At 42.7% G+C, this 144,179-nt stretch overlaps 1 protein-coding gene and 1 long non-coding RNA gene across 3 annotated transcripts in view; one reads left to right on the top strand and one right to left on the bottom strand.

Moving 5' to 3' along the window:
• The window catches only part of LOC147026059 (uncharacterized), a 47,103-nt gene extending 33,264 nt beyond the window's left edge, over positions 1-13,839 (top strand). Inside the window, exon 3 of the long non-coding RNA XR_015058097.1 lies at positions 12,618-13,839. This is a non-coding gene — a long non-coding RNA (uncharacterized LOC147026059). The remainder of the gene's footprint in view (positions 1-12,617) is intronic.
• A 12,637-nt stretch (positions 13,840-26,476) lies between these two features.
• Positions 26,477-124,279, bottom strand: MFSD2A (MFSD2 lysolipid transporter A, lysophospholipid). 2 transcript variants are annotated; one of them, XM_085881080.1, is made up of 14 exons: positions 124,238-124,279; positions 112,341-112,463; positions 109,579-109,703; positions 91,150-91,282; positions 90,113-90,191; positions 86,977-87,179; positions 82,687-82,777; positions 79,365-79,492; positions 65,028-65,111; positions 48,477-48,560; positions 46,101-46,213; positions 45,866-46,009; positions 34,943-35,119; positions 26,477-27,064 (listed from the first exon to the last, which is right to left on the bottom strand). In XM_085881080.1, exons 1-14 carry the CDS (start codon positions 124,262-124,264, stop codon positions 27,007-27,009), a joined length of 1,569 nt encoding a protein of 522 aa, XP_085737206.1. In that variant the 5' UTR covers positions 124,265-124,279; the 3' UTR covers positions 26,477-27,006. The 2 variants fall into 2 exon arrangements, with proteins under 2 accessions (XP_085737206.1, XP_085737205.1); XM_085881079.1 differs by lacking the exon at positions 124,238-124,279 and adding an exon at positions 114,784-114,941.
• Positions 124,280-144,179: the final 19,900 nt, after the last annotated feature.

Raw genomic sequence — 144,179 nt, 5'->3', positions numbered from 1 at the left:
TTTTATTGTTAGGAAACACCAACATCAAAGTTGAAGGACAAAACAGAGGGAGACTTGGACAAACGATGGGTGTGTGGAGGAATATGAATCAGGGTTGCGTCCTGCTCTTTTCTATGGGCTGGTGCCCCAGTATTATATCTGTCTTTCATGGATTCTGTGGAATTTAAACTCTCAACACAATTGGAATCTCTTGGGCCGAGGCCAAGGCACAATGCCTGCTGCTTTCACAATTCACATCACACGTCGGTAGTCTATATTTTAATGCCTCTTCTCCCATATTGCTCCATCTGCTCTCTCAGTCTTCTAACCCTCCCCAGCACCTCCAAGGTGCACATATTCTTCGAGTAACTCCATTCTTGTTAAACTTCCAAAATCCAGGTGAACTGCACACCTAAACTCCTTTGTTCCTCGAGTCCCCCATCTACGGAACTGCTCTCCAGATATCATTCTTTCCCACTTTTCCCTCCAGCATTTCAAGCAAGCAGTGCATTGCTCCCTCACATCATCCTCCCATCCTGACCAATGATATTTATTTACCCCATTGACCCTTTCTAATCCAACCCTCTTAATTGCTGGTTTCAATATTTCTTTTCTCGACAAGAGCAAGATTCATAGAAGAGCATGGTTCAATCGACAGTTGGGCACAACCTGCAAGGGAATAACGAAAAGGGTGGGTTATAGATGGTGGGTTATGAAGGGTTAATGGGGGTAATACAGATGACCTGAGGTGGCAGTGCACTGCTTGGTTGAGCACTTCATTACATGGAGCATGCAGGATCAAACCAGGTCATGACACCTCGATGACAAGAACTCTTATCAACCACTGGTAAAGGTAAGGCCTTTCTCTGCAGCATCTTTTAAATGACTGAAGAACATTCAGAGAAATGTGTTTAATGCCAAGAAGAACAAAATAGAATTTATTTTTGTTGATATTGAAAACACCATGTTATATACACCATGTATACTGTGTTAGAAAAACATGTTTGTGGTACATTTTACAAGTTCAATTTAGTGTAAATTACAAAGCATGAAATGCATGCGTTTGTTTTGATCTTGAAACAGGTTCCCTGTCTGCAGCACAGACATTGTGATTGTTCATCGCGAGCTTGATCTGTGAAGCTCCAGTTGCGTAAACAAGAAAAAGAGCAATCAGAGATTGCAGACCCTCGCCAGGACTTCTTTTGACTGGTGTATTTTATGGGTTTTAGGGTAAATCCAAAATGGCTGCCAAACCATGTGACCTATGACTTCATATGTGTGAACCTTTTGTTCTTCATGCACAGGCTGTCGTACTTGTAAAGTTTCATCTCGATCTGTTCAGCCATTTCAGAGAAGAAGATTTTTGAAGGTTTTTTAAAGCAACAATATGGCTGCCAAATCATGTGACCGATGAAGTCATCAATTTTTTTTTTCTGTGAACCATTCTACATATGCAATTATGACATCATAACGAAGGCACCGATGACATCCTGAAAACAAAAAAAAAAAAAAATCGCACTCATTCCCCATGAGGAGTACTTGCTATGTGGCAAGTTTCAATTTTTTCCTGAGTGATACAGAGGTCCAAACTTTTTGTGTTTTTCCAACATGACTGCCACACCACGTGACCTATGACGTCATGCTTATCATTAAAACATTCTACATGTGTATTCGCACCAATGGTGAAAATTTCATCTCAATCTGACAAGTGGATGCGGAAAAAAAAAACACGAAAGTTCTGTGCAGACAGACAAACAGATAAACAAGAAGACGTCATGCAGAGCACGATACTTGCGAAATCCATAAAACAAATTTGACCTCAAAAATAATTTCTGGTTGAATACAATGACCAAATATACAACGCCTCTTCAAAATTCAAGCCAATCGGATGAAAATTGAGGATTTTAGAAATACCACCTTAGTTGTTGACCTTTGGCCTATGTTGACCTTTTGACCTCAAAAACAACAGGCTTCTTCCTGATAACAAACTCCACCATGTGGTGAAGTTTGGTGAAGATCAGTTTAAAATTGTGACCTGTAGGTGACAAACAGACAGACAGACAAACAGATACATAGACAGAATAACAAAATCCACGAACCAATATACTTTTTAAATCTTTGATTTTGCAAGTAACAAACAGACAGAGAGGGGTAAAAATATAACTTCCTTCACCTTCGGTGGCAGAGGTAACAACTTTTAAATATTGTTGGAGTAACAAGGGATTTCGAACCTATTATGTAATACATTGATTCTACTTACTACACAACCGGGAAGTTCTCCAAGTGGAAAACAGATTGAAGCACAAAACCAAGGTCTATGTCTCCTCCGGCAAGGTGGAACTGCACGGAGAACTCTGAAATCTTCGTTTGGCTTGAATCTTTTCCTTTAAAAAAAAATTAAAAATCCAACAAGTATGGAATCTTTCCTTGAACAAGCATCTTCAGCCCATGAGAACGACACACAAGTCATGATGCTTCAATGTAAACGTGATGACTGGTGTTGACTTCCATTTCACAGTGCACTTCACCATGTTCGGCCAACAGATTTTGTCGGACGATTCTTGATGGCTCTGGAATGGTTCCTGCCTGACTTGGTGAGTCGAGACACCGACATGAACCAAGTTTGTGGACATAAATGAGATGAGAAGGTTCCAGGGTTGTGTTGTCATATGGTGAGCTAACTTATTTGGGAGTTTGTGATGTCATTTATTGGCCATTTCAAGAGTGCTCTTTATTAATGAGGCTGAACCAACTGACCTCAATCTTCTGGCCAAGGGAAATAATCAGATTACTTCAGAACAGCCCACAAATTAGTTAATCGTGAAGAATATAAACTGTATAGTGGTGCTGGTACAAAGTTATCCTCAACACTATCCAGGAGGCACCTGCTTATGCTTTGGGATTTGAAGTTTGTAAATGCACTTAATACCTCACTTTGCGCTTCCCCATGGAATGCTGATTCATTATAGAGCTCTTTGTACTGGAGAATTTATTTTAGTTAAAAAAATAAAACAAAAAAAATGAAGAAAATCCATAGCACGCAGCGCTCGCCGAAGAATCGTACCTGCTACCGTTGTTTGTGTGCACACGCTCTGAGCCAATCTGGTGGAAGTGGGTCGTCCGTTAGATTGGGCTATGTCACCCATTAGAACAATTCTCAACAATGCAGACAGGATAAAAGATTCTGCCCAGTCCACCACTTCGTTTCCAAAAACAAAATTAACTCGTTCAAGGAGCAGTTTGTCGGAGAAGATGGAGAGAGAGAGAGTTGGTTCAGCTTAGTTCGACAGCTTTAAGCGCTGCGGTAACGTACACAGCATTCATATCAGTGGTGATGCTGCAAGCACTTTTTGGCCGTTATTTTACTCTAAAATTTGGAACTGTATAAGGTTTTGAGTGTATTCACGAGCATCTTGAATTGGAATGTCTTTGACAGCACATTCATCTTCTGAATGACCACACTGCAAGTGTTAAGGTGCTTCGAGCCTTCGACGGGATTTAATGACAATATAAAAGATGGAATGAGATGAAAATTAAAATAAGTGAGGATTTATTTTTGAAGATAAAGGGAATCTTCTTTCGTTGCAGCACAAGGCTGCAGGGTGGCATCATTGGCTGAGGGTGTGGCTGTGCCACTGATGCAATGCCCTCTCCTGGTTATGGTAGGAATTTGTAAGTTGTAATTTGCCCATGGTGCCGGTGAGAGCTCGCTTACTTTCCGTGAAGGACACCATGGGATCTTTAACTTCCACAAACTAATGCCGGTAGACGGGGTGCCAGTTTAACGTCCGTCCGAGGGACGGCACACATATTGAGGAATGACCCTACCTGTGAAACACCAGGATGACATTTTATAGCTGGGTCGGGATTCAAACCCAGGCTAGACAGCTTAAAAGTGAGTGTGCGTACCTCTCGGGCCTCAAGGCAATCGTGTCAGCCTGGTAGAAGAAATAAGGATGTCAGAATTGTGCTGAGTTGATGTCATGGGTGGTCACTGGTCAAGCTTAAATCTCCATTCTCTCGTGCCTGGCCCCCCTCTCCTGCAAAGTGGATATTCCACAAAAGGTACTCTACCCTGAAAACTCTTTTTCTAATTTATGTTTTCTAATCCATTGTATGTTCTGGAAGGCAATTGTTTCGAGAACACAATTTGAAAACGAAGGGACATATTAAAGTTATTATACCAGCTGGCCTGTATTAACATCTTTATTTTCATTACTTCTACATTATAGTCGAGTCTACATAATTAGAATACCTGGCTGCTTTTAACCATTCTCTCCAATTCAGATTATACCAATTTGGACAGACTAGTTTATTGGGAGTACCAAGCATTTCAGGCTGGGTAACCTATTGTTTTTCTTCTCTTTATTCAACCTGGAACGTTTTTAGATCCTCGTGGAGGATCTCTTAGTCTTACTCACGTTGTTGTTCTTCATCTTCTTCTTGTGGACTTTTTTGTTTCACAGCCTACAGTTTTCATCGGATCTTCGTGAAACTTGCCATGTATATGCAGAAAGCCCACGCGCAGCCAGTAACCATCTCCGATTTTGGAAATTCTTCCGAGGAAAAAAAAGTTGATGTCATAATATCGCCGCTAATGGAAATCGCCAACACCATTATCTCCGAAACTAGGCAAGCTTTTGAATTTTGTTTGGGGGAATCAAGCTGGGCATTAGCACAGATAATTTATAGCAAACCTGATACATCACAATGACGTCATATTCATTTTTATGACGTCATTATTAAGAGGACGAGGATCTTAGCTCATTTGAGCCTGTTCTTGTTAATTTGTTTGTTTGTCTGTCTGTCTGTTTGTCCGTGCAGAACTTTAGTGTTTTTCTCTACAACCGCTTGTAGGATTGAGACGAAATTTTCAACATCGGAGCGACTACTCATGTACAATGTTTTAATCTTATTATGAGGTCATAAATCACGTGGTGTGGCAGCCATGTTGGAAAAAAAACAAAAAACTGTGGACCTCTATCTCTGAAACTGCACCAAGGAAAAAATTGAAACTTGGCACTTGGCAAGTACTCCTCATGAATAATAAGTGATTTTTTAATGAGTGATAATAAGTGCCTTCATTATGACATCATAATTGCATATGTAGAACGCTACATCTGATGAGTATGAACATTTTTGATTGTCATCTCAGGATAAAATTGTCCACAGAAAAAAAATGAGGATGTCATCGGTCACACGATTCGACAGTCATATTGTTTGTTTATTTTAAACCTTCAAAAATCTTCTTGTCTGAAGTGGCTGAACAGATAGAGGTAAAACTTTACACTATCACCGCCTATCCATGAGGAACAAAAGGTTCACATATATGATGTCATAGGTCACATGGTTTGGCAGCCTTATCGGATTTACCCTAAAACCTATTTTTAAAAATCTTCTCCAGAATGGCTAGACAGATCGAGGGGAAATGTCAAACAAATGTTCCTCAAGCCCTGGGGATACCAGGACATTCATGAAAAAATGATGTCACATGCTCTGGCGGCCATATTTGATTGAGCGAAAATCTTAAAAAAAAATTATTTCTCCTGAGCCACTTAATCAATCGACATGAAACTTCACTCTCATGATCTAGTATTGGCATGGAATGTATGTTTTAAATTTCAACCTGATCGGACACATGGTCTGGCAGCTAGAATTATTTAATATTTTTGATCTAGGTTCTTTTTGATTTTTTTGTCATGTTTTTTTAATAAGGTTCACTTGACTGTGCCTGGATGGGTTTCAGGGTAGAGGAGTAGCTGCTGAAATGCAAATCCTATCCAGGTTCCTCCTGATGACTTCATCTTTGGTTTTTGCTTGTTTGGGTTCCTCCTGATTACTCCAATGCAGGGCTTCACCTATTTGGTCTTCGATTTGATTTGAATTGAATTTATTTTGAAATTAATTTTAATAATAATAACCGTCATGTGTCAGGGTCAAGTGTCCAATCAAAGCGGGACATCTTGGTATCCGGTCATCACTGCCAGCAGTTATAAAGTGGCATTTCTAGTTATGTCTCTTATTGATTACATAACACACCATTACACAAACACCACACAAAATAAGTCCTGGTGAGGGTCTGCAATCTGCTGATTGCTGCTTTTCTTGTTGTAATCGTTTCCAGGAATGCGGTTGCACATGAAAACTCAAAGATGGTCACTTTTTAATGGCAATAAAAGCCAAAATTTCATGACCGGAGCAGTCATGGTGCTTGGTGAGTCAAGATAGCAAAAGAGCATGTTGAAACTTTATTTACTACTGTCACGTCCCCGAGGCTTTCTGTTATTATTGTATGGTCGAATGGACCATTGCTTACTGTGAACGAGTCGCATTAAAGGATTTCTGAGTCGTAGTTATGCTTCCTTAACAATCCTGGTCACAAGAATATTGTCAATGGCGCTTTCACAAAGCAATGGTGATAATCTTTTACATGCGGGACTCAAAAAAACAGGTGTTGAGCTCGTTGGACACATTTTTATTGAAAATCAGCATTTATTGTTCAAATAAATCTATAATCTCAGGCAATGAATATTGATAGAATTTATGGAATTTTCAGCAAATTGGGAAGAGTGGAGTGAATAGAAACGATCCTTTCAAATTCAGATTCCACATTAGAAACTGGATCAGACTCAAACATGAACCGTATCAAGCTCTAAACAAAACACTGCTGTTGACGTATGGTGCTATAATCTACGTAGTGTGCACACAATGACTACACTACACATTACAAAATAATTCAGTGAGTAGGGAATGACTGAATGAACAATAGGTATTCTATAATCTACATGAAGCAGATATTGAGCTGCAGTACATTTCAAAATTCTGCACACAACCACAACACCACCCACAAACATGAGGGGCGTGAAAAAGTTATATTAACGAGATACATACTTAAAATTAGGTTTTATTTATTTTCAATGTTAAAATATATTTCCCGACTACTAATTTGAATTATTTAATGGTCTCACCTAGGTCGGCTGGGAAAAATATTTTGGTAAAGGTCTTTACGAATCGGCTGGCCAAGGCCTGATGTATGACTGGAGCCGATTTGAGTAGGGATTTGTAATTTGTTCAGGGTGTTGATAACTCGTGAAAGACTCAGTGGTATCTTTAATCTCCACCAGCAAATACTAGTAGACGGAACACCCGGCTTAGTACGGCCTTCCGAGGGATGGCACACTTTATGATGCAAAGACCAATCCAACAGTTTATAGTCAAGTCATTAATGAAACACAGACCAGAAATCTCAAAGGTAAGTGTACGACCTCTACACCACCCCGTTGAACCTCATGCATGTTACTAAATATTCAATTACAGACTCATCAAATCAAAGACCAAATACTGCATTGGAGTCATCAGAAGGAACCTGTATTTAAGCAAAGAATAAAGATCGAGTCTTCTGGAGGAACCTCCATATGATTCGGGTTTCAGCCACTACTCCACCCTCAAGCCCAACCAGGCACAGCCAATTGAGCCTTACAGACATCTTATTTGTAATAATTCACTTCTCCATAGACATAGAGATAGAGAAAGAGAGAACTAAGAGTAGAAGAGGGATAAAAGAGAGGAAAAAGAAAAAAGAAGCAAGAATTAGAATGAATATAGAGAAAGCGGTGTGAACGATAAAGGAAACGAGTTTTAATGACTTTTGATGGTATTATTATTTAAACAATTCATCATGTGCATCTTCCTGATGTTTTAACGTTTTATTTTGAATTCACTGAATACTTATCGGTTAACACTTGAACGGTGAGATCGTTTTGAAAGCTTCAACAATTGAGTTGATTTGATCGGTTGATTACCATTTGAGCACCTGAACTCATGATGCTCATGGAATCCCAGGTTCAAATCCGATAAATATACTGGATTGATTTTGCAAAGAAAACCATTCCAAAAGAACCAAAGGTTGAATGAGAAAACTAATTAACTTGAAAGAAAGCTACGACTGTGACACACAATCATGAAGTGACGTCATCGGTGACACACAATTGATGATGATGATGATGCAAACGACTGTTTCTCAAAATCCGCACGCACATAGCCAAAGGAGAGCGAACAATGTACGATTAAACTATTGGGGGCTTATCCGGCCTGCACCTCTTCCAGTCTCACTCAAGGCCTCAAGTGTGTTAAAACGATGATTCCACGAGTCAAGGAAGAAAGGAAGAGCCAAAATTAATTGATTCAAGTATTTTAAAGGCCTGATACGCCAATTGTTGTCGTTACGGTCTGTGAAACAGTTTCTCGTTTCAACTACTTATTGATGTGTGATGATATTTCCATGCATCTCCTCCATGGACCTCTTCTGGAGGTAAATAAATGGTTAAAGTTCAAACTTTTTATATATTTTTTAAAAAGTTCAGTTATTTCCATCTCCCTTCGCTTAATGTCGTTCCCTTAACCTGTGCAACCTCCTTGTCTCATTGGTCAATGAATGCGAACATCCTTGTAGAGCTCCCTCTGCTGTCCATGCACGATCCGTTGAACCTTTGTTTTGAGTTTGCTTTGTTGAAGTTTTCTTTATTTATTTATTTATTTATTGTTGCTTCTGCCGATTTGAGACGGATAATGGGAATGAAGTTAAAGGCTGAATCGTTCTTCAACAGGTTTACTCTGGACCCTGCACCAATCCAAAACAATGAAGAAAAAGCCTAAATGATATGTCAACGTCTTCTCATCTCTCATCAATAATGATATAAAAGGTATAATTGGTGCATCAGGTGACATCTATTGAATGCACGAGGGCAGGTTTATGGCGTCATAATGATTGCATTTCAAAGTAAACTACAGTATTTGAAAAAAGTAAACGACAGTATTTACAAATCAGTAATGGATGGGGTGTGCTAAAAGGCACCACTGACTGTCACATTTACAGCCCCGTTTAATCCCACATTATTGTGAAGTTGGCTGGGGAGGAAAATTTCCCTCAAGAGTTTTACGATCCGGGTGGCTAGGTCCGAGATTAGACCGGAGCTGGGTAGCACAGGGATTTGTAATTTGTTCAAGGTGTTCGTGATAGGTCACCTACTCATCGCCGGAGGACACCGTGGGATCTTTAACGTCCATCAACCGGATCCGAGCAGATGGGACACCCGACTTAGCCTCTATCTGAGGGACGGAGCACCATTCCGACAGTCAATAGTTGAGTCAGGAATCTAGCCCAGACTAGGCATCCCAAATGTAAATGCACACCTACCCCTGCTCTGCACCAGGTAAGTGGGTATAACTGCGCTTCCTCTGCATGACGTAAATAGGTAAGTGCGCCACCTCTGCACCATCCTGCCAGCCATGCGATGCCACTGAGCAGTGCCATTGTAAATGACGGTCATCATTTGATAATTTCACATCGATGGACAATTTAGATACCAATTACTATTCCCTCGTCCATTGGTGAGTTTTAGAATTTTTTTCCAAGATACCCAAAAAGTGACTGATGTGTAGCAAAGTGTTGAATGAATACAAGATCTGCGCAAGCCACCATTTAAATTTTCTCACTTCGACGATAACATGCAATATTGAACAGCACTCAGTAGGTCAGGCCTGATAAGATCTGTGACTTGCTGTGTCAGGTCAGGCCAGATTAGATCTGTGACTTGCTACAGGTATCATATCATGTAAACCTGTACTAACCTGTTCCATGGTCGGGTTGTCGGTGACTAAACCGTCTCCCCCACCAGGTTTTTTGGTGAGGAGGGTGTTTGGATATGGACACCCAGCAGGATTAAAAACAAAACCTGTCAAAGGGTGGAGGAGCTCGTTGTGAACCAACGGCCATCCATATCTCGTGCCCAACTGTGTCTGTGGACGTCCTCCTGCAGTTGAGCTACTTTTTTTTTAGGAGGTCGGTGGCAGGATTTGCACTCTGGCCACCGTAAAACCCTTCACTCCACAAAACACAAAAACGCAAAGAAAACTGAAAACCCACTCCGTGGGAGTACCTCCTGTGCAGCTTCCCTTCGCAGGGCAGCTCACCGGATGATGGGATTGGGGCAAAGCCTTCGGGACCCCCAATCTTTGATGATAGGAGGGAAACCACGGGGTAACCTTCCCGGGTCAGATTGCGGTAGAGTGTGTCGGAGTGATGCTAAGGTGTCGTCCACCAGACGGCGATCTCCTTGGGTTAACCTGAGTCGGTCCCTTCGGGTGCGTGCCTGGAATGTCATCCCGAAGAGAGGATGATCACCTGTCTCTGTTATCATCTGACCTCAAGCGTTTAAACATGGGCATTGCAGCACTCTCTGAGGTTCAGAAACCGGATTGTGGTGAGATAATGGTGGGTGGTTACACCTACTATTGGTCTGGTCGCTCTGATGGTTACCATACCCAAGGAGTTGTGTCCAATAAGCTGACTCCAATGATAATTATTGAGGTAACACCGGTCGACGAGCGTATTATGAGACTAAGGATTCGTCACTCCTTGGGTGTCATTTCCCTGGTCTCTGTCTATGCTCTGACTGAGGCGAGTGATTTCACCGTGAAGGACACATTCTACGCCACGCTCGAGTCTGTGGTTGATCAGTGCCCCAGGCGAGATACTCTTCTAGTCTTGGGGGATTTCAACGCATTGACTGTAACTGATAGGGATAGTTATGAGACGTGTGTTGGTCCCCATGGGTCTGGAACTGTGAACTAGAATAGCACTAAGTTCCTTGACTTTGCAAGAAGTCATGGACTTAGGGTGGCTGGTTCATGGTTTCAGCGCCCACAAGCTCATCGCTGGACTTGGTGTTCCAACGCTGGTGGTGTGGCAAAAGAGATTGACCATGTGCTCTTTGATGGTCGCTGGAGGATGATCCAGAACTGCAGGGTCTACCGGAGTGCTCAGTTTCTCAATACTGACCACAGGTTGTGATAGCAACTCTAAAGTTGCAACTTATATCAAGCACAGCAGCCAAGTATCAGCGGAAGCTTGGAGGAGGCTCAGCTCGTGAGGGTGCAGCCAAAGGGAGAGAGAAAAAGAGAGCCTCACTGCTGCAGCCTTTATTAACCATGGGAATGCCACCCAGCTTCCACACCTCCCAGTCAGGGCCAGTGTTGCCTACCAAAATGAGCCAGATGCCATAACCACAGCTTTGCCTGGTCACAGAGGCTCAGTGATGTTACAATGACACTTATACCTGGTTCGGAGCAAAACTGGTTTCAGACGACCCGGGAGGCACACGACATCAGTACGAAAGATTCATGACATCGGGAATAGGCCGCTTGGTTGTACAACCATATCACGACGCAGCGCGCAGCGCGATTATCCAAGACTGCTTTTTCTGTCGCATGTGTTTACAGGGTGAGCGCTTTGCCACCTCGTGCTTTGTGATTGTGTCTGCCCTTCACTGGAGGAGAGATCTGATCGGCTAATTGATATTTCCCCATCACGAGCCGCCATTTGCAAAGTTTGGTTAAACTTGTGAACTTTCAGCTGTTTCTGAGTGTGGCACACAATCTGCTTTAATCTGCAGAAGACTTTAGCTTTTTTAGTTAAAAGTATCTTCCGCCGTGATCATTTTTGGTAAGTATAATATTATAAATCGATTTTATATGTGTCTTAGCTTTTGTTTTTTGACGTTTTTAAGATCACACAATCCATGATGTGTTACTGTTACTGGTGTGCTGGAATCTATATAGTCACATTCAATGGAAACTCTCCCGGGCCCGAGCCCTTCGGGGCCACTCGAGTGGTTCGAGCGTTGGACTCGGGAACGTGTATCTGACGATCGAATCCTGTGGCACCCGATTTCATCATTCGTTTATCACGTTTAGCTGTCGCTGATATGGCCCTGATCGTGTGTACAAATCGACGGTAAATAATCAATTCATTTTTCCATGGGACTGGTGAAAAAAAAACACCTGTCTGTGGCAAAAAGAGGAACTCTGTAAAAATTACTTTGGACAAGTTTAATTGGTTCAGAACCTTTTTAAAATATTTTTCTGGTGTGGATAATGCTTCGGCCGTTCGGGTCCGACGAATTACCGCATTGTACCGCAATGTAACAAATTAAAAGTTCCACTGCCCTTAAAAAAGCCTCAATTAATATTATTTTTTTATAATATATTATTTTTTATGTCCTCTTTTAACGAGTTAGGTCTAACCAAAGGCAAAAGGAAAACAACTGTCAGTTATTGTTCGCCGAAAAATGTGAAGTTTTGTCATAAAAAAAATATGAACCCTTTGGCCGCCGACAAACTGCCACTTGCAACAATGAAGCCTTCATTGCGGTAGTTTGTCACTTGGGGGGTTCTTCAAGTTTTTCGGTGCACAATTGTTTTCCTTTGGTAAAATGGTTATCAAAAGACATGAAAATAACTTTATATTATTAAGAATAATATTAATTGAGGCTTTTTAAGGGCAGTGGAACTTAAAATTTGTTACAAGCTGCTTCGAACACTGGTGTACTAAATTGTTTTTATTTTCTAAAATAAGGGTGACGTCCAATGCTGTGATGTCCACATACAATTTGTGTGGAAAGAATGGGAAGAGACCTTTCCGGAACCTGAATTTTTATAAAGTTGTCAGAGGTAATGAATTCTGCTAAATGACAGTTTATAATGTGCATGACTTGAGTGTAATTCACATTGCGAGTCTTGTTTGATGATCATAAAGCCCAATATATACGAAGTGGAAATTCTTATTATTTTTCAGACAGTACCATGGCCAGTCAGCCAACAGTAACAGAGGCGGCTGTGGACACTGCCATATCAAAACACTTGAAATATGCCCCTGATCGGCGTGGAGGTGCACGCAGGAACAAGCCCTCATGTAATAATAACGAGTAACAGCAACACGCTGTGCCAGCCGTCCACGTCCTTGATTATTAAGAATTTGCAGCATAGTTAATTGTCATGTTGTATGTTGGAAACCCAGCTGAAGTTTACATTGTGAAAATATTTACATGTACTTTTATGCAGATTGAAGTTATTTTATTTTCTTGTGAAATTAAGATTGAAAACACCCAATAAATTAATTTTTTTGTGCTTTGGAATTATTTATGTGAGATGCATTCAAAATTGTGTTTTCATACTTAATGATGTTAGATTTATATTTTTTCTTTGTATGAATACACACACATCGATATATATTTTGTCTCATTGATTTGCCTGATTGTAATTCAGTTTTATATAATTTTATGCACTGTTCATATCATGTCAAGTATCATCTGTTTAAGTCTTTTTGCACCTCATTATATTGATGCCCGCTGTGGGACATAAGTAAAAATATTTTGACGTTATATATATCATAGAGAAATTCTATCAGAAAGGTGTTTGACTTCCCAAGTAGGACCCCATATTGTACTCTTTTACCAGTTATTGCTGAATTTCTACCTATTGAATGTCAACTATAATGTCGTATAGCAAAATTTAAATGTGGTTCTTTGTCTTCTCATAATTCTTACCTGAGGTTGCTTAATTATGAATCTTGTAACAATGGGTAGTATGTCATCAGTAGCTAAAACTTTTAATTACATTTTATATAAATGCAAGTTATCGGTCAATACCTTTTATGCTCCTAATGCCCATAATGTATGCAAGGATAGAATTATCAGCAGTTTTATTAACACTGCATGATGATGTTGTTGTACTTAAAGGTGCCTTTGTGCAGTCAATTATATTTGAGAAAGAAGCTCCACAGTTCCTCTCTGGAGTAGAACTTTCTGAATTTGAATTGTTAACCGTGCTTTGCCAAAGTGAATTTGTCAAAAAGGTATTTGCGACTTTTACCAATGTGGTATTTCTTTGTATTCCCCAATTTTAGTATATGTTTCTCAATTGCAATTGTATCTACTTTTATTTATTGTACGTTTGTATTTTAGTGTGCTTTTTTGTTACGAATAAAGATATTATTATTGTTAATACTGCTTGTATATTTTTGCCGCAATCATGCTCTGCGTGATACGTGATAATAAATGATTATGAATTACAGTTTTTTTTTCAAGTTGTGGTCAGTATGCATTACTGTGCAACGTATAATGATGTTGCAATACAACTTCAATGTTTTGATAATGGCACCGGTGGAACAGCAGTGCTCCGCTGGCCCCAGACCTACGGGTCGAGGGCTCCATCAAGCTGGAAGCTGAAGGGTGTCATGCACTGCAATGTTAGTTTCTTTGGCGTGCAAAGAAAAGGGTAAAAACAAAAACTCCATTTTATGAACGTTGTGATAAAGTTGAAAAACAATGTCATGCTTCAATGTTGTGACAACGTTGAAATCTGACGTCATGGGTGTTGCAAATACAACTTCCCACTGACCCAATTCTGACGTCAGGATACAACCAGAACACGACGCTGCAACAACGCCAGATTTCAACTTTGTCACATCGTTGAAATCTGACGTCATGGGTGTTGCAAAAACAACTTCCCACTGACCCAATTTTGACGTCAGGATACAACCAGAACACGACGTTGCAACAACGTTGTGTGCCTGCTGGGGAGGGGGAACACCTGAAGGGACATCCTTATCCTGCGTAACCACTAAATTGGACAACACCATCCCCCAGTGGTGGTACAAAGGACAATTTCACACTAAACACCGACCATAATACAGGAAAAAAAAAAGTCATATAATTTCGTGTGAATGTAAACGGAGCCAAAGCCTCATTTCCTTACAAACCAAAAAGAACAAAACATTCCTATGAAGTCCTTTGTGATGAAGTCTTTTTTCGTTTTTTTTTTTTGCCATCTCATGCTCACGGATCAGACTCGGCAGTGTAATATGGTTAGAGTGTCAACTGTGAGTGTGGGAGGTCAGGGGTTGAAATCCCAACCATGTCATACCAAAGCGTTTTTATATAAAACGGTACATGATGCTTCCTTGCTTGAAGCTCAGCATTTATAAGGAGAGAGAACAGACAAAAAACGCTGGGAAGGCAATGGCAAACCACCCAATGTAACCCTGACCAAGAAACATCTTCGAGAGCACCAACGTTTCATAAACAGTCTGCTTCATCAAATAGGCTCGTGGAAGAGCTAAAGTAGTACATATATCACCTGTAGGACAGACATTGGGTTGATAGTGTACTTTTACATGAATTACAAGAACATTGATAGACAATGGACAAACATGCAGCGTTTATAGGATTTGAACATGCATTCCTTGCATCCAGAAGTTCAAATGGAAACATTAATGATATATTATATAATACCTTTAAACGTTTTCATCTTCAATAAAATACATTGGAAGGAGTCCATTATTAATCTGATATTGGTGTTATGGCTGATGATGATTGCCTTGGCCCAACTGGGTGAGCAGGATAAACCAGTTCAGGTGCAACCCCAGATTCCAGGAGTTCTCAGGTTTATATTTAATTACCTTTCAAATGAAGGGTGGCGGATGACCTTTCACTTTGATGTCTTTGAAGGTGTCGAAATGTGATATTTGGCTGTGTTGGCTTTGCAAAGTGATTCACTCGCTGTTCTTGATCCCATCAATAAAAACTGACATGCAACCACTGAATGTGAGTTATTCGAGTTCTGCTGGCGGACCCGCTTTGGAAAATTAGGCAGAGGCAACCATTTGGTCCATCTTTCCAATTAAATATCCACGTCACAACATTCACACCAACTGCGGTTGCTGCTAATTGCTGTATCTGCTAATTCATTCGTTCATATATATGTGTTCAGCAGATGGCTGAACATGGCTGTACCTCTGATGAAGTGTATCCTGCAGGTTAGAGAAGGTGTTTCTAATATGGTCATGCGACTGGCAATAACTTGCCTACTCATCGTGAAAAACAACGAGATTTTTAATGTACATCAACAAGCAGAGTCCGATGGAAGGCGCACACGTTGATGGATGTCCCTGCATAAAGGGTGACCAGGGTGGAAGTTTATAGCTGAGTCGAGAGTTAAACCCAGAGGAGGAGGAGATTGGGACCATACTCTGTGCAGAGTGTTGGTGCTGCTTAAGCAGTCTCCTTGGCTGTTGAGTACAATGCTGGATGGGTCGCCACTCCGACACAGGATACCAGCATGCTGACACTCATTGTGCCGACCTTGGAAGGATGACAGGCCGCATTAACTCCACGTTAACCCCATGGCATTCAACAGCTGAGCGGGATTTGAACTCAGGACCTGAGTATCCAAAGCCTGCCACCCTAACCATTAAGCCAACACCAGCATAAACCCAGACCAGACAGCTTAAAGCCACATGAGCATGCCTTTGGGCTATGCTGCCAGCTCTATTGGCCAATACCTAACCTCAAGCATGGATTTTGACCAGGGTAGTGTCATATTATGATCTACATAAAAAAAAATACAGTTCAAATCCACAAACTATATGCAGAGGGACAGCCAGCTTTATTCACCATCCAATCAATAGAATGCTCTAAACTCCAGCACCCTTTCTGATATAACTTTATCAGTCCTGCAGATTTTCTTATTAAAAAGCTGCCGGAAATTTAACTTATCACAGGTCGATTTTTGGTGCACACTTCATGACCAAAGGGGTCATATCTTCATCAAATAGGTAAATATGGCAGGATATTTGACCCCCACGCATCGTCTGCCCAAAACACGAGAGAAGAACCCATCTCCCCAAATTACGGATCGGTTAATTCCCCCAGAATTGGAATTTTCGTTTGACTTGCAATACCCACTCTGACTGGGAGTGGTGCTATTCCAACACATTTACATAGACAGACTTGAGGTCCTCACCCAACCCTGAACCCCATGGAGGGTGAACGTTTTTTAACTGCATAAAACCATCCAGTGTACGACCCTGAGTACAACCAGCAGTTTTCAACTCATTCTGTCAAGCTGTTCAGGAGTGCATAGAAGTCAAACAAATAAGAAGACAATGTCGTGCAGAGTATGAAACTTGCGAAATCCATAAAACAAATTTGACCTTAAAAATAATTAGTGGTTGAATACAATGACCAAATATGCAAATCCTGTTCAAATTTCAAGTCAATCGGATGAAAATTGACAATTTTACAGATTTCACTTAAGTTGTTGACTTTTGGCTAATGTTAATCTTTAGGCCTATGTTGACCTCAAAAATAGTTGGTGGTTGAATTCAGTGACCTGATAAGCAAATCTTGTTCAAATTTCTAGTCAATCGGATGAAAATTGAGGATCTTAGAAATTCCAGAGTTGTTGACCTTTGGCCTATGTTTACCTTGTGACCTTTTGACGATAAAAACAACAGGCTTCTTGCTTATGACAAACATGACCAGGTGGTGAAGTTTCATGAAGGTCAGTTAAAAAAATGTGAACTGTAGGCGATTGATATACAAACAAACATACAAACAGTCATAGACTGGTACTTACGAAATCGTCAACTTGACCTCTGACCTTGTCTAATAAAAGCTGTCTCTCGAGAAGGTAGCGACACAAACCAGAAGTTTCTACGATGATTCTGTACCAAACCATCAAAAATCCAATGTTTGACCTCACTGTGACCTTGACCTCTGACCAAAATCTAATCAGCGCAAGCCATCACCCTCCTGAATCACGTGGTGTAATTTGACATTGGTAGCTTCTTCCGTTCTCGAGTTACCACGGGTTAACGTAACGTAAAAGTCACACTAGACGGCCCCGTCAGTGACGTCAGCCGATTTACGCGATGACGTCAGCGCACACACGCAAAACAGATTTACGTGACTCAATGACGGGTCTGCTCGAGCGCGCTGCGCCACGTGACGAGCCGTGATGCGGCGGGTGAAATATTTTTTATACAATCTTAAAACGTCTCCAAAACATCCGATTTTTACCAGAATTTCGACAACCGAGTGGAAAGTGTCCAAAGCGATCGCAAAAACTGAAGACAAAATTAAAATCGATGTTAAAACGAACTCGTAACGTCGACCGAAGCAAAAATACTCCATTTCTCCACAGGAATTTACGGAATTATTTAATATTATTTGATAACACTGAAATTTTTTAAACAGCCGTAACTCGACGAATTGACACACAAATTCCACCAAACTTACCTCAATCTTCCAAACTCACGCTCCGTCAACAATACCTGTGGTAACTTTTCTCGAGTTATCATGTTTTGGATGTTTGACCTCACTGTGACCTTTACCTTTGACCGATTTTAACCAAAATCTAATCAGCACTAGCCATCACCCTCCTGAATCACATGGTGCAATTTGACATTGGTAGCATCTTCAGTTCTCGAGTTATCGTCCTACAAAGAAACAGACAAACACACACACACAAACACACAAACACAAACACACACACACACACACACAAACACACAAACAGATGACGGAAGTCATCAATATACTTACGAAACCTTTAGATTTCGTAAGTAACAAACAAGCCGGTAGGCGACGAGGGATGTGCTCGGATCGAAGCGCTGGATTACGATGCTTTTCATTCTGACCGATCCACCGACGAAGATTCATTGACAAGACGTATTGGTTCACATACAATTGTTCCTCTGCCTGGCAAGATTTTTCCTATTGCGTATTTTGCCGACAGACACTCCTCAGAGTGGAGATGGAGGAAAGTGTAAATGACAAAAAATGTTCTACCAACCATGTTCTATCACCATGCCGAGCCGCTTTTGTTTACGTCTAACCGTTTCGCCTTGATGATATTCATTTATAAGGGTCTCGTTTCTCCACATTCAAAACTGTAGGACAAGTATTGAAAATAGTGAACGTAGGTCGAGAAAAAGTATTTTTTTTTCGAATTTTGCGTATTTCAGCCCCGACACCCTTGGTGATCGAATCTGGAAAAATGCTGCGGTTCATTTTTGTCGTAGTTATTAAACTCTATCCATACACCGAACTTGAACGTTCCGCCGTCGACGGTTTCCGAGGTCAAGGTCACTTAACATATTCCCTGGTTCACCACCTTTCCGCATTCGGAAACTATGAGAGATAGAGGAACGTTATGCTGTCGCGATAACGAGATGGGGATGCAAGGAATAGGCAGGAGTTGGTCCGGTCGCTCTACCTATCATAGAAGCCACGCTACGTCAGTTACCGTTTGGGTTCTTAAAACGCGGATTTTCGGCCGCTGCATAGCAACGGGTGGTTGCTTAGCAACGAAACTCAAACGCGCACACTCCCAGCTCATATGGCACCTGTTCACCAAGTTTCATCAAAATAGGTCTGCTGGTTTGTGCTGTGGAGCCTCGCGTTGCACACACACACACACACACACACACACACACACACACACACACACACACACACACACACACACACACACACACACACACACACACACACACACACACACCGACAATAACGGATATCTAGCGAATCCCAATGAGTTTGTGGTTCAAACCTTCGTACGGAGGGAACGAATGATCGACGAACTCGGACTCGATCTTCCCTTTCAAACACACGAACAATCCATTAAAACGAGCGTCAGGAAGCACAACATGTCGGGACGGAGTGAACGTCACGTACCGGGTCCGGAATCTTCATCCTCGGGTGAACCGACCATGGACCCGTCTGAGGGAGAACCTCCTGGACGGACCACGGACCCGCGTTCTGACGACGAACCCCCCAGACCGAGCACGTTTCCTCCATTCGAGCTGCTCGTGGATCCCGCGGGGTGTTTGCCGTGTGTGGTCTTCGCCCGAGAGATATCGGGTCGTCGTGCACCATCCGCCACTGCAAGGTTCAGTGTGCCGAAGGACCGGACATTGTTGACGACGAAACGTTCCAAGAGAAACAAACCACGTGATCATGAACCTTGTTGAGTCACGGTTTCTCGGTGGTCGATTCGCCACCGGTCAATCACGTGACGTAGCAAATCACCGACGAGCACGTTTGGGTTCTTAAAACGCGGTTTTTCGGCCGCTGCACAGCAATGATACGGCCCCCTGAATTAACAGAAACGTGCGGCGGCCGCAGAGTTTCTGAGGTGGCCTCAGGGTGGCCCTACGCCGTTTGGCTATCTTTTACAGGCCGTAAGGATCTCCGTGGAATTATAACGCGGAGTTATAACTTTTTTCATTTCTACGTTGGCCGTAGCAATTCGACAAGCCGTAGCCATGACGTAGATGTGTTCCACGTCGACCGTACGGTGGGCTTGCGTTCTTCATGCGGCTGCCGTAGGCTCTTATCAATGAAAAATGAATTTTGCCAACCCCCAAAAAATTACGGCGGCCGCATTATTTCCACGGTCGCCGTAGGGTAGTCCGAAGGCGTCCCTGTGTTCACCGCACGGTGGCCTTGCGGTCTGTGTGACTACCAACGGGGAACGCAGGGTCGACGCACTGTTCCCCTACGCCCACCGTGCGTCCGACGTACGGCCTCCGTGGCATTCTGCGTCGTCCGTGCGTCCACCGTGCGCTACCACTAGAGATCGGAGTATAGGTGTTTGCCACACACATCATCGCATTTCACCAGCAGCTCAGACCAGACACATCACCATGCCTCCAAAGAAGCGATCAACCAAGGACAAGGGGAAAGGTGCCAATAAAAAGACCAACCCAGTCCCTGAGGATGAGCAAGAGGACCAGCCATCCATGGAGCCAGAACGGGTGCCAGACACCCAGCCTGAGCAGGACCATGACGCTGATGGAGAGGATGAAGATGAGGATGAGTCTCCCGCTCTCCAGCGCATTGTCGAATTTTACGAAGCCCATCCCTACTTTTACAACCTCAGACATGAGAAGTACCGCAACACCAAGCGGAAGTAGGCAGAACTGGCTGAGCTTGCCAAGGAGATTAAGTGGACTAGTGGGTAGTGAAATTAATCCTGGTACATAGTTGCCACTATCAGTACTTTCCCCATTACTCATCTGTATATAACCTGGTCCATAATCTATATGACAGATATGAGATATGATGTACATATGAAAAAGAACTGGTATATATACCCACTCATTACCATCCGTCTGGCCGCACGTTCACCTTAGGACCCCCCTGCGGTTGCCTTGCGGGCACCTTGAGACTACCTTGCGTCTGCCTTGAAAATTCTATGGCCACTGCAGGGATGCCCTCAGGTCACCGTGCGACATCAAATCAAAGACCGTACGGCACCCCCACGTTTTCAGTCTCCACAATTTCTAAATACCCTGTGCGGTTACCCGAAAAATAAAAACATGTGACTGCTACATTGTGTGACCGTGGAAATACTGTGGCCGCCCTATAATTGCTAGTGGCCGTAGATTTTTTTTGACCCTGCGGCCGAGCCAAATGTGACTGAAGCATTAGCAACGAAACTCAAACGCGCATACTCCCAGCCCATATAGCACCTATTCACCAAGTTTCATCGAAATCGGTTTGCTGGTTTGTGCTGTAGAGCCTCACGTTGCAGACACACACACACACACACACACACACACACACACACACACACACACACACACACACACACACACACACACACACACACACACAGACGGAAAACGCGACAATGACGGATATCTAGCGAATCCCAACAAGCCGGTAGGCGGTGATGGATCGCCGAGCATGGAAACTATAAGATAGAGAGCAAAATGGATGCCATATAGCGGATAGGGAATCACCTTAAGATTATGCATATCAAATCTCATCCAGTTCCATCGACTAATAACTACTCGGGATCCATTTAAATGAAAAGTACCAAAAATGCGGTTTGAAATCGGAAACCCTCAAACCGAGGGGGTGCTGTGGGTGAACAAAGATCTAAATCGAAAATCCGGCTCGATCGTTTGTGCACAATGTATTCCAGACGATTAGTGTGAATTTTCATGACCATCCGACCATAACCATAGAAGGAGTAGAATTTAGCGCGAAGGCACCTCCAGCTCTCGCATATTGTCGATTTTTGCACTAATTGACCTTTGACCCCTGACCTAAGCGAAATCGGTCAATGTGTCCTGAGGCAAAGTTGTAGTACTCATTGAGTACCATGAACCTGCAAACTTTCATTCGTATCGATGCACTCACCTGGTCGCTAAGGGGCCTTCAATTTTCGCACATACCCTAATTGTAGGGGGCGCTGCGGGTAATGTATTCCATAAATCACAAAAACCAGAATATATTTGATAGAGCCTCACCTCGAGATCATTCGTGCCAAATTTCATAACCTTACGTGGGATAATGGCTTTCGGAATTGATTTCGTGTGAACGGTACCGATTTTGAAGGTTTTTTTCGGTTGTTGCTTGGGAACCAAAGGGTCCCGAGCAACCATCACAATTTCCAAAGCACTACGTCATAAGATGTACCTACCACCCGAGTTTGGTCAAAATCCGCCCACGTTTACTACCAATTATGCTGATGACAAACGAACAAACATCCAAACAAACAGACAGAATTACTGACAATAAGGGTCACCTATTTTGGCGACTCGACAAACAGGACAGACAGACTAACACACATGACCAACCAACAAAGGGTGCTTGATAAATCTTCGATTTTCGCGAGTAACAAACAAGTGGTCATAGACTGGTACTTACTTTTTAAGATCAGTCATTGCGATTTTCCTCTTTGGAACTCAAAAACAAAAGGCTTCGAGCTGTTGATTGGTACACCATCTAAAATGACCCAATATGCCAATTCTGATAAATCAATCAGAAAAAAAATGATGATTTTATGTGATCTTGACCTTTCGAGCTAAAAAACAATAGACTTCAGTGATCCAATAATGCAAGCCCTGTTCATATTTCAAGTCAATCGGATGCGAATTGATGATTTAGATTTTAGATGACATTGAACATTGCACCTTTACCGTTTCACCTCAAAAACAAGACTTTTCAGCTTTTCATTGGTGAACCAATAGGCACTTTTGAAATTACGTAATCAAATGGAAGACCAAATACCTCCCCAAAATGCTCGGTGTGCATGCGCAGAAGCACCAAAAAGCTGAAAAGATCTTTGTGACATGAAATCAATTATGTGTCCAGGAGAAGAAATGTTACTTGGAATGGCTCACCAAACTTCTCAAAGACACTTAGAAAAGTACCTGAGAGAAAGGGCTGTGCCTCTGCAAAACGAAAGAATTGGAAAACTTTTTCAGCTCACAGAACGGGCACCTGCTCGTACTGCAAACTCCCGACCATGTGGGTCGACGTGTGTTCCACAACCCCCTGAGGGATCGCTACCAATGAACGGGCTGTGTATTGATTCATAATGCTGGGAAAGGGGAGGGCTGTTAAAAATATATTGTTTGTTTGGTTCTGGAGGCACAAGAGAAACGAGAACAGCACTTGGTAGAGCACATACCTCCACCAGGCTGAACAGTTTACGCTTTGTATCCCACTAATAGGCCACATCTACATCCGGATCTTTACAAAAATCCAATCCGCTTGTTCTTATTACTGATTCAACTCATCCACCTTGTTTTGTCATAACTCGTCCACAACCTTTTGAGATGTAGTGATATAAATATAGTTTTTGGCCCTATCAATCAGTTTTTTTTAAAAAATTCGGCCTGTGTTGACCTTTATATCGCAAAATTAATAGGTGTTTGAATTCAGCGACCTGACATGAAAATGCTCTTCAAATTTCAAGTCGATCAGATGAAAATTGAGGATTTTAGAAAATTTGGCCCAAATTGGCCTTTTGGCCTAGGATGATCTCAAAATTAATAGGTGGTTGAATTTAGCGACCAGATATGCCAATGATCTTCAAATTTCAAATCAATCGGATGAAAATTGACAATTTTAGCAACACTTATAATTTGGCCGATTTTGGGTTGACCTCATGGTCTATGTTGACCTTTGATAACCTCAAAAGTAATAGGTGGTTGAATTTATTGAACTGATATGCAAATCCTGTTCAAATTTCAAGTCCATCGGATGAAAATTGACAATTTTAGAAACAATTAAAAAATCTGGCCTATTTTGGGTTGGCCTTATGGCCTTTGTTGACCTTTTGACCTAAGATAACCTCAAACGCAATAGGTGGTTGAATTTAATGACCTGATATGCAAATCCTGTTTAAATTTCAAGTCAATCGGATGAAATTTGAGGATTTTACAAAATTTGGCTCAAATTGGCCTATTGGCCTATGTAGACCTATTCGGTCCACTAAATTTTTACGAAACTTCAATGCGGGACCATCGCAGTGTCGGTGACATTAATCTCTGTAATTTTCAGAACAGTCGGTTGAGCGGTTTGGGCTGGAGGTGAGTGAACACACACACACACACACACACACACACACACACACACACACACACACACACACACACACACGGAGGTGATCAACAAAGTTGTCAAAAAAAAAAAACATTGCCAAATAACAAACACATAAACAGGCAATCAACAAACTTGTCAAAAAAAATTTATTTTTTCCCCCAAGTTTCAATCACAAACAAACAAACACAAACAAACTTGTCAGAATTTTTTTTAAAAATTGCCAAGTAACAAACGGAGGTGATCAACATACTTGTCAAAAATAAATAAATATTTTTGCCAAGTAACAAACGGACCCAAATGCAATGCCCTCTCCTCCGACGAGGGTAAAAATAGGATCGCTTGTCCTGAAGCTCACCTGGATCAGGAGCAAGTCACACAAACCACCTTCAGATTCCCATAGACCCTGAATTTTTTAATACCGTGCACAAAATTTGGTACATCACAGGTGATGAACGTTGTGCTCAATTTCATTGAAATTGCGTGTAATTTGGAGAAGGGAGCAAATATCTATTTTGGGTGGGGGGGGTGGGTGGGTTCAAACCCCTCCTCCATAGACTCCCTTAATGAGTGCAGATTTTGATTCAGTCATTATGCTTTGGTACATGACGGGTGATGAAGGTTGTGGTCAAGTTTCATCGAAGTCGTGTGTGTAGTTTCGGAGAAGAAAACAAATATATTTTGGGGGACAACCCTCCTCCCCCCCCAAATAGATCCCCTTAGAACCCAATTTTTTTTTAATGTCATGAACAAACTTCAGTACATCATGGGTGATGATGGTTGTGGTCAAGTTTCATCAAAATTGCGTGTGTAGTTTCAGAGAAGTTTCAAAGTGTTTATGGATGGACGAACAACGCACCCTCCCATCTGCTCCCTTGGAACTTCGTTCCAGGTGAGATAAAAAACAGAAACCCAAAGACATCAATAATCATCTGCATGACATCATCCCCTCACCACCCAGTAACTTGGTCTTCTCATTCTCTCATCTTGCTATGCGCTGTTCATCCTAAAAGTGACCCTTTCACTTTTAAGATATTCATATACCATGCTCTATACAAAGTGTTGGTTCTGCCAAAGTCATTTCTTGGCTGAGGTTACAATCCTTAACGGGTCGCCACTCGACACAGGAAGTGAGGGCGGAAATTTGTTCAAGGTGCCATCGATACGTCACCAACTCTTCACGAAGGACACAGTGGGATCTTCAACATCCACCAAGTAATAATGCTAGTAAACGAGACACCCAGTTTATTGCCCATCCAAGGAATGACACACATTGATGCCTCGCTCGGTCTGCGAAACACCAGGATGACAGCTTGTACCTGGGCTAACACTCAAACCCAAGTTGGAGAGCTCAGAGACGAGTGTGCATACCTCTCAGCCATCCCGCCAGCCCTTTAAGACATCAGGATATTTATTTACATATATAAACCCATTCATTTTAAGACAATCACTTATTTTATTTCTTTATTTGGGACCTACCAGGGATCTACCAGGACAGCATTAGAGTAATGAATATGGGATTGGCCAGGGATAATAGTTTCTTCCTACTTTCATCTTCTTTGATCTTAATTCTTATAAAGGTTCACAGAAACTACTAAGGTGTCAAAAAATTATAAAAACAAATCAGTGAAACCATGTGCCTGACACTGAGCTACAAGAATTAAAATTCACACAAAAGAAAATCAAATTAACAGAACATTTAATTGTCAAATCTTATGTTGAATTCTAACTCAATACCCGGTCTTAATGACCATCTATTTATTACGCACAAAAATTAATGAAACCCCATTGGTTCAATGTGTCATTTCCCTTCCATCCTTTTGACATCCTTCCATCCTCCTGGCAAATCTCCTTACATCAAAGGAGATTTCAAAATGGTCGCTCTCTCTCCTTCACCCGGCCTCCTTGCATACGTAACATGTATATGGACCTGGAATAGGCTTTTTATGTGTTTTTCACATCATCTAATGCTTGTGCAGGAGCTGTACCGCAAATGACACACACACAAACAAGATTTACACTTCAGACAAGCTTGGTTGAAGTGACGTGAGATTCCATCCAACCATCGGGACCATACTCTGTGCAGAGCATTGGTGCTGCCCAAGCAGTCTCCTTGGATATTTGGCACAATCCTGGACGGGTCGCAACTCCGACGCAGGATACCAGCAAGCTGACACTCATCTTTCCGACCTCGGAAGGATGACAGGCAGAGTCAACCCCACCTGGTATTAATTCAACAGCAGAGTGGGATTTGAACTCAGTATCCTAGGATCCCAAACCCCACCACCATAACCATTAAGCCAACACCAGGCATGAAGTGACGTAACTACCTGGGGAACTCTGGTTACCGACGACACCTTACGAGGGATGTTGCTTTCTCTCGGTAGTGAGCGGAGAAAATAAACAAAGTGGATTTTCTTCCTCCTCCTGGTTGCCAACCTTGATATAGCAAATCAAAATCCTGAAGCACCATCTGCAGGAGTTCAAACTCAAAACCATTTATTCAAACATCGTGTTTTTTATTTTATTTTATTTTATTCAAGAAACCACCCAATTAGTCCAAAACAAAAAAAAACCTAATTTTTAGTTCGAAAATTACCTGAGGCAAAAAATAAACATAATTTTCTGTATTTGGTGGTCCAACCACAATATTTACAAGGTAATAAAGTGTACAACATTTACAATTGGAGAAAACAAAATAACGATTACCCCCCTTCCCCACCCCCTCACCCCCCGATATTCACAGCTGAACATTCTCTGAAACGTGGGGCGCAAATTCAAGTCACTTGTGGATACACTAGTTTGGGTTTCAAACACTTGACAACGCTCCAAAAGCAACACTCAACCTCTCCGTACACTCGCAGGATCAAGTATAGTTAGTGAAGTTTAAAAGTACAAATAACATTACAGTTAAAAACCACAACTCGATGGGTCCAGCAACGCAGATGTTTGCAACAGTGTTTCATAGTTCCGTTTCCATGTTTGTGCCGGGATCGAAAGTTGTTCACCTCTGGACGATGCAGTGTTTCACATCTTCGCACTCCATTTTAGCTTTCTCGACCCTGCAAGGCAACGCGGAAAGGATTCATCAACCAGACATCAATATTGCACAAACACCAACCAAAGACTAAATTTATTGGTGTATTTTGCCCTTTTATGTCAATTTTCAGCACTTTACTTTCCTTTGAGTTTGCTTATTTCAAGAATGAAATAAATAAATGGCATTTACTGTCTGTGTGTGTGTGTGTGTGTGTGTGTGTGTGTGTGTGTGTGTGTGTGTGTGTGTGTGTGTGTGTGTGTGTGTGTGTGTGTGTGTGTGTGTAACACCAAAACTACTGGGCCAATTGCCATCAAACTTGGCACATGGACCAAGTTCAACCTCGTGGTAAACATGAGCTACTTGGTTTCATCTGTAGTCGTGGGGGTTCGGGAAGGAAGGGTGACAAAATTCTCCATGTAAATGTGTATTGTGGAGCACCACCCGGTGGTGGCGGCAGAGGGTATTACAAGTCAGCTGTGGAGATCACTTGCTTTTTTTGCACTGGACACGTCTCCAGAGAGTGTGAAGCCAAAACGTCAACCTCCACTAATCAGGTCAGGTCAGAATATATCTGTGACTTACAACAGGTACCATGTAAACCTGTACTAACCTGTTTCATGCTCGGGTTGTCGGTGACTAAACAGTCTCCCCCAACAAGTTTCTTGGTGAGGAGGGTGTATGATATGGACACCCAGCAGGATGAAGAACAAAACCTGTCAAAGGGCGGAGGAGCTCCTTGTGAGCCAATGGCCATCCATATGTACTGAAGTACCAAACTGTGTCTGTGGACGTCGTCCAGCAGTTGGGTTACTTTTTTATGAGGATGTTGGTGGCAGGTATTGTAGCACCCCCTGAGGTTCGGAAACCAGATTGCAGCGAGATCATGATGGGTGGTCACACATATTATTGGTCTGGTCGCTCTGATGGTTACCATGTCCATGGAGTTGCTATAGTTGTGTCCAATAAGCTGATTCCAATGATAATTGAGGTAACACCGGTCAACGAGCGTATTTTGAGACGAAGGATTCGTCATTTCCTTAGGTGTCATTTCCCTGGTCTCTGTTTATGCTCCGACTGAGGCGAGTGATCTCACCGTGAAGGATGCATTCTACGCCACACTCGAGTCTGTGGTTGATCAGTGCCCCAGACGAGATACACTTCTAGTCTTGGGGGATTTCAATGCATCGACTGGAACTGATAGGGATGGGTATGAGACATGTGTTGGTCCCCACGTGTTGGGAACTGTGAAGCAGAAGAGGACTAAGTTCCTTGACTTTGCAAGAAGTCATGGATTTAGGGTGGCTGGTTCATGGTGTCAGCGCCCACAAGCTCATCGCTGGACTTGGGATTCCAACGCTGGCGGTGTGGCAAAGGAGATTGACCATGTGCTCGTTGATGGTAGCTGGAGGATGATCCAGAACTGCAGGGTCTACTGGAGTGCTCAGTTCCTCAATACTGACCACCGGCTTGTTGTAGCAACTCTTAAGTTGCACCTTAAATCCAGGAGAATGGTACCATCCCAGCCTCAGCTGGATGTTGGCAAGCTCATGGATGAGAGGGTGGCTGAGTACTTTGTGAACAGGCTGAGCAGAATTTGGGGGTCTGGGTGGTTCTGGAGATCCTGAAGAGTTGTGGAGTGCCTTCAGGAACACCGTCCTTGAAGTCGTCGGTGGATGTCTTGGAACTCACTGGAGGGCGAAGAAGAATTTTGTCTCTCAAGGGACACTGGATACCATTGACTAGTCACAAGGCCAGGCTGAATGGCAGAACTGAGTGGTTCAGGAAGCTGAGGCGTAAAAAGGTACGTGCGCTAAGGACGGACAAGGAAGCCTATGTGTGATGAATCTGTGAGGGGTAGAGCATCACCTGTGGTCAAGTGATTCTCGTCCTGCTTACAGGGGAATTCGTGCATTGCGTTCATCCGAGCCCGTCCCTCGGTGTACTGCAGTTAGAGCAGAGGGTGGTAAGCTCTTGACAGAGGAGTCCGAAGTGAAGGCCCACTGGGCTGGTTACTTTGAGAGGCTGTACCAGGTTGGTCCACCACCTGTCGAGTTGAATGTCAGGGGTGTTACAATCCCTGTTGCTGACCCTCCAATCAACTGTGGTCCACCTTCGTTTGTGGAAACACAGGCTATGGTGAACTGGTTGAAATGGGGTAAAACTCCAGGGATCTGTGGCATCCATGCTGAACTTCTCAAGGCTGGTGGAAATGCTGCCCTCGTGTCGTTGCATGAAGTTCTGTGCTCTGCCTGGAACACAGGAATCATCCCAACTGAGTGGAAGAGGGGCCTTGTTGTCCTTCTCTGGAAAGGGAAGGGTGATCCCCAACACTGCAGCAACTACTGAGGGGTGACACTGCTCTCAGTGCCGGGCAAGGTCTTTGCTCAGATAATTCTTGATAGGGTTCACCACCATCTGCTTGAGCACCAGCATCCAGAGCAGTCAGGTTTTACACCAAATAGGCCAACGATTGACCGTATCCTTGATCTTCTGGTCCTCACCGAACGCCGACGAGCGTTTCTGAAGGGGCTGCTTGCAGCTTATGTTGATCTCTGTAAAGCATTTGATCAGTGAATCGGGATGCCCTCTGGAGGATTCTTGGTCTTCGTGGGGTGCCAGAAAAGCTGATCGATCTGATGTCTGAACTCTACTGTGGTGCTGAGAGTGCTGTGAGATGTGGTGGTACCATCTCTGACTTATTTCCATTTGTTACTGGAGTTTGTCAGGGGTGTGTACTGGCCCCCACACTTTTCAGCACTTGTATGGACTGGATTTTAGGGAGGATGTCAGAGAGATCAAGCTGCGGTGCATCGTTTGGGAATGTCAAGATCTCTGACCTTGATTTCGCAGATGATCCTTTTGGGGGCCCTCGGGGTGCTGAATGAGGAGTCAGAGCCACTGGGATTACGGGTTTCTTGGGTCAAAACTAAGATTCAGGCTTTCAATGACATCTTGGATGCTGCTGTCCTGTCTGTGCCTGTTTGTGGTGAGGATGTTGAGGTCGTGGAGAGATTCACTTACCTTGGCAGTGATATTCATGTCTCTGCCGGCTGTGAGCCAGAGGTCAACAGACGTCTGGGTCGGGTCTGGGGAGTCATGGATTCGCTGGATAATGGGGTGTGGCGCTGCCGGTGCCTGTGTGGGAGGAGGAAAGTCCAAGTCTTCAGGTCCTTGGTGCTTCCAGTCTTGCTCTCAGGATGTGAGACTTGGATGTTGACCAGGAATCTGACACTGAGACTTAATTCCTTTGGTACCATGTCTCTTCGGAGAATCGTTGGCTATCGCTGGTCGGACTTTGTGTCCAACGAACGGTTGCTGAGAGAGACTCAAATGAGATTTGATACCTGCATAGTCCGTGAGCGTCAGCTGCGGCTGTATGGACATGTGGCTTGTTTTCCTGACGCTGATGCTGCTCACCAGATTCTCTCATCGAGGGAGTCTCGTGAGTGGAGGAGGCCAATGGGCCGACCACGTGCCTCGTGGTTGCAGCAGGTTGATCGGCATCTCAAAGAGATGGGATGGGCTAGGCATCTGCTTGTGGGATGGCCAGACGGAGGCCTCTGGAGTATTGGCGGAAAGTGGACGCAGCGACGCGCTGCTCTGGTGCATGCTCTCATACCTGACCTGACCTTAGAATATAAAAACATTGGGAAAAATCACAGAGGGGAATCACATACAGGAGAGACTATTTTTACTCCCTTAGCTAATTAACACCGCACCACCCCTCAAGTGGTGACACGTAACACTTTAGCTGACAGATTCCCTGGCTCATTTACATTGAGATGCTTCTATCCATCCACGGACCATGCTACACTATACAATCCTATCTGTACTATTAAATCAGTTCATCTACCCCCATAATCAATAATGTATAAGCAACATAGATGGTTGATGAAGGTGAGGTTTGCCGACTTCCAAGCAGATGGAAGATGACCTTGGGCAAATGATAGAATGAATAGAGAAGAATGTTTGAATAGTACAATATGTTGTCTTTCAATTAAATCCATCAGCAATGCGACGGGTAAAATGCTTCATGATCAATAAAACAGAGGGTTTGGTTTTTGGGGGTTTTTTTGGGCACATCCAGTGCGTGCGAATCATTGACGACACAAGTAACAAACAAACTAGAAATCACTCATCCAGAAACACTCGGTGAAACCGAACGTCACTCGGTAGAGCACCTACCTCCACCAGACTGAACAGGTCACGTTTTGTATCCCACTGATAGGCCGGATCTGAATCCGGACCTTCATCAAAATCAAATCAGCTTCTTCTCGTCACCGAACCAGCTCATTCACCCAGTTTCATCCGAATCCGTCCACAACTTTTTCATACATTGTGCTGTATATCGTTTTTGGACCCATCTCTCAAATGTGAAGAATTACTTTTTTTTTATTTTATTTAAATTCTTGTATCCGGATTCAGATCTGGATCTTCACCAAAATCAAACCAATTTGTCCTTGTCACACACCCAACCTGTCCACCAAGTTTTGTCTGAATCCATCCACAACGTTTTAAGATATCATGCAATATTGTTTTATTTTAGCCCCATCTCTCAATGGTGAAGAATCACTTTGAAAAAAATAAAATAACTTTCTCCTGTACAGATCCGGAACCGGATCTTCACCAAAATCGAATCAATTTTTCCTTGTTGTACACCAAATCCATCCACAACTTTTTTAGATATCTTTTAGAGAACTATCGTTTTTGTCCTTATCTCTCAATGGTGAAGAATCACTAAAAAATTCTCGTATCCGGATCCGGATTCTGACCAAAATTAAGCTTTGCTGTCCTTGGCCGGTCACCTACATACGCAAACAAATTCAGAACGATTTCTTGAAAACTGTGGACAAAAATCATATCACAAAAACAGACAGACAGACACTCTCAAAACCAACATACTTGGCAAAATTATTTCACCAAATAACAAATGGACCAAAATACTATGCCCTCTCCTCTGGTGAGGGGAACAAATAAATTCACAAGCGATGGAGGAATGGAAGGTAGGTGAGCTTGATAACACACATTTCCGCTCGAGAGTACTTTTCACTCAGCATAATATTGTTGTGAATTTTCGCCCGCCGGCATGCGATCGGCCTTCGACTCAAATGGCGGCCGCCTCGCCCACCGGAACGGACAAGTCAGTCGTGACCCTCTCGGACCAACGCCGGGAGCTAGTCACGGGTGGGGGTTTAACCTCACCACGATCGTGCCAATTGCCCACCCGCGCAGGATAGGGTCGCTCGCCAAATTCGATCTACCTAAGTACCTGCGCGGATGGTCGACCGGGCGATCGTACCTCGCCGCAGGCCAACTCCAGACACGAACCGCTTAAGCGGGCCGTTCCGTGCTATCGGGATAACCGAGCGGTGTTATCGTCGGCCTCGACGGTTCCGATTAATTATCGGGCGTATTAAGTCCACTACAAACCCTTTACGTGAAGCAGGATGGAGGGTCAATAAAGAAAAGACGAAGCAAAACGGGAAAACAGTTCACACAATGCACATTTATTACGTGACACACGGAAAGCACACATATACAGCCAAACAGTCAAAATGCACCTATAGCAGTAAAACAAAAGAAACAATGACGCAGAGTTACTACGGACTACGCGCACACACGCCAACACTTATACAGTTCTACTTTACAGACGGCGCCAACACACATTTACTCAAAAGCAAAGGAAAGAAGCCACCCTCATAGACAAGGGGGCAGACGGGCCTGTAGGCCAATATGTGCGTGGGACCTGAAGGAGCGGCCAGGTCCGCGAGACCGGGTGGGTCCTACCCGCGTCCTTGTGACGCGTTGGCGGACGAGCCGCAGACGTGGCCGCGTGGCTGTGCCCTGACTCTGTGCTCCGCGGGTTTCGTTGGCACGACGCTTGGAGTGGGGTGGGAACGGGGTCCCCTTGGTTGCACTATCTCAGCACGGGGGAAAAAGGGGGAATTGTTGATGCCCTGGGGGAGGGAGAACGGCTGGCTGGCTTGGGTCCCACGACGAGCGATCTCCCACCGCGACCTCGTCGCCGACCTTCTTGCCTCGGACCCGAGCTCCTCGGCCTCTTCCCACAACTCGCCTCAGCCAACTGCAGAACCCAACTCGATGCCTTCGCCACCCAACTCCACACTCTACCACACTCTGCTGCTGCCACACTCTGCTGCTGCCACACTCTGCTCTTCCAACCAAAAACTGACTCTTCCACCAAAACTGACTCTGCCACGATTCGCCTGGTGCTCGCCGTTTTATAGGCCGGCAGGAGAAACAATATACAAATTTCCGGATCAGAATGACCTCGGGGGCGGAGCCATGCTCGCCAATTGGATGGAGGAAAAGTGGGCGTGAACCTCCCCTGATCCTCGAATTTGCATATATGGATTTCACACAGACGCGCCTGGAGGCGGGGGAAGCCGCTCCGCGCTTGCTGATTGGACGGATCAGAAGTGGGCGTGTAGCATTCTTGATCCAAATTCTCCCTCGGAAAGGCCGCTTTTGCACTTGCGGCTCGGTGCTTATCTTGAACGAGCCCAAGACAGCCCGATGCTCAATGTTCACAGGTGGTGTGGGAATGGCTGTCGAAGGAGAGAGGTGAGGGTGGTGGAAGGTTTATCGGTGGTGGTTTGATGCTTATGGCGGTTGAGACGTGGTTGGTTCAAAATAAAGATAGAACAGAAAAACGGCTATCTCAAAGCATCGCAGCCCGAATGAATCACATAAATTCCCTCTAAACAATGGGTTTTGGGCTAACTACACATGTACTTAGAGATATCTCACCTACGGGCCCTGAATGGTGGTTTGCGAATTTCCACAGCCGTAACAATATGCAAGTGCACAGTCACTGTAGAAAAAAGATAAATTAAATAAATTTCAAAGATGTCTGAGCTCAGAAATCAGGAAGAGATTAAAATCGATAATGGTGAAGAACTTGGGAAGAGAAGACTTTGGCGGGATGGTCATGTGCAACGAAGGCCAGAAGATGGAGATGTAGAGAAAGCAAATAAAGCTCATGGTAGAAATAAGGAAGAGCGGACGTACTAAAAAGTCATCGATTGACAATGTCAAGGAAGAATCGGAATGTTTGGAGTTGCACGAAACTCATACAGTGCACAGATTGGTATTGAGGAATGCCATCGTGAGACCAACCCTGTGAAAAAATGGGAAAATGTTCGTAAAACGTTTTGTTGTTGATAATCTGAGCAATTTGAATGACAAAAACCAAAATAAATGACCATATTGGTTTTAAGATGGTGATCGGAATGCATTTTCTGTATTTTGCCATTCGTGTTCATTTTCTCTGGCATATTGTCCTCATTTGGGATCAATCAATGGCTGTTGGTGTTTCCCCCTGTCTCGACTGTTCCTTTTGTTCTGTTGTGTCCTGATTCATTCCGTGTTCCCTCTCTTCCACGAGCCGTGACATTGCACAATAACAAAAAAGAGAAGGGTGGAGTGAACCAACCATCCGTGTGTGTGTGTGTGTGTGTGTGTGTGTGTGTGTGTGTGTGTGTGTGTGTGTGTGTGTGTGTGTGTGTGTGTGTGTGTGTGTGTGTGTGTGGTATCCACGACTGAAGCTAAAATGTACCAACAGTTAATGGTATGAACTCAGAATCCGTCAACTCTCAATAAAGGATATTTGTCTTCCTGTATTCCGATTTACATTTGGGAAAACTATTTGATTATAGTTGAGCATTTTGAAATTTCAACTCTTTTGTCCAAATGCAGAAAAATATGTTCAAAAGACGATTTGAATTACAAATTCCGTGCTAGTAACAGCAGGTTCAATGTGCCCGGTGAGCCAAACTGAGTAAGTGGACACAGTACATGCGCAAAAGGCCTTGTTTAGCATTCATTCACGATTTCAAAAGTTTTGTATTGCCACCACCGCGTCCCACGCTGAACTTACTTAAGTTGTTCCAGCCCTTTGATGATTTCTCTTCTTCTCTGCTCATTAATAGGGTACAACCTAAAGAGTAGAAGTCCCAGCAATATAAGCGCGATGGGCACCGGAGACACGAGCATCTTTAACGTAAACGCCACGTTCTCTGGCTGATCACATGACCCAATCTTGTATCCGGCAAAACTGCAAAGAAAATTCGGTAATGGCAGGGAGAACAAGAAGGAGGAGGTCGTTAGATCCAATTCCAGATATCTAACATTGTACTCAGCATAACATACAAGAACAAATACGATAAATGTCAGAAAAACAAATATAATGATCAAACACAATGAAGTCATACGTTGTTCTTTGATGGATAGTTAAGTAAAAATAATTATATGACCAATGCATTAATGTAATTTATGGTCATCACATCAAATTAGCCAAGTTTGTCAGAATCGGAGCACACCATGCATTTTCACTGCACAATATCATGCTACATTGTTCAGATCGACCTTTCGATCAAAGTTTTAAAATATTCTATTACTCTTGTCGTAGTTCAGCTTTCATTATCCGGCCCCTCATTTTATTTGATAAAATGTATTTTAATTAACTTAAATCAGGAAATAAAATGATGTGAGAAATGCAACAGATATGTGCTGCCAACAAATAAAAAAATTTAATTTATTTTTGGGAAACACGATTGAGGCTCATGGAATCCACAATGAGAGAAGTACATGTTGGGGTGAACAAGCTGCACACAATCTGAATGAAACACAGGAAGAGGAGTAAGGGGAAAGCTGAATGAAACAGAGAAGGAACAAACCAACCAACAGCTAACAAACGAAAAGAGGTGATGGAGAGGGAGGGGGTGGGGAAATCACAACAACCTGGAAAAAGAAATGCTTGGGAATGGGGTCATTTGGGGTACAATGACCCGCAAAAGTATTCACCCCCTTCAAAGTTTTCACATGTTGAAGCCACCTGAGCTTATTTCATGAAACTTTCAAATCAAACTTAATACATAGTATCTTCACAAACTACTACAAAGTGATAAAGCTAAAAAAAAAATGCAGATAAAATGTGAATAACTTAGATTAACAGAGAAAAATCAGATGATTCTCAGTTACATAGGTATTCAAACCCTTTCCCTAATTAACCCGACATCACTTGAGGAGCAAATTATATGTTTGAAAGGTTACAAAATAAGTGTAATAAGTTTCACCTGTATCTGTTCATAATCAGTGGCTTAACTTAAAATAATAATAATAATAATCTTTATTGTTCCGTATCCAGGGAACTTCCTCTTCAGTGACACCGTAAGTTCAAAACATCATAAGAAATGAGAATAACAGGTAAAATATGGAAGATGGACAAAACAGCGAAATGGCTAAAAAAAATTTGAACTTAACATTGAAATTGCACATGGTCCAAATGACTTTTTGAAAATGTTCTTCATAAGCATAGAAGGAAAGCGTCTCCCTGATGGCAGTTTTTCAAAAAATCCATTTAAAAATAAGCTCCCCCACTTTTAGTATCTCAGGAGTTTTAAGGTGAAACTCACTTGGTCAACCAGCAAGGCAAACATGAAGACCAAGAAGCTTTCCAAAGAAGTCAGACATAAAGTGGTGGAGAAGCACCGTTCAGGAGAGGGCTATAAGAAGATTTCATAGTCACTCATTATCCCTTTGAGTACGGTGAAATCATCATTAAGTGGAAGACATGTCTGACCACCCAGACTCAACCCAGATCAAGCCGTCCATCCAAACTCAGCAGCCGGGAAAGCAGAAAACTGGTTCGGGATGTCACTGTAAATCCAACATTGACTTTGAAAATCTGCAAAGCTCTATGTCCGAGATGAGGGTCAGTGTTCATCAATCAATATTCCATTCCCTTCACAAAGCTGGTCTCCATGGATAGGTGGCAAGAAAGAAGCCATTACTGAAAAAATATGCATCTAAAAGCTCGTACGGAGTTTGACCACAAAACGTTTCTCCACATGCCTGCAGCATCATCAAGATGCTTATTTTCACAGACAAGACAAAAATTGAACTTTTTAGTCTAAATTCAAAGCATTACGTGTGGCACCAACTTAACACTGCACATCACGCAGTCAACACCATCCCTACTGTCAAGCATGGTGGTGGCAGCATCACGTTATGAGGCTGATTTTCATCAGCCGGGACTGGCAAGCTCATCGGGAGATAAGGGACAATGGACATTCCAAAAACAGGAGAATCCTTGATGAAAACCTGCTTGAGTCAGCCGTGAATCTGAACCTGGGTAGGTGATTCATATTTCTGCAGGACAATGATCCGAAGCACAAAGCAGGTAGGATTACCTCCGAAGTGCAGACCAATGATTATCTTGACAGTCCGGACCAGTCCACCTTTTGAGGACCATTGGTACAGAGGACTTGGTGCCATGTTTTCCAGAGGATGAAAGGAGGGGTTAGGGGTGATTTCTGGAAGTGATTTGAAGAAGCATAGGTGTCATGAAATAGGATGTTATCAAGAAGGACAAGGCGGGAGGGCATTGGGACCATAAATGAGGGAGGAAAATATATTTTGGAGATAGCACAAATTTGGAACTTTTTTTTGTTCAAAGGAAGAACATAGGATCAGTTTCAAACATGGGCCACACAGCATCCAGATCGATTATTTCCTCATGAGACAAAAATAGACGTGTCTTCCTGGATTATTAGGGAGGCAGGGAGGCAGCAGTGAGATTATTAGGGAGGCAGCAGTGAGTCAGCATCAGTTTTAGTGTAAAGTTGGAAACTGGTCAAAATGGGAGCCATCACAAAATGAAAGTGGGAGAGCAACAGGATGTGAAAGTTACAGATTGCCAATTTAACTAGTTTCAAGGAGGAAGCTGGTAGGACTAGAAAACATCACGCTATGTTTGGGGGTGGGGGAGAAGGGAGTGGAGCCACATAAAGTAGGCCTTGCTTGGGGTATCAGCTAAGGTCTGCGGAAAACCTAAGGGATGGAGAACCGAAAGGTGCAATTCAAAGGTTCAGGAGGCAATAAGACAATAAGAAAGCATTTAAGGAATGGCAAGCACTGGGATCTCCTCACAGAACCCCAGAGCAAGTAGAAAGCAGAAGATGTAGGGCAAAGAGAAAATAGGTACTGAAAGCAGAGGCAATGGCTCAACATGATGTGTGTAAAGAGCGGTACAAGAAGTTAGACTTGGAAGAAGATGAAAAAGTTACTTTTCAAGGTGACCAAGATCAGACAACAGGTTAGAAGGGAAACTGGGAACATTAAGGTAATAAAGAGCAGTAGAGGGGAGATTTTTTTTTTTTAACAAGGAGAAAGACATTATTGGTAGATGGAAGAGATGTTTTCAGGCATGTGGAGAATGAGATAGATTGTTCAGTGATTCCAGGGAGCCAGTAATGTGCAAATATGGAAGAAAAAAAAAACACATCAGTGAGGAGTAATGCATTAAAATTACAAATAAGGCATGAAAATCAAAAAAAATAAGTGTGTGTGTGTGTGTGTGTGTGTTTGTCCTCCATAACTAAAAAACCATGAAACCTCACAGCCCAAAACTTCGCATGCATATGAAGGGAACTCCAAGGGAGTGCCTGAATAAAAATTGGGTGTTTGAGTTAATTTAAACATTTCTTTTGAAGATAATTAACAGCTTACCTTCATGAAAGGCTTATCCTCGGTCAGCCCAACTTCACTTCACAGGGGTCGTGGCCACAATTTTCATTTGGCCTACTAAATATGCATTGCCTTGGAAACACAATCCACTCTCACCGACTAATTAAAGTATATAATCGAAATATGATTTTGGATTTGAGGATCAGATCTGGAGGACTAAATAACTGTCTAAATCTGGAGTGAAATCTGAAAATGTTAAGAAACTACCGATTCTTATAATACATGAAGCAGTTGTCAGATAATAATAAGATACCTGATGAAATATCTGCTGTTATGTCATTTATGAAATGTAAGAATATCAAGGAACCAAGAACCATCCCCTGGGGGATTCCTGATTCTACTGCAATTAAATCAGAGGAAACACCAACAACCACCACATGCTGAAGATGAGTAGATTCGGAATTAAGATATCCATTGGTGGGTGTCTCCAAAAATCCCTTGGAACCCAGGAGTATATGTTGAGCTGCGACTTCCCCTCCACCACCATCTCTTGTTCATCTGCGTGTTGTACCGTCCTCCAAACAGTGACGACTCCATCTACATCTCTCTCAGACAACATGGACCCACTTTTAAGCACTCATCCAAACTCTCTCTTCCTCGTATGTGGTGATTTCAATTGTGACCATGCAAATTGGCTGGGTGTTGGTACCTCTTTCACCAGCCATGACACCTCAGCAAATGACTTCTGTGACTCTATGGGACTGACTCAATCTGTGAACTTTCCAACCTGGATTTCTCCAAACGGCAAATCCTCCCTCGAGACCTTGAAACACTTGATACATGCAGAGTGACAAATGCAGCTCTTTATGTAAAGTGCAACTCTGCCACCAAGACAGGGTTCAGTTTGATCAAACTGGAGGAGACAATAGCTGGAGAGACACTAAGGAGTCAAGGATGACCTGTGGTTGGAAGGATTCTGTTAAACAGATGATGTCTGGTTTATTGGCAGTGGCCTGGATTGAGAGATCCGTCAGGTTGGAGAGGCGGCGTCAGATGTTTGACGTCCACACATTTAGGGACAAGGAGGAGGAGCTGCTGGTAGGGTGCAGGAATGTGGAAAGGAGCAAGGAGCGGGAGCAGGGCTGGGGCAAAGCTGGGAGGTTGCATGGCAAATTGAGTTCAGTTGTTTTTTTTTCTGGATTGAAGAAAAGTTCTTTGTTTTTTTTTTGTGGGTTTTTTTGTTTTTGAGCGAGGAGAGGAAGAGGATCAAGTTGAAGGATCGGAAGTAACAACACCTGGGATAAAAGAAGTGCAAACAAAGCACGTGTAGTTCACAACAAAGGCAAAAAAAGCAACAACCCAACTCTCCCAGCCCGACATGAGTAGGCCAGACTTTATTACCAGTAGTCCGGGAGCCAACCGATCAAAATTAAAAAAAAATTGCCCGGTCTGCTATAAAATTTTTGTGTTGATTTTCATAAAGAGACACCCTTTGAGTATATGAAAACCAATGTTGGCAATGGTGAAACTCTTGCGCAACAACACAGTCAACACTTTTGCGAGCCCCCTCTGATAACAAAATGTTGGCAAAAGCGAAGATGTAGGATGGGGGTAGGGGTAATTCATATTGTCCTAAAATCATAACCACTAAACCTATATACACAAATGACCCCTCATATTAAAGAGGAGTTCATTTCCTATATCACAATTGGTGTAGATTTAACCTACCTTCAATTGACAAGGTTATATGTCAAACAACAAAAGATTTATGTAACTCAGAAATGCTTGACTATCAATGGGGTCAGGAACAAGAACATACTTTTACATGCCATGGTTTTAAGGAAGATAAAATTAGAAATGGATTAACACAATATTGTGACATGAAACATCCTCTTCAGAGGAAGAGTCACTCTCTGAAACAACTCCACCACATGAACCTCTCTGACCAAGGCATATGCATGTCACTCAGCAAGGCACAGCAGCCTTTTTGCATGAACATCGTTTCAGACATTTGGATAATTTGCACATGCAAGACACCGTTTTGTCTATGTTTGGCTTGGCTGGCTTAGACATGAGAATTGGGACCAGTTTTCCATTGATAAGGGTTCTGCCAAATGTTGTGGCTGGGGGAAGTGCTCGGTCACTGAGATGTGCACGTCTATACAGAAGCAATTGATACAATGCTCTTAAAACAAGGAAGTAAAACGCATCTTCTGTTGCTGGCAGTGACCTAAGGTCTAATTTTGAAGAGACAAACATATGCTGCCTGAGGGTATCCAAACAGCTGAACCCTTTTTGGCCATGCAGAGCAGTCCAGTATACTCTGGCCTCATCAATGACACATTCTGTTGCTGCCATTTCACTATCTCTTCCAAAATCAACAAGGTGGGGAAGGTTTCCTATCAGTCCCAGAGAAACCTGTGCCGCTCATCTTTTCACAGGAACACAGGCATCATCCCAACTGACTGGAAGAGGGGCCTTGTTGTCCCTCTCTGGAAAGGGAAGGGTGATCGCCAAGACTGCAAAAACTACCGAGGGGTGACGCTGCTCTCAGTGCCGTGCAAGGTCTTTGCTCGGATAATTCTTGATAGGGTTTGCCACCATCTGCTTGAGCACCAGCGTCCAGAGCAGTCAGGCTTTACACCAAAGAGGTCAACGATTGACCGTATCCTTGCACTTCGTGTCCTCACCGAACGCAGACGAGAGTTTCGGCAGGGGCTGCTTGCAGCCTATGTTGATCTCTGTAAAGCGTTCGATTCAGTGAATCGGGATGTCCTCTGGAGGATTCTTGGTCTTCGTGGGGTGCCACCGAAACTGATCGATCTGATGTCTGAACTCTACTCTGGTACTGAGAGTGCTGTGAAGTGTGGTGGTACCATCTCTGACTTATTTCCAGTTGTTACTGGAGTTCGTCAGGGATGTGTACTTGCCCCCACACTTTTCAGCACTTGTATGGACTGGATTTTAGGGAGGATGTCGGAGAGATCAAGTTGCGGTGCATCGTTTGGCAATGTAAAGATCTCGGACCTTGATTTTGCAGATGATGCAGTCATCTTTGCGGAGACTTTAGACATCCTCTTGGGGGCCCTCGAGGTGCTGAATGAGGAGTCGGAGCCATTGGGATTACGGATTTCTTGGGTCAAAACTAAGATCCAGGCTTTCGGTGACATCTTGGATGCTGCTGTCCTGTCTGTGTCTGTTTGTGGTGAGGATGTTGAGATCGTGGAGAGATTCACTTACCTTGGCAGTGATATTCATGTCTCCGCAGGTTGTGAGCCGGAGGTCAATAGACGTCTGGGTCGGGCCTGGGGAGTCATGGATTCACTGGATCATGGGGTGTGGCGCTGCCGGTACCTGTGCGGGAGGACGAAAGTCCGAGTCTTCAGGTCCTTGGTACTTCCAGTCTTGCTCTATGGGTGCGAGACTTGGACTTTGACCAAGGATCTGAGACGGAGACTTAATTCCTTTGGTACCAGGTCTCTTCGGAGAATCCTTGGCTATCGCTGGTCGGATTTTGTGTCCAACGAGCGGTTGCTGAGAGAGACTCGGATGAGATTTGTTACCTGCATAGTCCGTGAGCGTCAGCTGCGGCTGTATGGACATGTGGCTCGTTTTCCTGACGCTGATCCTGCTCACCAGATTCTCTCAGCGAGGGAGTCTCATGAGTGGAGGAGGCCAGTGGGCCGACCACGTGCCTCATGGTTGCAGCAGGTTGACCATCATCTCAAGGAGATGGGGATGGGCCTGGCATCTGCCTGGGGGATGGCCAGACGGAGGCCCCTGGAGTACCGGCGGAAAGTGGACGCAGCGACGCGCTGTTCTGGCACATGCTCCCATACCTGACCTGACCTCTTCTTTTCCCCTTCTGAATGGGTAGCTCTCTGTGTCACATCCACACAACACATATGTGCACAGAAGTGTAGCTGCGACATCAAGAGGATTTTCTGGTACTTCTTGCTCAACACTTCTACCAGCTCATGAATAGGTAGGTATTGATTCTGCCGTTGTATCCAGAGTTCTTGCAATGTGTTCAAGCAGCAGAAGTGATATATACACAGCATAATTATGTCTGTATCTGTTGCATGCACAACAGCTCGATGGTGATCAAGATATTCCACACAATACGCAAGATGAGCAATAATCCTTGTGTCTGCCTCTTCATGTTCTTCACAAGGTAAGTCCAGAACTGAACTTGATGCTGATGTGATGGAAAGAGTGTGACCTTTGTTTTCCATCATACTACCAAGAATGATGGTCACTCCATCCGGAATAGCTTCAGGACTCTCACAAAGGGAAGTGCCAATGAAGTTCTGAAGATTTCCTTTATTTCTTGGATTCTTCATGAGTAAATTCCAGTCCGGAATTTCTAGACTCTTGGATGGTGAGAATTGTCTTGCCTGGTCTGTCTGGTTTCTCCTCTGCTGCTCATCACCCTTCAAAGTATGGCTATCATCAAAATCATACTGATCACCAATGATGTTGACACAGTTGCACATTTGAGGTTTCAACTGCAGGATACACCTGCTTGCGAAGATACAGCTGGGGAAGTTCACCAAATGTTTTCGCACCCATTTTTTGGTATTTATTTACAAATGCCATTGTGTCTACCAGATAAACTGTGTATAGGTCACTCTGTGGTAATGATGGCAGCTGTAAAACAACATCCTGCTCAGCTTCAGCAATTAGCACTGCCACGAAATCAGACTTGTTGCCTTTGTGCATTACAACCCCCTGTGCTAAGCGTGGATCAACCTCAAACAGGGATGATGGATAGTCTGTCCACTCATGGGAAAATGCAATCTGTCTTGTGACTGGGTCGGCATCTCGATAGAAACACAGCACACGTGTAGTTGCAGTCTCATCTTGATAGATCCTGATTAAACTCTGTTTCCTTGATGGGTTTGATTTCTTCTGTGAGGAGAAAGTTACCAGCTTCAGTGGTTCAATCTTAATAGAGACCACCTCTTCTGCTTTCATAATGGCTTCCATGCCCTTAGCTTGAGCATGGACCAAGTCTTTTGAAGCAGCCTTCTCACCAGTTGCTCTATTGAGCAGAACCACTTGGTTGTTACACTGGAATGGGTTTATCATCTGCTGGCATATCACTTTATTGATCTCCTCAACATGCATATGTTCTTCTGTTGCCTGCTTATGTGTTTCTCCATGATGAGTAGATTCCTGTTGGCCTAGATTAGCCATAGACTTTATGTTCTCTGATACAGCTGTGAGAAATGGTGCTGTTTTCACATATTTATCTCGAGCAGCTGGTGCCTGAGATATGCGTTTGAACAGAGATGTCTTCCCTTCATTGTTGTATGTCTGCTCCAGGGCCATGTCACTCCAAACACCATTGAATTTTCCTTTGGAAGAGTGAACTGTGAAGTACCCAACCTGGATCCAGCAAACCTTAACCGAACTGTGTTCAATAGAGTAAGAGGATTTTGGGGGTAGGGGTAACTTTGGTTGACAAAAATGTTAATTTTCTCTTTAAAAATTGATAGAACTCAATCAAATTTGCTGTTTTAATTAGCCATGGATACCATGTTCATATCACATTAAGAGAAATTAGTATTCTAATGCAGCATCTGCCTATGATGAGAAAAGTTCTAAAGGCCATCTTCAAAAAACGTTATTTTTAAGGCATTTTTCACAAAATTATGTACTTTTACGAGGTTTACTTCCACAAAGGCAATTTTTTTTTGTCATTTTACAATGCACTGATTGAATTCTTACATTTAGTTCACATTTATTTTTCATGAATGTGATTTTTTAATTTTTTTAGAAATTTTATTGACAATTGCTGTTTTATCAAATTTTTCAAATCTTCCTCAAACAAAAACGGCCGCCAAAATTTTTCGCAAGAGCTTATGAATTGCCAACATTGGTTTTCATGAACTGCAAACATATATCTAAACATCCTGGGGGTGTAAAATTTTATAGCAGAGGCTGTAAGGTCCAACCCTAAAACAGCCTCGTACACAGGTTGGCTCCCGGACTACAGGGACACAAATTTGACAATTCGACAAAAGAAGGTATGTTGCAGCACAGAAAAATGGACAAAAACATAAAGAGCAACACAAGAATTAAAAGAAAGTTCAGTAAAACACATTGTACCTGGTCTAGGAAACTTTGCTTTGTTGAGCTAGAGGAAGGAACTCTCGAATCGGCCACACACGTGGAGCTACTCGGAACAGGAAGTTTACTTTGAAGTCATGATTTCAGTTTCCCATTTATAAATGATTATATATTGTTCATCATCACCAAAGTAAAGAATCATATTGCTCCATGTCTGAGCTCAAACAAAGACGTGTAAGTTGATGAGTCACATAGTCAGAACCGGAAGGACAATACTCGAGTTAGAACCTGGGACTTGTGGTTTTTCAAATGCCGCAAACTGTGTGTTACAATTCCGTCATGCTGCTGGTGATTCAATCACCATCCGACAGAGGCATTTTAATGACTCGGTCATGACACTAATCATCAAAACAAATCCATAATGCACAAGGTCAAACTTTGGAAGCGGTTTCCGCAAATGGGGTCTCTGTACCAATCAACGCAGGCGCAGTGCTAACCCTGAAGTGTTTGGATAAAGGCCTCGAAAAGAGTTTGCTGTCGAGCATCTTTGAAAGCAAATTTCATCACAGACGTTTTATAGAAAAGTTTTGTTTCTGGGTGGTAGGCAGGGACAATCTCATTGGCTAGCAATCTTCAAGACATGACATTGATGGCTACTCGTACTACTACTACTACTACTACTACTACTACTACTACTACTACTACTACTACTACTACTACTACTACTACTACTACTACTACTACTACTACATTAATGGCTCCAAATAATCTCAGCTTCTTATGGGATTGGCCATGGCTCATAGGTGATGTACACTTGGTTTAAGTCTTTCACGGATTGGCTGGCAAGGCCTGATGTTTGACTGAAGGTGACTTCGACAGGAATTTACAATTTGTTGAGGGTGCAGGTGATAATTTGCCTACTCTGTGCAAAAGACAATGTACGATCTTTAACATAAACCATCTAATGCAAGCAGATAGGTTCTGAGCTGAACATCCATCCAAGGGGCGGTGCACTTTGTTATGTAACACATTACCTGCAAAGTGCCAATGTGACAGAGAATCCAACTCGGACGAAACAACTGAAAGATAAGTACGCTATCTCTGTTCCATCCTGTTGTACAAAACCCATTGAGAAAAAAAAAAAAAAAAACAACCTACGATTCACAGAAATGACAACGTCGGTGAAGGGTGTTGCATGTGAGTTTTACGGTGAAACTTGTGTATGCAAAGTTTTATGGTGAAGACCCCAGGTACTCACTCAAGGCTCAGCGTTGAGATGCCCAGAGAAATCCCAGAAGCAAACTTGAGGAAGAAAACGTAGAAGGAATAAAATATGGCTTCATGACCCGTGTATTCAGGATATTTCAGGATGAAGTCATCCACAACATCTGGCAGCATTGACCTGCCATGACCAACCACGGTTAGAAAAAAAAATTGGAGATGGCTGTTGCTTTTTTTGTCATGGCAGAAGTTGACTAATGTTTTCTGCTCACCAGGGTAGCAAGAATGCAGCTGACACACTGAATCCAGAAGACATTGCGATGAAGTAGAGCATGGTGAGGTTGGATGGAATGATAATAATCAATACCAGAAACGGAATGGCCCACTGGTGATGAAGAAGGCCAAGACATGCACATGAAAGGAGAGGAGGAGAAAAGTCATGGTTTAGTGCGTTTTAATGAGACCATACACCATCCTATTCCCAGAGTATCAATTGTTTTAAAAAAAATAAAGGATGTACTAGTAATAATTTTTACATATAGTTTTGGATTGACAATACGTAAACTCTTAACGGCAATGGTAACGCATTTCAAGGTTGGCAATAAACGATAAAACATTCATTGTTTTTAGATCATGCTTTATTTCTTAAAAGTGTACTCTGGAAGAATACTCCAGTGGTCGTCAAAACTTGCATTGGAGGACATCTATTTATTACATATGCAAATATTGTGGGATTATTTGACCATGCCACCTTCCTTTGATGTTCAAAATTTTTCTTTTCTCTCCCTTTAGCCACAAATATCTTCCCCCTTCTCTCTGCATTCCTCCCAACACTCGATTAGCCTCCTTTCATTTTCTTTTTTTATTTTTTATTTTTCAATACAGCCCCATCCTGGAGTGTACAAAAACATGGCACTGCATTGGAGAAGTGGTTGACGTGATGCGCTTCTGGAAAAGCTATATTATTGTTATATTGTCTGGTAGTAGAATTATTAATGTAAGACCAATGAAAAGGAGAATTTTTTTCTGGTCAAGGAAATTTCTCATTTTTTTTTTGTTTAAAAAGTACCAGGTGAGCCTCGATAGTTTTAATTGTTTTTTTTTTTTTAATAAAATTTCCCGAAATCCAGTGAATTGTTAATCGTGAACGAGAATGGGAAAATGATGAATCGCAAGGTATAATGCGAGTTGAGACAGCTGTGTTTTGAATGGCCACAGCTAGTACGGAACAGGGTACTGGTGAATTCAGCCAATCAAACACGAATGAAAACACACAAGTTTGGCACAACAACAGGCAAGAAGAGTCCCCCCCCCCTTCATCTTTGTTTGTGGAGACTACAGTCTGCCAACATACTATAAACGTATTGTAATTTGATTTTTGCTGCGATGTTTGCAGCCAAAATGTTCATCAAATTGCACAGATCTGCCATTAGGCATGCTTTGATAACATTTTTACAAAATGTGAATATTGTAACCGAACATATTAAATTCGGTTACAGTATTTAGAAACAATGTGGTTTCGGACTCAAAACAATTGGAGAGAAAAAAAAAAACATAGATTTCCTCTATCTTGGTGCACCTTGTATCAATAACAGCTCAGAGATAAACCCAAATTTGATGAGGGTCAGGTCGATCTGTTTCACCATATGATCTTGACAATTTATTACAAGGTTGTGGCCACGGCGAAGAACGATTTGCATGAAGGCTCAGCTTAGTTTTCCAACTGAATAAACAAACTTCTCAATAGTGATCCTATGATGTATCAATACAGAATGAATCACAGTTTATCCATCGGAGGGCAATCCAATGAAAAGAGTATTACTGGCCCAAAACCACAGTGGGTTAGCACAACCTCCATTTATTTTACTTCGATGTGGAAGTGCAAGGTCCAAACACATGGACTGCCTGACCTACGACTACAGGCCGTTAATCCCAAACCAAGTTTAATTCCCTGAATCCCACGGCATTTGTTCACAGTTGGCGCAAGTACAGTGACAACAATTCGACAACTAATAGACTTATAGAATATTGTAAGTTCAAGGCCGTAAAGTCAAAGAAAAATTAAAATGTCCAATTTCCATAATCATTTATAAGCATTAATGATATTAATTTGCAAAATAATAAGTTTTCCCAGCATTTTAGTGGTCGTAAGTTTTAAAGCAGGATATTAGAGTTTGTCGCAAGCATCTTTGTGAGCTTTCTGTGTTTGGAGTATCAACTTCGATAAAGCTGAATAAAAATTAAAATTTCCATTCTGATGCAGTGCCGGCGAGGAAAGCTGCATGATGGAGCTCGGTGTCCGTCTGCATTTAGATTGTCAATGTTCACTATATCAAGGTATCTGCCAAAAAGAGTAGGTCATTGTGTACCAGTACCACAGACAAAATGCCTGCTTTGGCCTCGCCGCATCCTGAGTGTTACGCTCTAGATATGGCACATGTTCGATGGAACAAACGGCCTCCTCTGTGCCGATATCACATTGTTAAACTTTAAGAGTCATTTACAATTTAGGATCATAAACACCGGGTGACAGTATAAATCCCAACAAGCAATGTTCCAATAACGTGTGGCATGGAAGATCTTGGTGTGTACAAAATCTTAACTTTTCCCAATAAACTTCCAATCCGGAATCACTGTGGTTTCCTCACCAGCATGCCAACAAACATTGCAGTTTTCTTCCCAAATCTTCCGAGAAACCACTGCCAGAAAGGGATTCCAAGTGCAGCCATTACCTATGTCAGAAAAAGAGATGTGAAAAACATAACTACTTCATCGCTGCCATCCACAATCATCGTTTATTATTTTGCAATGCAACATTGCGACAACAACTCCGAGGTGAAATATATACAAGCTTGAAGAACAGATATATAGTAATAATTACAAATGGGAATAATGTCAAAACAGTACAATACCGACACAAAATAAAGGGAATATTGAAGAGCCTGACACGAAATGAAAAGCCGTGATTTCTACATAAAGCCGGAGGAGATGACAAAGTCCGTAACTGGAGATGTTTCGGAATGCAATCAGTGATGTAGAGCTCACAATTGTCTTCATCCTTGAGTTATAAATTATATATATATATTTTTTTCTGAAATGTGACAAAGAATGATTTGTTTGATGTTCCATCTTTTCTTAAGCCTCTGAATGCCTTTTATTAACCTTTGGAATTGCAGATCACGTGCGAGTTATGATCAAAAGGTGCACAGACCGTTGGTATCAGATTAAATATAACATTTGCTGGATAGTAGCCAATCAGAATTATTTGCATGTTTTCTTCAATCATAGAAAATGTACAGACCCACACAAAGGTTGGAGAACAAGAGCATGTATTGTCTTCTTCAGTTTGTGTTCGCATGTCACTGATTTCTCTTGTTACTTTTCCAAGTTTTCATTTTTACAAGTTTGAGCAACCAATCAGGATCAGGTTATTTAGGCTTTGTTAGTAAAGCACCAAGAAGATTGTTGTTAGTTAAGGTTACATCATAAATAAACAGTCATAAATACATGAACACTGGAAAAGAGGGAAACACACCAGCCACGGGGTACATGGATAAATAATTAATAGAAGAATGGTTGAGAGTAAGAAACACCCAGAAAAAAAAAAACACCTGAGCCCAGAAATTGACGTTTTACACCTTTAGAAAAAAAATAAATAAAATAAACTCCGGAATGTAACATGGCAATGATGGGCCAAATGGCCTTCTCATTTCCTTGTTTGAGGTCGTACAGGATTGTGCGACCGCCCTTTCCACCGAGTCCCATGGAATCTGTGAAAACTTTGTATATTCATTACCTCCGTCAGTGAAGGTGGATGGAGGTTATGTTTTCACCCCTGTCTGTCTCTCTGTCTATTTTCTTGTTTGTGAACAAAATAGCTCAATAAGTTGTAGACGGATTCGGATGAAACTTGGTGGGCAGGTTGGGTATGTGACAAGGAAGAATTGCTTCGATTTTGGTGAAGATCTGAATCCGGATCCAGATTATAGAGCTAAAACGATATACAGCACAATATCTCAAAACGTTGTGGATGGGTTATGACAAAACTTTGTGGATGAGTTGGTTGGGTGACAAGAACAAGCCGATTAAATTTTAGTTCAGGTCCGAATCCAGACCTGGCCTAAACTATCAGTGGGATACAAAACGTGAACTAATCAGCTTGGCGGAGGAACACGCTCTCCCGAGTGCCCTTCCAGTTTGCTTGTTCGTCTTTCTGAACAAAATATCTTAAAACGTTTTGGACGGATTCGGACAAAAGTTGGTGGACAGGTTGGGTATGTGACAAGGAAGAATTGTTGAAATTTTGGTAAAGATCCAAATCTGGATCTGGACAAATTTATTCATGCAATGTGCTTACACATCTTATAGAGTACATTTGTAGCCCACTGGGTCCATTTGTCCATCTTCGGGCACATGCTCTTGTAGGCCTCATTCAGATCTGTTCATCGTTTCCTCTGATTCCTCATTTCCTTACTCGTTACCCCGATGCCCCACCATCGACATATTGCCTTTTCCTCCTCTATCACTTTACTTAATCATATAACTAAATCAAGGTTCTTGAAAGAGTAAACAAACAAAACCAAATTTAAAAAAACAATAAATAATACGACTGCATAATTTATATTCCGAATCATCTATTTCCTGGAATGATAAGTTTTATAACTTCTCCCATAAATATGTTTCCCACTCCTTCCTTAAGTTTATCATACAAATAATTGGTTGTTGAATTCATTGACCTGATATGCACATCCTGTTCAAATTTCAAGTCAATCAGATGAAAATTGAGGATTTTAGAAATTCCACACAAAATTGTTGACCTTTGGCCAATGTTGACCTCAAAAATAATTGGTGCTTGGATTCAGTTGGCCGATATGAAAATCCTGTTCAAATTTGAAGTCAATCAGATGAAAATTGGCAATTTTATAAATTTTGCCATATGTTGATCTTTAGGACTATGTTGACCTCAAAAATAGTTGGTGGTTGAATTCAGTGACCTAATATGCAAATCCTCTTCAAATTTCAAGTTAATCAAATGAAAATTGACAATTTTAGAAATTTGGAACAGTTGATCATTGACATATAATGACCGTTTGACCTCAAAAATAAATAGGATTCTGTCAGACCACCAACTCCACCATTTTGGTGAAGTTTCGTGAAGATTGGTTTAAAATTGTAACCTATAGGCGATTAAAGGTGAGTGGACAGACAAACAAATGGAACAGATCAACATACTAGTCCATCCATCCATCCCATACTCTGGACAGAGCGTTGGTGCGACCAAAGCTGTCTCCTGGGCTATTGGGCACAATCCAGGACAGGTTGGCACTCCAACACAGTGTCCTCAAATGGCTCAATCATCCCAGCAAGCTGGTACTCACTTTGCCGACCTCGGAAGGATGACAGGCTCTCAACCCCACCTGGTATTAATTCAACAGCCAAGCGGGATTTGAACTCAGGACCCTAGGATCCCAAGACCGCCACCCAAACCATTAAGCCAACACCAGGTATGACATCCTAACACTCGACAAAATTACTTTTTGCCAATTAACAAACAAAGAAATGAAAAATCACTCACAGAGTGACACTTGGCAACACAGAACAAAGGAGAATGGCACTCTGAAGAGTGCATACGTCAGTTAAAAAGCTAGATGTTGTGGTATTTGTGGATAAACATGAGTATATGCCACTGCGTGAACGATGAAAATCGACTGTTATATGTTATAAGTGGTCGGAGGATGCATCAGTGAATTGTATTATGTAAACTGCTTGGTGTAATGAGGTGGACATGTTGGGTGTGTGGCTTGGAAGAATTCATACAATTTTGGTGAAGTCCAAAATTTTTTTAAGTGATTCTTCACCATTGATAGGGCAAAACCGATAAATAAATAGCATGATATCTCAAAAAGTTGTTGACAGACATGGAAGAAACTTGATGGACAGGTTGGGTGTGTGACAAGGACAAATTGATTTGATTTTGGTGAAGATCCAAATCCTGATGAAATCAGATGAGCGGTTTTCCATTTATTACAAAAAACATTTTCTTCAAGATGGCCGCCCCAGTCGGCCATCTTGGATCCGGCCACGCCCAAAATCAATATGGTTCTTCGTTTTCAGGTGGTACATGTGTGACTCAAATTTCAAATCGATATGGCGAAAAGTTTATGAGTTATCGCACTCACAGCTATAAATGTTGACGCCCGGACGGACGGACGGACGGACATCTGGACGACCTGGGTGACAACAATATCCCCCTTCCGCCACGCGGTGGGGGATAAAAAGTGATTCTTCACCATTTAGAGACGGGGTTAAAAATGATATACAACACAATACAGTATCTCAAAAAGTTATTGGGCTTGATATGTTCCGCTGGATCAGGCATTGCGTGGTGGAGGTATGCGCTTTACCGAGTGCCCTTCTAATTTTGACTGTGGATGGCAGCATTGTTTTGTAAACTGCCTGGTGAGGTTCGTGAAAATGCCAGAATGTTCTAAGATGAAGGTTCCAGTGTGGACGAGAATCGCATTTGCGAGAAGGCACGAGGTCATTCTGTGATACCATATAAACCCGTGAGAGGGAGGTGGAGAGAGACTGGTGACGTGACGAGCCCATGCGTTCCGATCGTCCCCATACTCGATTAAACTATGGCGAGTGAATGAGGTATTCATGTTCAGAGTGGTTGTTAATGCGTGGGGCTGATTATAATCAGGTTGATAAAAAAACTCATTGAGATTGTGTATCGGGAAAGAATTCCTTTGAGCTCTTCAATCATCCTGAACGGGCCAGCGCACGAGAGAGAAAGATGTGACAGGACTCGATGGTTTGACAGTCCCGGAGGACGAGGTTAACACACGTGAGGTGAGTTGAGTGAGTTGAGCTGGCAAGACAGGGACACTGGGAGGAAACAACTCAATGTGGGAATCATTGTTGAACATTGTGGGTAATGGTGAACTTCCGCATTTAACTTTGTATCTGTATATTTGAAATACAAGTTTCAAAAGCGTGATGCTGTTGATGTGGTCACTGGAACGTCACTCAAAATTCCCAGACCCCAACTGACAAGGATCCATTTGATTGGTTACCGACTGGTACAATCATTCATACTCATGAAGTGAAAACCCTGAATTGCAGTCATTACAGAACAAGCTGGGTTCGGCATCACGAAAGGAGAAAAGGAAATCCTTCGGTGTATACCCTGACAGCATACCTCCGCCAGACTAAACAATTTATGTTTTGTATTCCAATGATGGGCTGTACCTGACTAAAAAATCGACTTGGCATAGTCTTCTCACCTTAACCAAATCATTCACCTAGTTTTGGCACAATATGTCCACAAGTGTTTGAGATATCATGACATATATATATATTTAGTTTTTGGCCATATCTCTCAATTTTAGAAATTAGGCCTACATCGATCTTTTGACATCAAAAATAATTGGTTGTTGAATTCAGTGACCCGATAAGCAAATCCTGTTCAAATTTCAACTTGGATGAAAATTGAGCATTGTAGAAATTCCAACAAAATTGTTGACCTTTACCCTATGTTGATCTTAAAAATAATTGGTAGTTGAATTCAATGCTGAAATGTGCAAATCCTGTTCAAATTTCAAGTCAATAGGATGAAAATTGAGGATTGTAGAAATTCCACCGAAGTTGTTGACCTTTACCCTATGTTGCCATTTTGGCCGATGTTGACCTCAAAAATAATTAGTGTTTGAATTCAGTGACCCGATATGAAAATGCTGTCCAAATTTCAAGTCAATTGGATGAAAATTGACCTCGGCCAATGATGACCTCGTGTCGATCGACCATCGCAAGGACGGTACTTACAATCTCCGAAAGTTTCTGAACGACTGGCCGAGTGATTTGGGCTGTCGGTGAGCAAACAAACAAACAAACAAACTAACGGAACAGATCAACATACTTGGCAAACAAAAAAATTTGTCAACTCACAAACAAACAGACAGACAGGGGTGAAAACATAACCTCCATCCACCTTTGGTGGCATAGGTAATAATAATGATGGTGAAGCAGATTATGTAGAACCAGTACCAAGTAGGCCTACCTTTTGTTTACTTTGTAAGTTGGCAATTTTGTGTTGTAATGGGTGCTCATTGTCACCGTCATCGATGCTTCGATAGCATTGATTCTGCCATCGATTTAAAATTACATGAAGTGAATCCAAATCATTTGGCAATGACTTCCTGTAATTAAATTGTAAAGCCATAAACGTATTTACAGGAAGTAGTTTATCATTTGCGCAATGTTCACGCCGAAGATGCTATTTGTCAAACAATGCGGCATGCTATCTTGATCGTAAATACTGATGGACATTGAATAACTACTCATCAAACAAACCAAACTCAAGGCTCAATACATCCAACAAACCTCGGAGATAATTGTGAAAATTGTTTCAAAAAAAAAAAGTTTACTTCTCAAATCAATCTTTTAACTTGGATTCTTATTTATTAATTTAACAAATAACTATAAATGGCTTGCCTGCTTGGCACGTTTAGCGTTACAATCTGAACTAATGGCTCGTGATGCTCAGGGCCTGGCAGGATGACACTCGCCTCTGCGCTGTCTAGCCTGGGTTTGAATCCCTCCCCAGCTATAAACTGCCATCCCAGTGGTGCTCATGGAGATTGAGACATCAATGCGAGTGCCACCCCCTCGATAGGTGTAAACTGGCGTCCCGCCTGCTAGCATTAGTTGGTCAACGTTAAAGATCCCACGGTGTCCTTCGCAAAGAGTGGTTGAGCAATCGCCGGCTCCCTGGCCCAAATTCCTGCTCTGACTAAGAGGAGGCACTGCATCGATGGCACAGCCATGCTCCCAGCAACGACGCAAACCCGCAGCCACATTCCGTGTGCAAAGGAATAGAATGATACTTCGAACCCAAACTTAAATCACATATATGATGCATTTATTAATCGTTTGTTGATGTCAAGTTTTTTTTTACTATTGAACATATACATCGACATACTATTGTATGTTATTTATTTAATATCTTGTTCAAAGCATGGCATCTGGATCAAAGGTCCACAAAGTACAGCATTTCAAGGATTGAATGCTTACTGCCAACTACAGCATTACAAATTTTTTGATAATGCACACTCGGGAACTGGACATCTCAGATCAGAGGCAAGCTCACGGACAAAGAAGATAATCTGGCAATGTTCTTGTAACTTGTTATTACCCCACGCACGCGAAGCGAAAAGTGGGGTTAAGCAATTGGTTCACTTCTGTCTGTTCATCCGTTGATCCACAAACGTCAGTTTATGATCCCGGACCAAGTTATTTGGATTGAATGTTATATTTTGAACACAAATCGGAAAACAAACCTGCAGTTTATCACTACTTTGTCTCTGAATTCATCCCGATCGTGCATACACAGGTAAGAGCGATATATTTTTTTACTGTCTGCCTTTATAGCAGTCAAGCAAATTGAAAATCATTCCAAACAGAAACCTTACTGGTTTTAAGGACGTTATAAAGGACACAAACAACAGGCGTGAACAACTCATGTAATCTTATATATTATTTCCGAGTTTGTGGTTTCGTGTCGCGCTATCTTCGACTTTGTTCTGCGCTCGAGTAACGTGATATTCGGCTTACATTATCTCAAAGACCACATGAGGTGCATGGTACAAAAAAAGTAAATAATATGGTTCTGAAACAGTGAAATCGTATTCCACTTACTGCATTAAAGTAAAATTACTACTGATACTCTGCATCAGTTCCTTTCTCAAACACACCCACCCCAACATGTCGCGCAGAGCGCGGGTTATGCTAGTGTGTTAAAATAAGGTGGAGTTAAGACAATGCATCAATGGCGGTAAACTTCCAAAATTAATTTTTGTCAAATGAGCTTTACAATTTTCATTGTATTTCATTACAATTGAACCTTCACTGTTGGACACAAATCACCTTCTTATTGCTTCCAAAAACCTCCAGTTTCACAGTACTTGGACATGTTATATCAGGTTGTGTACAGGACTGCATCAACGGAGCTGAAATTTTGCAATTTCTCAAAATATGACCATTAAAATCTTCTTTTTGCTTTTCTTCATTTCAATTGAATTACAAACCTGAACACTGCATGAGGTAAGGTGTTCTATGAACTCTCGAGTTGAACTTGTGTTCGGTGCAGCAAAAGGAAATGCATGCAGAAGAATAGCGACTAATGATAATACAAATGGACTGAAGTCACGTTTCACTTAAAGTCTTAAACAAACATTTACTTCAGTCTACTAACCAAGGCTCGTCAAGTAGCAAGGACCTTTTAAAGCCAATGTTAAAGTAGACTCTGTCTTCATAATTCAAAACGCTTTACAATGTGAGCGTTACAATGACCTCGCTTCTGTCCTCGCTCCTCGTGCTCTCTCGTCCCCATGTCCTCTCCCAGCCAGCCCACGTCACATGCATCATTACAGGACCCCTCTCACGTGATCACACTCCCCAATTCGAAGCTGAACCCTCACCTCCATCCCTCTATTCTGTGATCCATGGAATCGACGCTTTGTATCTGTTGTCTCGTACTCCTCGCTCTCTCCAGTCCTTCAAGAATGCTTCCCATCGGCACCTTTATCTCATATCCATCCCTGCTCTGTTACACTCTCGCTACCCACCCCCCCTCCCCCCATCCCCAAACCTCCCTCTTCCTTTCTGCCACCCATCCACTAAAGTGCAATGTTTGTCTCCCTGTGTTGCTTCGATCCTCAGTCTGAAGTTTCATCTATATTTACAAAAATCCCTGATATTGTAGTTATAAAGTAGAACAGAGCGCTGTAATCGTTTTCATTGCAACAAATGCCCCTTTTTGTGGATTATAGTTTTTAATGAACACATTTGAACACGACACCATCCATCTATCCATCCATTGGGACCATACTCTGTGCAGAGCGTTGGTGCTGCGTAAGCAGTCTCCTTGGCTATCGGGTACAATCCGACACAGGATACCAGCAAGCTGGCATTCATTTTGCCAACCTTGGAAGGATGACAGGCAGAGTCAACCCCATCTGGTATTAATTCAACAGACAAGGGGGAATTGAACTCAGGATCCTAGGACCCATAGCCCACCGCCTTAAACATTAAGTCAACACCCGGCACACAACACCCATGAATTGTGAAATGAATTTTTTGGGGAAAAAGAAATAAATGAATGCAGTAATTTTGCATCATAGAACTGCTCAAAATTACATGTAGAACTGTTTTTTTTTTGTTTTTTTTAAAGAGATTTGGGAGAGGTCGCCCCGCTGCGTTGTACACTCGTACACCCTGAATGCGTGGGAATGCTCTTATGTATGAGGGGCGTCCTCATATGGAAACAACCACTGAGAACATACCAGTTTGAAGCAATTGTATTAAAACAAAAACAAAAAAAACTGTAAAATAATAAGATACTTTTCTTTTGGAAAAGGCGGCTGTTAGAGATGTGGGTGTAAGAGATGAGGAAACTTGGCACTCATAAGAGGAACAAAAGTTCAAAGGAAGTCTTATCGAAGAAGAACGATGTGCTTCATACCACAAAAGTGAAGAAACAGAACCTTGCTTAACTTTTCCCATTTCATTGCACATAATTCAAAACGCACAGTTGCCAAGACAGAGGTATTTTTGCAGCGACGTAACTCTCGAAACATTGGTCTGTATTATAATCGGTCGAACTTTTGACGTCAAATTAAGCAAAGTGGGCTGGACACCTCCTCGGGAGTGGAAATGGTAGCTTCTCGAAGAGTGACCTAAAATAACCCGGCCCACACAACCTCACGTCACCCGGGGTGTTTTTGAAGGAGCTTGCCACTGATTGGGCAAAAGGGGATCAGACCATCAGCTGATGAGGTGGGGCGATGATGCGATGCCTGAGCTCTTCCCCCTCAACCCCACGCCCTTTCCGCTGGCTTAAACTTGAGAATTGGGAAAGGATGGGATGGGGGCAGGCTTCAGCATGCCTTCAAACTGATGGGATTTCCATTGTTGGAATGAAACCAATGGCATCAGCATCAGGAGTGTACAGGGAGAGATGGGCATGATTCTCAATCTCTCAGCGAAACAACTTGCACCTTCAGGTTTTACGTCCTATACTGCGTGTAAGGAAACACGATGGAAGTAAATGGGATAGACAACAGGTCAGATATGGTAATTTTGGAATGCCTTTACAAAGGAAAATTGAACCTATACTAATGGGGAACTAATGCTGTCGTCGAGACTTGTTATCATGAACCTAAGTGACCCTTTAGAAGGACAGAGTCCATGAAATTAATAAATATATCACTTGTGTATATGCCATTGTTTGAATCGGATGGAGACTGTGGCTCGGGGGTAAGGAGGAGTGGCGGAGTGGGGGTGGGGATGGGGGGAGGAGAATAGGGAAGGGAGGTGAAGGCTAAAATTTGGCCCAAGTACAGCTGCTGTCTATTATTTTTTGCTTTGGACTTTGTAAGCTGATTGTCCTGTTAAGCATGTTCAATATTTGGCACAAAGCATCTTCATTCAGCCAAATTCAACATCCGGCACAATACTGTACATAATACTGTATACAATACTACAATATTCAGCACAATACCGTATACAATACTACAATATTCAGCACAATATCGCATACAATTCAACAATATTCGGCACAAAGCATCTTTATTCAGCCAAATTCAACATCCGGCACAATACTGTACACAATACTACAATACTGTACACAATACCATATTCGGCACAATACCGTATTCAATACTACAATATTCAGCTCAATACTGGACACAATACTACAATATTCGGCACAATTATAAACACAATACCATATACAATACTATATTCGGCACAATACCGTATTTAATACGACAATATTCAGCACAAGACTGAACACAATACTACAATATTCAGCACAATACTGAACACAATACCATATACAAAACTATATTTGGCACAATACCGTATTCAATACTACAATACTCAGCACAATACTGAACACGATACTACTATATTCAGCACAATACTGAACACAATAATACAATATTCAGCACAATACTGAACACAATAATACAATATTCAGCACAATACTGAATGCAATACTACAATATTCGGCACAATACTAAACACAATACCATATACAAAACTATATTCGGCACAATACCGTATTCAATACTACAATATTCAGCACAATACTGAACACGATACTACTATATTCAGCACAATACTGAACACAATAATACAATATTCAGCACAATACGACAATATTCAGTACAATACTGAACACAATACTACAATATTCAGTACAATACTGAACACAATACTACTATATTCAGCACAATGCTGAACACGATACTACAATATTCGGGACAATACTGAACACGATACTACAATATTCAGTACAATACTGAACACAATAATACAATATTCAGCACAATACTGAACACAATACTACAATATTACTATATTCAGCACAATGCTGAACACGATACTACAATATTCGGGACAATACTGAACACAATATTCAGCACAATACTGAACACAATACTACAATATTCAGTACAATACTGAACACAATACTACTATATTCAGTACAATACTGAACACAATACTACTATATTCAGCACAATGCTGAACACGATACTACAATATTCGGGACAATACTGAACACGATACTACAATATTCAGTACAATACTGAACACAATAATACAATATTCAGCACAATACTGAACACAATACTACAATATTCAGTACAATACTGAACACAATACTACTATATTCAGCACAATGCTGAACACGATACTACAATATTCAGCACAATACTGAACACAATAATACAATATTCAGCGCAATACTGAACACAATACGACAATATTCAGTACAATACTGAACACAATACTACAATATTCAGCACAATACTGAACACAATAATACAATATTCAGCACAATACTGAACACAATACAACAATATTCAGCGCAATACTGAACACAATACTACTATATTCAGCACAATGCTGAAAACGATACTACAATATTCAGCACAATACTGAACACAATAATACAATATTCAGCACAATACTGAACACAAAACGACAATATTCAGTACAATACTGAATACAATACTACAATATTCAGCACAATACTGAACACGATACTACAATATTCAGCACAATACTGAACACAATAATACAATATTCAGCACAATACTGAACACAATACTACAATATTCAGTACAATACTGAACACAATACTACTATATTCAGCACAATGCTGAACACGATACTACAATATTCGGGACAATACTGAACACGATACTACAATATTCAGTACAATACTGAATACAATACTACAATATTCAGCACAATACTGAACACGATACTACAATATTCAGCACAATACTGAACACAATAATACAATATTCAGCACAATACTGAACACAATACTACAATATTCAGTACAATACTGAACACAATACTACTATATTCAGCACAATGCTGAACACGATACTACAATATTAGGGACAATACTGAACACAATAATACAATATTCAGCACAATACTGAACACAATACTACAATATTCAGTACAATAATGAACACAATATTACTATATTCAGCACAATACTGAACACAATACTACAATATTCAGCACAATACTGAACACAATAATACAATATTCAGCACAATACTGAACACAATACTACAATATTCAGTACAATACTGAACACAATACTACTATATTCAGCACAATGCTGAACACGATACTACAATATTCGGGACAATACTGAACACGATACTACAATATTCAGTACAATACTGAACACAATAATACAATATTCAGCACAATACTGAACACAATACTACAATATTCAGTACAATACTGAACACAATACTACTATATTCAGCACAATGCTGAACATGATACTACAATATTCAGTACAATACTGAACACAATACTACAATATTCAGCACAATACTGAACACAATACTACTATATTCAGCACAATGCTGAACATGATACTACAATATTCAGTACAATACTGAACACAATACTACAATATTCAGCACAATACTGAACACAATAATACAATATTCAGCACAATACTGAACACAATACGACAATATTCAGTACAATACTGAATACAATACTACAATATTCAGCACAATACTGAACACAATAATACAATATTCAGCACAATACTGAACACAATAATACAATATTCAGCACAATACTGAACACAATAATACAATATTCAGCACAATACTACAATATTCAGTACAATACTGAACACAATACTACAATATTCGGCACAATACGAAACACAATACCATATACAAAACTATATTCGGCACAATACCGTATTCAATACTACAATATTCAGCACAATACTGAACACGATACTACTATATTCAGCACAATGCTGAACACGATACTACAATATTCGGGACAATACTGAACACGATACTACAATATTCGGCACAATTATAAACACAATACCATATACAATACTATATTCGGCACAATACCGTATTTGATACTACAATATTCAGCACAATACTGAACACAATAATACAATATTCAGCACAATACCGAACGTAATACTACAATATTCAGCACAATACTGAACACAATACCACAATATTCAGCACAATACTGAACACAATACTACAATATTCAGCACAATACTGAACACAATACCACAATATTCAGCACAATACTGAACGTAATACTACAATATTCAGTACAATACTGTATACAATACTCCAATATTCAACACAATACTGAACACAATACTACAATATTCAGTACAATACTGAACACAATACTACAATATTCAGCACAATACTGAACACAATAATACAATATTCAGCACAATACTGACACAATACGACAATATTCGGCACAATACTGAATACAATACTACAATATTCAGCACAATACTGAACACAATATTCAGCACAATACTGAACACAATACTACAATATTCTGCACAATACTGTATACAATACTATAATATTCAGAACAATACTGAACTCCTCTTCTTCTTCTTTTGGCTGCTCCCGTTTGGGGTCGCCACAGCGGATCATCCGTATGATCCGCATAGTGATTTGGCACATGTTTTACGCCGGATGCCCTTCCTGACGCAACCCTGGTCGCCTCTTACGACACAGGGATATGGTACACCTATTTTAACCGGGGTATACACCGGCCCAGTACACTGGTACTCATTTCGCCGACCTCGTAAGGGTGACAGGCTGAGTCAACCCCCTTCAGCACAATACTGAACATGATACTAAAATATTCAACACAATACTGAACGTAATACTACAATATTCGGCACAATACTGTTTACAATACTACAATATTCGGCACAATACTGTATACAATACTACAATATTCAGCACAATACTGAACACGATACAAAAATATTCAACACAATACTGAACATAATACTACAATATTCAGCACAATACTGAACGTAATACTACAATATTCGGCACAAAGCATCTGGAGAAGTGCTATATTATTCCTGTTCTTTCATCAACCAAAATATGAAAACAAGATGAGAAGTGTTATGTTTGGGACCCCACACCACCATTAAACACAAATATGTGAGGAAGAGAGACTTGGCAGTGAAGTGGATCAGGACATCTCGGTGTAGGTCAAAAATCAACATGCCTATTCTTCTTCTTCTTCTTCTTCTTCTTCTATGCTCCCACTCTCTTGTGGGGTCAGCTAGGTAAGACGGGAAGCGGTCCTGGCCAGTGCCGGATTTAGACTTGGTGAGGCCCGAGCTTTATAAAGCTTGGCCGCTATCCACGGTGAGGCCGCTATCTGTTGTTAAAAAATTACACCAGAAGGTTTCACAAAAAATTGAAAACGTAAATGCCTTTTAATTATTTAATAGCAAGGCATTTAAAGTGAACTAGCCTGGAGGCGACGATGGTTCGTGGGCATTATTGAACATTGCCACGATAGGTATAATTGAGTTAGTGGAAGCTTTTGAGGAAACCCTACCGTAAAAACCTATCTCTTCCATCAAAATTGACCAAATCAAATCGGATTTTTATGTCATACTTATGGACATTATGCACAGCTTCTAGGAAATGAAATTGTGAGAAAAAAAATCGAGAAAAAAATAATAAATTAAAACTTAAAGTGGGCGTGGCTCCGCCCACAAGTGGTGTGGGACGCCCCTCACCCAAAAAGACACAACTAGACCATGATATCTAGCTTGTGTCCAAGTTTCATCAAGATCGCATCAAACGTCACGGAGCTATGCTCTGGAGAGAGTCACAAACAGACAGACACACAGACACAACAAAAATAGTGGTCACTGCTGGCGGCCGTGAACCAACAATACAAATTATTCTCAAATGACTCTCGTAAGTACCACCACCTTGCAATGGGAAGGCTTAATGGCAATTTTTCGTCATGACGGTTTCCCGCACCAAGGTTGCAGTTCTTTAGGCCTCATTCACACATTTTTGCACGTTTTCTCACATTTTTTGAGGCCCCTGCGGATTGTGAGGCCCGAAGCTGTAGCTTGTTTAGCTTATGCCTAAATCCAGCACTGGTCCTGGCACAAGTGTTTCACGAACCAACCAGCCAGGCCTGATGTTCTACCGAGAGGAATTTGACGAGGGTCCCGGCGATTACTCGCCTACTCTTCGAGAGACATCATGGGATGTTTAACGTCCTGCAACACACCGAATACTGGCAGACGGGTCCTCCAGCTTAATGTCCTTCCAAAAGACGATACATACATTGATGCATCATCCTGCATGAGGAAAACTGCAAAGAGACAGTTTGTAGCTCGGTCAACATTCGAACCCCGGTGAGACAGCTCAAAGGTGAGTGCACATACCTCACATAGCCTATCAACCCAATACAATGTTCTGATTACCGACAGGAAATGTGTAGTGTAGTCAAATGCTATCTGCGGACCGAGCGTATTCGCGGTTCCGCTATTCGCGAACCCGGCATATTCGCGGTTCCGCTATCCGCGTACCCGGCGTTTTCGCGGTTCCGCTATCCGCGGACCCGGCGTATTCGCGGTTCCGCGATCCGCGGACCCGGCGTATTCGCGGTTCCGCTATCCGCGGACCCGGCGTATTCGCGGTGCCGCTATCCGCGGACCCGGCGTATTCGCGGTTCCGCTATCCGCGGACCCGGCGTATTCGCGGTTCCGCTATCCGCGGACCCGGCGTATTCGCGGTTCCGCTATCCGCGGACCCGGCGTATTCGCGGTTCCGCTATCCGCGGACCCGGCGTATTCGCGGTTCCGCTATCCGCGGACCCGGCGTATTCGCGGTTCCGCTATCCGCGGACCCGGCGTATTCGCGGTTCCGCTATCCGCGGACCCGGCGTATTCGCGGTTCCGCTATCCGCGGACCCGGCGTATTCGCGGTTCCGCTATCCGCGGACCCGGCGTATTCGCGGTTCCGCTATCCGCGGACCCGGCGTATTCGCGGTTCCGCTATCCGCGGACCCGGCGTATTCGCGGTTCCGCTATCCGCGGACCCGGCGTATTCGCGGTTCCGCTATCCGCGGACCCGGCGTATTCGCGGTTCCGCTATCCGCGGACCCGGCGTATTCGCGGTTCCGCTATCCGCGGACCCGGCGTATTCGCGGTTCCGCTATCCGCGGACCCGGCGTATTCGCGGTTCCACTATCCGCAGACCCGGCGTATTCGCGGTTCCGCTATCCGCGGACCCGGCGTATTCGCGGTTCTGTTATCCGCGGACCCGGCGTATTCGTGGTTCTGCTATCCATGGACCCGGCGTATTCGCGGTTCTGCTATCCATGGACCCGGCGTACTCGCGCTTTCTAAAAGGTGACCTGCTTCTACATTCGCAACCCTGTGCTTCACGTATTCACGGTTTTTTACGGGGTTTTTGATTTTCCCTTTTGAACTACAAACTGCCAGAAACTACCCCCCCTCCCCCATTTCCCATTGAAACAATGCATTCGCGGAATTTTTCCAGAACGTATCCCCCATGGATGACGTCGGAGTCCGACAGTAGTCCTTTTGAGGCGTTAAATAAGTTTTGTAAAGTTGAAATGTAGAATTATAATAATGTTAATATAAAACCAACCATATTATTTACTCACAATTTACTGAACACATTGTATTCCTTGGGATCTTGGAATCTTCAGTGGTTTTTGTTTTTGAGTATGCGAGGGTAAACTCCGTGCTTTACAAACAAAGAATCAACAGCTTTCTTCTGTATACTTACCAGAATGGTGACAACAATGTTGTGAAAATCTTGTCCAAAATCCATAGAATAAGTGCAAAATAGTGCAAAGTTCGCCTCGACCAGCTGCAAGACAGAAAACACAATCTTTGTTAAAAAGCAATTTGAAATTTGAAATCTAATCTTACAAAAATGGAAATGATCTATTTATCACAAGACCATACTTCTTATTGTTCTTCTTCTTCTTGTTCTTCTTTTTTTTAATGGCCACAATTATTCCCAGAGTTGTTGTGGAGTTGGCCAGGGGAAGCTTGGCCCAAGACTTTCACGAACCAGCTGGCCAGCCCTGAGGTTCAAAGTAAGGTTGGGGCAGGGATTTGTAATTTGTTCACGGTGCCGGCGATACCTCGCCAACTCTCTACGAAGGACACCGTGGGATCTTTAGCGTCCACCAACTAATGCTGGCAGATGGGATTCCCGTTTAACATCCATCCGAGGGGCGACACGCATATTGATGAAACACCCTGCCTGTGAAACATTGGGATAACAGTTTATATCGCTGGCTCGGGATTCGAACCCAGGCTAAGCAATTTAGAGGCGAGTGTGCGTACCTCTTCGCCATCCTGCCAGCCCAAACACCATGATAAAGTAAAGTAACACAATGTATGAGGGGCAGTAAAAAAGTAATGCCTCTTATTTTATTTCTCATTAAATATTACCTCAAGAATGATGACACTTGCAAGGAAGATTCATCTATCCTTTCTGAATAGCTGGTTAATTTTCCAGAAAGTGCCCATTCCAATCAATGCACAGTTGAACAAGCGCGTGTGTGCCTACACTACACAACTCTTTGTCACACTTGCTTTTTTATACAAGGTCCAAGGCTCATAATGGAGCTGCCACTCACACATCTCATACACACATAGACATACTGATGAGACAAATACAACCACTGAGCTGGGGGGAAGTGCCATCACTTCACGGGATACTCTGGATACCAGCGACATAACAATGGTGCTGCCCATTCTCAACGCACTCAGTGGGGCATTTCCCCAGGAGCAATTTCCTCCTCCCCATGGATGCCAACTGATGGGGGACTGTCCGTGCTCCCAACCTTTAAGATGCTAACCGCTAAGCAAGGAAGTAGCACATACCATTTAAAACGTTTTTGGTATGACTCGGCCAGGGTTTGAACCAGCGACCTCTCATCTCGAAGCGGACGCTCTAACCATTACATCACCGAGTCTGGAAAACAGACTCCTTCCTCCATGTCATTGCCACCTTCAAACTGGTTTCCATGCAATGAATCCTTCATTCAGCCAAAGAGATGGCAATCTGAATGTGCAAGACCCAGGCTATATGGAGGGCCCTTCTGAACGATGTGATTGGCACAGTGGTGAGCGGCCTGCTGTTATGCTGAAACAGCACCTTGGACATGACCGGATTTGGGCTGGCTCTCTCATGGAGTCATCTTTTCAGGTTGTTCAATGTCTGGATGTCGAGCTCTGAGTTTATTGTGGCACCCTTTCAGATAAATTAGAGAAGCAGACCATCTTCCCTGTCCCAGAACACATCATGTTTCAGGCTGAGAGTTAGGTTTGGACTTCATATTTTGCGAGGATCCTTCGTCGTGGGATTCCATTCAGCTTCAAAATGTCCAAGAACTTAAGCACCGATTGTCTTTGTACACATCATTCAACATTTGAGGGAACCACTGAGCGCGCGCGCGCGCGCACGCACGCACGCACGCACGCACGCACGCACGCACGCACGCACGCACGCACGCACGCACGCACACACACACACACACACACACACACACACACACACACACACACACACTTTTGAATACATGAGATCCTCAATAATATTGATGAATGCTGGTTTTCAAATCCTCAGTTTCATAAAAACCTTGCATGGTGATATGTCGATCATGTTGAATGAGCTCGTTGACTCAGCACTTGTTTTATGATGTTGCTGCCATGGTGATAGCTGTGTAATTTTGTCTTTGAGGTCAGTTTATCCATCGACGGTAGAGTAACCACACGCATTTTGCAGATTTACATGAATATCAGCAGGATGTACTCCCTCTGGAGTAGGAATCCAACCACAGCTATCCAACTTCAGAATTAACAGGCTTTTTAGACGAGTAACGCATCGTCGTCTCATGACAGATCACAATGGCATTCTGTTGTTTTCCTCCGAGGCATTTGTTTAAGAAAATGAAAGAAGGAGGCACTACCTTTGTACCATCCCTCACATTTGTCCTTGACAGTCCAGAGGTCTATCTAAATGCCATTTCATCCATATCAGATGACTTCCTAAAAATATTTATTTCTCGGATTGGATGTAATAAAGATCCTCTTACTAAGAGTGCCTTATTGAGTAATGTGGCTTCAATTTTTGTGTGATGTAATTACTTTTCACCGTGTTCAAAGCTCTGCATTTTCAGTTTCTTCTTTTCTTGACAATGATACTTGTAGATAGAAATAGCAAGACCGAGTGTTTTGACCTTAGCGTCAGAATGCATGTGTTAGCTGTATGACTATTCATTTTAGCCTTATGGCAAAGAACCATGCAAATTCTTTTGACAAGTTTTGAATGACTAAACTTCTAAAAAAAAATTGGTATGCAGTGTCAAGGCTCATGGAAGAGCTTTGGAGGCCAACTTTTTTTTTCTTTTTTTTTGTGTACACTGTCGAGGCTCATATAAGAGCTAACACACAACGCACGGCAAGGGGGGCATGAGACAAGAGGGGCGGGAGTGGGAAGGACAAAACAGTGGGGAACAGAGGGATGGGGCGGGGAACATGGGGTATACAAGATGGACATTATAGGGAATTTGAAGGAGGTGGGTTTGGGGTGGATTAACGGGAGTAGAAAAGATTGAGAATTTGGATGGGGGATGACAAGAGGTGGCGGTGAACAGCCTTTTTGAAGGCCTGGAGGGAAGAATGGGATTGAAGAGAGTGTGGGAGTTTATTCCAAAGGCGGAGGAAAAGAGGAATGAAAGAGTGAAGGTGAGCAGCGATTCGTGATTTTGGTAGTTTTACCAGAAGGGGGTTGTTGGCGGACCTTGAGCACCCTGCGGATATATGGTGGGGACAAATCACAGACAGAGCAGGGGGGGGCGAGACCAGAGAGGAGACGGTAGAAAACAGAAAGACCACCGACCTGCCTGCGGTGAGAGAGTGAGAGGCCCAATGACTCAGCCTCATCGCGGGAGATACCAATGATCCAAAATGCCTTGGTTTCCACAGTGTGAAGGTGGGAGGCAGGAGTACCAGCCCAGAGAGGAGAGCAGTACTCCATTTACAACTTTGATATGTAAATACAGAGACCACCAATTTGTCTGTGATGTGAAAGTGAAAGGCCCTGAGACTTAAATCGAAGGAGAATCCAATGATATTGAAGGCCTTGGTTTCCACAGTGCCGAGCTGGGCAAGGTGTGAGGTTGGGGAGCCAGCCCAGAGGGGAGAGCAGTGCTCCATAAAACTGCCTTGAAGGTAGATAAAAGTTCAAACGTGCAGAGCGGAGGATACCCAATCAGTGAATGGCTTTGGAGGCCAACTTCGATAAGTGGTTCGCCCTCGAAAGATCGTGGCTGAAAGTTTGAGTTACTGAACTTCTTCGAGAGGAATGTTAAGGAAGTAAATGGCCGGGTTTGCCAGACGGTCTTTTTTGAAGAGACAGCGTTGAGTGTGTGAGATTGTCTGGATTGAACGACATATTCCAAGTGTTTGACCAGCTTATGATTTCATCATGGTCTGCAGAGAGGGAAGAGGCTGCTTGCTGCCTGCTTATGTAAATGATGAGTTATGTTGCGGCAGAGGTTGGAGTCATCGGTAAAGAGAGAAAGAGGATTTTGCAGACAGACAGAGATCGTTGATGAAGATTAGGAATAGGCCCAAAACACTGCCTTAACTTCAGCCTTGAGAGGACAAGAAAGGATCCCATTGAGTGCCATACACATGGACTACGAGAGCAGAGGAAATGGGTAAGCCATGTGTGAAGCTGCCCTTGGATACCATTGGCAGAGAGCTTGGAGAGCATGGCATAGTACAAACTATACTGAATGCTCGAGATATGTCTAGAGAGACGGCCCTGATCTGAGGTCTGACATTGAGCACCTCAATCCATTGTTGGGATATCAGAAGCAGCATGTCCTGGGTAGAATGACAGGGTTTGAATCCAAAATGATGCTCAGGCCATTGGAGAAAAAGAAGGATTTGATGTCGATTTTGGTGATGAATTCCATGACCTTACTGATGGTTTGAAGTAAGCTGATAGTTCTGTAGTTAATTGGATTAGCAACAATTTTGGCCGACTTCAGATGGAAGCAGATGGAAGATGACCTCGGCCAAATGATAGGATGAAGAGCAGAAAGAGGATGTGCAAGAGCAGCAAAGCAGGTGTTCATGACACTTACCCTCATGCGATCTGGTCCAGTTTCAGAATCAGAGTTGAGTGTTGCCAGACGTTCTCAACCTTCTCAGGTGAAAAAGAGTCCAGAAGCATTTGGGTGTGACGAAATAGGATGGGTAAAGAGAGCGGTGGGGGGGGGGGGGGTTGGGGTCATAAGATCTGGAAGCAAAGGCAGAATTGAGGCATTCGGCCTTCTCGCGAGCAGTCGGCTACAGTGTCATTTGAAGTGAGATATTCCAGAGGCAGACTTAACAAGGCTTTTTTGTTAAAGTTTTTGAGGAAGGAGATACATTTGAAAGTTCAATCTTGAGGTTGGACAGAGGTTGTTTTCTGGCTCTCATGGACACACACTTGTTGCAGGCTTTATGGAATGATCTGAGATTGCCTTCAGTTGGATTTGCCTTCTAAGAAGAGAAGGGAAGTGCAAGAGAGAGAAGAGAGAGAAGAGAGAGAAGAGAGAGAAGAGAGAGAAGAGAGAGAAGAGAGAGAAGAGAGAGAAGAGAGAGAAGAGAGAGAAGAGAGAGAAGAGAGAGAAGAGAGAGAAGAGAGAGAAGAGAGAGAAGAGAGAGAAGAGAGAGAGAAAGAGAAGAGAGAGAAGAGAGAGAAGAGAGAGAGAGAGAGAAGAGAGAGAGAGAGAGAGAGAGAGAGAGAGAGAGAGAGAGAGAGAGAGAGAGAGAGAGAGAGAGAGAGAGAGAGAGAGAGAGAGAGAGAGAGAGAGAGAGAGAGAGAGAGAGAGAGAGAGAGAGAGAGAGAGAGAGAGAGAGAGAGAGAGAGAGAGAGAGAGAGAGAGAGAGAGAGAGAGAGAGAGAGAGAGAGAGAGAGAGAGAGAGAGAGAGAGAGAGAGAGAGAGAGAGAGAGAGAGAGAGAGAGAGAGAGAGAGGGAGAGAGGGAGAGAGGGAGAGAGGGAGAGAGGGAGAGAGCGAGAGAGCGAGAGAGCGAGAGAGCGAGAGAGCGAGAGAGCGAGAGAGCGAGAGAGAGAGAGAGAGGATTTCTTTGGACAATGAAATGGAGTTCTTGATGTAAAGTGCAACTCCACCACTGGGACAGGATTCAGGCCTGTCAAACTGGAGGACACAATAGCCAGGGAGAGGCACGAAGCATTCAGGGACGCCCTGAGGGAGAATGGATTCTGTTAAGCAGATGATGACCAGTTTATCAGCAATGACTTGCATTGAGAGATCTGTCAGGTTGGAGCAGAATCTACAGATGTTTGAGTCCACACAGTTAAATAAAGGGGAGGAGGTGCTGTTGGCAGGGTGCAAGTATGTGGAGAGGGGATGGGAAACTTGGAGAAGGAGTTGCAGAACTTGGAGAGGAAGTGGGACAAGGGGGGAGCTGAGAAAAGGTGGGATGGGGGGACGCTGGGAGTTGATTGGGTGAGAATAAATCTTCGGATGAGGGGAAGCTGGGAAGGGACAGGGCAAGGAAGAATCTGGGAAAGGGTGGGATAAGGGGGAAGATGGGAAGTGGCCAGGCAAGGGAGAACATGGGAGGGGGCAGGGTGAGAGGGAAGACGGTAGGAGTTGGGGTGAAGGAGTTAATGGGAGGGGGAGAGTCGGGGTTAATGTGAGAGGGGGCAGGGTGAAGCCGAAGATAGAATTGGACAGGGTGAGGGGAAAGATGAAGCAGAAAGGGAGAGACATGAGGTGGAGGGATGCTGAAGAGGAGCACACACAGGTGGGTGAAAGATGAGGGAGAGGGTATTGACATGGAGGAATTTTTCACCATTAATGGACATGAAGGGGAGTTGAGAATCATGTGTCGGCAACCTCTGCAGAATGGACTTCTCATGATGCCCAATTCAGATAAGCAAAGACAGACCGATAAGGGTAAAATGAGTAGTTATTGAAGGTTCGTAGGAAAGTCATGATGTGGGTATTTGGGGCAAGTGGGAGGTCCATGGACCACACTTTTGTATGTTGAGTTTTGGAAATCTTGTGAAGAAGAGGAGGAATAGATTAATATAAAGAAGAACACCTGAGATGTTCCTGATGGAGAAATAAAGGAAACTAGAGGGGGAGCACTCCGGAGAGTGCAAAACCTCTGCCACCAATACTGCTGGGTCACTCAAGTGAACCTTATATCTTATTCATTAAATATGATGTCAACAGTGCTGAGAGTTATAGTTCTTTTCTCCAACATTTTTTTTTTGTGGAGGGGTTGGAAATCACTTAAAACATGTAGAAATGCAAAAAAAAAAATTTTTTTCCTTTTTTTGAGGGAGGGGGTGTAACAATTTTTTGGGGGGGTTGGAAATCACTTAAAACATGTAGAAATGCAAAAAAAAATTCCTTTTTTTGGGGGGGTAACAATTTTTTTTGGGGGGGGGTTGGAAATCACTTAAAACATGTAGAAATGCAAAAAAAAAAGTTTTTTTTTCTCAAACAATTTTTTTTTGGGGGGGGAGTTGGAAATCACTTAAAACATGTAGAAATGCAAAAAAAAAAGTTTTTTTTCTCAAACAATTTTTTTTGGGAGGGGGGAGTTGGAAATCACTTAAAATATGTAGAAATGCAAAAAAAAATTTCTCTAACAATTTTTTTGGGGGGTTAGAAATCACTTAAAACATGTAGAAATGCAAATATAAAAAATTCTCTATTTTTTTTGGGGGGGGGTAACAATTTTTTTTGGGGGGGTGTGGAAATCACTTAACACATGTAGAAATGCAAAAAAAAAAAATTTCTCTATTTTTTTTGGGGGGAGGGTAAAAAAAATTGGGGGGAGGGGGGTTGGAAATCACTTAAAACATGTAGAAATGCAAAAAAAAAAAAATTGGGGGGGGGGACCAAGTCCAAAATGTAATGGCATGATCTTTGGACCATACCTAACCCCCCTACAAAGTTTCGTCGAAATCCGTCGAGGAGTTTTTCCGTAATACTGTTCACAAACAAACAAACAAACAAACAAGCAGTCATAGACTGGTACTTACGAAATCGTCAACTTGAACTCTGACCTTGTCTAATAAAAGCTGTCTCTCGAGAAGGTAGCGACGCAAACCAGAAGTTTCTATGATGATTCTGTATCAAACCATCAAAAATCGTAACGTCGACCGAAGCAAAAAGCTCCATTTCTCCACGCAATTATATTATACCTCAACGTAACTCAACGACGCGTCTGCTCGAGTGCACTGCATCATGGGATGACCCGTGACGCGTCGAGTGAAATTTTTTTATACAATCTTAAAACGTCTCCAAAACATCCGATTTTTACCAGAATTTTGACAACCGAGTTTTAAGCGTCCTAAGCGATCGCAAAAACCGAAGACAAAATTAAAATCGAAGTTAAAATGAACTCGTAACGTCGAGCGAAGCAAAAAAATCTCCATTTCTCCACATGAATTTACGGAATTATGTTTGACCTCACTGTGACCTTGACCTTTGACCGATTTTGACCAAAATCTAATCAGCACTTGCCATCACTGTCCTGTATCACGTGGTGTAATTTGACATTGGTAGCTTCTTCCATTCTCGAGTTATCGTGCCTACAAACAAACAAACAAACAGACAGAAACGGAAGTCATCAATATACTTACGAAATCTTTAGATTTCGTAAGTAACAAACAAGCAGTCATAGACTGGTACTTACGAAATCGTCAACTTGACCTCTGACCTTGTCTAATAAAAGCTGTCTCTAGAGAAGGTAGCGACGCAAAGCAGAAGTTTCTACGATGATTCTGTACTAAACCATCAAAAATCGAATGTTTTGGATGTTTGACCTCACTGTGACCTTGACCTTTGACCGATTTTGACCAAAATCTAATCAGTGCTAGCCATCACCCTCCTGAATCACGTGGTGTAATTTGACATTGGAAGCTTCTTCCGTTCTCGAGTTATCGTGCCTACAAACAAACAAACAAACAAACATACAAACATACAAACAAACGGAAGTCATCAATATTCTTACGAAATCTTTAGATTTTTTTTCTTTATCTTTTATCTAGAAATCTTTAGATTTCGTAAGTAACAAACAGAAAGGGGTGAAAACAGTTACCTCCATCCATCTTCGAAGATGGCGGAGGTTAATTAAACATTTTAAAATGATATTAAAAGCCTTTAAAGTAAGAAGCAAATTAGTTCAGTTCAGAGGTATGTTAGTTCAATTGGGATTGTATTGAGAAAAGAAGATATAAAGAATGAACAAACCAAGGACACTTTGGTCTTCAGGCGAGCTTTGATGTATGTGGATTATTTTATTCAAATTTCAGGTTTTATTCAATAATTTATTTGCCTTGAATTATATTACTATCGTGATGATTGCTAACTGGTCAAATTATGAATTTTTACACCAGAGATATTTGTCATTAAATCGGCACATCCAACGGTTGACTCAATTGTCGATATCAATCTGTTCTTCACGTGTTTTCCTCTTAAACTTTGATGCCATCACATCTTTGTGCCTCGTACTTCCTTACCAAAACAGAGCCCTATCCATTGTATCTATGGGGTACACAATGTGCCATCCAATTTCAATAAACACATTATACAACAACAATTCATTCATTCTACATGAATCAATCATGAGAGCTACATTCTTGTGATCTGGCATGGTTATTTAACTTCAAAACGAGGTGAATAAGGAATAGGTAGGAAAGTTGCACCAAAATGACTGCAAAAACATTGACCTCCTGTAATACGAGTGCCTTTGGTGAGGATATCGCGGTCGAGGGACGTTCCCAGAGATGTGGTTTCAGCTTTGTAGAAATGTACTGGATGCATGACCTGATGTTGCTCTGACCAAAGCGAACGAAGACTGTCAATGAAACATGGCGAGACTGCCCGTTTGCTCGGTTCGACTGTTGGAGCATATGAAGAGATAATCCACTCGGGAAGTTTGTTTATCTATACTCCGGTCAAACTGACATAATGGTGACAGTTCGGACAGACATAGATAGTGATTGAAGGTCTGACAGTGCCCTGTTGATGGCAACATGGATGCCTTCCTGTATTAAGAAACAAGCATTCCTTCTTTCGTTTTACCAACAGCACAAAGAGGGCATTCAGGACCCGAGCTGGGAGACGAGATGCACAATGATCGAGTTGCAAAGAACAAGAAAGAAATCTCACTGCTTGGACCTTTTGTTTGTACTTTGTAATATGTTGAAAGTAAAGCTTACACAAGTGCTTTGTGGATTTACATTCCGATATTTACACAAGCTGTATGCTGTTCTACTAGGTTGACTGGTCGTGCACCCTGCAATGTGTCAAGGGCTTCCCTGTTATCGATAAATCCTTCTCAATTATCACGATGACAGATAATGATCTAGATTAAAAACTGCTCACCGAAATTATAAAGGGGAGTCGAGAAGTCCCCCCCCTATTGCCCCCCACCCCACAACCCCCGACAAACTTGACACCAATGTCCGTTTAAGCCAGTGAACACACTTCCCCTTAGTGGGTGATCGTCCTTATGAGCCACACGTTTTTCAGCAGTGGGTGAATTTCCCGCCATTATCTATACCTTTGTTCCATAAAGTCTGCCAGAGGAGCTTACAAATGGCCCTAAATTCAGGAAGAAAAAAAAAAGTTGCCAAATATTTTTTACGAGTCAGGATAAGGTTCTACAGGGCTTGTGTTTATGCAGCAATGACTAACATGTATGTTTTATGCATTGCAGCATGCGTAAGCCGTTACAGATTCCGTGGACAATTAGAACGAGTTAAGCAGCTGTGGTATTAGCGGTGTAAAAGAGTTAAGTTGCTGATTTGAATTCCCACTCCCATACCTTCCTCCCTGCTCTGTGTACTTTTGACCTCTTCTCCAAACTCGGTGCCAATCTAAAGCCATTGGGAACTCTCTGGAACTTTCACGACCCTTCTGAGGACTAGAACTTGCTGGATTCCATCTGCCCTAAGAGTATTGTGGCAACTTGTCATTGTATGAAATGACAGATGCTGTTATGACTTTGGGATGAAAAAAAAGTGAGTTGAGAGAGAGAGAAAGACGGTGGTGGTGTTATTGTCGTTGAGGTCATTGGCGGTGGTGGTGACGGTCATCAAGCCTGATGGGGTTTGCTTCACAAGCCGATTCAAACATGCCGATGACATCTTTTATCCCAAGCCTTTCCCACTTTGTATGCCGGCATTAGTCTAAGAGCCTTGCCTTCCAATGTTAGGGTTAAATTACAAGTTGATAAGAATTAAGTAATTTTGTTTTACCATTCTGATGGGTTTCTGTGGCCTTGGATTTAATTTGTGGTTTTAGTCTTTGTAATTTTTGTTGTTATTGTGAAGTTATTTGTGCTATCCTTTGAGTGCAAACCAATATTTTTGGGATTGCAAACCAAGTGTGCAACTTCCTGACTGCGATAGTATGCAGATGTCTATAAACAAACAAATTATTCAGCTATCTGAGATAGCCCTACCAACTCCCTGATCTGCTGATCTCTGCTCGATCGGCGGACACGCGACAATCGATGTCATGACAGTGGTATCTGAATCTGTGTATCATGGGTAAATGAAAGATCCACACATTAAAAAAAAATAAAACCTCAAGGAGACCCGATCCAGTAAGGGAGTCTCTGAACGAGCACAGGCCAAGTACGTAGTTGGTGCAATGATACAAGGAAATCATGAATGGAAAATAGAACCAATTTGAAAAAGACCTCAAGGCCAAATTTGAGGCCGATTTGAAAGCTAATTAAACAGCATTCCGGTGAAGCCATAGGTTGGCAACCATTGCACAGCCTTGATGGGCATGATAGCCTTTTCCTGCATTGAAGTTCCTTGGGCAGGAATTCATATTAAAGTTGAATTGATGTCGAAATGAATGCCTTCGCGTCTGAAAACTGTAGTTTTGATCATGAAGGCTAGTGTCATCTTGCATCTGCGGATAGTTAGAAGAAGAGAAGGAATCAACAGAACATTAATCAAGGTATGCTAACGGCCACGTGAAGGAAGGAGAAGCTGTCAATTTTTGCGTGAAATTCCATTGTTGTGTGAACCTTTGCACTGAATTTGAGTGCATTGTGAAGTTTAAAAATGATTGGGGTGAAACCAAGCGCACCACTGATCTGGTTGCTTCATCGTGAAATCCTGTAGCAGAGGTATCGAACCTGCTTCCTGAAAGTTTATAGTATGGTTAAAACACCCCCTAGGGCATTGAGCTTCCTTGTGAGACCACAACTCCACCAGAGGAAGCTGTGGCAGGGTGAGACCAAAGCAGAATTTGCAGTAGATATGGGAAGTTCAATAAGGATAGTGTTTGGTCGGCTTTCTATTTGCCTGCAGGAATCACCAGATGTTGGCAGTGGAAAAAGGTATGGAAGCTTCAGAACCTGGTCCTCAGGCACCAGCTGGAGTTGCAGAAGCCATTATCACTGCAGGGGGTGATGGAATATGCAAATTGATGGACTATCCTCAGGAGGCTCCACTTAGGCCTAGGTCACATTTGCCACGGCGGCCGTGGGGTCTCCAAAATCTATGGCCATTAGCAATTATAGGGCGGCCGCAGTATATCCACGGTCACACAATGTAGCAGTCAGATATGTTTTTATTTTTCGGGGAGCTGCACGGCGTATTTATAAATTGTGGAGACCGAAAACGTGGGGTTGCCGTACGGTCTTTGATTTGATGTCGCACGGTGACCTTAGGGCGTTCCTGCGGCGGCCATGGAATTTTCAAGGCAGACGCAAGGTATCCTGAAGGTGTCTGCAAGGCGACCGCAGGGGGCCCTAAGGCGAACGTGCGGCCAGATGGATGGTAACGAATGGGTTAATTTTTTTTTTACCATTTCTTTTGTTTTGGCTTGTCGAATTGCTACGGCGAACGTAGAAATGAAAAAAGTTATAACTCCGCGTTATAATTCCACGGCGACCTTACGGCCTGTAAAATATAGCCAAATGGCGTAGGGCCACCCTGAGGCCACTGCAGAAACTCTGTGGCCGCCGCACATTTCTGTCAATTCAGAGGGCGTACGGCCGCCGTATTCTCGCCATAGAGCAAATGTGACTTAGGCCGAAGTAGTAAACCACTCAAGGTCTTCGACTTAGTTGAGCCTCCACTCAAGGCTCGCTATCATGACGACAAAGCCATAATATATGGAAAGCACTATCGGGGAGATAGGATTTGCCTCGATTTGAAAGAGCATCGAGCTGGCAGGATGACCTAGACGTACATACACTCACCTCTAAGCTGTCTTGCCTGAGTTTGAATCTCGACCCAGCTATAAACTGTCATCCTGGCGTTTCACAGGCAGGGTGATTCATTATTGTGCCAATGAACATTAAACTGGCTGTCCCATTTACCAACAATAATTGGTGGACATTCAAGATCCCAAGGTGTCCTCCTCCGTGAAGAGTAGGCAAGCTATCACCGGCACCTTGAACAAATTAAAAATTCCTGCTCTAACCTACAGGGGCACTGTAACAGCGGCAGGCTTTTGTAGCAATGCATTTAATTTGGAGTTCCTTAGTGTTTGAATTTATTAAAACTAGTACGTGCCCGTAAAAAAAAAAAAATAATAATAAAAAAATTAATAAATAAGTATTCAAACCGCGAGCAACAAACAACAACCACACAGGCTGTTTCTTCGCTCTCGCGTGCCCGTACGTGCGTGGCCCGGAAGTTCGCATATTATTCGCAATTTAGTTTTAATACCCAATTATTCAATTAGCGCCAACGTATTTTACCTTTTCGCAATGTCGTGGCAAGGAAAAACAAAAAGAGAAGAGAAGAGAGAGAAAAAAAATCACTTCCTGGTTCGGAGCATACCAGCTCACTCTGATGTTACCGAAATTTATACACCGTCTAATATGAAAACGATCATAACTTGGGCCATTGTGTTTATCTATAAATGTGCATAAGAAATCGAGAAATTATTAGAATACACGAAGTCATCATTATCCGGAAGCCCGTACGTTGTAACCCGTAATGGGGAACGTGGCTGAGCTTCCCTTCCCCATCGGCCACGCCCACGCAACAACGTGTCTTGTCATTGGTTTGGTAAATAAATGGCCATAACTTGGGAAGCACTTGTCCGATTAATATCAAACCTTGAAAAGGCACATCCTCAGGTCCCCAGCAATATACCTGGCAAATTTCAATTAGATCGGACCAGTGGTTGTCGAGAAACAGCGGTCACACACACACACACACACACACACACACACACACACACACACACACACACACACACACACACACACACACACACACACACACACACACACAGCTGGAATTATAGATAGATAAAAAGCAGTACACAATTTAGAATAAATAAATAAAAAATCACAGACACCAAACTATGTTTAAGGTTAACCTGAAATAAATGATATCTACACTTAAACCATTTACACCACTTAAACATAATTATGCCTGAGATGCATATCATGAAACTGTACAGATAGATTCCTGCAAATATCAGCTGGTGGAGCATTTTGATCATTGCAAGGTTCTTCACAAAATGTTGCTCTTCAACACACCGATTCGCACCATATTGCTCATACCCAGAAAGCTTTGTGGACCCATCATGTCATTTCACACATATGAGTTAACAAACACTCGTATACCACTCCACAAACTCTCAGCAATGTCATTATATTATGATCATGATCATCTAAAACAAAAATGCACATTGAATGACCCTCGTATTTAAAACCAATTCAAACCAAATGAAAAACCTTCCCAAACCCACTTAACTATTTTAATGTTTTACTAAGCATGGTGTTGGCTCAGTGGTTTGAGTAGCTGGCTTAGGAACTTAAGGTCCTGAGTTTGAGCCCTATTGGCTGCTGAATTAACACCTGGTGGGGTTGACTCAGCCAGTCATCCTTCCAAGGTCAGCAAAACGAGTACTGGCTTACTGTTAGCATGGGAACTGTATCAGCGGCGTAGTCACGCCCCAACAAAATGATAGCTACATGGCAGCCAAGCTGTCATACGCAAGAAGAAGATGTTTATGCTTAATCGTTTTATCAACAGTCCATCAGCTGTTACAAGTTATGCATTCATTTGTTTACCTGGAAGGCGAGTGAAGTGAACAAAAATCCAATGATGAGCTTGACGTAAGGTCCATGGCGCAGCACCTTGCAAGCCCCATTGAAGAAAGACTTTTGGGATTTCGAATTGCCATCGGCATGATAAGGACCTATGTGAAGTAGGAATAAAACAAGATGAAGGTAGATAACAATTAGTTTGATGTTGCCATGGCATCACAGTTGTTGCAAAACACTAGGTTAAGTTGTAACAACTTTTCAAGTTTATAGAGCAATAAAGTTGATTTTCTGGAAATAAAGTGAAAAATGAAAAATGAATTGTAACTTTTTTCCATAGAAATAGCCAACACCTAACTGCATAATGACACAATTTAAATCACACCATAATTTTTCATTTTGATGACGGTGCAATGATTCACAGCCACGTCAAATAGTTAAACAGGGAGAACTAGAACAGCATTCGGTAGAGTGCATACCTCCGCAGGGATGAAGTTTGTTTCGTGCCGGATCTGCATCCGGACCTTATTCAAATTCTAATCGGTAAAATCTAACGCCACCTACCCAACTCAACCACCAAGTTTCCTCCGAATCCATCCACAACTTTTTGAGACCTCTTGCTACATAGAGTTTTTAGCTCACTTTCTCTCAATGATGAAGAATCATAAAAAAAAAAATTATCGATCTGGATCTTCACCAAAATCGAATCAATCCGTCCTTGTCACACACCCAATCTGTCCACCAAGATCTGTTTGAATCCATCCATAACATTTTGAGATATCCTGCTCATAGACAGACAAACAAATAGACCAGACAGACAAACGGGTGAAAACATAACCTCCGTACACCTTCGGTGGCAGAGGTAATGAATGATACCTTACCTGCAAAAAAAATTAAAAAAAAAAAAAAAAAGTTTACTGGTTTATCAGCAAGAGGTTTAAACAGATGGGACAAAACTAAAAAAGCTATGCACATAAGTTATTGTCTTGAATGTGCATGTTCCCATCATATTTTCGAAGAGAAGCAGAGTCACATTTCATTCAGGACTTCCGTGAGAGGCTGGGTGTTGTAGGCTTAGGGGCAGCAGGCATGTTACTGGGGAATGTGCTTGCCTCTGAAACATCTGTTCCTGTAATTGTTTCATTGAGACTTAAAAAGAGGCTTGAGTGCCCCAAGACAGTTTTGTTGCTAATCTAAGCAAATAACCTCTCTGATGCTCTGGGAAACCCTCTATTCCTTTTTGCAGCCAACTCCATATTGTGTTGTACAGAAATGAGAGAGAGAGAGAGAGACAGAGACAGAGACAGAGACAGAGACAGAGACAGAGACAGAGACAGAGAGAGAGACAGAGAGAGAGAGAGAGAGAGAGAGACAGAGAGAGAGAGAGAGAGAGAGAGAGAGAGAGAGAGAGAGAGAGAGAGACAGAGAGAGAGAGAGAGACAGAGACAGAGACAGAGACAGAGACAGAGACAGAGAGAGAGACAGAGACAGAGACAGAGACAGAGACAGACAGAGAGACAGGGAGACAGAGAGACAGACAGAAACAGAGACAGAGACAGAGACAGAGAGAGAGATAGAGAGAGAGAGAGAGAGATAGAGAGAGAGAGAGACAGAGAGAGAGACAGAGACAGAGACAGAGAGACAGAGAGACAGAGAGACAGAGAGACAGAGAGACAGAGAGACAGAGAGACAGAGAGACAGAGAGACAGAGAGACAGAGAGAGCAGCAGTGTCTGATATGGATTTGATTTGATGCTGGTCTGATTAACAGAACATGTCCTTCAAAAGTAGAGAATCGATTCTCACGTTTTCGCTCCAGAAGGATCGTCCAGCGAATGCACCGATCTGTATCCATGATCAACCATTTGAAGAGGTTCAGTCTCTTGAATGCGTTGGCCTGACCAACCAACATTCCCTCTGGTGGGTCGACCATAAAGTAAAGCTGGTCTTCAAAAGCCTGCCACATACTGAGCATCATCCGCTGTTCCAAATGTTTCTTTGAAAAAAATGAGAACCTCTGGAAGGCTGATCCATAGATGGGAGAAGTGAGGAAAAAAAAAGGAGTCGAGGAATGCAGTCAGACTGGATTTTTAAAGTTTAACCAGGAGGAGGTTATGTGTTTCCTGGAGTTGTTAAAAGGGGTGGGGGGTGGGGGGTGGGCAGAGGAGTCAGAGGACAAAGAGCAGAGGGATCATTATCAGAGAAAAAGCAGGGAAAAAAAAATAGAGATCATCGATCTGTCTATGATGTGAAAGCACCAGAACTTGTCCTTCAGCCTAATAGTAGGTGATTCCAATAATGTCAAGAACGTTAGACTATATGAAATCCAGAACAGACAGATGTGATGCTGCAGATGACTTTTTGTGAATGTTCAGATGACAGATGTTCAGATGTGAACAGACAGAACAGACAGATGTGATATCAAATAAGGTACCGGCCCATAGGAGGGAGCAGTACTCCATTCAGCTATGGATAAAGGCCTTGTCGAGTGCGAGTAGCTCTGATTTTCGAAGGAGAGACTTGGATCGACGGAGGATGCAGTCTGTAGCAGGCTTTGGAGGCCAGCTTTGCTATATGGTTGGCCCAGGAGAGGTTGTGGCTAATAGTGAAGCCACAAAGGTCAAGAGACTGAACCTCGAAAAGGGGCTGACCAGGGAAACAGATAGGTAGGTTAGTTTGATGATCCTTGCAGAGCAACAGTGTGAGACAGTGATATTTTCCAGGACGGAAGGACATGTTCCATTTATCAGACCAGGATCTAATCAATTCCAGATCAGCAGAGAGTGATGCAGCTGCCGAGCAGTGGGTTGGAGTACTGTATGACACAATGTGGAATTGTCTGCAAAAACGAAGAGAGGGTTTTCCAGAGCAGCACAGTGGTCATTTATGTAGATGACGAACAGACTGGACCCAAGACACTACTTTTGAGGAACTCCAGCCTCCACTTGGAAAGAGGAGGGGATGGTTCTATTGATAGCAACACATTGACTGAACGAATCAGGGAAATTAGCAAACCAGGAATAAAGGCAGCCTCGTCTATGATGCAGGATGTGAGATTATGTCGGATGCCTGAGATGTACAAGGAGCCCTGATCTCTTGATTGAGATTTAGGGCCTCCAACCTCCAATAGCTGGGTCAGGATTCAAACCCAGGCTAGACAGCTTAGAGGGGAGTGTGCATACCTTTTGGCAATCCTGTAAACTCAATTTTACTTACACACAGTAACATACTAATTTTTTTTTCATTTGTTAAGTACTGCACAGCATATGCATACTGCAACAAAATAAATCACAATCCATGCTGATGACAACAAAAAAAAAGATTGCATACAAACAAATGGTTATACACACTTGTTTTCTCTTTTACGCCGAGGCACAGGACAATTGCACAAAGACAGAATACACCTGCAGTGGCCGCAGCTCCCACCACGTAACCTGTACGCTGAAGGAGACACAGGAGGAAAAGGACAGATGAAAATAGATGAGAATTTATGATGTGAATTCTATTTATTATCTTTATGAAAGAATAAAAGAAAAACTGTCAAATTAATAAAGCCATTTGGATCAATTACACAGATCATTTTCCCTTACAAGAAAACCACCTAAACATCAAACAACTAATTGTTCTCCATTTTAACTTAACCAAATTTCATAAATGTCAAACTAACTCCTTAAGCAAGAAGAAGGGGAGCACTGCTGTTAGTGTAATGTAAACCTTAGGAATGCATTAGGGAGGGCTCGATATCAATGGGTGTCCGGGACACCTAAATTTAGTATCGGGCACCCAAATTTTATAAGTTGCTGGATTTTGGATGCCCGGTCGGGCACCCTCAAAATCGCATAATGAACATCAATTTTGACCCCAAATTTACGATTGCCATGATTGGAGCGACAAGGTTTTTGAAATCCCCTTTATACGATGAAATAAATCGCCAAATTTAAAAGTACTATTAATAATTCTCAAATGCACTTCACTCACAAGTGATTTGCAGAAAGATGCAACAAACTTGCAAATACATAAACCAACTAGAAAGGCACTCGGTAGTGCACATACCTCCACCACGCAATGCCTGATCCACGAGAACATATCTGGCCCAATACATTTTTCAACTAGAGGGGGAGCACTCGGTAGAGTGCAAAACCTCTGCCGTCAATACTGCTGGGTCACTTAAGTGAACCTGATATCCTATTCATTGTAGGTCAAAACGGATCAGACTCTACTGAACCATGATTGAATAAACTAAACTAGATCGACGTGCATGTAGAAATGCCAAAAAAGTAACATCGAAATTTTTTTGAAAAAAAAAAGTTGCAAAATTTGGTTTTTTTTGGGGGGGGGGGAGGTTGGAAATCACTTAAAACATGTAGAAATGCAAAAAAAAAAATTCAAATATTTTTCAAATAAAATCGAAATTTTTTTGAAAAAAGTTGCAAAATTTTTTTTTCTCTAACAAATTAATTTTTTTGGTTGGAAATCACTTAAATCATGTAAAAATGCAAAAACAAAAATTCAAATATATTTTTTAAAATGGCCGCCATAGCGGCCATATTGGACTTGGGACTAAGTCCAAGATCTAATGGCATGATCCTTGGACCATACCTAATCCCCCCACCAAGTTTCGTCAAAATCCGTCGAGGAGTTTTTCTGCAATACTGTTCACAAACAAACAAACAAACAGGGGTGAAAACAGTAACCTCCGTCCATCTTCGATGGCGGAGGTTAAATATCATGCTATATATCGTTTTTGGCCCTATCTCTCAATGGAGAAGGATCACTTTACAAATAAAATAATTTTCGTATCAGGATTCAGATCTTCACCAAAATCGAATAAATTCATCCTTGCTACACACACAACATGTCCACCAAATTTCGTCCAAATTCGTCCACGACTTTTTGAGATATCGTGCACACAAATAAACAAACCAGAAGAAGACGTCGTGCAGAGCACGATACTTGCAAAATCCATACAACGAATTTGACCTCAAAAATAATTGATGGTTGAATTCAACGACCAAATTTGCAACTCCTCTTCAAATTTCAAGTGAATCGGATGAAAATTGACAATTTTAGTAATTCGACCTATATTGACCTTTTGGCCGATATCGACCTCAAAAATAACTGATGGTTGAATTCAGTGACCTGAAATATAAATCTTCTTCAAATTTCAAGTCAATCGGATGAAAATTGAGGATTTTAGAAATCTCACCTAAGTTGTTGACCTTTTGACCTCAAAAACAATATGCTTCTTGCTCATGACAAACTCTACCATGTGGTGAGGTTTCGTGAAGATCGGTTTAGAATTGTGACCTCTCGGTGATAAACAGACAGACAGACAGAGACAGATAGAATAATAAAATCGACTGACCAATATACTTGAAAAATCTTTGATTTTGCAAGTAACAAACAAACAGAGAGGGGTGAAAACATAACCTCCTTCACCTTTGGTGGCGGAGGTAATTATGTGAAAATGATTTGTTGATTACGATTCACAATTTGATGATCACCTCTGAACTCCGTCCAAAATCATGGATGTAGCACTACACGTGCCTGACACAAACAACTATGGCCGTTTCTAGAAACCTCAAACTACTGGAACATGTCCTGAACAGAACATGTCCTTCAAAAGTAGAGAATCGATTCTCACATTTTCACTCCAGAAGGACCATTGATCGAAAAGGGATCGTAGTTTGGACTTTTATGTATTTGGGTGAAAAATTTCAAAGTCTGCAATTTTCATTCATCTAAAAAAATTAAGTGAAAAAAAAACAATTTTTAAAAAAAACTCTGGAATTCATATTAAAACATTTTCACTTTTTACCGTGTATCGTAGCAAATCACGACACGATTGCTCATTATGAGCAGTAAAAAAAGTCAAACTCGTATTCTATTTTCTCCCTTCATTCATCGTAATGCACAAATCCCATACCCAGAGAAAGATGGATCAACATAATTGCTCATGATGTCAAGCTTCATGATGAATTCATTCATTTCACTAGATCGTAAATAATTAATAAACATCAAAAATGAAACAAACCCTCTCCACAGGGAACACTGAGGGCAAATGATGTCGAGATATTGCCACAACGGCTTTCATGCTAAACAATAAAATGGACGCCACTTACTCGAGAGTTTGGAGGAAAAGTGATGAATTCAGAGTTATTCGGAAACAACATTCTTACAATAAATCTTGGTGGCATTGAATTGAGACTATTTTATCACCAGTACGGTAAACGAGGAGGCCTACATCAGTCAGGGCCCAGGGGTAATAATGCCCATGCAGACTAGTTTCAGAATGAGTTCAGGGACTGTGTCAGTCCTGCCTCCGAGCTACGTTCGGTAACGTAAACACAATCACAGGCTCTCATTTTGGTCTTGCACAGTTTCCTGGTCAATTTTATTTATTCAAAATATCAAAAATGAGCTTTTGGGGGTATTCCATGTCTGACAGGGGTGAAAATTAAGCACACTAGCAGAAGGCACCTGCAAATATTTAGAGAGCCATTTGTCCATGGTAAATAATTAAATTTAAGCTAAGCATAATCACAGTGAGATAAAAAGTTTCTGAAAAAGTCAACTGAAAGAATTATATTTTTAATATCTCCCTAACAATGAATACACAAGATACCCCCGGAAGAGTAAAGTGCGTCCAACTACGGCCTTTCTGTCCCACTCTGTTAAACAAAGGCTGTTTGGTGCGTTTTGGACTTTTCAGTGATCAGTGTATGCATAAATATCCATCTTTTCAAAGTTGAATATCAGAAAATATTTTTTTACAGTTTTCTTTTGATTGGTTTTTATTTTTTTTGGGCACACAAAATAAAATTGAAAAAAAATGGGTGCCCGGTAAAGCACCTTAAAAGAAGAGTTAATGTTGAGCCCTGTATTAGGGTTAGTGAGAAAGGTGGCTACATTCCTACACAGGTGTGTAGCTTACATGGGCAGAGACATCATCACTCCCCTCCCCGTTACCTCCCATAATTTACTTCTGTCCGGGTTTCAGGTTAATTTTTCATTTTCGTACACCGCCTAACTCATCCTTTTCTGTTGACAGCATTGCAGCCTGTGGTTTTCAAGTTGAGATCACATGTTCTGTATTTCCGTTACCCTTACCAGGGCTCCATCTCAATTTGTGCCCTAATTCAAATATAATTGCTTGTTGAATTAACGAATAGATTTTTCTTGGTGCTACGATTGATATTTTTTGGTGGTATTTAATTGTCACCATCTTTTCTGTTAAAAGTTTTGTTAAATCAATAGCATGGTGATGCTCCTCTTCCCACCATCAGTCTAAATAACAGAACAGACCAGGAAGCTATTGGTGGGAGAGAAATCGTAGGATTGCGTTTCCCTTTGCACGGCTTCAAATTTTGCCAATCACACGATGCTGCTCCTTTGTACAAATAAAATTTTACATTAAAACCTTACCGATACCATATACCACACCGCAAGATAACGGCCCATCAGTAAACTGTGTCATTATGTCATGATTGTGTGACAATAAAATACACTTTGTCACACTAACTTTTTGGGGTATGCAAAAAAATGAACTATTTTTGGCTTCATCTAAAACCTGAGGCCATCTTCCCGTTAAAAGTAGTACTATGTACTGTAATGCAACAAAACTGCAAAAATAAACTTACCATATCCTTCAGGACTGCTGGTGTGATCTCAGAACTCGGATCTGCCACGACCACGGGCTTCGATGTAGAAAGTGAACTATTGGATGTGTCAAACTTGAATCCTTGCTTGTAGCACTTTGTGGAAGTGTGCTTGCTGAAGGCGCTTACGATTTGACCTTGCAATATTGCACCAGTCACTGTCCCCAGCACCTCAACCATCATGCCTGGGAGGCACCACCAAATTGCAGAGGCAGAATAACCGATGCTCCATTTCGATTCACTCACTTAAATCAGCATTGCCAAAACATTAAGCATTCACTTACACGCAAATAAAGAATATTTAAAGTTCAAAACGTTCTGGGAAAAGGATATTTATTCAAGAGTGCAGAACAGCAGAAAAACAAACTTATATGGGTAAACCTGTCATGCACAAATCAATTTATAATGTTCATGCATTTGCATTACCTCCTCGAGATGCTGATTTTTACTTAACTGACCACAACATAGACTTTGCTATTGTTACAAGTTACATGTTTAAAAGTTTAACTTATGAATCATGTTCAATACAGGACTTTCCAAATGATGTAATCCGCAAGATAATGCTCAGAGTGCATGTGCAGAAACCCCTAGCAATGAGGTTCGTCGGGGTGGGCGGACGTATTGTTGCGAATCTGGAAGCCATGAGCACACTCAACATTCAGGTCCTTTAACTCAGATATCTCGGTCAGTATGTGTTTTATAGATAGCTTTCTTTCCCTTGTCTAATGGGTAAATCAATGTAAATGTGCTGCGATTTCTTTTGGGAGGAGGATTTCTTATCATTTCAACTACAACAACAGAGCGGACCACTCCAGCTCGGAATGAAACAACAAGCAGAAACCCTCAGCTCCCGGTGTCCCCTGCGCGCTTACTCGGGGAGAGGTCAGCCCCCACCCACCATTTCGCTTAGCGAAGCGCCAAGTGGGGGAAGGGTCGAGCCACGCCGAGGATGTGCAGCAACGAATGTCTGCCTGAGCGAGCGCGCCGGGGAGGATAAAAGGGAGTGGAGGATCCTCGCAAGGAGGAGTCTGCCTGGCTGGGCTTGGTCGTCGCTGTCATCTTCTTCTTCCTCCTCCGCATGGTCGTGAGCTTGGACACCACCTCGTCTCACCTCAGCTGTGCTGGCCCGTCCTTCGGCGACCAGAGCACCCCAAGAAGGAGTGGACGCTCAGCCGCACACTCGCGGCCAGGTAGCCAGCTACCCTGATCTTCAGCCGACTGTCCTCCGGGATGGAGGTCCAAATAAATACCTTTCGGTCCAATTCTTTGGGTGTGTGTGCGTATGTGTGTTCGTGTCGCCAGTCCGTAAGTAGCGAACTGTATAAGTGCTTTCTCGCTGCATATCATTGCCTTGCTTCATTCGGTTTAAATCTGCTTCTTATGTGCTCCCCTCCTTACCCCATTGCATTACAAATAAACCCCCCATTTGTTCAATGTTTCCAGCTCGTTCGCGTCTATTCTTTCATTGACTGAGTGTGTCGCAAGGAATATCGGGGAGGTCGGAGAGAACGCGCCCATCCACAGGCTTTGCACAGGCCCACCTCGTCAGTAGTGTGTCGCTGGGGAAGATTAGCAAGGCCGTTGTGCCGGCGTAAGGGGACATCTGGACCGACGGTTCTCGGCGATTAAACCGCTCGGAATCGCACACGGAACGAGCACGCTAAGCGGCTCGTTTCCGTACGAGTTCCGTCGAGGGTGTGAAGACTCGGTATCGCCACGTGGTCTCTAGGTATTTTGAGATTTGGTGAATAACCCTGTACCACGTGGTGGAAATATTGACGCTTCATGGTCCAAAACAAAGGAGCCGTCGACTCCGGACTTATCTGGGGCGACGATCTGAATTCCGGGCGATCGGTCGAGCCGACTTGCGGCCCCGCAACAGTATATCGTGTATGCCAGATAAGGATTGCAAAATAAAATGGCTGACAAAGTTTCTGAAAGAAGCCGAAAATACTTGGAGACATACCTACAAGAAAGGGGTGTGCCGCTGCACAACAAAAGATTTGGAGAACTTTCTGATCGGCTCGTCCAAAAAGTTGATATCTTTCAGCCTGTACTGCAAAAAACTACCGACGAGGTGGGCCTGTGCAAGGCCTGTGGACGGGCGCGTTCTCTCCGACCTCCCCGATATTCCCTGGCAGCGAGTGAACGTTGAACCTTGCTGGATTACCTTGTGTGAACAAAGCAGGCTTGGCGATTTGATTAACGGACATTAGCAATTGGAAGGTCGATGGTGTCATTTCCAATATACAGGCAGCCTTCCCAGAGGGAGACACCATATCTGGTTTCGTTACTGCTTCACACCGATGGGAAGGTCATGTCGGTGGCTTTTCAATGCACAGGGTAAGTTTAAAATAATGATACTTTGGAGGGGTTTGGGGTTGGAGTGGGATTGAGTGGGCTGTGAGTGCTGTTATATATGTATATTTTTTGGTTGCCTCTGGAGCCACAAAATAAATTCTACTGGATTGTTGCATCCATTAGTAAAAAGAGAAACGTCCGTGCACGTGTGCATGTGTGCGTGCGTTTTATCCACTGCCGTTGTTCGCGTGTAATATCGGGAAAGGTAGGAACTCGACTCCTCTCATCCACGGATATTTCTCCTATTTCCCTCCATTTCCATGTGTCTGACTTGCATTCAGGAACAGAACAATTATGGCTAACCATTTTGAAATTGCCATTCTTTCGTCAAAATACTGAAAATTGTGTTTAAAAGATGATTTTGAATTACAGATTTCACGCTAGTAATGGCAGCTCGAGTGCCTGTCGAGCAGAACCGAGTTACTGAAATCACACACACACACACACACACACACACACACACACACACACACACACACACACACACACACACACACACACACACACACACACACACACACACACACACACACACACACACACACACACACACACACACACACACACACACACACACACACACACACACACACGCGCGCGCAAAAGGCCTCGTTTAGCATTCTTACATCATTTGGAAAGTTCAGTATTCCCATACTTTGTGGAATATACTGAAGTTACATGGAAAGTTTTAGGAGCATTATGTCATCTGATGGTTTGGTTTACCATGGGCCCACAACGGTAAATGCAAGGTACTCACGGTAAGCAGTGACTGAATCTCGTTCCTTCTGCCTGCTGCTGATGAACATTGTTAGAGCTGAATAAGGAACATGGTAACACTGTGGATGAGAAACAACGATTGTGTTACAGGGTACAAAAAAGGCCTTTGGGAAGCACAATTTCTAGTATTTTTAACACCCATTTGTAGCTCCAACCTTTATGTTGTTTTAAGGAAACTCTTACAGATAAGACCTCATTTCAACCTCCAATAGCTGACATGAAGATTTACATATTTGAACTTTTTACAGGATTGGTATGGTTTTATCAGACTCGGTGGTGTACCAGTTAGAGCATCCGCTCTGCGTCTGGGAGGTCGGTGGTTCAAACCCAGGCCGAGTCATACCAAATCAAACAGAAGACCAAATACTGCATTGGAGTCATCAGGAGGAACCTGGATAGGATTCGGGTTTCAGCTGCTACTCCTCTACCCTCAAACCCATCCAGATGCAGCCAAATGAGCCTTACACAAATATTTCTGCAAGAATGCACTTCTCCCTAGACCAAGACAGATGGATAAAGAAAGAGAAATAAAGAGTAACAGAGATAAAAGAAAAAGAAAGACTTAGAACGAATAAAGAGAAACGTGAAAAAAAAAGTAGAAATAAGTGTGAAAGGAACATGAAACAAAGATGGTCTGAATCTCCTTCCTTTATAGTAGAAAAAGAAAAAGAAAAAATATTTTAAAAAAGAAGACTTTTTAACTTGTACGTGTTGCTTCCTTGCTTGACGCTCATCATTTAAAAGGATAGAACACAGACAAACAATGCTGGGAGGGCAATGACAAACCACCACCCAGTCTAACCCTTGCCAAGAAACTGCTTTGGCAGCACCAACGCTCTGTTAAGAGTGTTGCACATGAAATATCAAAATCAAAAGTTTGGTATATTTTACCAAGAAAATGCATGTTTCACAGGAATATTTGGTGGACCTGGGAATATTGGGTGCACCTGAGCTAGCTATTGGCAAGTGGTGCAGCAAAGTCATGTGATTCTTTTCGCTTATGATTGCGATGCATACCGTGAGGAGCGTCTGAAAGAGACAGTACCAAAGTAGGTACCACATGATTTTGGCTTGCAGTGACATGGTCGAAGAGGGTACTGACCACAGCAGGGTGTATGCAGTAACAGCAAATGGCGTCGACATTACGATCCTGTGCCACATGTACAAATGGTATTGGTTAGGTGTGAAGATAGACATCGCTTCCATCTCCCAGAGACAAGATTTCACATAAACAACAAAAGTATACGTCTTTAAAAAGAAGAACGAAAAACTAGTCTCAATTGTGTTCAGGTTTTTTTTTTTTTTTTTCCATTTCTCCACTCTTTTGCTCTGATAAAGGGTTAATGCCCAAAACATCGGCTTCTTTCTCTTAGCATTTAGCATATTTCCGTGAGCATTCTTTTGATTCATTAGCAGGCACCACCGCCCTCTGGGCGGGAGTGGCCTTCTCAGCTTATCGGAGCTCGGGCCGGAGTATGTGCACCGGAGTATGTCCTCGTCTACTGGGCTTGGGTGGACACTTAAAGCCAGTTTTGGGGTTGGAACCTCGATGTTGGCCTAAGAACTGTTAAATGTCAATTTTGGAGTTTCGGTGACATCCACGTCTGCTCCATTGTAATAAGATTTCATCCACTTTTATAAAGATTGACCAAGTCAATGGGTGAACACTATATTCCATTATCAAAAGGGTTTCGACCTATCAAGATAAATATCGTGAGGCTTGGTTGAGTTTAATCTTATTTTAATCTTATTGGTGAATGTACACGTGTACATATATAAGCGTGCGTTGACATGCACATATGCACGCCCTCCCAATGCTTTAGTTGTGTTTCATGCTGAAGTGCAATGATAAATAACTAAAAAATGAACTTGGCACCAATGCAGTAACAGAACATGGTGAAAGGTCAGATATAACTCGATTACCACATCACCAAATGCTGGGGTGGTGAAAGCCACTCCAATTTCTGAGACACCGTATACTGGGCTGTCTACTGGAGAGCAAGCTTTAGGTCTGATCTTGTGATCAAACATCCATGTAGCTATGTCTGAACTCAAACTGCTTTGGTGTTTCAACCTAAATAGAGCCTTTATGATTTTATCTATTTGCAACATATTTGGTGACAAGCACTCCTGCCACAGGCCCATCACTATGAAAATGAACTTAACTTTAATGCAGAGCTTCACCGTGGTACATAGATTACATTACAATAGATCTGAGCACCGCAGTGCAGGCTCCCTCTCTCACTCACCGACACAAAACACTGTTACAATAGCTTTCTACGTTCTTTCCGGAATGTGCTCGGCTAACAAAGTCACGGTCCAATAAATTCCCAGATCCATATCCATCATGAAAAGGATGGCAGTAATGGTTCGTCTATACTCTATCGTAGAGGTTAACCTGTATTCTGTTTAATCAACATCATTTTTTTCATTTCTATGTGAAGTAGTAGGATATCTGTCATAAACACATGGGCCACCTTTATAAGGAGGTGAAATAAGGAAAGTATGTCACCTTGACAACAACATTCAGATGCACAGACTGACACAGGGTGAAGAGACATCAGTTATAAACTAGAGCGAAGTCGCGGGCATGCCATTGCAAATTCCCACGCTTCCAATCGAAGGCAAAATTTAAAGATGGCAAAAAGTCCCCACCCACTGACACTGTGGCCTGAACAGGAAGTAAAATCCAAAAATAAATAAATTAATTAATGAATCATTGCACATTTCACGCGTCCCCCATTGTTGAGTACACATTTCAAGTTTCGTTAAAAAAAAAAAGTTGAAATTATGCCAATAATTGGTATTTTTGGTATTTGACCTTTTTAACCATGCCCCAGAGAACGGGGCCAAAATGATACTGTTCTTGCACGTTCGTGCCACGTGGTGATCGTAACTACCAAGTTTGGTGAAATTCTGCACAACTCTTTAGGAGGAGATAGCATGATGGACAGGGAGACAGACAGAGAGACAGAGCCGATTACAATGTCTCCCAAGTTTTTTTTCAAAAAGTGTATGGATAATCAAGTTGTGGTCAAAGTAGACAAATATTTTATGGTTAAATCAGACTACTTTGTTGAAGCGCACCTGAGGTTGATTTGGTGTGCAAGTCGAGCCCGTGGGGCCTTTCAGCATACCTCAAACCATGGCCTTACAATGTTCAGTACGGCATCTCAAAAGTAATCCGTTGGTTTTAAGAAATTATATTAATTTTACGCATGTGCGAAGCATTGCTTAAAATCAATCCCATTCATATCTTTTTTTTTTTGAGGACCGATTTGGACCAATCCCAACAAAATAACTATTGAAACAATATTTTTCGAGCCTTCAAGAGCCATTTAAAACAAAAGGCTGTAGATTTAGTATCGTCTTCTCTTTCCCAAGTACATAGTTTATAAGTTTCCAGGTAGATGACGTATTGCCTTTGACATTATCAAATTGCCTCGAGTAGTATATTCCACGTGAAAGTCCAATAATTGATGTTAATTTATTTCTATTTTTTTTTTTTGTACTTTTTGCTGCAAGTACTGCACAATAAAACCTGCGTAATAAAAGGGTTTAACCAGAGAGTTGGTGTCAAAGCCACCCAATGCTCACCTGTTTATAAATTTTTCGTTTTTAAAAGACTAGTCTAATAATATTTTTTATAAAGCATTGCAGTGAAGTCTGATCCAAATAATTTTAAAGCAATATATGTATTTGTATATTGTACTCAGTAAATATAGTGTGATAGATAAAAACATTAGAAAGGAAATAACTTGCACCAAAAACTTTAACATTTTCACGCTCACGCTCACGCCGGGGGTATCGCTATAGCTCTGTTCTTCGAACAGGTGAGCTATAAAGGAATGCTTTACCGGGGAGGGGCAAAGCGACTTTCAGGACATCTTGTACAATGTGTCGACTGTTTGAAACACTGGAGTGGTTCGATTTATGACTCATGACATTTGTCTTGACACATTCTCTTCGCACACATCTGATTATGATGCCACAATGACTCAGCTATTACAGATCTCAAAAGTAATTGTAATTATAATGTTGGTGCACATCAAATAATCATGAAACAATACGTGATATTGTTGCGGTTTTGGAAGATCCCAGGGAGTTACTTCCAACACATAGAGGAATCCTGGAGTTTAGATATCTCAGTAGTAATTTTGTTCAGATCGATGACGTTTCCTCTCGTCTCAGTGGACAGGGAAATGTGTTGTGGTTGTGCAGCAGGTATGAATCCCCTTTGTAAATGCTCTCTGAATCCCCTCTCTCTTCTTATATCCCTTCTATCCATCCTTCACTCTCTCATTCTCCATGCCTCATAAGAGTGCACCCATACAACAAACAACATGCTTTACATTACAATCGCATTTCATTACAAAACAACAATGCTGTGAAAAACCCCGACATTCACAGACACCACGTATTTGCAGTTTATACTGGAAGGGCATTCAGTCGAGTACATACCTCCGCCACATAATGCCTGATCCACGACAACTTATTGGGCCCAATAAATTTTTGAAATATCGTGGTAAATATCGTTTTTGGCTCAATCTCTCAATGGGGAAGAATCACTTTAAAAATTTAATAATTCTCGTGTCCAGATCCAGATTTGGATCTTCACCAAAATTGAACAAATTCTTCCTTGTCACACACCTAACATGTCCACCAAGTTTCATCCAAATCCGTCAACAACTTTTTGAGATATCCTGCACACAGACAGACAGAGAGGGGTGAAAACATAACCTCCCTCCATCTTCGGTGGTAGAGGTAAAAATGGGACCTGCTTCTATTTTTACAGTCCCTGTGCTTCAGCAATTTGCAGTTTTTGCGGGCGCATAAACCATCTCCCACCAGTCGCACATAAAGCAGCTCTACACATGCATCCCCCACAATGGTCACACTACCCACCCCTCCTCCCTCTACCCATAACCCCCTGCACGGCTACTTATGTGCAGCGTATCCTGGATCTCATTCTTTCTTCTGGTCCTGCTGCCTTGACCAGCTGTGATTCCTCGCACTCATGATCTTTTTGCGCTTATTGTTTGATCATGGGTCCTAAGCGCAAGAGTAGTGCATGAGATGCATCTGCTCCCAAGGGGCAGAGAGTGTCATGAGCCTGAGCCAGAAAGTGGAGCTACTAGACCGGCTACCAAGAGGTAAGTGTGCACCCTCTGTGAGTATTATGGTGTGAATGAGTCGACTGCCCGTTACATTAAAAAAACGAGAAGGCAATTTGTGAAAGTGTCACAGTACCCAGCGCTAAATTGGTTCGCTAGGTCAGGGGTGTTCGCATAGAAACAAAGGAGAAGGCATTGAATGTGTGCTTTGAGGACAAGGCCCACAAAAACGTGCATTTAACTGGACTTCTGATTGGTGAAAAGGCAAAGTGCATGTACGATAATCTCGTTGACATAAGGGGTTGTGCAAACATGAGTGATGCGGGTATGTGTGATCTGGGTACAAGTGGCCCCAGTCCCTTGCAAGCTAACAGAGGATGGTTTGACCACTTCAAGAAGTGGTACGGTCTCTACATGCAAAGCTCATTGGCGAGCATGCCTCAGTGGACCACAAGGCAGCTGAAACTTTCACTGCTCAACTCAAGCAGCTCAGAGGAGAAAGTGGTATGTACCAGAGCAGGTCTGCAATGCAGACAAGACTGGCCTGTTCTGGAAAAAAAATGCCTACGAGAACTTTCCTCTCCAAGCAATAGAGGACAGTATTGGGGTTCAAGGCTGCAAAGGACCAGATATCTCTTCTCCTCTGCACCAACGCCATTTCCTAAACACACGTACTCTCAAGGGCAAAAACTAGCACACTCTACCCATATTTTGGAGGGCCAACAGAAAGGCATGGATAACAGCTGCCATCTTCATGGATTGCTTCCACAGCTGTTTTGCCCCTCAAGTGGAGAGTTACCTGTCAGTAAAGAACCTCTCCTTCCAAGTCCTCCTGCAGGTGGGCAATGCTCCTGGCCACCCCGAGGTGCTGAAGGTCAGGTCAGGTCAGGTATGGGAGCATGTGCCAGAACAGCGCGTCACTGTGTCCACTTTCCGCCGGTACTCCAGGGGCCTCCGTCTGGCCTTCTCCCAGGCAGATGCCAGGCCCATCCCCATCCCCATGAGATGCTGGTCAACCTGCTGCAACCACAAGGGACATGGTCGGCCCATTGGCCTCCTCCACTCACGAGACTCTCTCGCTGAGAGAATCTGGTGAGCAGGATCAGCATCAGGAAAACGAGCCACATGTCCATACAGCCGCAACTGACGCTCACGGACCATGCAGGTAACAAATCTCATCCGAGTCTCTCTCAGCAACGGCTCGTTGGACACAAAATCTGACCAGCAATAGCCAAGGATTCTCCGAAGAGACCTGGTACCAAAGGAATTAAGTCTCAGTCTCAGATCCTTGGTCAGAGTCCAAGTCTCGCATCCATAGAGCATGACTGGAAGGACCAAGGACTTGAAGACTCAGACTTTCATCCTCCCGCACAGGTACCGGCAGCGCCACACCCCATGATCCAGTGAATCCATGACTCCCCAGTGCTGAAGGTGGTCCATCCCAATGTCGAGGTCATCTTCCTGCCATCTCATACCACCTCCCTGATCTAACCACTCGACCAAGGGGTAATTTCGATGTTCAAAACATATTACACTCGCTGCACCTTCCATCGCATCTTGGATGCTATGGAGGCCGACCAGAACTTTCCGTCACGAAATGTTGGAAGGACTTCAACATAGCGCACTGCATCAGTGCCATCAAAGACTCTCTGGACGAAGTCAAAGCCCCAACCATCAATGCTCGCTGCCAAAATCTATGGCTACAGGCAGTGAACGACTTCAGAGGTTTTCCCGACACTATGGAAAATTGCCAGGTTGGCACGGGAGTTGGGAGGGGAAGGCTTCGATGATGTGGAGCCTGAAAAATTGGAGTAGCTCATCACCTCGCATAGGTAAGATCTGACTGAGGAGGAGTTGGAGGCCATCATCAAGGATTCTGAGGAGGAGGGCACAATGAAGAAGAGGAAAAGGTGGTGAGGCCCAACCTGACCATCATGTTTCTGGCTGAGGTGCTGCAGGATATGAGGGCAGTCGCTGACAGGTTGAAATATGCCGACCCAGTGATGAAGCAGTATCTCCAGTTCTAGAGGGGTTTGGATGATGTTTTGCTCCCGTACAAGTAGCTACACTGAAACCTGCAGCACTCTGCAAAACAGCTGTTGATTACCCAATATTTTTCGCTCCAGCCCCTCCACCTCAATACCTTCAGCACCCTCACATGGGTCCTTTTCAGAGGACTTCACTGGATTATAACTCACCATCATCATCATCATCATCATCACATCAAAAGTTGCGTTGTATCTTCAATAAAAATTGGAAACAGCACCTGCTGTTATTGTTGTTTTTCTATGTGTAAGCATTTTTTACCCTTTGAACCCGGAACTTCTTGGACTTCCGGCTCGCCCACCCTGGGCTCCCTGGAGAAAAATCCAGCCACTTGGGGATATGGAGGCTTGAATAGTGGCTGGTAAAACGGCCACTTGGGTTCAAAGGGTTCATGAAACTGTAATTATGTGCATTCATGTTTGTAAAATGTTAAAAGTTTTCCTTATGAATCACGAAGCGCCGAGAATCTATCCACCTTTTTCCCATTGACATAATGCCCCAAAATTCACCGATTCCTACATTTGCAGCATTTTTCAGGAATGTATCCCCTGCGAATATCAGGGTCTCGCTGCAAAAAGTCTGCAAGGAACAGCGCAAAATAGCACTAGGGAACAACAAACGCAAGAGGTGTCTGAACAAAGTACCACAGATGGGCGGGACAGGTCGTCGACTCGGCATGGAAGCCAGAGCGCAGAGTCACCTGGCAACATCAGCGTGCAAACCAGGAAGCTGCACGAGAGCCGCCCGTCCCCAGACAATTCCTCAGTGAACGGCTTTATGAGCCCGGGTCCCGCAACAAGCAGGGTCGCATACGTCCAGGGAACAGAGAGAGCTGAAGGAATCCTCCAAGAATGAGCCAAGTGAGCATGAGCTGCGGTGCAGATGGGCTCTGGAGCGAGTGATTGAACCAGCCACGGAGCTCTTTCCCTGGACATGCCGGAAATTACACACCGATTTACATGACTTTTGAAGTCATTCGCTCTTTCTTTCCCTACTTCGAATCATTTACTTGAAATGCACAGAGTTATCAATGATTTCCCTTGGACTCGCTCAAAGCAAGAGCACCGACAGCATTCACGATTTCCTCTCTGCATTGCGAAGCATTCACCGCATTTCTCCCCACAAGGCACGTAACATCATCACCCTCCCCTTTTCATGTTGGAACCACATAAGCCTGTAGGCTTATGTTGGGTGAGCGAGGGATCACCAACGAGCGATGCCTTCGGTATCTCTCGAACTATCAGGCTTACTTGTCTAACTTCCCGGAATGAATGAAATGCCTATGTCTGTAAATTTGTGTTATGGATTTTCAAAAGGGGCTTGCATGTATAGGGGTGGAATTATTTCATGTGCGATACTGAATTGCTGTAAATAAATGCTTTTGTTTAACAAGACCTTTGGTTTCCAACCTGCTCTGTTGTCTCTTTCTCCATTAGTTAGACACTTACTAGTGAATGATCAGCCTGGTGTTGGCTTAGTGGTTAGGGTGGCGGCTTGGGATCCTAGGGTCCTGGGGTCCAGCCCCGTTAGCCGCTGAATTAATACACCAGGAGGTCGACTCATCCTGTCATCCTTCCGAGGTCGGCAAAATGAGTACCAGTGCACTGGTAAGGGGGATACTGCATCAGTGGCATAGCTGCGTCCCAACCAATAATGCAACCAGCAGCCACAGGCTGCACTCGATAGGGAGAGAGAGACTAGTGAATGAGAGTTTTGCCTTGCAGTTTCACGACGGTCACATCAGCAGATGTCCCGCTCGGCCGTACATTAATCTAAATAGTAGCAAGGCACTGAGAGCACTGTTCTCTACTTGGGGGGGGGGGGGGGGAGAAGGGTCAACTTACCAAGGAGGTAACGCGGGAATTGGACGCGAGGACGCTACCTACGTTAATCGTCTCAGACAGCATCCGTGGTTGCTTAGCAACCCGTCATGCCACAGAGTTAGTTATCTGTAGCTCCTCAACTTCAGGGTCAAAGGTTGGGAAAAGGGTCCGACTCGTAACAGGCCAGAAAACCCGTGACAATATTTTTCAAAATTATTAACATTCAACCGAGCAAGAAATGCAGTCAATATAAATGGTCTATTCAGGTATGTGCCACAAAAGTGTCTCAAGTATCATAATTATCAACCTCATTGTGCATAAGCCACACTCCCTCAGTACTGATTGTGTGTGTGTGTGTGTGTGTGTGTGTGTGTGTGTGTGTGTGTGTGTGTGTTATATATATATATATATATATATATATATATATATATATATATATATATATATATATATATATATATATATATATATATATATATATATATATATATATATATATACATATATACATACTCTAGGCTAATGGAAAAGGTACGTCACATTAAAAAAAAAATAATAATCCGAACAAAACACAACAAAGGGAACAGCAGGAGAAAGGGGAAAACACCAACAGCAGGCAGAAAGTATATGGAGATGGACAAGCAAGAGATGAAGGTAGCGATGAAGGGTAGGGGAGAACGCAAGGGGTAGACAATACGGATACATAAACAACATTTTGGGAGGGGTGGGGGGTGGTTTATCAGGTGGAGAACATATGATGATTTTGGATGGGGACGACGACTTGACATGGTGGTGAAAAGCTGTCTTGAAGACTTGGGGGGGGGGGGGGAAGAATGAGATTGAAGAGGATATGGAAGGTTATTCCACAGGCAGGAAAAAAAAAAGAGGAATAAGAGAGTGGAAGTGAGCAGTGATTCTGGATTTCAACAGTTTCACCATGAGGGGGGTTTGCTGGTGGCCCCATGCAATCTGCAGATACTTAGTGGGGGAGGAGAAAGCATGGAGAGGGCAGAGGGTGCAAGTCCAGAGATTAGGCAGAAGGCAGAGAGACCATTGACCTGGCGGTGATGGCGAAGTGATAGGCCCATAGACTCAGCTTAATGGTGAGAGATTCCAATGATCTTGAAGGCCTTTGTGTCCACAGCGTCAAGCTGAGCAAGATGCGAGGTGGAGAGCCAGCCCAGGAGAGAACAGTACTCCATCAAGCTACGGATAAAAGCCTTGTAGGTGTATAGGAGCTCAGGTGTGCCAAGGAAGGACTTTGCATGATGGAGGATGCCGAGTCGGCATCTGGCTTTGGAAGCTATTTTTTTAAATGTGACGTACCCAAGAAACATCATGACTGACAGCGAGACCCAAGAGTTTGAGTGACTGAACCTCTTCGAGAGGGTTGTTGAGAAAGTGGATGGGAGACTTTGTGGTATGATCCTTTTGGGGAGAGAGAATGAGTGAGGGGTTTCTCAGGATTCAGGATTAAAAGGCATGTTTCAAGTGTTTGACAAGTTTGTAATTTTTTTTTCAAGGTCTGAGTAGAGTGAAAAAGCTGCTGCCTATCTGTCAGAAGGATGAGGGATGTCACAACAGAGGGTGGAGTCATCAGCAAAGAGATAAAGAGGATTTTCCAGAAAGTCAGTGAAATCATTGATGAAGATTAGGAATAAGATGGGGGCCTAGAACACTGCTTTGGGGGTAACGCAGCCTTGACAGGGAGAGGAGAAGAAAGGGTTCCATTGAGAGGGACATGTTGGCTACGAGAGCGGAGGAAGTCAGTCATTCAAGAGGAGTTGAAGACTTGGGGGGAAGAATGAGAGCAAGCTGCACACAATCGGAATGAAACACAGCAAGGCAAGAAAAGGGAATGCAGGAATGAATCAGAAAAGGAACAAATCAACCAAAAACTAACAAACAAAAAGAGGTGAGGGAGAGGGGGAAAATAACCTGGAAAAGGGAGTGCTTGGGAATGGGGTCATTTGGGGTCGAAGATATCATGAGAATAGATGGGGGGTGGCCTTAGGTAATGGTTAACAGCGATCTTAAAGCGCTGGAGAGACTGGGGAAGTTTATTCCACAAGTGAAAGAAAAGAGGGGAAAAAATGAGTAGAGGTTAGCAGTGAGCCTGGATTTTGGGAGTTTAACCAGAAGAGGGTTACTGGCAAACCGTGTGCAGAAACCTGGGAGGGACAGAGCCGAGAGAGGGCAGAAGGTGAAAAACCAAAAAGGAGGTGATAGAATAGAGAGGCCACAACCTGTCTGCAATGCAAAACTAACAGGCCGAAGAAATTTCAAATTTGAAACTTTGGAAAAATAAAACTTTGAAACTTGAGAATGCCTTTGGAGATTATTACCTCCACCACCGAAGGTGGACGGAAGTTATGATTTCACCCGTTTGTCTGTCAGCATAATATCCCAAAACGGTAAGGACTGATTCGGATGAAACTTTGTGGATGAATTGGGAAGGTGAGAAGAATAAGCCGATTAGATTTTGGTTCGAGTCCGGATGCAGATCCCGCCTTTCAGGAAGACACAAAAAGTAAGCCAGTTTGTCTGTCTCTGTGTTTGTCTGTTTTGAGCAGGATATCTCAAAATGTTGCAGATGGATTTGGGTGAAATTTGGTGGACAGGTTGGGTGTGAGACAAGGACGAATTGATTACAGTTCGGTGAAGATCTGGATCTGGATACAATAAAATATTTTTTTAAAGAGATTCATCACCATTGACAGATAAGGCCAAAATCGATATATTACATGTTATCTCAAAAAAGTTATGGATGGATTCGGAGGGAACTTGGTGGACAAGTTGGTTGTGTGGCAAAGACGAAATATTTTGATTTTTGTGAAGATCTAGATGCGGATCCAAAAATTTTTTAAGTGGTTTTGTAACAATGAGAGAGAGGGTCTAAAAATGATATATAGCACAATATTTCAAAACGTTGTGGATGAATGACAAACTTGGTGAGCAGATTGGGTAGGTGACGAACAAGCCGATTAGATTTTGGTTCGGGTCCAGATCTAGATCCAGCCTATAAGTGGGATACAAAACCTAAACCGTTGAGCCTGGCAGAGGTAAACGCTCCAATGAGTGCCGTTCCAGTTACCTCCATCACGGAAGGTGAAGGAGGTTTTTTTTCACCCCTTTCTGTCTGTCTGTCTGTCTGTGTGTCCAGGATATCTCAAAAAAAGTTGTGGACGGATCTGGATGAAATTTTGTGGACAGGATGAACTGATTCGATTTTGGCCGGATCCGGATCTGATTAGTATAATTTTTTAAGTGATTATTCACCATTGAGAGATTGGGCCAAAAACGATATAGTACTGTATAGCATGACATTTCAAAAATGCATTGGGCCCGATATGTTCTCGTGGATCAGGCGTTATGTAGCGGAAGTAGTGCTCTACCGAGTGCCATTCTAATTGGTGCTGGAAGTCAATAATTATGCCATGAAGCAATGATAAATTCATCAAGTTTGGTACTATCTACATATATCACACACTTGGGGGAAGGGTTTGATAAGAAGAACAAAAACAAGATTGGGTGAATGAAAGGAAGGAAGAAGGATATTCAAATGAATTTAGTGTTGGCGGGGGGGGGGGGGGTAAGGGAGAGGTAAGGAAATAAAAATGTAAAGGCAAGGTGAAGATAGTGAATGTATCCAGGCAAAAGGCAAAATTGTTCACCATTTTTGTGTGCACGTAATATGCAGATAATCCCTTTAGATGCTACAATTAATTTTTGGGCCATAATTCTGGCATAGCATTAGCTGCTGCTCATCAAGTTGTTAAATATTAACAACTGGCCAACGCTCTCATGTAAAGAGCTCAAATTCAGCGGAAGCTCTCATGATGAGGCCAAAGCACAAGAGTTGTTGCTCTCACATTGCAGGTAGGTTCATGACCTCCCTGTATAATTATATATATATATATATATATATATATATATATATATATATATATATATATATATATATATATATATATATATATATATATCTCACCTCTCCAGTCCACTCCCTTCTGATCTCTCAGCTCTGACCTTTCTCAGCCCCTCCAAAATATGTGCGTTCTTCCAGTATAACCAGACTGGTTAAGCTCCCCAAATCCAGGCTTACTGCACACCTCAACTCTACTTTTCTTTTTTTTTTCCTCTTTCCCAGCATTTGTGGAACCGCTTTCCCAAAACTATTCACTTGCATTCTTCTGTCCAAGCTTCAAGCTAGCAGTGTACCACCACCCCTATACCCACAAGCTTTTCAACCACATTAACCAGACCTAACCCAAGCCATGCCTCTTACTTGCAGGTTACTGTGATTGCTCCCTCGTTTCCTGTTCTTTCTTTGATTTGTTTATTATCTCAAACTCTGACCCTACTATCAATTCATTGCTTTTCAACCTCTGAAACATCACCCTTCCATGAACCTCAATCTTGTACTTAAAAGAGAGAATACATACATATATATATATATATATATATATATATATATATATATATATATATATTGTTGCGAATTCGCGCTCGCCAGCGTGCGGACGGTCACGTAACTCGGATCGCGGCACGTCGCCCACCGGACGGACAATTCTGTCGTGGCCCTCTCGGAACAACGCCAGGAGCTAGTCATGGGTGGGTGTTTAACCCCACCACGACCGGGCCAATTGCCCACCCTCGCAGGATAGGGTTGCTCGCCAAATTCGATCTACCTAAGTACCTGCGCGGATGGTCGACCGGGCGATCGTACCACGCCACAGGCCGACTCCGGACACGAACCGCTTAAGCAGTCCGTTCCATGCTACAATGATAACCAAGCAGTGTTATCGTCAGCCTTGACGGTTCCGATTAATTACTGGGATGTTGCACCCACTACGAACCCCTTTCCGTGATGCAAGATGGAGGGTCAATAGAGAAAAGACAAAGCGAAACGGGCACAGTTCAACAAGCAAGCATTTTATTCACACGCACACACAGACAAGCACGTACGGCACATATTTACAGCAATACACAATCAAAATGCACATAAAGCAATTAAAACAAAAGAAACGATGCAGAGCTACAACCGAATATGCGTACACACGGCAACACTTAAACAGTTCTACTTTACGAGACACGGCGCCACAAGATCCATACAAAAACCCCGATATGAAAATGGTGACTTCCCTTTGGCTGGTGAGTCCCTCTCCCACGACCGTCAGAGTGGTCGCACATGGCTCCGACCTCTCTCGTGGCCGGCGAACCCTCTCCGGCACTCCCCATCCGGACGCACAGGTCCACCTCGCAACGGGCGCTGCCGCGTCTCCCGTCCGTGCCTTCATGACAGGGCCGCTTGCCAAGGCGAGGGCACAGGACCTCTTCCTGAAGACCAACTCTCCACAAAAACCAACCAAACCACCAGCCAAGACGAAGAGGAAGAAAAAGCGCGTGTTGCGCCCGCCCGTGTCCGTCTTTTATCGCCCGGAGCCCCGCCCTTCACCCCGCCCCGTTCTCGGCTCCACCTTCCTTCGAGAGGGTTCCCGAAAAGGGCGTTCCTCACGCTTTCCCTCCACCCCGCTCCGTCCGGGGGCCGAGGGAGTCAGTTTTTGGCTCGGAGCCAGAGAATTATTCCCCCAAAAAGAGGCCCCACCTTTACATGACCTCTGACCTTTGACCTGCATTGCTCTTCCTCCACTCCAAAGCGCGGGGAAGTCAGACGGAAAAACAGGCGGGAAAAGCCCACCGAGCATCCTTGTTGGTTTTTGTTTGTTCCTCCGCGGAGATCGTAACCGCACGGAGCCGGAGAATGGCGAGTGGCGAAGATGTGGTAGCGTAGATGGTGGAGGTGGCATGGTTGCAGTGTGGTTGGCGCTGTGATGGGGATGGCATGGTTGTTGAAATGTTGTGTGTTTGAAATAAAAGATAGAAAAAGAAAAACGCCTAACTCAAAGGATCGCAGCCCGAATGAATCACATAAATTCCCTCCATACAACGGGTGTGGGCTAACTACACATGTACTTAGAGATATCTCACCTACGGGCCCTTCATGGTGTAATGCGAATTACCACAGCCGTAACAACATATATATATATATATATATATATATATATATATATATATATATATATATATATATATATATGTAAAGAGTATTCAAAAGTCTGATAGGCAGTTATATTCACGCTTTGTTGAAAATGACATTTCGTAATAACAGGATTTTTTAAATTTTTTTGGGATTCACATTGCTGACCAAGGCAGACACTCAAACGGGTGCGGTCACAAAACTTGCAAATAATGACTAAAGTGGTTACGCAAGTATACGGAATACCATCTATTGCTAGTTTATGGTGGTGGCCTTCTCCCAATCATCAGCTACTTATGAAATCTAACACCTTGGGAATGAATGTGTCCATTTGGCTGAAATTGCCAACAAATGCAAGTTTGATTCTAGCAAAAGGCATACCGTCAAAACGAATCCCACTGAGATGCAGCTTCAGGACATGCTTTGCTTTCATAAGATTGGATTTCAACATGGCAGCACTGGCATTTCTTTTGTGGTCGGAGATGCATTGTATGGTGTAATACCTGAATTTAGTTTGACTATGAATGACAAAGTCGATTCAGCTGCGATCCTTGGCAAATGATATTTGTAAGATTATGGCAAAGTGAGATTACTACTACAAGTGTTTATAAAACAATCCTAATTATTGAAATATTTAATTGCGTTGGCTGGGGAAAGTTTTTAGCCCGAGTCTATCAGAACCAGTCTTGTCGGGATTGACATTAAACTGAGTGTCACAGGAATTTGCAACTTGTTCAGCATTCCGGCGAAAACTCACTCTAAGTAAAAGACACCGTGGGATATATAAATGACAGCAGATGGAACACCCAGCTTAACTTCCAACCAAGTAACATCGCCTGTCAAGCAATGACCCGACAGTACGTATTAGTAGGGTCAGGAATCAAACCCAGACGAAAGTGCCCAAAGGTAAATCCGCTGCCCCCCCCCCCCCCCCAGCACCTTCCTGTTGAATTGATGGGGGAGCAAGACAGCAAGGATGGAAAGGTTTTCCCTGTCGGTGCATTAAAATATGTTTGGTGTCGGTGTTCAATTTAAATCAGACATTACCTCACAACAAGTGAGACACCCAAAAGTAGTTTTGCTGCTCTTGCTCTCAGAAGACAACATTTCATTGACAGGTGTCAATCACATCTTCCAATGAATTTAGTGACATCTAATTAAAGCAACACATGCTTGGATCATTACAAACATGGTAATGATAAATTTTGAAATGTGGAAGAGTAAATAATATTAACAAGTTGAGTACAAGGAATGTGCAAAAAGCCCAGAACAAGAGTAAGTTTGAAAAACTCAAGCCGGGGTGGGAAACTGCCTCGGAATGTGAAGGTTGGTGGCGGGGTGGACGTCAGCTTTGGAGGAGGGGTGGAGGGTGTGAGACTTAAAGGCGTGCAAGGAGAACGTGGCAGCATCCCATTGAGTCATGAACTGGTGTGGCAGAGGCAAGGCAAGGCAAGAAGTAAAATGTGTCATGGACTCAGATGCACTGGTTCGCGCAAATGACAGTAATGCTGGCTTTCCGTGCACTGTCGCTGTGCTTTTCTTATCGCTTGTTCGGTTTAAAATCTGGAAGTATAAAATCTACTTTCGTTGCCATTCCTCTGATCATGATGTTAGTCGTCAGCTCCAGCATTCAATTCGCTTGTAGATGTTAAATATCCAAAACGTCTGAAACAAGGGGAGCCTCAAGGATGGTCCGCATGACGATTCTTAACAGGGAAATTCTGATAGAAATCTCTTTTGGTCGCTTCATGCTGACCGAGTGATGCTCGCGGCCATTGGAAGCGCTCACCATGGAATGAGCATACCATCCTCAATTGAACATATTACTGTAGACTATTCCGATTCACATGTACCCGACTCTGTTACGGAGTGTCGGTGCTGCCGAAGTAGTTTCTTGGCAAGAGTTATGCTGCTTGGTTTGCCATTGCCTACCCAGCATTAGTCATGGCAAGAATTTGTAGTTTGTTCATGGTGCACGCGATAGCTCGCCTACTCTTCGCAAAGGACACGGTGGGGGTCTCTACGTCGACCAACTAAATACCGGCAGACGGGACAACTAGTTTAACGGCCATCCGAGGGACTGCACACAAACGGATTAGTCGCCCTACCTGTGAGACATCAGGATGACCGTTTTATAGCTAGGCCAAGATTCTAACCCAGGATAGACAGCTTAGAGGGGAGTACGCATACCTCTCGGCCATCCTGCCAGCAACACAAGACCATAGTGATGTATAAAACAGTCAATTGAATAGATTGCTTATTTGCAACAATGTTTACTCTGAGCTGACCATTTTGAAATTAATACTAACTGCCGCCTTGGTGAAGCTCAAGTCAAGTATTTAATTATACAGCAGACCCTTCTACAGGCAGGATTCCAACCGCAATGTTTGGCAGGTGCGTACGGACATTCCAAGTAAGAGCTCAGTGTGGATTAAAATAATTTCTTGTGGGTTGGCACAGTCAGACGCCGCGTAGACAACTGATGAACCCACCTCAAACCTCTATTTCTCCACCTCCAGCATCTTATGTCTGCTTGTACAGCAGATAATGGCTTCAGGAACGTCAAGCGATACAATTGAGCGTTTTGTAAAGCACACACAATGGTTCAGTTCACCCTTGTTCTTGAACACTGCACAGGTAAGGTTGACTTATCAACAGTTGGCGCTGTGCTACATTCCCGAAGCCCATTCATTCCAAAGCTCTGGTCAGACTTGGTGTATTGCACATGTAACAGCCGATTCTTACACGAGATTGTGCACATTCCATACCTTAATGATTCATCACAGGCCATTAGAATTAGAAAGAATCTCACAAGAAGCAAAGCAAGCAATGAGCTACAATTTACCACCATGTAATGATATCCATTGCACTTTGTGAGATCACTGTGGCAATTAGAAGAGCAGCGACGGACTTACTGAAGCAAAGCGTTTAAACATGTGCTCGAACCGTACAAAGGATACGTAAAATGACAAAATCTTAAAAAGATGGCCTTGGGTATAATACCATCACATTGGACACTTTGACCCATCTCCCCTGGGTGAACTTTGGTCAAAGATACCTTGGGGTATTAACTACAGTATACACTGTAGAGTGCACGGTTGGAGTCACACCCCATCCAAATGATTAATGATAATAATAATAATAATAATAATAATAATAATAATAATAATAATAATGTTGCATTTCCACGAGGATAGCAGATTTGTGGAAATTAAATAAATAAAAAAATTATCGGCGTGAAGGAATGAAAGACAGGCAAATGATTATTTCGTCACGAGAATGTGCAAGTGGATGGAGAAAATGACATTCACATCCACCTTTCAATAATTATTTTAGATAAGGCACAGGAGTGCAGCCTTTCACGAAAAATCAATATGCTGGTGAATGTATTCTATAACTTTTGTAAGATCAAGGTAATTTTATTGATGAGGCAAAATTGTACATATAAATAAAGGTTCTACAAAAGGTCAAAAGCCACTCAAAAGGCCATTGCACCAGTGGCATGCAGCACCTCCTGTGCCTTGGAGTGGGGTTGTTCTTTCAAGTGTAGTTTTGTTTCCTCTGATCAACACCTCATTCAGCCTGGTGTTGGCTTAGTGGTTAGGGTGGCGGCTTGGGATATTAGGGTCCTGAGTTCAAGCCCCGTTGGCCGCTGAATTTAAATACACCAGGAGTTTGACTCAGCCTGTCATCCTTCCGAGGTCGGCAAAATGAGCACCAGTGTACTGGTAAGGGGGACACTGCATCAGCGGCATAGCCGCGTCCCAACCAATGATGCAACCAGCAGCCACAGGCTGCACTCGATAGAGAGAGAGAGAACACCTCATTCGACAAGGTTCGAAATTACAACTATAGGGCAAATTCTCCTGCTTTGCAGCCCACCTTCATCGACGACATGGCAGTGACATCTTATCCACGGAAGGCAAAACATTTCAGCCCAAGACATCACACCGATGGAATTTGCCATTACATCAAAAATAAAGCTTCAGCAATGGATGTGCTATTCTCATCCCAGTGGTCCAACACTCATGTGACAATGGCAAGAGCACACGTCGAATGTAATACTACTACGCACAAGCCAAATGTAATAAAGGCCATTCAGCCGGTGTCCTTCATAATCCACAAACAAAAGTTCAGCTGAAAATGCAGAAATGAAATGTAAAAGGAAGTAAAGAGATTATTGCACAGCTCGCGTCCACAGCACATTCCATGGTACCGATGACGACTGACAAAAAAAAAAATTAAAAAAAAAAAATCGACAAGCACGGGGAGGAGGGAGACGGGCAACTGTGGTATCAAGTTAAAACCATATATTAAATTACAAATAAACACCTTCGTGGAAGAACAGGAAAATTCTGATAGTATTCTCTTTTGGTCGCTTCATGCTGACCGAATGATGCTAGCAGCAATTGGAAGCACTCACCATGGAATGAGCGTACCAATTTTCCTGCGTGGACTCTTGCTGACCAAGAATCCAATGAGAGGGTCCGTGAATGCATCCCACGCACGACCCACAAAAAGGATGACTGACGCGTAAAAAGGGTTAACCTGTGAGAAGTGGAGCAGATTACATTATTAAGAAACTGAACATGTCATCTGAACTTCTGATTTGTCCAACTGCTTTGCTGGTATTCTAGCTACAAGTTACGATACTGCAAAACGCAATTGTCATAACCAAAGTAGATGTAATCTGAAAACCCTTTATCTTAAATGTAAAGCCTTAAAACATGAGGCCTGCGGGGTTATAATCATTTGCTGAGGAAGAGAATTCAAATCAAATCAAATCAACATAAATTTCCTTCACAAAAGCAACATAGCGTGAGAAGACATTTGATTGGCTGAAAGAGGCCGAATCTCAAAAAACAAGCTTGTAGCGGGAACACCTTTACACATGCAGGTGAAGTGCAGAAAAAAAAAAACTATGAAACATCGGATTACGTAACAGATATAAAGGAGAGAGTTCATAGAACATGATACCCCACACAGTGTTCAAGTATCCACAGTACTTCAAGTTGAATAAAATAATTATTTTAAAGATGGTTTTTAAAAATCCTGAAGTTCAGCACGACTGGAGCAATCTTATACACTCACCATCACGCTGTGATAAAACACCGTTGCGTGGCAGTTTAGGAGATGGTGGCTTTATTGATCACCATAGAACGCAGCATCAATCGGCATAGTACGTAGCCATATTGGCTTCTTCACCCTGATACAGCACCCTGTCACGTGCCACTCCCACTTCCCAGGGGCTCAGCTCGACATCTCATATTACATACACCACCCCATACAACTTGTCCAAGTACTACAAAACTGGAGGTTCTTGAAGTATGACGAAAGCGATTTGTGTTCCAGTATACAATTCAGGTTAGTTTAAAGGTTTATGAACAAATTAATTACTGGTTTTACTGCCATTTTACCCAGTGCGTATTAAATCACCTTCTCGAACACGTTACATTAATTAATTATTCGTGCTTGTTGTTTGCATCCTTAAAAGCAGCAAGTTTCCTGTTATTAGAATGATTTTCAATTTTGTTTGACTGCCAGTCAGGCAGACAAAGAAAAAAAAAATATTGTCGCACTCCTCTCTATGCATCCGCAATCGGGACAAAATCAGATCCAAGGTACTGTAAAACGGCACACTCGTCTTCCTATTCATGTTCCGATTTGTGGTCAAAAGATAACATTCAATTTAAATAAGATGGACACAGACAGACAGACAGATAGACATGAACCAATTGCACCGCCCTGCTTTTTGCTTCACGTGCGCGGGGTAATAAACCATGGTATAAATGAAATGAACGTATTCATGGGCAGACCGTTTAGCAAAGTGAATGAATCAATGGAAGCCACCAGTGTGAGAATTCAATAAACAAATATACACTTGACTTCTTAAAGGATCGATGTACAAATAATCGAGAGACAAAATACTTAAGTTTTGAATGAAAATATATTCAATGATGGGGATTCTCTAATACTATCTGGCAGATCATTCCATCGTTAAGGTCGAAAGAGGTCAAAAGTCACTCAGAGTTACAGGGAAAGGAGCAAACATTTTGTAGAACCATTTGTATACACATTTTATTTTGGGTGGTAACATTTCCCAATATATTTGGAAGGATGACAGGAGATTTGTGGATGCAATTGGTAGAAATTCCAGTTGATGTAATTGAGGTTTCGTTGCACGTATATATCATACCTGATATGCCGATTTAGGAAAACAAATAAAAATTCCTTGTGTTTCAATATTAGTTTTAATTTACACAATTTATGGACATGGAGAGAGAAGGTCTCTTATATTTCATGGTCTTCTTCGCTCGTATGGAGCACAAGGCTGTGGGGTAGTATCACTGGCTGACCATTACAAGTTATGGCCTGACTAACACGGGGCTGGGCCTAGTCCAAGCAGGCATATTGCCAAAGTAGGCGAGTGCAACTCAAGACCGCAGAGTTGAGGGCTATTCTCGTTTGTGCAAGCAAAGTTGACATAACAACCACTCATGATATATTATCCAGTGAGTAACATTGCTAAACGTTTGGTAAACCCGAAGAGACTTGTTCATGCAAATTCTTACTAATTTATCCTTTTAAAACATTTTGAAAGTTTGCCTGTAAAAAAAAAAAGAGTAGGGTAGAGCCAAATTTAGTAGCGGCAGGGTTATATGTAATCTGAACTTTAGTTCGACTAAACCTACAGGGAGTGCTACGTAATGCTCACCCGGAAAATGTGAGCTCGGGAAAAAGTTTGTCAAGACATCGTCACGGAAATCACAGGAAATAGGAACATTAACAATGGAGACGCGTGTCATCAAGTAAGTAATAAATAAAGGAATGTGCAGTATTTCGAGCTCTGGTTAACAAAAAAATTAAAATAAAAACAATGAAAAATAAATTTTATAAGAATTGTTGAAGAGTACTATTTTCCTTAAAAACGTATACATCGATAATTTCAATCCCCAAACTTGGTGCGAAAAGAAAGAGCACGATGCCTCCGACATCACTTAACTCGAATCGAAACAATATTGTGCCCCAATTATGCCACGAGCCATAAACTCGAATCTTTAGGAGAACAAGATAAGTTTACTTCGACTTCATTCACATTTAAGTACCGTACATGCACTGCGAAGAAAGAAATCAGTGTTCCCATAAAATAGGATAAAATAAAATAAAATAAACGTTCAAACCCACCAGTGCCACATCCAGGAGGAATATCGGAAGGAAGATACCTATTGCACTGCCTGTCATCTGGTAAGGGGCACCACCAACTCCGTAGCAAATCTTGCTGCAGATGCTAAGTTCATCAGGCTCGACCTACCGAGGGGATGGAGATTGGTTAGGCCTAGTTTAAAAATCGCATCCATCGTGCTGCTACAACACAACCGAAATACACATTCTCGTTTCAGAATTATTTCAACTTTCTTCTTTGGAATGGGAGATGGGTAAATGGACATTGAGAAAGCTAATTGTAAAGTTGGGGGTAAGTTGCATCAAAAGTTACAAAGGTTTTATAAGTGCATTTTTACTCAGCACGTCTCCGCCGCATCCCTACCGCAGCACATATTACATGGGATTGATGATGAGCAACAACTGACAAAAAAAAGAGGGAGGGAGACTGGCAACACCTTATATAACTATAAATTAGAACCTTTGTAGAATAACAGGAAAATTCTCATAGAAATCTCTTTTGGTTGTTTCATGCCAACCAAGTGATGTAAGCATTCAAAGGAGGCACTCGCTTGATTATACGTAAAAAAAAAAAAAACTTTGCATGTAATATGTAGATAGACGTTTGAATTTATAAGGAAAAAGGAGTGAAATAATGTGGAATAGGAAAAAAAAAAACGCCAAAAAAACCCGCAAAAGTAATGGGGGAAGGGTTCACAGGATGTTGGTGAAACTTCCGGTGAAATCTAATGGCATGATTCATTCATCCATGAGAAACCTTTTGGATTCATTCCAATCGATATACTTTGTTCTACATAAGATTGAGGCCCATGAAAGGGTACTAAGAGCATAAAGAGGCAATGGACTACTGACAGTGGGGTCTGCAGTTGGACACAATACGCAAGGGAATGAATGGAGAGGAGAGGAGAGGAGAGAGGAAGGAAAGGAAACAAAGTAAGTTGCAGAGGGTTTGGTTAGGTGAGGTGAATGGGGTGAGAAAACATCATGGGTAGGGGATGAGGATGGCATGAGATGGTGGTGTACTGCCAGTCTGGAAGAAGACGATAGAACAGCTTCAGGAAGGCGATTCAATATACGGCATAAAGTGCCAGACAGTGACTGAACAGGAACTACATTGTGTCGAGTAGCACTGCAGGCTGTCTGAACGAGAGGAATGAAAATCCTTATTCACAGACTGACCGACTCATGTACCATACATACTCCGTGTATGTATGGTACATCAGCGTTGGTGCCGCCGAAGCAGTTTCTTGGCAAGGGTCATGCTGGGAGGTATGCCATCCCTCTCCCAAGTGAACAGTAATTATGGCACGAATTTGGAACTTGTTCAGGGTGCCGGTGAAAGCTCACCTACTCTTCGCGAAGGACACCACGGGATCTTTAACGTCCACCAACTGATGCCTTTAACGTCCGTCCGAGGGACGGCACACACAATGATGAATCACCCGGCCTGTGACACACGGGGACGACCGTTGATAGCCGGGTCAGGATTCGAACCCAGGATAGACAGCTTCGAGGTGAGTGCGTGTACCTGTAGGCCATCCTGTCGACCCACAAATACACCCCAAACTTTCCAGCCAAAAACTAGGAACAAACTAACAGTAGCCATCACAAAGACATATTTTCGAAATAAAATGTGATGTGAACGTAAGAGCTCCACGAGTTCATTTTGCTTGGAACCTTGTGCATGCCAGTTCGAGCCATTTGACACATAGGCTTGCCCAAGGATCCACACATGCTCATTTGAACTGCACTCGCAGCACCAACAGCAGCGATGAGTTGAAATACAATAGTCTCCCATGTGAGTGTTTGAAGTTTGAAGTTTGTACGGCGCAATCCCTCGGTCAGAGCAGAATGTTGAGTTCATCGACGAAGGGTGGCGTTATGGCTTTGTGGCGAAAGAAAATATCGCGAAACCCATTCATAAAGCAATGAATGGGAAGAAGAAACGGAATGAACGTCCAAATGTTCCAAGAAGATGAATTGATAAGATGTCATGGTGGGGGGTATGTTATGTACTAGTGTAAATACCAGGTGCACAATGGGATTACTCGATGTCAAGTTGAATTCCCTGCGATTGCAGAATGTAGATATATCCACCGAGTGACCGCCTATCCTGAGTAGTTGGTCCTGTAAAGGATTAGCGAATGCTTGTTTCGTTAAAACCGATTAAAAGCGGAGACGAGAGCTCCGGAGAGCACCAAAGCCGGTGCTCGACGTGGCCATGAAGCCTGAACCAAAAGGTGGAGGTAAAAGCCGTCGTGTAGGTGAGAAAGCCATCATGTCGATGAGCCAGGGGACGCTCCGTAAGTTCCCCGGTGTCCCGTCGAACGAGCTGAACGGCACAGCCTGAGAGGGGAGTTTTCCTCACTCACAACTGTTTCGACCTTCCACATTAAACCAGCGTTCTTCGTGCACCTCCGTGTGGACTAGACCCGCGGTCACTCACCCTGTCGTCTTCATCCGGTACGATGACCCTGGCTTCCGAACTGGTGGATTCATTGCTGTCCCGTTCGCCTTTCGCCATGTTCCTTGGCAAACTCGACAGGATGCGGGCCATGTGCGCCAGCCTTTTAGACTGGGTGTGATGGGGGTGGGGACATAGGCGTGCCCCTGGAGCGACTCCAGACTGCAAGGACTCAGCTCGAACTCAAATCGCCTTTACAAGTGTCAAGATATCATCCACACCGTGGAGGTCCACAAGCTAAGCTATCAGCCACATCGTCGAAGTCCATAAGATCATGTTTCCCATTTTGTGTGATTTGCAGTGGGGGAAAGTTGAAATGGTTATAAAGTTGCCCTTGAGTCTGCCACGTCGTCAATTCTGACGTTAAGTTTCCATAACAAAAGTAATGACGACACAGCAAGTGAACGGAGGGAACAAGAGGACAGGATATCTGACCCATGATCTTCAAAACACGGTGCACCTGGTTCGACGTACCAGGAGGAAGAAAATTTAACAATCCAATGGCCTTTCGAAAAGATTTGTGCAGGAAAGCTCAATTTTACATTCTACCTTGGGTAGTCCACCGAATGAGGACAAACTTAGTTATCAGTTGCCATTACAGAAATCATCCAACTATGTACACGATTGTTTGAATCACCGTTTAGAAGGGTCACCCAGAACATGACCAAGTCCAAAGATTACGCTGTCTACATATCGTGGCACAGAAGAGTGTAAATGCCATCTGTACACGTCACCATTGATATTTATAGCTATCCACAGATGTTACGAGTAAATAATAAGTGTATCTATACTGTGTTCGTTAATGATGGAAGTTTATTATATTTATGTCAAGTCTGGCAGGATACCTACACTATAGGAGGTATGCACACCCACTTATAAGCTGTCTAGCTAGCCTGGGTTCGAATCTCAGACAAGCTATAAACTGCCATCCTGGTGTCTCGCAGGCAGGGCGAGCCATCAACATGATCACGGTGAGCTTCAGATCGAGTCGGATGGACGCTAAACTGGCCGGCCCGTCGACCGGCATTAGTTAGTGCGGACCTAAACGATCTTCCGTTCTTCGCGTGAAAGGTAGGCAAGCTATCGCAGACACCCTGGCCAAATAACAAAATCCCCGGCCAATCCTACAAGGGGCATTGCATCAGCGGCGATGTAACCAGCAGCCACAGGCTGCATCCAAAATGAATTATTAAATTAATTTGTGTCTCAGGTTGCACATAAGGACTGAGGGGTCAGATTCTTATCCATTTCACACTCTCCTTGAAAAAGAAAAGCTGAATGTCATTTCATTGTGAAGATGTCACACGTTTCATTCATTGTTCAGGTGAACACTCAATGTATGTGCATCTGGAGAACCCAATTGTAATCTTCAATGTGACATCTTTGCTAAAATCACAGGGGAAGACAATCGGTACTATTATCACGAGGAACAACAAAATCATGTTCGCAGAACCTGTGTGTAACAACAATGCAGTCATTAGATACAGGAGCATTGAAAAAAGCAATGTTGAGGACAGTGTGGGGTTAGCAAGTGTCGCCAAAGTCCCTGCAACTCGATGAAGCAAACGACACATTGTCCATTTAGAATTAGATGAAGCCCTCGTTTTCCTGTGCAACTTGGATCGCCTGATCAAGATCGAGTTAGTTAGACTTTAGTACAACATCAAGAAGGTTGCTGTTTAAAGCTGTTACAAAAAATAAAAACAAAAACAATTATGGAGTGCAACACGGCAACGATGGACCAAACGACCTCCACGTTTCTTGTTTAAGGTCGTACTAGCACCGTGCCACCACTCATTACACCGAGTTTAGTCCCACGGAGACTGTGGACCTTTTTTTGCAAAACAACATCAAGGGTCGTGGAAGAGCTGGAAGCAAGGATGGGCTGAGAATGTGACAGAGCAAAAAGAACAGTGGAAAGCATGGGCAGGAACACCAGCAGCAGGGTTGAGGGACAAAATAAACGGAGACTTGGACAAATAAGGGATATGGGAGGATGCATGGGGTAGGCAAGAAGGATACAGAAGCAAGCTCTTAGGAATGAAAAAAAAAATAGAAACTTGGAATAGACATGGGCTTGGGGTGGGTTAACAGGACGGTGTTGGTCAAAAGGACCATGGATTTGGATGGGGGGGGTGATCAAAGATGGTGGTAAACAGCTGTCTTGAAGACTTTGAGGGAAGAATGAAATTGAAGATAATGTGGAAGTTGGTTCCACAGGCAGGAAAAATATGGGAATGAATGAGTGGAGGTGAGCACAGATTATGGATTTGGGGAGTTTCATCAGAAGGGATTTATTTAATGCTTTGTATATCATCTTCCACAAGCAGAGTACTCGCCCGACGCGCGATCTTGTCTCAAGCATGCAACACGATCTTCTGACACGTACCTTTATTGGGGCGGTGTATGGGCTGTTAGTGTATGGGCGGTTTATTGGGGCGGTGTATTCACCTAAAGCCAAGCTCTGGCCTTACCCGTCCCACCAAGGGAGCAATCCAACACACAAAGCTTGCTCGCCATAACGCTGTTATTTCATATTTTTACATCAATTTGATGAAGCCCTGAGACAACATGCAAAATTTGGTTGGATTTGGTTCAGTTTTATTTTAGCTTATCTGGAATTGGAATTCCAGATAAAGAAGTATTGTCATCGTGCACTGTCCATCTGTCGTCTGTCCATCCATCTCCTATTTCGACTTCTCCGGCCAAACCGCTGGGCCGATCCAGCTGAAATTTGGCAGAAAGGTTCCGCTCCTGAGTGGGAATGGGGATTGCAAAGCTCGTCTCGGTCACGCAATTTTAATTATGTCAAAATGGTGAGCGCTCAAATTCCTTTTAAAAATCTTCTTCTCCAGACTCACCAATCAGAATGCTACCAACAATTTGTTAATATAAATAAAACACCAACAAAAATCCAATAAAACAACCTTGTAATTTGTGAACATCAGACTTCAACATAAGCTCCTGCGTTCTCAGCACATTTTTTTCAATTGTTCAACAAGATTTTCCACTGAACACCGAAGAAACTCCTCTGGCAAATCAGCAAAAACATTGCAGATAGAACTTTCTAATTCGTTGAAATTAGTGGGTTTGTTGGCATGGACTTTTTCTTTCACCCATCTCCCCCCACCCCCTCCTCCCCACAAAAAATTGCATGGGGCTAAATCAGGACTCCTGGATGGCCACTCTATCAGTCATCGTTGCCTGATCCATGTGTGGAAAGTGAGTATCCAACCAATTACGAACTTCAATGAAGAAGTGCGGAGGGACACCATCTTGAAAAAAAAATGGTTTCATCTAATGTATGTTGTCCCATTGCTAAATTTTTGGAACAATAATGTTTTGAAGCATTTTCAAGTATTTCTGTCCATTCCTTGTATTGTGGAAGATTTAAGGTCCAATGAGTTGGATTGAAGTCATTCCACACTAAACAAGCAGTCTTGCCCTACCTTGGTTGCATTTGAATATCATTTCTGGATCATTTCCTGACCAGTAATGCTAGTTATGCCTGTTAACAAAATGAACAACATGGAAAACAGCCTCGTCAGACCAGGTAATGTTAAATAACACACCTGTAAGTCATCAATCCACTGAAGGAAATGTTCACAAAACTCCATTCTCTGCTCAAAATCATCAGGAAACAACTGCTGAACATAATGAGGTTTGTAGGATTTCCATCCCATCTTCATCATCTGTGAAACAGCTTTACCTGTGGACTCGGGTTCTTCTCTATGTTCCGGTGATACGAGGACTTCAACTTCTGGGGACTTGTATAACGTGACTGTCCAGTTGGCTTCATTATGTGTGCACCCTCTCGACTAGATGCTTTCAACCATGCTCACCACCAACCTTTCACCCATTAATAACCTTCTGCGGTTTACTGTACGAATTGCTTGCTTGAGCCGAGTTGCCACATTGAGAGTCGTGAGTTATTGGCTGTAATGTATGTACTTATTTAATTTGTGGATTCTTAGGAAAGTCATTGTTACATTTAATTAGTATTATTGTGCTCAACATCGACAGCAGGGATTAATAAATATTCCTTATAAAGTTACCCTTCTCTCTCCTTGTTGCGTCTTGTTATTTCATTGATAATGTAAATGCTCATCTGATCTTGGAAACAAGAGGGCGCTTGTGAATGTGGCAGAGAAAGGAGCCGAGGAGAGAGAATATGGTGGTGATTGAATAAACGCCTGTTATGGTAAACCTCTGGTTCGGATCTGATTTCTTATGAACAAAACAAAATTAACGACGAGGATGGCGGCTTCCGTTCCCTTACCTGTTCCGTTTCTGCACTGCGTGGGGAAACCTGCTTCTCCTTTCTCTACATGGAAGAAAAATTTTGAGAACTGCTTACTTATTATCGCCACCACTGGTGAAGTCTGGCCTGGGAGGTGAAGGTGTGCTTGTTGTTGCACTTTTTTGGGGATGGGGGGACAACAACGTTTCTATGCTTTAACGGGCATGGGTAGTACTTAGGATTCTACTTTCTTGCCGCTTTAGAAAAGCATTGTCATTCCGAAAATCAATGTGGCTGCCGAACAGAGATGAGTAAGATAATTTTATACTCTGTCTCCCTGTCTGGAAGTCAAACCAAATTGAAAATCATTCCAAACAAGAAACTTAGTTTTTAAGGATGTTATAATGGATACATACGACATGCACGAATAATTAATGTAACTTGTTAGAAAGGGTGATCGAATATACACTGGGTAAAACGGTGGTAAAATCTGGAATTAATTTATTTATATGCCTTGAAACCTCTTTAAACCATTGAACAAAATTGAATTATATATACCTGAACACTGTATAACACAAAGCCTTTTTACAATAAAACTTCCAAGAACCTCCAGTTTTACAGTACTTGGACAAGTTCCATAGGGTGGTGAATAAGACTGCTTCATAGCGCTAACCTTCCAGATTTTATTTTTAATGATTGATAAAATCATTATTGTATTAAAAATTGAGGTATACACTTTAACACTGCATGGAGTATCGTGTTCTATGAAGTCTATAGTTTGTAATTGTGTCGCAAAACACAACTTTATTACAACCAATATAATTTTACTGCCTTTAAGCAACGTTAATTACTTTATAACTTCCTATAAAACCATAAATATAGATGTCTGTTCTCAACACACCATGTCTGCATGGATATCATTGGCATAATAATGCTTTTAAGACTCTTGATGGTAAGTCATGAATTTTACCAGTCATTTATTTACCAGGGTGATCATATAATCAGATAGACTCCAAAAACATACAATATATATCAAAACGTACAGAACCTATTTTATATTCATTTTAGATGTGAATTACGATGAAATAATAACGGCCTTTTTCGCTCCGACGAAAGGCAAGGTCCAAAACGTCAGCGCTTTGTGATCTTTTCCAGCGGATAACATGAACCATTTTATTCTCATTAATTATAAGGGATTCATTCTGTAAGTTGATATTGCGGATATCACAATATACTGCATTATGAGATTATTCACAGAGAAGTGTTTACACAAATATACTATCTAACTTGATAGCCGTAAGTCTTCATTGAAAAGAAAAACAGATGCACAGAGAACTCTGATTATTTAGGGTGACATCACAAAAAGCTGTTCCAAGGTGGCCAAGTCTGCATGCAATATTGCGTATTACATCAATATTGAGAAATGAGTGATTAAATTTGTAAATGTGCACTGTTCGGAATCACTCGTCTCGTATATCCCTACTCACCTCGTCCCCACACATTTAATCAAGTGCTAGTACAGCCACGTGCATTGGTGAGCAAGGACTCAACACTCGTGGAAGTTTCTGGTGTGTGCCATCACAGAGCCCAAAAGCTGGACTGTTATTGGGCTCATGAGACCATGTACCATGGCTGAACAGGTGGTTGTGACTAATGAGCATGAGGGTGATGTCACACACCAGACCTTTAAAAGTGGTGGGTGCGATCACTTTTTCTTTCTTCTTCTGGCCGCTCTCACTATTCAGGGGTCTCTTCACTGCTTCTGGCTCTTTGTAAGAGGTCTCACTCTCATGGCAACCATCCTGCTTCCCTGATGAGCTTGCCTCCATGCCTCTCCTCCTGACCTGCATATCTGTCCTTAGCTTGCTCTGTGCACCCATGGTCCCATCAGGGTCTCTGGGAACAGTGCAATGTTTTTACGTGATCAATTCCAGAGCAACACACCTTGCAGACAAATGTGTGGGGCAAAGAAAGCCCGCACGTCGAATCAGCTCGAGCCTACAGAACTCTGGGCTAAGGAAAGGCCTTATTCCAATCACCTCCCATCCTCTTCTTTTCTCTTTCCTCTTGTGTGCCTCGTTTCTCTCCTGTGTGCGTATGTGTCAATACATCATAGGATAAGTAGGCATCAGTCTGCTTTTGTCCTTAGAAGAAGTCTGCCGTCTATCGGGTTCTTTCATCCAGAAGAAGAGGAAAAAGAAGAGAGAACCGAAAGGGTTGTACCAAGTATTATTTAAATCCCTGATCCAGATTCAAAATATTAAATAATTCTGGCTACCAGACCATGCGTCCGATCAGGTTAAAATTTAAAACATATATTCCCCACGACTACTCGATCATAATTCTGAAGTTTCACGTCGATTGATGATTGATCAAGAGAAATATTTTTTTTAAGAATTCCGTTAAATCAAATATGGCTGCCGGACCATGTGACATTAACTATTCGTAAACACTGGTATAACAAAGGTTGGGGAACATGTGGGTAAAGTTTCCCCTCAATCTGTCAAGCTGTTCTGCAGATATTTAAAGGTTTATTCAAAAAAAAAAAATCATAGCTGCCAAACCATGTGACCTGTGACATCATAGGTGGAGAACTTTTTGTTCCTCAAGGATAAGCGATCACACCTGTTAAGTTTCACCTCGGTCTGTTCAGCCATTTCGGAAAAGAGGATTTAAAAAAAAAAAATGTTTTAAAAGGCTGCCAAACCATATGACCGATGACGTCATCAATTATTTTCCCCACATACAATTTATCCCTGGATGACCCTCAAAAATTTTCATACTAATCGGATAAAGCGCTCAAAGATCGACGTATGCAATTACGACATCACAACAAAGCCACATATGACATCATCAACAAAAATCACACTCGTTTCCCATGCGGAATAGTTAAGGTGTGCCAAGTTTCAAGTTTTTCCATGGAGTGGTTTCGGAGATACAGAGGTCCATAATTTTTCCATTTTTTCAACATGGCGGTCACACCACGTGACCTACGCAGTCATAATTATCACGAAAACATTTTACATGAGTAGTCGCACCTACGGTGAAAACTTCGTGTCAATTGGATAAGCAGTTGCGGAGAAAACAGAGAAAATTAGCACGGACGGACGTACGTACGCATGGATGTATGGACGTACGGACGAACGGACAACCCGAAAACATTTTGCCTCCGCAGACGATAAAATAATTATTTCTTCCAGTGTTGCATGAATGGAGAGAAGGTGAGCACTCCCTTTTCGTCCATCAGGTACAGGGGGCACAGTTGGTACCAAAAGGGTGGCCAAGGTTATCGGTATCATTTGAAAGGTCCATCTTTGAGGAACTCATTTTTTGCCCGGTAGCAGTCTCAGATGAGTAGCTTTCAGTAAATTACACCTGGTTAAAGGGAGGTGGTTGTGTTGTGATATTTCGTGCCAAATTTACATACCGTCGACACAACACCCTAAGTATCGATACAATTATGTGACGGAATATTAAAAGCATTTGAACCAGAGATTGTGAAATCAAAGAGGTGAAGCTTAAAAATGTAAGATGTCCCATTACCAAGATACATTCCTGGTGAGAGACTTGGTCCTCATGGACTCAACACCGCTGACGAAGACCCCTCACGTGTGGTTCAAACAGCACTGCATAAATATCTTGTTTGGTTTTTTTTCTTTTCTCCTTGAAAAGTTGAAACGACAAATCCAATGTATCGTATCAAGGACAAATTTGAACCAAATTCAATATCACCACAAGAATAGAGAAGACAAGACGTGGAGATCCTGCTCCATGCAGTAGGATACCATTCAGTGATAAACACACCATCTATAGACATGTCTGCCATTTGCAAAATTACTCAACCAACCTGGACAAATCAGGGAATCTCTTCAACTTGAGAAAACCGTGGTTGTGTTTGACCAGACCCTCTATGCAGAGGCCACCGAGATCACATGGAAGCACCATGAGAAAAATTTCAAAATGTCACACTGAGAACGGGTATCTTGCACACCATTTGTGATCGGCTGTAAATCATCGGTAAGAGGTTCCAGGATGGTGGACTGAAAAACACGATCATTGAGGGAAGTGTTGTAGGATAAGGATCAATATCAAGCGTGATGGAAGGCTGCCGATGGAGTCGAGGAGTTTAAACTCACAAATACAATCTGTATGAAGCTTTCTTCATCTGGCATGGGATGAGTTCATTAATTCGTGGATGCAAGAGCATCATTCACATCGTGTAGGTAGTTTGAGATCTTCATGATGACCTCTCACGGAAAATTTTGCAACATCTCGACAACTCCGGATCTCCACGTAGTTACAATCCCATCATGTTTGTGTGTTCTGCCATTTGCTTCAACACTCTCTGATGTTTATCCAGCTACAAAGCTTCGTCGTAGATCACCAACTTTTTAAGAAAGACACCAATTAATGTGAAAGACATCAACCAAACAAATGATGCAACAGAGGGGGACACTCAGCTTAACATTCATCTGATGAGGGTCGACACAACATGGCATGAAACATGCAACTTGCGAAGAACCAATCGGACAGCTTCAGCTTACTTCGAGTCGGCTCGGGATTCAAACCTGAACGAGACAGCTTAAAAGGTAGTAAGTGTGCTACCTCTGTAACAGTAAAAACACACACACACACACACACACACACACACACACACACACACACACACACACACACACACACACACAATAAAAAAACACACAAAAAAAACACAAAAAAAACACTGACACACACACACACACCGATTCATGAGATTATTCGGTGTGTTTTTCCTTTCATATGAACCGTTTGTTATGATAATGAACATCTCCCCACACCAAGTGAAACCCCCACCCCGTCCCTCGGCGACGCCACCAGTCCGCCCCGTCATCGTGCGTTCAACGTCTTCGTCCGTACACTCATTGGCTGAGGGCGTGGCTGTGCCGCTGATGCAATGCCCTCTGCTGCTTTGGGGGGAAAAAATGGCCATGGTGCCGGCGATAGCTCGCCGACTCCTCGCGACACTCGTTTAACGTCCATCAGAGGGACGGCACACACGTTGATGAATGGCCCTGCTTGTGAAACACCGGGATGACAATTTATAGCCGCGTCAGGATTCAAACCCAGGTTAGACAGCTTAGGGGCGACTGTACGGACCTTTAGAGCCTCTATGCCATTCTGTCATCACTTGTGTTGAAATAAGAACCACGAACGCACCTGAAATCTGCTGGTAACGGTGAGCATGTCGTGGGCTGAAGCAGCCAGGGGAGAACCGATGACGCACGATCACGTGGTGAAAATAGCGAATGGGGCGGAGTTAAATGTGGCGGAGAGAAATCTCGGCAATCAGCACGTTCAGTGGACGAGTTTGTTGAAGACGGCGAGTGAATTGCGAGCCATTGCGAGACGAGTTCCAAAGTTGGCACGAATCGCACGGCCACGAGATGTGTCGAACTTTGTAGAAATAATCTCACGGATAATAATGTCCCCAACACATTTATTACTCCACACATCCTCTTCACCCTCCCCGTCTCTGTGGCCAATGGTGAGCGAAACTTTTCTCAGGTAAAGTTGATCAAATCAATCATCCGTTCATCGATGATTCAACAAACACTCGTTGGCCTCCCCCACCTTGTCAATGGAATGAAAGAACATGGAATTGCACAAACCTTCACCTGAAGGAACCAATCGTTTATACATTTGGTGAAATCCGGAGCACGGAAAGTACAATTCCAAATTCGAATGATCAATTTTGTTACAGTCACGTGATCCACGTTACACGTTATGAAGTGTATTTCTTCATGTCCATGTCCTGTGAAAAATGTAGAACAATGAGAATATATAATATCGGTGTCGGATTCACCTCTTTTCATGTAAAATAAATCTGTAATTATAAATGTAGAGGTTTTCAAAGGTTAATTGTGCCCCCTGGGGTCGGGTGAGGGGAGGACTGGGCGCAAAGCTGAAGCTTCGCTTGGACCGGGGGGCGGGGGGGGGAGGAGGTCTGCAACCTGCGGATCCCTCAAGACACCGTGTACGTGCCCCTCACGACCCTCCCCCCTGCACGCCCACAATGACCAACAAAGGTAAATCCGACACCGATATTATATATTCTCACTGTTCTACATTTTTCACAGGACATGTACATGAAGAAATACACTTCATAACGTGTAACGTGGATCACGTGACTGCAACAAAACTGATTCTTCGAATTTAGAATTGTACTTTCCGTGCTCCGGATTTCACCAAATGTATAAACGATTGGTTCCTTCAGGTGAAGGTTTGTGCAATTCCATGTTCTTTCATTCCATTGACAAGGTGGGGAGGCCAACGAGTGTTTGTTGAATCATCGAAGAACGGATGAATGATTTGATTAACTTTACCTCAGAAAGTCTTCGCTCACCATTGGCCACAGAGACGGGGAGGGTGAAGAGGATGTGTGGAGTAATAAATGTGTTGGGGACATTATCTGTGACTGTGAGCTTATCTCACAAAGTTCAAAACATCTTATGATCTTGCCCACTTTGGAACACGTCTTGCAGTGGTTCGCAATTCACTAAAAAAATCATTGGAAACACAAATATATATATATATATATATATATATATATATATATATATATATATATATATATATATATATATATATATATATATATATATTTATATATATATATACACATATTCCAACGATCAGAAGTTTTAGAACACCCTCATTTTTCCAGTTTTTACTGAAATTTAAGCAGTTTAATGTTTCATTCGACTCTGAAATTAAAGCATAGAACAAATAAACAATTACAGATAAAAAAGACATTATGGAATCGTTTTGTTGAACAAAATTTAATCTAAATTTATGACTCATCAAAGTAGCCACCTTTTTTCAGATATAACAGCCGAACATACTCGTGGCATTCTTTCTACAATGGAAATCAAATATTGTTCGGAAAGTTCTTCCCAACACTGTTGCAGAAGTTCCCACAAATGTGTTGCACTTGTAGGTTGCTTTGCTTTCACCCTTCATCCCAAACCAGCTCGATGGGGTTTAAGTCTGGAGACTGTGCTGGCCATTCCATGATTTGAAGCCTACCGTCTTGTTCTTTTCTTCTAAGGTAGTTCTGACAGAGCCTGGAGGTATGTTTTAGATCGTTATCTTGCTGTCGGATTAACCACTGACCAACTCGGCGTAGACCAGAGGGTATTGCATGGCGCTGCAAAATGCTGTGGTAGCCCTTTTGGTTCAGAGTGCCAGTCACTCTGTGCAAATCGCCGACTCTGGATCCAGAAAAAGAGCACCAGACCATCAGACTTCCTCCTCTATGTTTGACAGTTGGTGTCACACACTGAGGAACCATCCTTTCGCCTACTCGACGGCACACAAAAACCCTGCCTGATGAACCGAAGATTTCAAATTTAGATTCATCGGTCCATAAGACCTTCTTCCAGTTTTCAGTAGTCCACTGGTGGTGCTTCATGGCCCAGGCAAGCCTCTTTTTCTTATTTTGCCATCTTAGCAATGGCTTTCTTACTGACACTCGACCTGTCAAATCTGCAGCTCGAAGTCTTTTCTTCACACTTGAAACTGAGACTTCCTTACTTCGACCAGTGCTTAGCTGTGCTTGAAGCTTCTGTCCTGTGAGCCGCCTATCACGTAAGCTGTTGATTCTCAGAAACTTATCTTCTGATTGTGTTATTGCTTTGGGTCTGCTAGACCTCTTCGGTCAGTTTCCTCCAGTTTCCAACTGCCTTTTGATGGTGTATGAAACTGTACTCACTAATACCTTGACACGCTTTGCAATTTCTGTAAAGGAAAGACCTACACTTTTTCAGGTTATAATGGTCTGTCTGTCTTCCTTTGTTAATTGTCTTTTTATCGCCATTATGATAGCAATATAATACTTCCTGCAGTGCAATATTGTCCAAATAATGCTTCTGAGGGTGGTGCAACAATATCTTCCAGCAATGCTTTTATACAGAGGGCTTGTAACTAATCAACAAAAGTGGGGACACCTGGAGGAATTGTTTGCATCAATTTTCAAGGCTTAATTTACTTCCATTGTTGCAGAACAGCTGCAGTTGCTAACCCACTACTTGTTCCCTGAAAAGGGCCTCTTTTTTTTACCAACTCTGAAATATGGATTATTTTTCAGTTTTTGGTAACCTAAACTTCTTTTTTTTAACCTCCGGCAGTTTACCACTTAGCTTTGTCCCATTTCAGGTTATTCACTGGACTTGAACTGCTTAAATTTCAGTAAAAACTGCAAAAATGGGGGTGTTCTAAAACTTTCAACCGATAGAGTATAAATATATATATATATATGTATATATATATATATATATATATATATATATATATATATATATATATATATATATATATGTATTTGTATATGTATATATATATATATATATATATATATATATATATATATATATATATATATATATATATATATATTGTTGTGGGCCGGGGGTCGGTGGCGATGGAACGGCCACCAGGTGGAGCAGTAGAGCCATCTCCCACCAAATACCCGGAATTGCAGGTCGTAACCTTCGGACAACTCCGAAGGTCACGGGTCACCTAAGGACCGTGCTCGCCAATTCTCTGACGGCGTGGGGTAGGGTTAATAGCCAAATTTCAATACAGTAATCCCCCCTATATCGCGGTTCACCTATCGCGCCCCCGGTTCATCGCGGGTTTTCCCTTGAAACCTAACTAATTTTTTCTGCGGATTCCCCCGGTATATCACGGTAATAATATATAAAATATAAATTATTTAAGCAATAAATTATAACGCGTGGCGCTCAACCAGTCACACAACGCACGAGACAAAGTTTCGCTTGTGAACTTCGAATATTTTCTACGTTTTTTCTCCAAGCCCTACGATGCCGCCCAAATGCCCTGCACCTTCTAAGGCTTCTGGCAAGGAACCGAAGCGTCAGAGGAAGGTCCTGACGCTCCAGGAGAAGGTTAAGGTGCTCGATATATGCTTCGGGAAGGAAAAAGGTTTGCCGTGGTTGGACGAGCACAGCCAAACTGACCAGACCAGACAAGTCGATCTCCGGCACCTCAAACCCGATCATTGCCAAGCCGACCAGACCAGACGAGTTGATCTCCGGCACCTCGAACCCGATCATTGCCAAGCCGACCAGACCAGACGAGTCGATTTTTTTTGGAAGGCATCCATTCATCGCGGATTTTCACTTCTCGCGGGGGGGTTTGGAACGTAACCCCTGCAATAAATGGGGGATGACTGTATACCTAAGTACCCACGTCCTCAAATTACCGGAGGAGTCACACCCTCAACGGACTCTGTTGAACTGGGTCGCTCTAGCGACCTCAGTCCGGTGTAACCAAGCGGAATTACCAAAGTCCGTCGGTCCAAACAACAACTTACAGCCCAATCGGCTTACTGGTTCTCAAGCACGAACCGTGCTGGGTCAATAATATAAAGCACAGATACGAGCTGGTACATTGAACAATTGGGGGGGGGGGTATTTATAATGGGTCAGGGGAGCACAAAAAAAGCAGAGTTAAACCGACTATCAGAAATGCAATTTACAATGAACACAGGCACTTAAGTTTCTACTTACACGATGGGCGCCACCAACACACACACACACACACACACACACACACACACACACACACACACACACACACACACACACACACACACACACACACACACACACACACACACATACACACGCACACACTCCCAAAAGAAATGGGGCCGGTAGGGCACCTTTCCGCCTCGTGCGGTATGGTCGAGACGAGCTGCTTCGGGGGGGGGGGGACTCGAACCCACACCTTCGTCGCCGCAACAAGCACCAGGGATCACGCTCTCCAACCAGCCACGCACCAACGAACCAAGACCAAGGAGAAGACCAGAGACGATGATGACCCAGGACCAGATGAACCAGCCAGCACCAAGACCCGTGACCCCCAAGACTAGCGCCTGGTGTTCCTTTATTCATTTCTTGTGCGGGGTGAGAAAATCGCCATCTGAGGCATCTCAACCCTCATTGGCTGGGGTGTCATGGGTGTAGTGTATTGGCAGGGAGCGTTGAGGGGGCATGGAGGAGTGGTGTGGTGGTCACGTCTCTGCAGGGCATATAGCTGTTCTCGTCCGCTAGGGGTTCGTGGTAGTCTACAGTAGTGTACATTCGGACGGGCAATAAACAGAGTTCGACTGATTGCTTGGTTCGAGTCGATGGGGGGGGGGGGGGTTCGCAGTTCAGCGTCACCCCTCCCATTACTCTCGTGGGGGCCAAGTGTTATCTTCCCAAGGCCGCTCTCCCCGCTGCTCCCGCCAGCGGCGGCGCCCTCATGTCTGGCGGACTCAGCGTGTTTACCTGTTTCTGTCCGTGGGGGACGAGCAAGCTTGTCAGCCAGGGGCGCGGGAGGTTCGTCTGAGCATGTCACCTTGACCTCGCCGGGAGGCGTGTACGCATGGGCCGCCTGGGGGCGCTTCTACAGTCTGCTGCGTTTGTAGTGCAACTCACTCACACCGGCGCAGTATATGATGTGATGGGGTTAGACAGATGAATTATGTGCCAGGTTAGAACAACGGCATTATTGTGAGGTTGTGCAGATGTGGCACGTTTTCTTTTGTGCCATGTCGTCTGGGAGATTTTACTTGGTTGATGTTGTTTTGTTCCTTTTTGCTTTTGTGTCGTAGTATTCTTTGCCAATTATGCTTATCATTATAATTGTCATTTCATAATCATGCTTTTAGGAGGGAGGAGTGTAGTGTATTGGCAGGGAGCGTTGAGGGGGCGTGGATGAGTGGTGTGGTGGTCACGTGTCTGCAGGGCATATAGCTGTTCGCGTTCGCTAGGGGTTCGTGGTAGTCGACAGTAGTGTACATTCGGAAGGGCAATAAACAGAGTTCGACAACGTTCACGACTCTCCATGCCTCACTGCCCTCCGGACATTACAATGGGAAATTCGCCCTCTGTGGCAATCTCAACCCTCATTGGCTGGGGTGTCGTGGGAAAGTCGCCCTCTGTTACAATCTCAACCCTCATTGGCCGGGGTGTCATGGGAAAGTCGCCCTCTGTGCGTGATTGGACAAGGGGCACGCCCCTGCCTTTCTGGGCGGAGTCTCGATCTGAGGCGTGAAAATCTCCACCCACGTATGTGGCTGGACACGCGTGTGTAATGGCGTGATGTGCGACGTGAAGGAGTGATGGTTTTGGTTGGCTGGAGGCTCGATTTGTATTGCAAAAATCCTGACTAAATAAAGTAACTCACAGCACACACATGTAATTCCCATTAGACACAGGTAGGGGGCCCTAACTAAAAACACATACTTATCAAAATAACGAAGCTTCGGGACTGCTGTCTGTGTACAAACGGCTTCCAAATCTGAATGTACACTACTGTAGACTATGTATGTATATATATATATATATATATATATATATATATATATATATATATATATATATATATATATATATATATATATATATACATATATATATATATATACATATATATACAGTGTTCCCTCACCTATCGCGGTTAATCCGTTCCAGACCCACCCACGATAGGTGAAAATCCGCGAAGTAGAAACCACATATTTATTTAAATATATTTAAACACATTTTAAACGTATTTTAAAGCATTATACAGCATCCACACACTCTTATTACATTCCCCACACACATTTAGTCAGTTATTTTTAAAAAAAATATATAAAAATTTTCATCGGAAATGCGACTTCATGGGGCTGCAAAGCCTAAGACCAAAAATAATTTCAAAAATACTATATTTTACTATAAAATAAAAAAAACGTATTATGGGTACTGACCTATGAAGATATGATGATGATGATGATAGCTGTGCAGTACTGATGACGATGAAGATGACGATGATGAGATGAATGTTGTACTGCACAGCCAAGAAGAGCATTAAATCTCTTCTACTGGAGGCGCCTCTTCATCAGGCACCTCTTCATTGAAAACCCGCGATGTAGTGAAGCCGCGAAAAGTGAACCGCGATATAGCGAGGGAGCACTGTATATACATATATATATATATATATATATATATATATATATATATATATATATATATATATATATATATATATATATCTTCTTCTTCTTCTTTCGGCTGCTCCCGTTAGGGGTCGCCACAGCGGATCATCCGTGTGATCCGCATTGTGATTTGGCACATGTTTTATGCCGGATGCCCTTCCTGACGCAACCCTGGTCACCTCTTACGACACAGGGATATGGTACACCTATTTTAACCGGGGTATACACCGGCCCAGTACACTGGTACTCACTTCGCCGACCTCGGAAGGATGACAGGCTGAGTCAACCCCCTGGTGTATTAATTCAGTGGCCCAACGGGGCTTGAACTCAGGACCTTTTGGATCCCAAGCCGCTGCCCTAACCACTGCGCCAACACCAGGTGTGTATATATATATATATATATATATATATATATATATATATATATATATATATATATATATATATATATATATATATATATATATATATATATATATATATATATATATATATCTGTAAAGACTTCGGTCTTACCACCATCAGCCTGAAAAAAAGACCAACGTGCTGGGCCAAAATGTGGATACTCCCCCTGTTATCACCATCGACAGCTATGAACTAACCACCAGTTCACCTATCTAGGGTCTACCATCAGCGACAACCTGTTCCTCGATGTCAAGATTAACCAACGTATTGGGAAGGCCGCAACAATTCTAGGCCGACTTACAACACGTGTCTGGGAGAATCCAAAGCTCACAGTCCCAACTAAGATGGCAGTGTACAACGCCTGCATCATCAGCACGCTCCTGTATGGCAGTGAAACCTAGACAACATATCCCAAAACAAGCGCGGAAGCTGAACAGCTTCCACTTGCACTGTCGTCGCCGCATCCTTGGCATCAAATGGAGTGACAAAGTGTTAAATGCCCAGGTATTCGCACATGCTGGCCTTCCTACCATGCAAACGCTCCTCAGACAACGCAGGTTGCGCTGGCTCGGCCACGTGTGCCGGATGGAGGAGGGCCACATACCGAAGGATATCCTTCATGGCGAGCTAGCCTCTGGCAAAAGATCTGTCGGCCGAATATCAACACTGAGAGCTGGGAGGACATAGCAGCTGACCGCAGCAGATGGCGCAGCATGCTGCAAAGACAACTCAAGGCAGGAGAGGAAAAGATCCAGAACATGGCTGAAGATAAGAGAGCCAGATGGAATGCATGCTCCTGTTGAGACAACCCTGCGACCACCCACACCTGCACCCGATGCGGCAGTGATTGCCATTCCCGAATCGGACTGATCAGCCATGGCCGACGCTGTTTCAGCCGTGACGTCACCACGGCCTCAAACGACAACTAGGGCACATCACCATCCATGGTCAACATCGACCGATGAAGGCCTACTCTATATATATATATATATATATATATATATATATATATATATATATATATATATATATATATATATATATATATATATATATATATATATATATATATCTTCATTTGGAGTTCCCAAATTGTAAGCCTAGCTCAAACTTCAATGTTCCATCATTTTATTTTGATGTTCTATCCTGCAAACTGTCAACATCATGAAGGAAACCGAACACATAACTAATTTGATGCATCATTCGGAATCTTTGTTTAACCGATTCTATTGCTGACGTGTCAAAGTCCAAGGATTGCAAAAGATAAAACTTCACTCTCAATTTTTCCTTGTAGTTCTGAATTTGCTCATCATCTGTTTCTTCATGTGTGACCTACTTAATGTCTTCCTCCCAATACGGACCGGACCTGTTCAGTGTGTGCCGGTATCTCCAAATCCTCAGCAAGTTCCCCAATTCACTCATTACAGTAATTCAATCATACAACTACTAGGGCACTCAGCTGAGAGCATTCTTCCACCAGGTGAACAGTTTACTTTTCTATCCCACTGATAGGCCGAATCTGTATCCGGACCTGAACCAAAATGGAATCGGCTTGTTCTTGTCACATAACCAACTGATCCACCAAGATTTGTCATAACTCATCCACAACTTTTTGAAATATCATCACATACAGTGCTTTTAAAAAATTTACAGACCCTTTCAAAATTTTGACCTTTTGTTGCCTTATAACCTGGAATTAAATTGTGTTAAATCAGACTTTTTCACCTTTATTTGTACATCATAACCCACAACCTCCAAATGAAGAACAAATTCCACAAATTTCAGAAAATTAATTAATACAAAACGAGAATATCCTGGTTGGATGAGTGTCCACCCCCTGAGTTGCCATTTAGTGGAAGCACCTTTGACAGCAATTACAGCTGTGAGTCTGTTGTGATAGGTCTCTACCAACTTTACATACCTTGATTGGGCAATATTTGGCCATTTCTTCTGAGCAAAACTGTTCAAGCTCGGTCAAGTTGCGTGGGGAGCGTTGATGGACAGCAATCTTCAAGTCATGCCAAAGATTTTCGATTGCATTTAGGTCGGGGCTCTGCCTGGGCGACTCAAGGACGTTGATCTTTTTGTTCCTTAGCCACTCCAGTATAGCTTGGGCTGTGTGCTTCAGGACGTTGTCATGCTGAAAGGTGAACTTCCATCCCAATTTTAGCTTTCTTCCAGAGGGCAGCAGGTTTTCCTCCAGGATTTTTCTGTATTTTGCTCCATCCATTTTCCCTTCTGTCCTGACAAGTGACCCCATTCATGCTGGTGAGAAACATCCCCATAACATGATGCTGCCACCACCATGCTTCACACTGGGGATGGTGTTCTTTGGGTGATGTGCTGTATTGTGTTGGGGTTGCGCCAAACGTATCATTTTGCATTTCAGGCAAAAAAGTTCCATCTTGGTTTTGTCTGATGACAAAACTTTTTGCCACATGGCTTCAGAATCTCAGGAGTGGTTTTTTTGCAAACCTCAAAAGGGACTCAAGGTGGGCTTTTTTGAGTAATGGCTTCCTTCTTGCCACCCTACCTTACAGGCTGGACTTGTTGAGTGTTTGGGATATTGTTGTCTCATGCAAACAGTGACCAGTCTTTGCCATAAAGGTATGTGGCTCTTTCAAATGCCATTGGACTCTTGGTGACCTCTCTGATCAGTCTCCTCCTCGCTTGATCAACCAGTTTGGAGGGACGGCCTGATCTCGGCAGGGTTTCGGTGGGACTATATGCCTTCCACTTCTTAATGATTGATTGTCTTGACTGTGCTCCAAGGGATATTCAAGGCCTCTGAAATATTTTTATACCCATCCACTGGTCTTTGCCTTTCCACAACTTTACCCTGGAGGTATTTTGAAAGCTCCTTGGTCCTCGTGATTGAGTCTCTACTGTGAAATTCGCTACCCAGCAGAGGAAACCTACAGAAACAGGTGATTTTATTCTGAAATAATCAGAATCACGACAATTTAACACAGGTGGAGGCCAATTAACTTGGTGTGTGATGTATATGTATACTAGTAGTAATGCCCGGCGTTGCTCGGGCTAGCAATAAAGCCTGGTGTTGCCCGGGCTTTCTTGCAAATTTCCTGAATAGCTGTTAGGGGTTAGCGGTTAGGGGTTAGCGGTGAGGGTTAGGGTTAGGGTTAGCGGTTAGGGTTAGGGTTGCAGTTAGGGTTAGGGTTAGCGGTTAGGGTTAGGGTTAGGGTTAGCTTTTAGGGTTAGGGTTAGGGTTAGGGTTAGCTGTTAGGGTTAGGGTTAGTGTTGGGGTAGCTAAACCTAACCCTAACCCTAACACTAACCCAAACCCTAATCCTAACCCTAACAGCTTGGCGTAGCGGAGGTAAACAGCGCCCGGGGCAAAGTGGAAATTTGCGTCCCCCGTAGGCCTTAAACTTGAGTGGAATTGAATGGAAAATCCCATAAGGGATATCGATTTATCGATTTTTTCGAATATCGGAAGTGTTATGGAAAAAATTTATTGCCAATGACCTAAGTTGGACCAAAAGCCAGAATCGTACCGAATTTGAATGCAATCCATTGGAGTTTGTGAAAATGCATCAAAACGAATTTTGAGGGGCCTCTTCAGGAAGACAATAATATCATTAGTATATGTGCCAAATCTTGTTTCATTTCATGCAGAAACAAAAATCTGATGGTGGAACAAAGAAAGGGGCATGCCGAAATATTAAAATAGATATATGTTGAAGGTGATTGGTTGCACCTGAGCTAATTTACAATTGCTATTATAAGGGGGTTGGACACTCATCCAACCAAAATGTTCTAGTTTTGTATTTTTAATTAATTTTTATGAAAGTAGTAGAATTTGCTTTTCACTTGGAAGTTGTGGGTTACGATATGTAAATAAAGGTGGAGAACGTCTGATTTAATGCAATTTAATTCCAGGCTGGAACGCAACAAAAGGTGAGAATTTTGAAAGGGGGTGTAGAGTTTCTATCGGCACTGTATATCGTTGTTTATTGAGTGCATTCTGATTCTCTGACAAAAAAAAAACAGATTTTGAATATCTTTTTCACATGGTCAACTATATTTGGGCTGCTCTGGAGTTGTAACACAAAACAATTTACATGTTCTGGCCCTTGATGGAAAAACATTCAACGTTGTCCACCATAAACATGACAATAATACATATGTTCAGCTTTGTTGATATTTCTGTTCAATATTTTGCAGCTTGATAAATAAAATGTTTGTTTCTTATTATGTGCTCATTTGTGGTGCTCCAAAAGATGTACATGAGATCCCAGGCAATGCTGGGTACCTTTTTGTAGGAGGAAGGGAAATGGTGGGGTTGGAGTAGGGAGGGAAATGGGTTGGGGTGGGAGTGGGGTGGGATTAGGGAGGGGGATAGGGGAGATGGGAGGAGGGGGAAGAGGTGGAAGGAGGGAGTAGAAGGGGTGGGAGGAGGGACCCTGAGTTGCCAGGCAATGCCGGATACCTTTGCTCGTAAAAAATACATGCACTCCATGTGGCACTTGAATGCTTTTGATTAAAACACACATTCACTTCCATAAACAATTTGAGGAATCCTTAAATAGCTGTCACATGAAATGAGAATCAATATCAACACCATCTCATGCCATGAGGGCAGCATAACTGTTTGAGATTCTGCATTTTCACAAATATGCTGGGCACCTCACGCTGTTTGCTTGGTGCATCTTTTTCTCAAAGATTGTCCCAAAATCGTCATTTTCTCCGAGAGGAGTTGGCAGAAGGTTTGTTATTGCACAAATACATGGATAAACCTCAATGGCGATGAAAAATGCATCTCAGCAGAGCATCATCGGCTTTGGACTGTTCCGTTTGACCCATTTGCTTTGTATGGTTACCCTCACACCTGTTATGCATGCAAAGCTTGGAAACACAAAGCAAGACTTTTAAAAGAGTCTTCCCATTTCCTATTTCTCAAGACTGTGCTGCTTAAGGTATACTATGAACTCAAGTTTTGTATTTTTTTTTCATTTGCTACTTCTTTTATGTACACTTGTGTACATGTCCTTCTGCCCTATAGAGCTACCATTGCTGGTACCCTTTGTGGCAGCCACCTCCATCTGCAACTTACCCTTGTTGAAGACAACTTCTGTCAATCTCGTGTCTTTTACAATGCTTCCCCAAATGGGGGACCACAAATTTGTTTGGTGCCAGGCCCACAAGAGGTTAATCTGGCACCACGTAGGATTGCTGTATTCATTTTGCTTTAATGGTCCCACTCAACCCTGGATTAACCATTTAGCAAAATAAGCACGTGCTTTGGGCCTCAAGGGAAGAGGGGCCCCACAGTTTTTTTTTTCCAGTGCCGGATTTACAATAGACCATGGTGCAAATGTTGCAGCTGAACCAGGGCCCACAAAAAGGGGGACCCACAAAAAGGGGGACCCACAATGAATGAAAAAAAAATACATATACAAGAATATTATGTTTTTTTACACATTTTTTTATGCAATGTAATACTGATGCCGTAGCGTTTACTGTAAATAAACCCAACTGTAAGTTTTGTTTCATTTAGAAAAATAAAATTTCATTTTACGGTTTGGTATTGTTTTTATTTTGGTTTACATATATATGGGGGTACCATAATCTTTTCAGTGCTTAGGGCCTCTAAAGATCTTAATCCGGCCCTGGTCCCACTCAATTTCCATCACATCTTAAATCTATATAATTTGAGTGGTCTGGATTACGAACTTTGTCTCTGGTGTAATAAATGCTTTTGGGAAGCAATAAACGCGCCACATTCTTGGCGCGTAAATCGAATTAATAACTGTACCCCTGAGCACGATTTAGTGTACTCGAACCGGATTCGCCTGTACACTCAAGGTCATTTTGCAGAGTTTAACTTTGGTGTAACCAATCTGAATTCTGAAGGACACGACCCGTTCGCATTACAACTATATTCCACTGCATTTACCTTTTGAGTCTGACTGCAATGGCTCATATCTGATGACAATTGCATTATGGAATTCTGAAGGGCTCTACGTACAATAATCATTTCGCACATTCTCTGAAGGTGGTGTCATGTAGTCCTAAACATGTTTAGTTTGGCTGTGCAGTCAATCCCATTGCAGGCAGACCTGATCATATTCTATCACAAAAAAAATCCAAGGAATTTCAATGGAGCAAGTCCATGCCAGAATTGCAACCAAATCGTGAATAGAAGGGGGGCAGCAAGGTTTGCAGTGGGGATTGAAGAAGGAATTCAGGCTTTTTTTAGGTCAATGGAGAGCAGGGAAGCTATTAAGGAAGGAACTGATGATTTAATTGTGATTAGTAAGGTTAGGCAAAAAAAATATAATTTCAGGAAGGGAAAAGTTAAACATATTCTATACCAATGCCAGGAGTTTAAATAATAAAATGGAACAACTTGAGGCCAAAGTAGATAACGTGGGTTAGCTTTATTTATTTCCTATCCCTTGTGTATAACTTTGCAATGTCTCGTTTTCTCTCTTTGTGTCTTGATTTACATGTTTTGTCCCGAACTGCTCGTCCCGTCCACCATTTCCCCCATATTCATTATAAATAAGCCTTTAAAAAGGTAAGAAACGTGTTCGAGCCATCTGCCTCTTGTGCGCATGCCGTCAATTTTAGTTTATTTTGGCAACCTTTGGGAACGGTAAAGAGTAATAATTAATTGAATGCAGTGTTGTAGAACATAGAAATCATTCGGCTGTTTCCTGAGACAATGAGGCATATCATGTTAGTGAGCCTCAGACGTGATAGTACAAATGTGACAAAATATGTGACAAAAAATGTCACCAAGTTCATACTGTCAGCTACTTCTTGGAGAAGTGGGTCTTTGAAGCTTGGCACAAGAGGCCATGCGTCAATCAATTAATCAGTTATGCACGGTGTACCATATTAAGCTTAAACTCTACCTGTCTACCTCCTCCTTTTATGATTATATACTACTGCCCAATCCAAACTATGCTATTTAACTCCACCAAGCTGTATGAACCTGGGTTAGTGACCGTGGAATTTATGGGTGCTATTTTATGTGGCCCATGAACATATGGCAGGTGGTGTGAGCCTACAACTCACAAGCAGATTGCATAAGGGAAGCCTGAGGATGTGGTGTCAGTTGAATAAGAGAAGTAGAAGTAATACAAGAGTTGCAGTTTAAATGTGAAAAGAGAAGACTCCATTCTAAGCAAGAGGACAGAAGAGTTGCAGAATATGAGATAGAACACAGAGTAAGTTGAATAATAAGTGGAAAACATTTCTTTCCTGTAGTTTCTTAGGCTTGGGGAAGATTTGTTACATACACAATTCATGCACTCAGATTCAGAAAGAGACATCAGACAATACAGAACTTGACATCAGACAAACACCGCTGTTAACCTTGAGGAAATTTACTTCCTGGAACACACTGGCTTTTGGCAACACCATCTAGTGGCGGAGTTTTTCTCTGCTGCCGGCAGGACACCTTTTAAGGAGAAATCTCCCTCCCCGATGGGACTGTGCATGAATCTCTCCATATGTGGAGAGTCAAGTAACAAAGCAGCATGGACCATTGTAATCATCTTTGGTCTGACTCGGCCAGGGTTGCAATTGAACCACCGACCTCCGAGATTCAGAGTGGACGCCGTAACCAGAATTCCACTTAATCAGGTGGTATAGTGAGTCGAAACAGAGAGAACAGAGACTATGACAAAGACAGGAGAGCTGCAGCTGTTTGCCACAGCGCACAATCCAGATGCTTTCCTACACGAGTCTGCTGCTGACACATGCCTTTGGCTCATCCCCAAACCAGTGTGTTATACCTCTGCCACCCACCAGCACAGATGGAGATACTGTCTCCCTGTTACTTCCCATTATTTCTTCTCCCCCAGCTTTCGGAACACCTATTCCTTTGCAGCCCGATCTTACCTTCTCATCCTATGTTGTTTGAGGCTTGCGGCAGTCTTAAGATAAGAGTATGTGTTCTGTATTGTCCTGTGGGGGATATATATCATGACTTGGTCCTTTGCTGTGGAATATAATTGCCTGTGTGTAAGACAATTGATCTTGCTGTACTATGTTTATATTATCGTCATGCTGTGATTATTAAACCGTTTATTAAATTAATCACGTGGAGGGCCAGCAGGATGTCCGAGAGGTATGCACACACTCCCCTGAGTCAAATAGTCTGGATTTGAATTTGTGCCGTGCTATAAACTGTCATCTTGGCATTTTGCAAGTAGGGCGAGGAATCGATGTACACGACATGGCCAAAAGTACATGGACACCTGCTCGTCCAACATCTCATTCCAAAATCATGGGCATTAATATGGAGTTGGTCCCCCCCCATTTTTGCCATAACAGCCTCCATTCTTCTGGGAAGGCTTTCCACTAGATGTTGGAACATTACTGTGGGGGTTTGCTTCCATTCAGCCACAAGAGCATTGGTGAGGTCGGGCACTGATGTTGGGCAACTCGGTCTGGCTCGCAGTCAGATTCCAATTCATCACAAATGTGTTTGATGGGGTTGAGCTCAGGGCTCTGTGCAGGCTGGTCAAGTTCTTCCACACCAATCTCAACAAATCATTTCTGTATGGACCTCATTTTGTGTATGGGGGCACTGTCATGCTGAAACAGGAAAGGGCCTTCCCCAAACTGTTGCCACAAAGTTAGAAGCACAGAATCATCAAGAATGTCATTGTATGCTCTAGCATTAAGATTTCCCTTCACTGGAACTAAGGGGCCGAGCCCGAACCATGAAAAACAGCCACAGACTATTATTCCCCCTCCACCAATCTCTACAGTTGCCACTATGCATTCGAGCAGGTAGCGTTCACCTGGCATCCACCAAACCCAGATTCGTCCGTCAGACTGCCAGATGGTGAAGCATGATTCATCACTCCAAAGAACGTGTTTCCACTGCTCCAGAGTCCAATGGCGATGAGCTTTACACCACTCCAGCCAACGCTTGCCATTGCACATGGTGATCTTTGGCTTGTGTGCGGCTGCTTGGCCATGGAAACCCATTTCATGAAACTCTCAACAAACAGTGCTTGTGCTGACATTGCTTCCAGAGGCAGTTTGGAGCTCAGTCATGAGTTTTGCAACCGATGACAGACGATTTTTCTATGCTTTAGCACTTGGTGGTCCCGTTCTGTCAACTTATGTGGCCTACCACTTCGCAGCTGAGCTGCTGTTGCTGCTAGACATTTCCACTTCACAATAACAGCACTTACAGTTGACTGGGGCAGCTCTAGCAGAGCAGAAATTTGACGAACTGACTTGTTGGAAAGGTGACATCCTATGACAGTGCCACGTGGAAAGTCACTGAGCTCTTCAGTGTGGTCCATTCTCCTGCCAATGTTTGTCTATGGAGATTGTATGGCTGTATGCTTGATTGTATACACCTGTCAGCAATGGGTATGGCTGAAATAGCCGAATCCACTAATTAAAAGGGTTGTTCGCATACTTTTGGTCATGTAGCGTTTATGTCGTCTCTCCAATTGACGTGAAACTCGATGTCCCATCTGGCCACCTTAGTTGGTAGACGTTAAAGATCCCACAGTGTCCTACGCAAAGAGTTGGCAAGCTATCGCCAGCCGACGAAACAAATTTCAAATTCCTGCTCTAACCTACAGGGTTGTAGGTTAGACCTACATCTAAGGTTGTAGGTTGTAGATTCTAACCTACTGCATCAGTGGCACAGCCACACTCCCAGCAATGATGCAACCAGCAGCCACAGGCTTCATACGAAATGAATGAATCATGAATCGTATCAGGGCATTTTCTTTTCTCACTATAACGGATTATTAGAACAGCAGGAAGCCATTCGGGAAAGCGTGGGATTTCAAATTCGGCCATCCCGGGGCCACACCCCATGTGTACGAGCCAGGTGAACAAAGGTTTGCACACCCCGTGTTATGCCTTGAGACACTGGAGGAAGGAAAAAGGCACCTGAAATGTTAATAGTTGTAGCATTAGAAGATACAAATTTCCATGAAATTTAGTTCAAATCAGGCATGAACCACAATCTTTCATTGTCAAGAAATGCATTTGCAAGGTTCCGCAAAATCAGCTAACTTCTGCCTCCTGCAGGAGGTTCAGCAAGTATGATTCCTTATTTTACCAATCTCATTAAAACTTTAGAGGCTAAATTTTGAAATGTATTTTCTTTCAGGCTATAACCATTTTATAAAAGAGAGATGTACAAGACTCTTTACAGAGAGTCGGTGCTCCCAAAACTGTTTCTTGGAAAGATATTGTTCCAAGTGGTTTGCCATTGCCTTCCTAGTGTTGTTTGTCAGTGCTCTATATCCTGTTATATTCTGAGCATCAAGCAAGGAAGCAGCACGTATCATTTTTTCCAGTCTTTGGTATGACTCAGCCAGGGTTTGAATGCCACTATCCCAGACTCAGAACAGATGTTTTAACGATTACACCACTAACCATTTATTGCAAGTGATAATACTGTATTTGTACCTTTGTCCTAATTACTTCATTGTCAACACCATATCCATAGTCTGAGACACGTATGCGCAATTGGCAGTATCGGGACAGAGGGGCAAACTTGCTCTGTATTTTGAAGATATTTAAAATTTTATTATTGGAGGAATCGTTTAGCCATTGCCACTTTCAGCAATGTCACAACAAATAAATAAGTCTGTATGTTGAAAACCAACAAGGAAAAATATGAAATTTCAGTTTCTCATTTTTGGAAGTAACAGGTTCGCTATCATGACAATTTGGAACAGTACCATTATTAAGTACATATTTATATAAAAGGAGGGGGGAGAGACTGACATATTAAAGTCCAAAAGATGATCGGGAGGTGGCCAATTGAGAAATTTGAGAAAGGAAATTAATGGAGGATATGCGAGTTGAGGGTATATGCAGTGGCCTGCAAATGTATTCACCCCCTCCAAAGTTTCACATTTTGATGCCACCTAAGCTTATTTGATGACGCTTTCAAATCCTTACGATAATTCAGACAGGTGTTTGTGTTTGTTTCTTTGTTGCATTACTCCTACAGTTCTGGGCTGATTACATCCAGACTTGCTGCATAGGATCAGCATGACCCCAATTAATGTGTAGGGTATTTTTTTAAATAATTCCAGTGGTCTTGGGATGGGAGTGGGGGGTGGAGGGGGGGGACAAATTATCTATGTAAATGTTTATCATGTAGTGCCACCTCCAGGTCTGAGAGGGTATTACAAGTCTCACCATTTACACTTTACAGTACAGTATTCCTGTCCCCACGTTTTCCAGGACTGTGAAGTGTTTTGAATTATAAGCAGTAGGTATATTTTTGCTTCACATACATAACCTGTGATTTTAATTATTTATTTATTTATTTGGGGGGTGGTGGGGGGGGTATACACCGCCCAGATAAAGGAATGCATCAGAAGAATGTGTTGCATGCTTGGAACAAGATTTCCCGTAGGGCAGGTGCTCTGCTCGCCAAACTTAATATATAGTCTTCACAAGTTGCTCCAAAATGATAAAGCAAAAAAAATGAGATAAAATGTGAATAAGTTAGATTAACAGAGAAAATCAGATTCTCAGTTGCATAAATATTCAAACCCTTTGTGTAATTAACCCTAAATCACTTCAGGAGCAAATCATTTCTTTGAAAGGATAGAAAATAAGTGTGATAAGTTTCACTTGTATGTAATCGGTGGTTTAACTTTAAAAAAACAAAAAACAAATTACTACCACCAGACCTGTAGCTTATGTCGGCCCTGGCTTAATGTTGGAGCCCAAATTTGGTAGCATTCTGACTGGTGAGTCTGGAGAAGAAGATTTTTGAAGGCATTTTCACGACCGCAATTTAGACACACTTCCGGTCACATGATCAACATTACCTCCACAATTTTTTGAAGGCATTTACTAAGTCTGCAATATTGACCAACTTAAAAGCACGTGACAGGAATGAACTTTGCAATTCCCTTACCGGTTAGGAGCGGAACCTTGCTGCCAAATTTCAGCCGGACAGGCCCAGCGGTTTGGCCGGAGAAGTTGAAATCGGAGAAGGACGGACGGACAGATGGTGCACGATGATAATATCTTATCTGGAATTCCAATTCCAGATAAGCTAATGAAGCCCACCCACTTATCAAAGGAGTTTGAAGGTGCAACTCACTTGGTCAAACAACAAGGCAAAAATGAAGACAAAGGAGCTTTCAAAAGAAGTCAGACAAAGCAATGGAGAAGCACCGTTCAGGAGAGGGTTATAAGAAGATTTCAAAGTCGCTCATTATGCCTTTGAATACGGTGAAATCATCATTAAGAAGTGCAAGACATATCATACCACACAGACTTTACCCAGATCAGGTTGCCCATCCAAACTCAGCAGGAAACTCGTTCGGGATGTCACTGTAAATCCAACAATGACTTTGAAAGGTCTGCAAAGCTCTTTGTCCGAGATGGGGGTTAGTGTTCATCAATCAACAATATTCCGTTCCCTTCACATGGCTGGCCTCCATGGATAGGTGCAAGAGTTAAGCCATTACTGAAAAAGACACATCTAAAAGCTCGTATGGAGTTTGCAAAAATCTGCAGGCATGTGGAGAAACGTTTTGTGGTCAGCCAAGCCCAAAATTGAACTTTTTAGTCTAAATTCAAATCGTTATGTCTGGTGCAAGCCTAACACTGCACATCACCCAGTCAACACCATCCCTACTGTCAAGCATGGTGGTGGCAGCATCATGATATGGAGCTGCTTTTCATCAGTTGGGACTTGCAAGCTGATAGACAGCAGGATAGAAG

Source organism: Eptatretus burgeri, chromosome 5 (genome assembly GCF_056783735.1).
Source record: "Eptatretus burgeri isolate ZD-2024b chromosome 5, Ebu_testis_v1, whole genome shotgun sequence".
In the NCBI taxonomy this organism is placed as follows: domain Eukaryota; kingdom Metazoa; phylum Chordata; class Myxini; order Myxiniformes; family Myxinidae; genus Eptatretus; species Eptatretus burgeri.
The sequence above is the reverse complement of the archived record's forward strand: the minus strand, read 5'-3'. Positions and strand labels throughout refer to the sequence as shown.

Excerpts from the sequence above, each read along its gene's own strand:
- MFSD2A (XM_085881079.1), bottom strand. The coding sequence starts at position 114,894 with ATGGCCCGCATCCTGTCGAGTTTGCCAAGGAACATGGCGAAAGGCGAA. Across the intron at positions 87,180-90,112 it reads AGATTCAGTCACTGCTTACC|GCATGATGGTTGAGGTGCTG; the intron begins GTGAGTACCTTG and ends GGTGCCTCCCAG. Across the intron at positions 46,010-46,100 it reads GCTGCATTCTTGCTACCCTG|GTCAATGCTGCCAGATGTTG; the intron begins GTGAGCAGAAAA and ends TGGTCATGGCAG.